The following is a 144,179-nucleotide window of genomic DNA, read 5'->3' as shown; positions in this document are numbered from 1 at the left end:
AAAGTCGGGAGCAATCAATTTTACCTTTGGAGAGAGAATTTAGGCAAGGATCCTGTAGATGCCATCAATGCTCTGTGCACAAGGCAGATGCATCAAAGCATCTCAGCCAATTTCATCAGTGTACATTCAGGCTGGCAAGTAACTCATAGGAAAAATTCTATATAATTAAACCAAAAAAATTAAGTAATTCTTTCTGTTATGTAGACTCACTGGAAAAGACTGAAACTGAGACAACGGGATGACTTGACTGTTTGAACCAGCAAACTCTGGGTTACATTTTCAGGGTTGCCACCTATGTGGATCCATTTTCAACTTATAATGGCACAACTGCTGCCACCATGCATAGGAGATTTGGGGTTCGACATCCAGAAATACTGGCATCAAAGAGGAATAATTATCTTATATTTTTGTTAGCTCAGGTTAACCACTGGTGGAGAAGTTGCTTGTCCATACCAGCTATCTATAATAGGAAACTCATCCTGCCTCTTAATATGATTATCATGGCATTTGACCTATAGTCTCATAGCTCCCTGTGAAACAAGTTATCTATGAACTGACTACTGCAACAGGACCTGTCTAATGGGGATGAGTGCTGAATGGAGGTCACAGGGAGCATAGTACAGGATCATGTGGAAAGTGATGTTGTGATCATACCACAAAGGCAATGCACAAATAGGATGTGACTAACATGTAAGTGCATGGTAAGGACAGCAATGAAAAAACAAGGGCTGATGGCATCATTAGAATAAGGCACTCTTAATGGATTCTTCTCATTCCCTATGGTAGAAGTTGGCACTGACCTCAACTTTAAGTAATCTTTCTTTGGCTCCCAACACACATGCTTATCTACATTCTAAAAAATACATATAAAAGTAGTTCTAATACGAAGTTGTTCCTCATTATTTTCAGGGAATTGGGGCCAGAACCCCTGGAGGGTACCAAAATCCATGGATGCTCAAGTCCCTTATATACTGGGGGCCCCCATATCCCCAGGTTCTGCATCTGCAGAATTTGGGTTGATGGTTGGTTGAATCCAAAGACGCAAAACCTGTGGATAGGGAGGATCAACTGTATAACAATGTCAGGATCTTGAATCAATTTGACTTTTTTTTCTCTATGATGGTCTTGGCTTGTTTGAGACCAAGGTCCTACCAAAACCCTTCTTCATCTTTAACTTTCACCCCCCAACACACACACACACACACACACACAGAGCACTCCATCCTCTCCCCGCTTCAGTCTGCATTAGATATTTCTAAAGCTGAACGGTTAGGAAGTCCCACTACTGATAAATCTAGCATGCCGGCCAAAGCAGTGAGGAAGATGATCTTATATTTATGAAGAGACGTGATATAGAACAGTATTTCTCAAAATACATTATTAGACCGGTTACATCAGAATCCTCTAGACATTAGAATCTCTTAGACTGTAAAAATGTAAATTCCTTGGCCTCACCCCAAATTTGGAGTAGGGATCAAGAAATCCATATTTTTAGCAAGTGGTCCATGTGACTTCTAAGAATAATGATTAGTAGAAAGAACACTGAATTAAATGTTTCTGGAAGAGTCATTAGTTTCACATGAAGGCTTTTCCTTTCTTTCTATCTAAGTAGCCTTAAACATGTTATAAAAATGTTCTGGACTTTAGTTTCCTCCTCAATAAAACAGAACAGTTAAATTGGATGGTCATGGAGCCTAGTGCAGGTTTGATCAGTATAATTCATTGTCTAGTTGTTCTAGTTTAAATGTTTTAAAAGGAATGATCCAAACAAACAATACTCTCTTAGAGGATTTGCCCTGCAATTCTGCTGTTTCTAGTGTGCTCTGGTAAGCCTCCTATAGACACAAGAGCAACAGTACTTAGGGAAGAAAAAAATACGTTTAGTGAGGGGAATGCCAATGGTTACAAATTCTTGGCAACCGGCTCCGTTTTCTAAGGAATTGGCAAAGTGGCTACTCCATCTAATACAATGGGGTGTGATCAGTATGGTAATAAGCTAAATATTGCTGTGTCTCTTTGAGCTGCCAGACTATGAACTTGCTGAGGAATTCATATGCAGTTTAAAGAAGTTTGAATTTTTAAAACTGTCAGCATTTGCTTTGCTTTCTGTACCATTTCCCCTATAGAGATTATGTGCATAAAAAGTCACAGAACTGTTCTAGGTCTATTTTTTTTTATTTCAGTTATAAGCCATATGCCTAAAATACTTCATTTGAAATTTTTGGCCTATATGTCATAAATGACAAAATTTATAGGAAGTCTTCAATAAGAAGACTTAACAATTATGACCTGCAAGATAATAGAAAGAAATAGATTGTTGTCACAAGATAATGGCCATTGACTGTGAAATAAATGTCAAGGCAAAGTCATGGCAAAGTCTGGCCATTTATCAAACATAAACACTGAAGAAAAGGAGAATACATTTATCAAGCACTGTTCTAGTCCAAAAACTTTTATTTTTCTCGTCCTAGCTGATCTATGATTTAGATGCTGTCATTTTACCTGCCAGATGTTTGAGCAGCTAAATGACTTGGGTCACTGCCGCATTATTTAGAGTTATATAACCTTGATTTTTTGAGCGATATTTTGTTTAGTCCAAAAAATATCTTATAGTAAGAAAATAATTAAGAAAGTTAATTGATTTGTCTTACTTTTAGTGTCTTTCTTCTTTGTACTTAGAATTTTTATATGCCTTCATTTATTTCCTAAATGTGCTTTAGTAAGGTTCACATTAAAATGCATATTCAATAGATCAGTAAGCTAGAAATTCAAATAAAAAACTAGAACTAAGGAGAATTATACTCAAAATTATTTTAATATTGGTGAAACAATTCTAACAAGTATACTGATTGGTTCTTCACCTTTTGCTCCCTGATATGTGTCACCTATTGAACCATGGGTCTAATATTATCATTTGATACTGACAGCTCTATTGTCATCCATAGTTATTTATACCCATCACCACTCCTAAATTACTGCTAAAAGAGGCCCATTCTCCTAATTTAACATATTCTTTTACATTGTGACCATGATGGTGAATTTGGAATTCATTTAACTTCTTAAAACAATGGGACCCCCATATGCAAGCTTCCTCAACTGGAGAGCAAACTACCAGTAATTGGTAAGCTGAGAAAGTATGGGGAAATCATTGTATAACTGTTATAAGTATATATACTGTGTTTCCAGATCCACTTGAGAATGGTGTTACTTGGAGTATATACATGGTAAAGATTTTCCTCATTCTACTCCCTAAATATTCAAGGAGCTGAGTATGGTGTACCCCTTCCAGAATGTTGCCTAATTCCTGAATGTTACACACTCCTCCTCTCTCAGTTGTGAGAGAGTTTGAAACAAATTAATGAATATCATGGACCATAAAAGATGGTTACCTAAAAACTTTTCCTTCCTTCCTTCCTTCTTTCCTTCATTGCTTTCTTAATTTGTTCATGTATTCAACCAAAACTTACTCAATAGCTGCCATGTGTGGGGTATTGTATTTTGTTAAAATCAAAAAAATATATATATAGATGAATAAGACATAATCCTAGCCCAATGAATATATATATATGTATATATTCATGAGGTTGTATAAATACACATATACATATGTGTACACAACCTATATATACACACACAACCTAATGAATGTGTATTGAATATATATATATATATATATATATATACATACATATACATACACACATACACACAAGTGTATATATATGTTTAGGTAAGGACAAGTAGTTCAGTATGACTAGGAGCATATATTAGGGGTAAGGTTGAGGAGCAAGTGGGAAATGTCTGGAAACATAAAACAACTTTAGAATATAAAACATCTTGTGTATTTTGCCAAGCAGTTTAAATTCTATCCTGTAGAGAACAAAAGTCATGGAAAGATTTCAAACATAAGAATGATTGAATCATGACTGACTATGTTAAAGGCATCACGGAGGCAATCAAATATTGGAGATGGTAAATCTTTGTCACATTTTAAGAGCTGGAGGTTGCTTGAAAAATCAAAGGGGCAGTAGAGGTGATGAGAAGGACATTGCCTAAGGATATGTGAGGGACCAAAGTGACACGCCTTGGTAAACTATTTAGGGATATAAGAAGAAAGAATGACTCAGGGATGCCTCTGATGTTTTTAGCTTGGAAGTATAGAATTGTGGTTCAAAAAAGGAAAAAACACTGAACAAAAGAGTTTGTAGTGAGATGAGACTCCAAAACTGTTTTCACCACTTTTGATGTATCAGTGGTCAATTGCTCAAACTCTTTGGACCTAAATTTTCTTACTTGTAAATTAGTATAATAACTATTTGTACCTCATAGGATTTTTCAGAGGATTCATGAATTAATATATGCAATGCTCTTAAAATGGTGCCTGGAATATAGTAAGTGTTGAATAAAATATTTTTTGTTGTTGTCATTACTATTATATCACTGTTATTATCATAGAACATCATTATTATCTAGTGTGGCCATGATGCCATTACTCAAAATAAAGAATTCCAACAAAGAAGATGATTTTGAGGAAAAGATAATGAACTCCATTTTGGACTGATCAAACATTTTTGTCAAATGTCTAGGTAGAAGTGACAAGTACATAATTAGCAATGCAGTTCTAGAAAGAGATGATAGCTAATATATAAATTTGGGAGCCAGTCATGTACAGGTCACATTTGAGGCTGTGAAACAGTTTGGATTGCTCAAGAGGGAAGTACAGGAAAAGGGGGAAAAGGGAGGAATAATGAGAAACAAATAAACCCTCATGGAAATACCAATATTTAAACAATGGGTAGAAGATGAACCATCACAGTAGCCTGAAGATCACTCAGAGATATAATGGAAGAACATGGAAAGACGGGGGAGACAACCAATGAGATAGAACCCAGTAATGAAGATGAAGAAAACTGCATTGTCAAGTTCTAAAAATATGATATAGCCTAAAGAGTGCTCATTGGAATTCAACAAGTGATTATTATAAATTAAGTAATTAACTAATTTGATAATTGGGAAATCACTGGTGACATAGCAAGCTATTTTCATCCTGTTCCTATCACATTGATTAGCATGTGAATATATTGAAAATAAATATTAGACTAAAAAAAGTAGTTTAAGCAATGTTAGGTAGTATGCAGTTCAGATTTCAGAAGACTAAGTTATTAATAGAGAAGTGAGGAAAGCTATGCTTTGATAAAAATATTATTGTAGACATATTTTTCTATTAAGGTGAATTATATTCCATCTAAATTTGCTCCCATGCTATTATTTGCACCATTGTAAGAGCAGATGAGACAGCGAATTTTGTCCATGAGCTGAGGAAAGTAAACACTTGAATATGGAAAACCTAAGAAATTAACTGGAGACAAAAAGAAGTAAAATTTTTGAATCAAGTATACTGTCTAGATACAACAAGTCAAAATCCAAAGATTTCCTTACGCAAGTAATAACCAATTAGAAATTACAGTGGGAAAATGACTTTATTTATAGGAACAATTGTGAAACATCACTAAGAATCACCTTAACAAAAAAATGAATAAGACCTACAATATTTTGCTCAGCTTAATGCAATAAATAAACAGCTTTTTGAATGGGCAGATTGGAAAAAAAATATTTACTTCCAGATTTGTTTATATATTTAATTTAATATCAAACAAAATCCCAATAGGATACCTTTAGGAAATTTAAAAATCAATCCTAAAATTCACATAAACAAACAACTTTTTTTTTCACACACACACACACACTGTATTTTAGTTTTACAAGAGATAAATAAACTGACATCAAGCGTTGTAGATGGATGAACACAACAAACAACTTTTGATAAGGTAATTTGGAGAGAGATGAGTAAATAAATACACAGAACAAATTACTAAAGCACATTTTTTTAAAACAAAATAATTAAAACTTAAAAATCAATTAAAGAGAAATAAAGAATCTCAATAGGCATAGTTCATGAATAAATTATAAAGTATTCATTAATTTAGAAACATAGTCACTAATGAAATAAAGAATATTTAACTATTAATAATGAAAGATATGCAAATAAAAAGCACAATGAGAAATATCATCTTACATTTTTGATTAGCTGATGTATGAGGGGCACTTACCCTATTTGACAAAAATAATATTCTTTAAATGTTTATGTTCTTTGTCGTAGTAATTATATTTCTATGCTGCTAGTTTTTAAAATTTGAAATATAAAAAAGACATTTATTTAAATATACTTATTAAAACATTGTTTATAACATCAAAATATTGGAAGCAACCTAAATGTCCTATAAAACAAGAAATGTTAATTATGGAATCCATATTATGTAATAATATGCAGGCATTAAAATTATAATTACATAAGAAATCAGTTTTATAAAAGTTTGAGTTAAAAGCTAGATGCAGAAATATATATGCAATTTGATTTCAACCAGAATATATGTAATATCTCCTAGATATTCTTTAAACCATTTTTCTCTTGGGACCTGAATTATACATTGCTTCGCTAAGAATACTGTAATCTCAATAGAAAAATTGAAGTGTATATAATTAAAGGATTATCAGATAGCTATTCATCTGCACATTTAAATTCAGTGCATATGTTTAAGATTACTGCCCAGACTAAAATAAATACGAGCACTTTCCAAAATTAATTGACCAAAAGTGATATTAAAAAAATGTTGGTCAATTAAAGTAGCTAATGTATACAGCAAAAAATTCTCAGATTTCCCTGGCAGTCCAGTGGTTAAGACTTCGCCTTCCAGCTCAGGGGGTGCGGGTTCAATCCCTGGTCGGGGAGCTATGATCCCACATGCCTTGTGGCCAAAAAACAGAAACATAAAACAGAAACAATATCGTATTGTTCAATAAAGACTTTAAAAATGGTCCACATCAAAAAAATATATATATATATATAAATTCTTTGAAATCTAATTTTGCATTTTATGAATCAATTAAAAGCAAATAAGAAATTTGAAAGGTAGTAGAGGAGTTTCCAGAATTAGAGCAAGTGGTCAAATTCTGAAAGCTGATGTGTCTACAGCAGAAACTGACTGCAGGTTAGGGACTGGTCTAGAGGGACAGGTACGAGAACAGCATCCTTAAGTAAATATGTATGTGGACCTATCTCTGGGTGCAAATTATCTCAGATGGGATTTTTTTTCTACTTGTTTGGCAAGAGATAATGTGTTCTGGGAGGTGGGTATGATGGGGAGGATGAGGATGAAAAACATGATGTGAACTAAAGAACTTAAAACAATTTTCACAGTTTGCCCAAATATCATGATCATTAGTTTTCTGCCACTATTGTTCACTCAAGTAAACCATCACAAAGCAAATAATTCTGAAAGTAAGAAATGGTTTTGTTTATGGCAAATCAATTATGTAGAAAATGAATTTTAATAGTCATTTTAGTGAAGAATATAAAGAGTGGTGGCCTGCAATTCTATGGACACTTGGAAGCTGTGCAGAAGTAAGTTTGACCATTACTACATAAACAAACTTGAGCAAGACTCACAGTTGTTCTAAACATCAATTTCCTCAACTGTAAAATAAAGGATTTGTTTTAAAATTCTCACTGAGGTCCCTTCTGTTCTTAAATTTGTATGCCCGTAATTCCAATAACAACCACTCCACAATTATACTGAATAGCAGTAACAGTTAATTTCATTTATTGTTACTATTTAGCTAAGTGTGGTGCCAAATACTTTCTATGCATTATTCTATTTAACTGTTGTAATGACTTTATAAAATAGGTTCTATTATTAGCTTTATTTTTAATGAGAAAACTGGAGTTTAAAGAGGTTAATTAACTTGCCCAAGGTCACCTAGCTGCAACTGGCAGAGTAATGATTCAAACAAATGACAGCAAATCCCAAACTCAGAACCAATGCACTGTACTTCCTCTGTGTCTCTACCAATATCTCATTTCTAAGCAACGAGAGTGTTTTAACAACTTGTTGCAAGTGTGTAAGATGTTCATTAAATTCACTTGACAGTATAGAAAGTTGTGTCTTATTCCTGTATCCTCTGCAGCATCTCGTAGATTGTCTTACAGATATGTCTTTGTTGCATACACTGAAAGACAGCAATTTTTTCTCCTTGTACCCACTAGGATGGGATCTTCAAAAAAAGTAGTAGGGAGGATCATGTTAAAAATTAGTAGTCAATAATAGTCGATATACACAACTTTCTATAAGCACATACTTTAACATGGTATTAACATTATTACTTTAATAATGTCTTTGCTACAATTTTTCATAAAGGGACCATAATTTTTTCTGTCTGAATAAAGAAGTTCACTAGTCAATTTATTAGGAAAATACAGGATTTTCTGAAGCTACCATTTTGCACTATATTTTACTTAACATATTTTGCCGTAAGCAATGCACAAATGTAGCTAAGTAAAGTTTATGATTACTCTGACTATGAATACAATTGGGTAACAGATACTTTTAGTATTTTGAGCAGATCATGATTATACACCACATACAAAGCCTTACGTGGCAGTCAGGTTGAGGTCAGACCTATGCAGGCAGTGGAATTACAAAGAGAAACTAGAGACTCTTCCTTGGGAGTCTTCCAGTCTAGTTGGATAGACACTCATGAACAATCAATCAGAACAGAAGACAAATGCTATAACTTGTAACATAAGCACAGGGAACAGCACATTATTTCTACCTGAACATGGCAGGGGGATGGAAATCAGGAGATGCTTCACAGAAGCTGAGGTTTGTATTGCTCCTTGAAGAAACATTGAAAAGAGGGAGGATGGTATTACTGATAAACATGAAGGTCAACTAAAGACCTAAAGGCCTATGAGTGTGTAGTAGTCAATAGAAAATAGGAAAAGTAGATCTGAATATCAAGAGTGAGAGTGGGTTGGAGAAATGGGTTGAGCATCATCAATATCTAGCTATTCATTAAAATCTTTGCACAGGGCTTCCCTGGTGGCGCAGTGGTTGAGAGTCTGCCTGCCAATGCAGGGGACATGGGTTCGAGCCCTGGTCTGGGAAGATGCCACATGCCGCGGAGCAACTGGGCCCGTGAGCCACAATTACTGAGCCTGCGCGTCTGGAGCCTGTGCTCCACAACAGGAGAGGCTGCGATGGTGAGAGGCCCGCGCACCGCGATGAAGAGTGGCCCCCACTTGCCGCAACTAGAGAAAGCCCTCGCACAGAAACGAAGACCCAACACAGCCATAAATAAATAAATAAATAAATAAATAAATTGTAAAAGTTAAAAAAAAAAAAAAATCTTTGCACAGCACAAGGAGCCTGGAAGAACTGAGGTTGGAAGGGACGATGGTGACCACAAACATTAAAGGGGAGATGCTGAGGAAAAAGTGCTAATGACAGGTCGATTGTGCTTTCTCAAATCAATTGCCCTTTTATATTTGTTCTCTCTCCAATGTGACCTCTCTTTAGCTGTGCAACCTTCAACAACCCTCATATGACACTGGCACAACTTTTGTCATCTATGGAGTTAGGGAATGAGACTAATTCATTAATTCCCAACCTGAGTCCCCAAATGTAGTGACAGAGTTCTTCATAAATTAAAACCCCATATGGTTTTCAAAATTACAAATAACAGTATACATTGCAGCTTGTCCACTCATTTTAAATCCTTCAAAATCTCTAGGATCTGCAATTAAAATAATAAAATAATTGTCATTGGTGAAAACATTGCAAACCATTAGCCCAGATGGTTACTAGAGTCCCTTCCAGCTCTGAAAACTTATTATTCTAACATCTCAGTGAATACTTGCAATAGTTGGTTTTTCCACATAAAATTTATACTGCACCAAACAATATTCACACTGTCCCCAGCCCTGAGAATGTAGCCTGCTTGGCAGCTGCACATGGGCCATTAGCACTGCAGTTTACATAAAACACAATGAAATCTGTTTTCTTTGGTTTGTTAAAATATGAAATGCAGGATTTAAAATCAGAGTAATTTCTTGAAAGGAAGGCAAATGGCATAATGAAAGAAAGACTTAGTTGGGAACATGAATTTCCTGAAGAAGCCTAGTTTATTGATACCTAGTTAGGAGTCAGATTTTCATTTAATTATAAGATTCTTAGAAGAAACTAAAATTAGCCTTCTGGCATGTTACTTTCTTCTTTGTAAAAAGGATGGGATCATATAATTGCTCTCACTTAATACTTCACGAAGATTTCCTAAAGAGCATTTTGAAAACAGTCTCTTTGCTCTTTCGAATATTAGAGTTCAAAACCAAGATCACTTAAAAATAATGTCATCACCGACATAGCCATATTTATTAGAAGAAAATTATTTTCACCACTAAAAATTTGCTCTTGTAAAAATATCAAATATTGTAACTGTGTAGTATATAACCAATATATTTCAGTTTTAGACAGTGCACTTATATATATATATTTTATATATAATATAATATAAATTTTAATTTTAGACATTGCATATATAAATAAATATGTATTTCTGCCTCATTAAGAAGATTCAGTTACTATCAGAAAGCTACTGCGTAACATAAATCAGAAACACATCAAAAAGTTGGTGGTGTTGAGAGCCAAGTTTGAAACTAATGATGGTGAAAATTTTAAACAGTAGGGAAACAATGGAGGCTTCATGTTCTCTTTGGATACACAGTAACATAGTTACTGACCAGAAATTGATGCCAAGAAAACTTGAGAAAGTTTGGAATCCCCAAATTTTAACTTTTTACCATTTCAGACTTAGGATCTAGAGGAAAATGACAGAAATCCTGTGCTCCAGAAATGAATCCCACTTTTCTGACAAATAAATGTGTTAGTTTTCTTTCTTGCAGACACTGGTCTGCCAAATACAAAAACTCAAGTCACATATAATTTTCATTTTCTTAACTTTTAGTAATTCATTCATTTCATTATATTTTGAAAGGAGAATTAATGGATTAAATATTTTATAGACCAGGATATTCTTGTAATATAAATGTGTAAGTGAACCTAATGGAAATTAAAACACACTTTAAACCTTTAAACTTTTCAAACTGCCAATCTTATTCAGTCTGTTGCTTCATCAGTTGAATATTAATATCAGCTGCTTCTTTGAATTTCATTTCAACTTAAGTCCACTGATTTGACAGTAATTCAATAAAAGAGCCCTATAGGATTCTAAAATTTAATATGCATATTAAGTTAATTAAGAAAATGACATTTCTCCTTTTATATGTTTTGCAGTAGGTATTAAATATTTATAGCCCCAAATAGCCTGTTGTTAGAGCAGCCTTTGTTCTTCTACCTCTTAAAACATACCAAAAAAGGATACTTACACAAGCTATGCTATTCACATGGTGTCTCTGCCCTATTATTTACTATAAATAATGAAATGACTGGGTGAGTGTCTGAAGTGAGCTGTGACTCAGGGCAGTCAGTTTCTTGGTGCATAATACTTCCATGGGATTCAAAATAGCTCAGATTTTCAGTACATTTCATTAGGAGCAGATACGAAATAAAGAAAGCTTGCATTTTGTACTCCAAATGGTATTTTTAAAATTGATGTTGAAATTTCAGGAAATATAGGAAGACTAATTTGGAGGGGAGGGTCCAAAGGAGGAAAAGTTAATAAGGATTATTAAAATACCTTTACAAAATGTCAAGGATGGCAGGTTCACTTCATAAAGAATCTTACTGATAATCTGGAAATTACCTGAGGGCTTTCAAGTGGCTGCTGAATTAATTTATCCTAACCTGTGAATATAAATTACAGTCTTTCTTCATCCAAGGAGACAAATATGGACATATTTTTTGAGTTTTCACCTAAAATTTGTTCTTTAGTTAGCGCCTCTAGAAGGATGTATTTAGCATTTCACTGTACAGGATATAACTGGCAAAGTGAGCCATTTTTTTTTTTTCATTCGAAAACTGAGCTGCTGAGATGGATTTATTATACTTGGCATTGTCTTCCTAAGAATAAAGAAAAACACGTTATTGACAATGCAGGATACTATTTGATATATAAAAATATAAATACTTAATCCCCAATAAAATCAAAATTTAGAATGGGCATAACATTGTCTAGTGTTTCTGTTATTATTTTCCCTGGGGCAGTTGAAGTACTTCTAATAGTACTGAGAGTTCTTTAGTTCTCAAATCTGCCACATGACGGGCTCAGCAGCAAACACTGTCTGTCGATGCTACTTCACAAATTGGAACACTCTTGCAGGTTTATAGTCATATAAACACGTAGACCATAATAAGGAAACCTTGATTATTAGTTCACTAATAGCTCTCTTCCTTCTTTATTTTATTAATTTGTAAAATTTTGATCCAAGCAATATACTAACATAGCTTTAAAAAACCCATTAAATATTGGGATGGCCAAAAAGTTCGTTCGGGTTTTTATGGGCCAGGAAAACCCGAACGAACTTTTTGGCCAACCTCAATAGTACAATTTTTAAAAACCTGCAATCCCTCCCCAGGTCTCCTCCTCCAGACTGGCACCCCAGAGACACAGCACTGACAAATATGTAATACCAGACATAGTTCTGGTACAAGTTTCATATGTTACTATGAATTAATTAATCAAGGATTAAGTTTATTTTTGACTTTGTTTTATGGTAAATGAGATCATGATACTTACAACCCCCATACACACACACACACACACACACACACACACACACAAATTCCCTTTTACCCAACCTCCTAAACTACGAATATTACAAACGTTAATCAGTAGTCAGTTTTTATATTATTAGAATGTGATTATGTAGATACACATTACTGATCTAATTCTCTACTATCTTTTCTTATATAATTTTTTATTATTCTTGGAGTTAATAATTTCTTTTTTATTTACATGCATGGTTTTTAATGTAACTATTCCTAACATTTCCAGCTTATCAAACCTATCAAAACCCTTTAATATAATTTTTAAACTGATAAAATTAAAAATTTTAAATATAAAAATTAAAAATTATCATATAATCTATCAGCTTCTTTTTTCCCCCTTGTAAACTTTCCTCCTGGAGCACTCTACCTTTTATTTTTCCTCACACTCAACTAATTTGATTGGTTGTAGAATTCCCTGGTGACAATCATTTCTCCTTCGATTTTAGCGTCTATTGATATCTAGTGTTTTCTGCTGATAATTCAGAAGCTGTTCCTTTTTTCTGCTCCCTTTTATGTCATCTGCCCTTACACCCTTTTGGAATCTTGATTATTTACTGTTTGCCTCTGGAGTTCTAAAATTTCAAGACGATGCACTTTGGTGTGCATTTCTTTTAAAAAATGATTGATTGTCCTAGGTATTCAATGAGCATTTGCAATCATGCCTTTAGTTTCTTGTTTTTTCTGTTGTTATTTTCCTGTTGTTTTTAAAAATAATTTTTAAATTATTTCCTCTTTGTTCTATTCTGGAATGCTATTGAATTAGATGTTGGACCATCAGAATTGACTCTAATTGTTTTCTTTCTTCCATCCAACTTTTTTCCCTTTCATTTTTATTCTTAAATCTGGGAGATACCCTCAACCTTGTTTTCCAAATTTTCTATTAGAGTTTTAATTTTGGTAATATTTCCAAGATCTTTTTCTTGTTCTTTGACTGCTCTAACTTCATTGCCTTCTGTTTTTGTTCCATGGATGCCACATCTACTTTTATAATTCGGAGATACTCACTATACTTTTTCTCTCGTGATCCTTTTTCCAGTGTGCTTGCTTTGATCTCTCTTTCATATTAGAGGCTAACAAGTGTCCCACGATCCTTAATTATGCATTCATATTTGAAGGTAAAGCCATCCAAAGATAATTCAAACTCTTCGTGTATAGATAGAATTTGTTTGATGTGCTTCATTTACAGTGATTAATCAGTGAGTTGATCTTTTCCTTGGGAGACATCGATATTTAGATTCCTGCTCCCCCCACTCAGCCATTCAGTTTCTGAAAAGAAGACTCCTCAGTCTCCTTCCCTCCTGTGGCTGGAGGTCTGGGATCAAAGGGTCCCATCATTATGTTTTCATAACCTCACTGCATCCTTGTATTTAGCTCTGATCCTCACCTCATCTCTTCACTGTTCTCAGTGTCCTCATGTTTAGAGCCACTGTGGTTTATTTTTTCTTGAAAATATACATGTGGTTTGTTTTCCATGCTGGTAGTCACCTTGTTTTTAAAGGTGGGGAAGGGAGACGAGGAAACACCAGATCCCATATGCATCCTTTTAAGCAACCCTCCATTTTCAATAGCTTGTCATTTCCGTGATACTTGGTATCTCCAGATGCTGAGCTTTCCAGGATCCCATGGCTGTATTGACCAGCTTCTTGTTCTCCCTCTGCCCAGGTATTTAGGTGGAGGCTCCCTTCCTGAAGTCTAGTTCAGTTACTACTCTTCCATTTGCCTTCTGATTCCTCCTGAAATTGGTCCCGCTGAATCTCAGCTGCTGATATTTCTCTGTTTCTCCTTCTCTTTGAGTGTTTAAAAACTTTTTATTCCTTTGTAGTCATTTTGGTGAGGTTATTGGAAGGAGGGAAAGTAAGTGCATGAGATCAATCCAAATTTTAATAGAATATTAGTTTGTTAATTTTCCAGATATTAGCACCATCAGTTTACCTTCTAATATATAGACAAATGTTGCTGAGAACATTTAGAAAGACAAATCCTATCATTCTACAGTCTATTTCTCGTGAAAACATATGACCTTAGTCAGAAAAAGGAAGAAAACCAGAACTGGAAGTTCAGTCCATAACTTGTGTGAAAGAACTAAGAACTGTGCAATAAGAAGTTACTGTGGAAGTCCATTGGCATAAAGAGAATGACAGTGGTGCATTTGAATATTTTAGCAAAAACAAGCTGCTAAAGTTAATGAACTCTGAGAAAATGAAAGGCCATTGTGGGGAAACAGAAATAAATCCAGTTTTTTAAAAAATGGAGAAACAATAATGGTCCTCACCAAAAGAAAGCCCTTACCTTTACAAAAATGTATCTCTCAACGTTATTGCTATATTTTAGGAAGTAGAGTAAAGCAAAGCCATAAATACCAAAACAAACACCAATTTGCATGTATTGAATGTTTTCAGAATTGTAGTTAAACGATGAATAAAATATTCATTGAACAAATATTTAGCATTGTATTTATGCTGGTTGCTGTGATCTATTTCTAAGTAGTTCTCACTAATAAAGTTTCATTGTGCTTCTAAAAAGCCAGAAAGAATGACATAATAATTTTTGAAAAATTGTTATTTGTAAGAGGATATATAGGTGTAGTTATGGATAACTTCTTTAATACTTACCTAGAATCTAGGACTCATTATAGTAGATCTTCCATAAGAGCAGTGAAGAGATCAGTAAAATAAATTCTAAGGTACATTTTTTCATGCCTAAGGCAATTTAGTGATGGAATAAAGGACGAAAGTGAGGTAAAAACAAACAAAACCTATTTGCCTATTTATTAAATGTGTGTACAGGCTGCCTATTCCAAAAACTAATTTAAAGTAGATTATTTCAAATATATCACATACTGAGAAAATTATGATTGACCAAAATAAGGTATTGAAATCTTCCAATGACTACTAAAATGAACACATCTCAGATATTCAGCCTTGAATAGGTGGAGAACCACATCTTGACCATGGACCTTCTTCCCTTTCAATCTATACTTTCCTGAAGTGATCACATCTAGTTCTTTGGTTTAATATGAATGCCATCTATCTGCCCTTGACTCCTAAATTTGTATCACCAACCTTGATATATCTCCTTATCTCAAAATTCATGTACCCAACTGCCAACTTAACATCGTGGGTATGTCTATTACACACCTAAAAAATGGCATGTACAGGTCACAAATCTTGTTTCTGGTAAACATGCTCATTTGAATAATCAATGGCAACATGTCCCCTGTTTTCTCAAGTCAAAAATCTGGGATTCGTTCTTAATATCACTTTTTAACTCATTTTGCACATGCAACCCATTCATAAAGTCTTATCTGCTGTAACAACATACATCAAATCTGCCCATTCTCTCCATCCCCATTGCTAACATCATCATCAAACTATAGTCATTTGTTTTTACTTTGTTTTAATATCAGTGGAATATTTCATAAAATAAATGTATAAAATGTATATGTAAAGCTTAAGAAATATTTTTCAACTGACATCCAACTTCAGAAATTGAACAACATCCTTTGAATACCTTGAATGCCATTGCTGATCAGATTGCCCTCTGCTTCTCCAAGAGGTAACCAACATCCTAAATCATAAGCTCATGATCTCTTGCTATTTGAAAAGTTTTTCTTTCTCTATGTGTATCCTAGTTAATACATTATTTAGTTTTGATTGGTTTTGAACTTTTCATAAATGGAGTTGTACGGTATATATTCTTCTGAAATCTGCTTCTTTCTCTCAATATCTTTTTTTTCCCTTTTTACTTTTCTTTTATTGTGGCAAAATATATGTAACATGAAATACACCATTTTAATAACTTTCAAGCCTATGGTTCAACGTTCACATTGTTGTATAACCGTTACCGCTATTTCCAGGACTTTCTCATCTTCTCCAGCTCTGACCATTAAACATTCAGTCCTCATCCCCCAAAAGTCCCCAGCCCTGGCACCCACCCTTCTACTTTCTGTTTCTATGGATCCGACTATTCCAGGGATTCCTATGTAAATGGAATCAAACAGTATTTGACCTTTTCTGTCTGGCTTATTTCACTTAGTATAATGTTCATCCATGTTGCAGCATGTGTCACAATTTCTTTCCTTTTTCAGGCTGAATGATATTTCATTGTATAGATATACTACGTTTTGTTTATCCATTCATACATTGATGGACAATTGGGTTGCTTCCACATTTTGGCTATTTCTAATAATGCTGCTATAAACATGGATGTACAAACATCTGTTTCAGTCCCTGCTTTCACTTGTTCTGACTGCATACCTAGAAGTGGAATTGATGGGTCATATAGTAATTCTATGTTCAACTTTTTGAGGCACCCACACACCGTTTTCCACAGTGGGTACACCGTTTTACATTCGCACCAGCAATGTATGAGGGTTCCAGTTTCTTCACATCCTCACTAACACGTATTTTCCATTTTTTTGATAATAGCCATCCAAATGGGTTTGAAGTGGTATCTCACTGTGTTTTGATTTGTGTTTCCTTAATGATTAGTGATGTTGAGCCTCTTTTCATGTGCTTTTGCTGGCCATTTGTGTATCTTCTTTGGAGAACTGTCCAAGTTCTCTGCCCATTTTTGAATTGGGTTGTTTGTTTTTTTGCTGTTGTTGAATTGAAGGAGTTCTTTATATATTCTGGATATTAAGCTCTTAGATACATGATTTGCAAATATTCTCTCCCATTCTGTGAGTTGTCTTTTTATTCTCTTGAAAGTGTCCTCTGATGCACAAAAGGTTTTCATTTGGATGAAGTCCAGTTTGTCTGGTTTTTTTCTTTTTTTAAATTAATTAATTTATTTATTTTTGGCTGCACTGAGTCTTCGTTGCTGCGCGCCGGCTTTCTCTAGTTGCGAAGAGCAGGGCCTGCTCTTTGTTGCGGTGCGTGGGCTTCTCATTGCAGTGGCTTCTCTTTTTGTGGAGCATGGGTTCTAGGCACGCAGGTCTCAATATCTTGTTTGTGAGGTTTGTCTGTGTTACTGTGTGAATTTGTAGTTCATTCACTTTTACTGCTTTATACTAGGCAATTGTTTTAGTGTTTCACAATTTACATATTAATTATAATTTGTATAAAGATTTGGATGATTTCCCAATTTTTCTTGATGTTTTATTGTTCTCATCTTGAATTAAACACAATACTGCTATGAACCATTCTTGGAATAAGTCTGTTGTGAATATATGTTAGAGTTTCTCCAAAGTACATATATAGAGTATAAGAATGAAGTCCTGGGGTTTTCATATGTTCAAATGCAATGAATTATGCCAAACTATTAAATGTTTGTGCTGCTTTACACTACTACTAACAGTAAATGAGAGTTACTATAGTTTCACTAACTCACCAATACTAATTATAATCTCTAATTTTTAAATTTTTGCCCTTCTGAAGAGTATAAGGAGGCATCTTTTTGCGATATAAAATTTACATTTTCCTGGTTACTAATGTGGTTTAGCATCTTTCCTTATATTTATGTCCATTCATGTTCCCTGTTCTCTGAAATGCATATTTGGTCATTTAAGCATTTTTTTTGGGGGGGGAAGTTCTAGTTATCTTACTTACTCTTTAATCTTTTTTTTCCCTGTGTTTTTTTTAACATCTTTATTGGAGTATAATTGCTTTACAATGGTGTGTTAGTTTCTGCTGTATAACAAAGTGAATCAGCTATACATATACATATATCCCCATATCTCCTCCCTCTTGTGTCTGTGCTTTGTGATCATTTAAGCATTTTTTATTAATTGTCTTATAATTATTGATTTGTAGAAATTTTATATTTTCAACATTATGATCTTCTATCCAATATGATTTTGTAAATATTTTATTTCAGTTCAGGTCTTGTTCTTCTATTACTTTTATGGTATCTTATGATAATAAAAATATGTGTTTTAATTGAGTCAAATTTATGAATATTTTCTTTTGTGTTTGGACTTTTTGAATCTTCTTTGAGATAACCTTTCCAAACATTGAATTCCAAGGATATTTTCCTATATTTTCCTCTAAAGCTTTTAAAGTTGTGCCTTTTACATTTAAATATTTTACATTTCTTAAAGCAAGTTTTGTGAATGGCACCTGTAGGGATTTAATTTCATTTTTCATTTTTGAACAAATGTCTAAGTTCCAGCACAGTTCCTGAAGTAGTCAACTCTTTTCCAGTAACTGGTAGTGTAACAAATCAAGTCTCCATACCTGTGTGGGTCTATTTTTATTTTTTAAGTTTTTGTGTGTGGGTCTATTTTTAGAATGTTTTCTTCCACTATTTCCTACCTCAAACACCATGTTATCTTAATTATATAGCTATAACTTTATAATAATACATCTTGATGTTTTATATAACAAGTTTCTTCACCTGATGCTTCTTCTAGAGAGTCTTGGCTATTATTGTTTCTGTATAAATTTTAAATAGTTTTCAATTTTCTTTAAAGATCCTTTAAGTTTCTTTTTTTAGTTGCATTGAACCTATAAGGCAGTTTGGGGAAATTTCAATCTTTAACATACTCAGCCTTTTGGTAAACCAAAAACAGGATATACCTCTCCACTTGTTTAGGGTTTTTTCCTTGTCTTTTAATAAAGCTTTATAATTTTCCCCAAAAGTGTTTTTACATATTTTATTAACCTACTTATTTATTTGTTTGCTTGTTTACATATACCTTATGTTTTTGGTTGCATTAACTAGGAGAGGTTTTTTTTCCTGGTTATCTAGTCTCCCAATGTGCTAGAAATAAAAGTTTTTTCAAAATTTCTTAATTGGAATATTGCAGTAGGCTCTTAACTGGTCCTCTGCTTCCACTTTTGTCTACTTAAGAGTCTATTCTCCTCACTTAACACATTCTGAAATTTTTCTATTTACTTATTGTTTGATGTGTTTGTTACATGTCTTCTCTCACCAGAACTCAACTTTCTGAAAGTAGAAACTTTCCTTATCAACACTATATCACCAGTGTCTAAAATAAAGTGATCACTTTAAAAAATTGTTGAGTAAATGAGTAGGTGAGTCACATATATTGTTAATATTTCAGATTGCATAAGTCCACACAAAGGCTTTGCCTTCTCGTAAATAAATAAATTGTCTTGGCTATTAATTAACCAGCATGGGCCAAGATCATGGAATTTCAAACCAAAGGATAATATTTATGGGTAGCAGGTAATATAGAAGGAACTGATGACCATTTGTTTATTCTGTTCTGTTCTCTGGATACATTCACTTGCAATTTCTCCTTGAACACAGGGTAGCTATACTGTTGATCACAGGTCACCTAGTTCTACCTGTCATCCAGTTTTCCAAGCCCTCTACTGCATCTTTGTCGAGTAGCCACAAGACTTCCACTTGAACTCTTTCAGCAACAGGCAACACACTCTCTCCCCAAGTTGCCATTCCATTTTCAAATAGCCTAATTATATTAGAGTTCTTTATACCTAATGAAATTCTGCTTCTCTTGAATCACCATCGTTGATCTGAGCTCTGACTACCAGATGCTCAAAAAACAAATTTCACCTCTTTCAGCTTAATAGCACTTCAAATATCTTAAGTAGGCTATTAGTTATACTAATTTTTTCTTATAATCCTAAACATCTCTACTTTCATACTTGCATTCTTTCAGCGACTGTTTCTTGAGTGTCTACCACATGCTAAGCATATCAGAGATGAGCAATAGTAATTTGAGAAAACATTTCTTCTCACATCTCATTATATGACAACTCCCAAAACTAAGCTTTAAGCTTTCAGGATGTACTTGTCAACTTAATAGATATTTAATAGACACTTAGGGCTTTTACTTAATTCTAGTTACAAAGATGGAACTGTTTTTACAAAAAAAAGTACGTAGGAACCTTAAACAAATTTTAAAAGAGAGACTAAAGTGTTTAATCACACCAAAAATCAGGCTGTATAGAAGATCACATATTTCCATTTCCTGTCAATATTCAATATAATTTTGGGTTGCTTCTCCAAAGAATTCTGTCAAAAAAATCCTAAATTTCCAGGAAAGACCATCTGGTATTTCGTAAGTGTTATGTATTCTTTTTAAAGGTATAGACTTAGTCCTCTGACTAAGAAGTTTAGTTCTTTGGGTAAAGAACTAAAACCAAAAATTATGCCACATTTCAGTCTTCAATTTTGCCTGCAATCATCCTTGTCAACTGAAAATACTTATCTAAATTTCCAGAGTTCATCACTAAACTTATCAAAGCTTGACCCTAGCTGATTTTAAAGTTGAATAATATTTTTCAGGGAATTTCATCACATAGCCAATTGGGACTGCCTGCTCTAATGTTCAGCTATTAGCAAATTAGACTTAACATATGGAAACCCATGTCCCATTGACATTGGACTGAGCTGACTAGCAGTACAAGAATCTTAAAACTTTCAATCATATAACCAGTGGAAAAAGATATTGTATCCTGTAAACCATAGGCTGTCTTGAAGCCCCAGATACTGAGAGGTGCGAGACTCTAACTCATCAGCACACTATAGGCCCCAGTCTCTCCAAGGTTCTGATCATTGACGCCCATTTGTTTCCTCCCACTCGCGGTAGACATTCACTCTAATGTTCGATATATACTATATATCCTTGGTTATATATATCTTTGCAAAATATACAGTTTTGTGTGTGTGCAGATTTTTTATTAATTTACATAGAGTATATTATGATGCATAGTGTGGTGTCTTGTTCAGTTTCTTGTTTTACTAAACAAGATCTGTCCAGGTAGCTAAATGTATGTAAAGATTTCCCCAGTTCAGAAAGACTCACCAGACTCCACAGAGCATCCTGACTTAGGCTTGCATTTAGATGTAAAATATACTAGCACAACCAAAGAGAGTGCAAGAGAGAATTAGAGGTCCAAGAGATATCTCATTTGCAAGGAGCCTTTGTTAGGCAAACTCAAAGGAAAAGTTCCCAGGGAAGCCATTTTATGTCCCTTTGGTCACATAAGCAAGGCAGGCTTATCAGACACCAGTAGACTAGTTTCAACCATTCTTAAGAAACTGGCCCAGTGAGTCCCCAACACATCATAAATTCTACTGTCTCTTATCTTGGCCAAGAATAAAAACCAGACCTCCACTTGGCCCTGAAATAAAGATAGAGTTCCTCAATACAGTTATAAATCAACTCCACCTCCACAATGCATATTTAGTGTATTGTTTCTAATTGCTCGATAGTATTTCATGGCTTTAAGTGTTATCTTTAAGTACTATTTAATCATTCCCCCTGGAGATGGACATCAGGTTGCCTCCAGTTTCCAGCTAGCACAAACAGCACGGTGATGTACATTTCATACCTATTTTCTTGTAGACCTGTGTGAGTTTTCCTGGCAATCTCAGGTGTAGAATTGCTAGATCATCAGTAGGGTAATCATTTAACTTGTCATCCACACTAAAATAATGTTCAGACTGGAAGAGGGCATTATTAATAATTATACTGGAACAACTGTATGAACCAGAACCTGGCAAACTAAAGTATATAGTCTTCTGAATCATAGGTGCATGCATACACTTAATATACCAACCTGTTCTCCAGGTAGCATAAAGACACCTGTCTTCACCCTTCCTTGTCAACATTTAGTATTTTCAAATTTCTAATTTGACACGTTCAATGTTCCTTTCATCTACATTTATCTTCACGTATGTGTTAGCTATAGTCTTCTCTTTCTTTTAATTTCAAATTCACAGCTTTTTTTTCTACTTTAAATACACATTGGATGTCAGATTTTGAGCTAGATATTATATTCCCTCAATTTGTCACCTGTCCATTAACTTTACCCTTAATTTTGGATAACAAGTCCTTAAGTTTGATATAGTGAATCAGTTTTTTAGCTTTTAGTGTGCTATATGTAATTGTTTAAGTAGTATTTCTCCATCTAAAGATTTTCTTCTATATTTACTTCCATTGGTTATATGGTTTTGCCTTTCATAACTAGGACGTTAATTTATAATTAACTTAAACTAGGGACCTGATTTTATTTTTTCTCTATATGAAAAGCCCAATTTTGACTACAGAAGTCTTGACTTTATTTTTAACCCTTACTCTCAACGAAGCAATTTTTATCTACCAAACACCCTTGTATTTTCTCAGCTAGTTAATATTTTTCTCCACTTGGCCTCTGTTTTTAGCCCTCACACTAAAAGAACTATCTACACGCAGGTATTTAAAGGCACATGGTGGCAGCGGGACCCTGCTGTCACTGAGTATAGGTTTCCTGCAATTCAGGAGTGTGCAACCTGCCAATTTTGGGTTAGCACCTGTGCCTCCAGTATAACTTGCAGAGGGACACATGCCATCTTAACACATGGGTACCAGAAAGGAGCCAAACAATTATTCTTTTGGGTGAACATCAATTCTTAGCTTTTTGTTTCTTCCTGTAATGCCCGTTTTTGAAAATCTACCTCTCATTTTTAGATGGAGAAAAGTGTTATACACACAGATCCAGAAAGTGAAGTTGAAGGTTTGTGTTTCCCTTCTTTTGGATTATTTGAATAGTTTTTGTCATCTATTTTATATTGGCTTATTAGACAAAATTCTTTGCTGTTGCTTTAGGATTTATAGTATACACTTTTAACTTATCATAGTCTACCTTCAAGTAATATTATATCACTTTACTTATAGTTGGAGACATTGCAGTGGTTAACTTCTGTTTGCCCCCCAAACTTTGTGCTATTGTTGTTATGCATTTTACTTCTCCGTATGCTATAAACTGTACAATCCGTTGTTTTTATTTTTGCTTTAAACAGTAAATTTTCTTTTATAGAGACTAAGTTTAATGGAAAATTATTTTTGATCTACCTGCATATTTACCATTTCTGGTGCTCTTTGTACTTTGGTATAAATTCAAATTTTCATCTGGGATCATGTTCTTCTGTTGAAGGACTTCCTTTAACATACCTTGTAATAAAGATACACTTGTCCTGAAGTTTTTAGCTTCTGTATGTTTGAGAAAGTCTTCATTTTGTCTTTATATTTGAAAGATATTTTCCCTGGATATAGAATGCTGATTTTAGTATGTTAATGATGTTTCCCCACTGTTTTTCGTCTTCCATTGTTTCTGATAAGAAATCTGTATTCTATTCTAATCTTTACTCTCAGTAAATGATATGTCTTTTTCCTTTGACTACTTTTAAGATTTTCTCACTTCATTTTTAAGCAATTTCATTCTGATATGCCTTGGTATAGTTTCCTTCAAGTTTCTTCTGCTTGTAGCACAAGACTTCTTGGGTCTATATATTTATAGCTGTCATCAAATTTGAAAGTTTCCAACCATATTTCTCCAAATATTTTTTCTATCTACCCCTCCTTTAGGACTCCTATTATCTGCATATTAGGTGGCTTGAAATTTTCCAAGAGCTATCTGATGCCCTATTCATTTTTTTTCTCTTTGTGCTCCATATTAGATAGTTTCTATTGCTATATCTTCAATTTCACTAACCTGTCTTCTGCAGAATCTGTGGCTAATTCCGTTTAGTGTATTTTTATCTCAGAAGTTGTAGTTTTATATCTAGAAGTTAAATATGAATCTTTTAAAAATATCTTCCATATTTCTAACATGCTCAAACATATGGAACATCTTGTTTTCTTGCTTCCTTGAACACTTGGTTATTTTCTATTGGATGTCACGTATTGTAAATTTTTACTTTGTTGAATGCCTAATATTTTTGTGTATCTATGAATGTTATTGACTTAATATGATGCAATAAGAGCATTATCTATGTAGTCTTGTCATAAATGTTTAACCTCAATTTAACCATGGGAAATTCAAATACAGAATTTGGGATATTTTAAGAAATAAGTTACAGTATTATCTTTAAAAAAATCAATTTTGTGAAAAGCAAATACATAAAGGACCCAAAAAGTCAGTGGTATCATTTTATATAAAGAAGACTAAAGAGTCATAACAGCCAGTAGCAATGCATGAATCTTGATTGTATCAAAAAAGAAATCAGTTTCAAAAACATTTAGTACACAATTGAAAAAAATTATATATGAGATTCATATTATATGATATGCCATTATTATTGTCTTCTTGAAGTACGATAATGGCATTGTGGTCATACAGGGGAGTGCTGTTTTTCTTAATATTTTCTGAAGTATTTAGCTAAGAAGTGGGATATCTGAAATATGCTTTCATATAGTTAAGCAGAGAGAAAGAGACTGAGAGAGAGTGAGAGAGAATGAGAGAGAACAAGTGAAAGAGAGAGAAAGCAAATATGACAAAATCTTAGCAATCAATAAAGCTAGGTGAAGAGTGTGCAGCTGTTCTTTTTAATAATGCCTCAATCTATCAGTTTGAGGATTTTTCAAATAAAAAGTTGGTAAGTAGGGGCAAAACCAAGACCAGATGGTTTTACAAGGAAGTTTCATTAAATCTTTAATCATTTTTGAGTTAGAAATTATTTTGAGAAATAAGGTATCCATACTAATTTCATAATGTGAGAATAACCTTGAAACTAAGTCACATGAGAACAGTTTGAAAAATGCAAATTTTAATATACTTCTATAAACATGAAAACAGAAATAAAATTTGATAAAATATCAAATTGTAACTAGAAGTTTAATAACAAATAATACATTATGGCCAAGTAGGGTTTATCCTAAAAATACAATGATATTTTAACAGTAAAATTTACCAAATTAATGAGTTAAAGAAAAACCCTGCAATCATCTAATAGGTTCCAAAATATTCCACAATATATAGGACTAAACAGCAGAGAAAATGAATGAACTAGATCTGCATGCATCTTCATGGAAATGTCTCTGAAAACGTAAGTTTGAATGCATCAGTAGGTTGCATTTGATACCACAAGTATGAAATTAAAAAATGAACCAAGGGACTTCCCTGCTGGCACAGTGGTTAAGAATACACCTGCCAAGGTAGGGGACATGGCTTCGAGCCCTGGTCCGGGAAGATCCCACATGCCGTGGAGCAACTAAGTCCACGAGCCACAACTACTGAGCCTGCGCTCTAGAGCCTGCAAGCCACAACTACTGAGCCTGCGTGCCACAACTACTGAAGCCTGCACACCTAGAGCCCATGCTCCGCAACAAGAGAAGCCACCGCCATGAGAAGCCCACGCACCGCAGCAAAGAGTAGCCCCTGCTCGCCACAACTAGAGAAAGCCCATGTGCAGCCAAGAAGACCCATACAGCCAAAAATAAATTAATTAATTAATTGATTTTTTTAAAAAGAACCAAAATAGTACATCAAGTTTGTGGCTACATATATTCAAAGTAAAAGTATAAGAACATGAATGTTGAGAGTATATCTCCTCCTTATGATATTCCAATGGCTTCTCATAACTCCTAAGATGAATAACAAAATCTTTACTATGGACTCTAAGGCTCTACCTGATCTGATATCAGCCAGCATTTCTAGAATTGTCAGATATTACATTTCTCCTAGCTCTGTGTGTTCCAGCCTTGCCTGATGTCATTCACAGACTTGAATGTGTCATAGCACAGCTCACTAAGGCCCTTTTGCTCATGTCATTTCCTCTTTATGAAATAGTCTAGTCTTACTCCTCCTACATAATTTCTATTTATTTTTCAACTCTCATCTCATTTCTCACTTATTCAGGAGATACACAGTCAGATTCCCCCATTTTACTCTTATAACATTCCATACTATTCTTTCCCTCTGGGGCTCTATATCAGTTGTTATTTCTCATTTATTGATGAGGTTGTATGATTAGTATTTGTCTTCCCATTAGGTTTGTACTTCCCCCACCTAAAATCAGAGACCACATCTGTTTGCTAACCAGTGTATCCCTAGCATCTAGTACAGTTCTTACACATTAAAGGTGCTTACCAAATATTTATTAAGTTGGTGAATGAATTGGCAAAGTTGCTTTCTTTCATAGGATTCCTTTATTTTGATCGTAATCCCTCTAAAATGTTTTTCTTTCTGTGGATTTTTCTATGTTCTCATTTATCTTTCGCATGAGACTAATGCAGTAGGATATGGTTTGGGTGTCTCTCCCTGGACGAGAGGGACGAGAGGGAATGGATACCATGATTGACAACAACATCTAGAACCATGATTGAATGGAGCATTTCCTAGAAAATGGAAGGGATATGCTAATCTTGCCTATATTTATATGAAATTGCATGGCAGAGCAAATAATTAAGCTGTTTAGGAATTAGGATATATAACAGAAAAGATATTCTGAAATAAAAATTAGAATTGAAATATGCTTTTCTTCATGTCTACATTATTTAAGAATGTATAATCATCACTCTTCCTGAGGAAAGAATAAAAATGGCTTCAAAGTTATTAAGTAAAAAGATAATGACAGCTCTTTTCAGCATTTCCATCCTTTCAATTTAACAACTATTTATTGAGCATCATGTATGCGTAAGACATGGAACTTGTGCTGTGAAGCGCGTTGATAAATAAGTAACAAACAGTGACAGAGCTAGAATTAAAATCCATATTCGTATGACTCCTAAGCCCTAGTTTTGTGCACTACAGGCCAAGTATGTAAAAGTTTTGGGTGAACCTAGTAAGCCTGGAAAAGTGTACATCTTTCTCCTCTAAGCCAGTGTTTCCTCAAATGTGATGCTGTTCTGGGAAAGATACCAAGGTCAAATTAGCTTGGGAAATTAGCTTGTCATATACTTAAAGAGCTCTGAGAAAGTTTTTAGTAAAGAAGCAGGTTTTTCATTGTTTAACTCAGCACTTCCTAAAAGGTACTTAAACAGGGAATTTTTTAAATGTAATGTATCCTGGGAAACTGTTGCAGGCAAGAAGGAGCTATAAAATCTTTTTTGGTGGTATTTTTTCTTCTAATGTAGATCTGGGTTTCAGAAACACACTTTTGTAGATCTCAATGCCCTTTCTCACCCCCTGCCTTTGCTCTTTGCCCGAAACACCCATGCCCTTTTTTGTGATACGTGATGCATTCTTATTTATACATTAGTTCAAATGTCAGATCAAATGTGAAGTCTTCTGTTAACCCTTTACCTACATACGTATAAACGTGTGTGCACGCGCACACACACAAAATAAGCACTAAAAGTTAAAAAGTAATAATATTAAAGACTTCTAACTTTCATAAGCATTTACCATGTTAAGACTTGACTTACCACATCACAAATTTAATTTAATGCTCACAATTATTATTTATTATCCCTTTAATTTCCCTGTATCTCACATATCATTTCTCTGATCCCCCCGTCTTCCTTGTACGTCACTGACAACTCCTTCACGGTCTACTTTGTTGGTTCTTTTCATTTCCACAAAGTCTAAATGTTGGCCTACCCTAGCCTTTTGCAGTCACACCATTGGTTATTTCATCACATTTCATGTTGAATATCGTGGCTAAGAGCACAGACCTTTGAGCTAAACTGTCTGACTTTGAATCGCAGCTCAACTACTTTGTTAGATGTGCAACCTTGAGCTAATAATCTTTCGTTTCTCACCTCAGGGAGCTCATCTGTTAAAAACTGGGATCTTAACAGTACCTACACCATAGAATTGTTGGAGCATTAAATGGATTAATATCTGCAAAAATGCCTGGCACTATATGTGTTTGCTGATACTATTATTTATACTCTAATGACTTATAAATTGTATCTAGTCTGGACTTCTGCCATGAATCTGTGACTCATACATCCAACTACCTACACAGTGTCTGCAATTGCAAATCTAAGATACATCTCAAATTTATTATGTATAAAACAGAAAATCTTATCACCCTTTAGCCAGGGTGAACTCAGTAAATGGCAACTACATCCAGTGGCAAAGGCAGGCCACTGAGGCATCCTTGCAGGCATCCTTGAGTTTTCTCTTTCTCTTAGGTCATCCATCCATACATCAAATTAAGATGCTCTGCCTTTAAGTTATCTAGACTCTTACCACTTCTTGCTGCACCCATCCTAACCATTGGCCTAAGGCCCCAGGATCCCTCATCTGAAGTTTTGTACTAGCTTCCTAATTTATCTCTCAGCTTCTGCCCTTGCTTTCCTGTGGACCATATTCAAATAGAAGAATGACTATTTTTAAAATGTCAATCAGATAATATCACTCCTCTGCTCATAAACTTCTGTGACTTCCTACCTTACTGATTAAAAGCTGCAGTCCTTACAAAGGTTTATAACAATTTTCCTAATCTGCCCCACCGACTCCCTGAAACTGTCTAATCTCACCTACTATCTTCCCTTCTTTAATTCCACCCTTACTGCTCCTGCTTCCTCCCAGCTCCTCCAGCAACAGACATGATTTTCTCTCAGGGTCTTTGCACTTGCTATTCCTTCTACTTGGAATATTCCTTTCTCAGGGACCTACATGCCTCTCTCCCTCACTCCTTCAGTTATTTTCTCGAAGTCCACCTTCCCGAAGCCTTCTTTGACTACCTTATTGAAAATTGCAACTCCACTCTACCCCAGCTCTCTTTCTCTGCTTAATTTTTCTCCATAGAATTTAAGACAAGCTGGCACATGATAGCTTTTAGTCATTTGTTTATTTATTGTTCAACTTCCCCCTCTAGTTTCTAAGCTCAATGAAGAGTTGAGTTTTTATTTCATTTGTTCACTGCATATCCACAGTGCTTAGCAGAGTATATGGCACATAATCGGCGCTTGAGAAATAGTTATAGAATAAGTGACTCCCCCGCACATGATGGGTGAAGAAAGTGTGACTCACAGAAATAAGTAATTTGCTCAGAGCATCCAAAATTTGCCTAAGGCATCCAAGGTCAAACCCAGAATTAAAAGATGCAGATCAGCATCCAGGGTGCACATGCTCAACCAATATGTGATTTACAGAGAATATTATTTGAGTAGTCATGTACATACTCCCTTTCCTCACTAGAAGCTGACTTCCTTGAGAGCAGGAACAGTTTTAGTCATCTTTATAGCCTTGGTACCTAATACAGAATTGGGATCATAGAAATAGTGATGTGCTGGAGCAGCTACCCCAGCTTGAGAGAGTCTACTGTGTGCCTCTCTTCCAACTCTGCTTTCAGTGATATATTGATACATTGGTAGCTTGGAATGGGCCTAAGGGCCATGGAAATCACCAAACACTACAACTCAAGACGTTTTCCCCAGAGAGTTGGTTGTTAAATATTTACTTGCATAAATGCGTACAATTACATAAAAGATACTTTTAAAAATGTTTGGTGCATGAGTGAATGTACTGGTGAATGAAATGTATAGGGAATAGTTATATGCCAAGTCTTTTAGTCTTTTAGTCTTTTAGTCATCACCAGTCTTTTAGTGCACTGGTGATGCAGAGAATGTGAAAAGAAGGTGGAGGCTGGTGATCAATAACTTTCAATGAAGATAAAAAAACAATCACATTAAATAATAAAATCCTTGTGATAGAACATAGTTCAATTTCCTACTTTATGAGGGAATTTTATATAAAGAATCCTTTAAAGGAGATATCCAGAAATTACCAAAATAAAATCTTCCAATGAGAGGGAATCCAAGGAAATCAGGTAGAGCTCTATTTCTTTCCAGGATTAAAAAAAAAAAATAGATTCATATTTCTTTACAAGTATAGTATCCCACATAATCAGGTAATCTGGGTTCTTCTGTGCTTAGTAAAGTCAATGTTCACTCGCAATCATGGAGCACTCACCCCAGATAGGGTAAGGACAGAGGGAGGTGGTACCTTTATTTAGGCCATTAAAATCCTGCAATTCAGGTTTTAAAATGATTCAAAATGTGATGAATGTATTTTTTTTAAAATGCTTTTTCTCGTACTCAGTGAGTCAGTACAGCTTTATGGTAAAATCATCCCACATTCTGAAAAATATAATGTATTTCATTTTTTTTAATAACTTGGTTTATTTGTAAATTACATGCTATCAATACACAGCTCAAATCATTGTATTTAATGTAGCATTTACAGCTAAAATTGGAATAAATTCTTTTTCTTTCCCAGAACATTATATATTTGAGAATTGAGAGTTTAATAAGAAACTCTGATTTTTAAAAATCTTTCATCATTTAAACTTTAGAAAGAGAAAATACATTTTTCTAAATTAAGTTACCATGGTATAAAATATCCATTTACATTTTTGTTAGGATTAGCTTTTTTTCTTTGTTGATTATAAAAAATATTATTCTAAATACTATTATTTTGATTATTTATTTCCCAAGAGACTTTAGTCTGAATTAAAAAGCTGCAGCTTAAGTCTTATCATTAAAATGTATAGCAAAACATTTATTTTTCATGCAATTAATTTACACTCAAGAAAAAAATTTAATGGTTATTTAAATAATCATGAGTTTCTATTGTCCCTTTTATTCAACTGTTTTGAACACTCTGGAACTGACCCCAAACATCTACCACAAATTCCACTGAGATGTAGAGGGCCTGTTGCATACGGAAATTCTGAACCCTACCCCCCACCCACTTATCAACAGCTCTGGAAATGTATAGTTCATGGGTCTGCATTTAATAAGCCATCTAGATGATTCTTATGCTTATTAATGTTTGAGAATCCAGGATTAAAGGGGACAGATAAGTGGATCTTAACCTTTTCAACACTGGTGATCTCTAGGCTCTGCTGTACACTGGGAGAACCTATTCAGTGACTGTCAGCTTCTTCCAGAGGAAGTCATCCAAGGGGCAGAAGAAGAGAGAAAGCCTAGCCACCTCCCAATGCCCCCAGAGTTCTGGGGGCCTGGCCAAAGATAGCAGGCAGCGTGTTTAGAGTCATAGACTTCTCTTCCATTCCTCCCTCCCTCCATACCGTCCTCCTTCCCTCCCTTTCCTGCTTCCTTCTTTCTTGTCAATGCCTTCTCTGTTATTGTCAGAAAAATGGTCTGTATGTGTGAGGTCGGGTGATGGGGTTTCCAGAAGACAACAACAAAAACCCTCTCTTATCACATCTACCTGGCTCAATCTCATTGAACCCTCTCAAAACAAGTTCTTACAAAGGAAAGTATCCATTTTTGTTGTTGTTATTGTCATAGACAAAAAAGAAAAAAAGTAGTGTCATCAACCATCTGTCCCTGGCCTGTCTCCCATCTTTGGTCCCAGCGAGACATCAATCTCCCTCTGGATGAGTGTGACTGAGGATGGATATAAATATCATACAATCTTTATCATGACTTTACTTCCTATCTCCCATTTTTAGATCCCTCTTCCCGGGAAGGTTTTAACAAGTAGGATCAGAAATCAAAACATCATCTGAACAAGCAAGAAGTGTACTTGCTTCTTGGGAGCAATCACTGGAGCTCAGCCCAATGCTCATCCTGTCCATCAGAAGCCCCAGGGCTACTAGCTGACCTGCCTCTCCCAAGTCTGTCACATCACAAGTCAGGGCTTCTCATTCATTGTGTTAATTATCCCAGACCCCTCCCAGAGCTAGAGAAATGAGGAGATGGAGTGCTTAAACTTTATCTATTGAATTTAAAGATAGGAAAAATCAAACCATTTTAGACCCAGTCTCAGTGAAATTAAAAAAAAACAAACAAAAAAAGATTTATTATGGTCTAAAGCAGAAGGTGGCAAACTATGGTCATGGGCTGAATCTGACCTGCTGCTAGCTTTTGCAAATGAGGGAATACAGCCACAGACATGAGTTTGTGTATTGTTTGTCTGTTTTCACATGGTAACAGCAGAGTTGAGGAGTTGTGACAGGAACTGTATAATAGATGAGTAGCTATAGAACATCCTTGACTTTACCTCTTGGCCTGTAATGCCTGAAATATTTACTATCTGGCTCTTTAGTGCACAGTTTACTAGTCCTCGGTCTAAATCAAAATGTTCATGATTTATTTTCTACAGCTTCTGAAGGCAAAATATTCATAAATTGAATTCCACAAAAAATTCCCCATAGAAATAGAAAATATGAATAAACCAATTATTAGTAAAGAGATAGAATCAGTAATCAAAAATCTCCCAATGAAGAAAAGTCCAAGACCAGATGGCCTCACTGAATTTTACCAAACATTTAAAGAATAATTAAAACCAATTCTTCTCAAAGATCAGAGAGAGGGGAACACTCCCAGAGTCATTTTACGAGGCCAACATTATCCTAATACCCAAACCAGAAAATGATACTACTAGAAAAGAAAACTATAGGCCAATATCCCTGATGAATATAGATGCAAAAATTCTCAGTAAAATACTAGCAAACAAAATTCAGCAGTACATTAAAAGAATTGTTCACTATGATCAAGTGGGATTTTATTCCTGGGATGCAAGGATTGTTTAACATATACAAATTAACCACTGTGATACACCACATTAACAGAATGAAGGAAAATAATTATGATCATCTCAATAGACACACAAAAAAAGCATCTGACAAAAGTCAACATCCTACATGAAAAAACCTCTTAACAAATTAGACATAGAAGGAACATAACTCAATGTAATAAAAGCCATATATGACAAGCCCACAGCAGATATCAAACTCAATCGTGAAAGGTTGAAAGATATTCCTCTAAGATCAGGAAAAAGACAAAAGGCCACTCTCACCACTTCTATTAATCATAGAACTGGAAGTCCTAGCTAGAGCAATCAGGCAAGAAAAAGATATAAAAGGCATCAGAATTGAAAAGAAAGAACTAAAATTATCTCTATTTGCAGGTAACACGATTTTATATACAGAAAATTCTAAAGACCACATCAAAAAACTGTTAGATCTAATCAACGAATTCAGTAAAGTTGCAGGATACAAAATTAACATGCATTTCTATACACTAACAACAAATTTTCTGAAAAAAATAAGGAAATTGATTCCATTTACAGTAGCATCAAAATCAATACAATACTAAGAAACAAATGTAAAAAAGGAGGTGAAAGATCTCTACTACAAGATGTTAATGAAAGAAGTCAAAGGAGACACAGCTAAATGGAAATGCATCTTGTGTTCATGGATTAGAAGAAATAATATTGTTAAATGACAATACCACCAAAAACTATCTATAGGTTCAATGCAGTCTCTATCAAGATTTCAATGGCATTTCTTACAGAAATAGAAAAAACACTTCTAAAATTTATGTGAAACCACAAAGAACCCCAAATAACAAAGAAATCCTGAGAAAGAAGAACAAAGTAGGAGGCATCACACTTCTGGGTTTCAAGCTATACTATAAAGCTATAGTTGTCAAAACAGTATGGTACTGGCATAAAAGTAGACACATAGATCAATGGAACAGTATTGAGAGCCCAGAAATAAACCAAAGCATATACGTATGGCCAACTAATATTTGACAAGCTATCCAAGAATACTCAATGGAGAAAAGACAGCGTCTTCAATAAATGGTGCTGGGATGATTGGACATTCACATGTAAAATAATGAAACTGGACCCCTGTATTACACCACTCAAAAAAATTAACTCGAAATGGATTAAATGAAAATGCCAACTTGAAAAGATATCTGCATCTCCATATTTATAGCAGCATTATTTACAATATTGAAGACATGGAAACAAACTAAGTGTTCACTGATGGATGAATGAATAAAGAAGTTGTGGTGTGTATAGATATAGATATAGATCAAGATATATAATGGAATATTATTAAACCATAAAAAATCAAGAAATCTTACCGTTTTCAACAACATGGATGGAACTTGAAGGCATTATGCTAAGTGAAATATGCCAGACAAAGACAAATACTATATGATCTCACTTATATGTGGGATCTAAAAAAAGAAACTTCATAGAAACAGAGGTCAGACTTGTGGTTACCAGAAGTGGAAGGTAGGGGGAGGGAGAATTGGAGGAACTTAGTCATATGGTACAAACTTCCAGTTATAAGATAGATAGTACTAGGGATGTAATGTACAACATGATGACGATAGCTAACACTGCTGTATGATATATAGGAAAGCTGTTAAGAGAGTATATCATAAAAGTTCTCATCACAAGGGGAAATTTTTTTCTTTTTTCTTTTCTTCTTTCTTTTCTTTTTATTGTGTCTTTATGAAATGATGGATGTTAGTTAAACCTATTGTGATAATCGTTTCACAATATATGTAAATAAAACCATCGTGACGTATGCCTTAAACTTATACAGTAATGTATGTCAATTATTTCTCAAAAACTGGAAAAAAGGTTCCCCATACACACATTAAAACAATCTATGTCTTTTCTCACTAACCAGCATAAGATCACCATAAATATGTGGGAATAACTTCTCCAATCCCAATAACAGAACAGCGCCTGTCATAGTAGGTATTCAATAAATGTTTGGTGGGGATATATGTATGCATATGGCTGATTCACTTTGTTGTACAACAGAAACTAACACAGTATTGTGAAGCAATTATACTCCAATAAAAATCTATTAAAAAAATAAATAAATGTTTGGTTAAATAAATAAATATTTTTAAACGTGTGTACATTCTACATTATATTTATGATATATCTCTATTTTGGAATAAAAATTTTTAGTCCTGAACTGTGAACTGTATTATCTCTGTCCTCCTTATCTTTGCTCATGCTGCACTGCCTAGTTATCATTCAACATTCACTTTACACAACCTATTTTCCATTAAGCTTCAGCCAAGTGAAATTGAATGCTGGAACATTTGTGACCCTAGCCAGACATTTTGTGCAAATTTCTTCATTTGTTTCTTCACTTCCTCCTCTTGACTATGAACCCTTCAAGGGCAGGAGAGTGTTTTAGTCAGCCTTTTAGCCATAGAACCTAGCAGCTGTTACATAGAATGCATTTAGAAAAATGTATGTTGAATTTAAAAAGACCTAAAGACCCAGTCTAGTAATTCTGAAGTCAAAAAATTCTATTTAAAGTACAACCATAGGAATTGGCTCAACGACCTCTTCTGGCAGCAAATTTCATTTATTACTATAAACTGCATAAAGTAATTGTCTTCATTTGTTCAAAATTCAATGTCCTTTAATCACATCTTGTGAATCAAATTAAGGAACTTACTCTTATTAAGGGAGTTCAATTTTGAATATAACTGAGATGTTTCTAAGAGCATCACTCAGAGTCCTTTCAAATTTTTTCTTCATAAGAAAAGTAATGCTCCATTTGGCTATTTTCCTATTCTTTCATTTATAAGAATCATATAGTGCTTTTCTTAATCATTTATAATATCTTTAATCAATTGGCTCAACAATTATTTTAAAATATTATATAAAACGAGTATGTGTCCATATTATTTCCCCTTTGGTGAATTTTACCCTAATTGACTAAAGTACCCTACATAATACATCTAAGTAATTTTAATTTTTCTATTCACCCTTTGCTAAAGAAAAAAAAAGTTGCTCTATAATGGTAGCTCCAAAATGCATTTGAGTTTGTGAAATGGTGAAATTAATGAGTAGGATTTTATACTTTACTCAAATATATCCGAAATCCAAATACTTCTCTTCATTGTCACTGCCCCCAAATTTACAACCAGCATCATATCTCAACTCAACTACTGCAATATCCTTTGGAGGCTACTGCTTCTGGACTTGCTTTTTCTACTATTCACAGACTATTCGAAGTGATCTTTTAAAATTTTAATCAGATTGTGCTAGTCCCCTGGTCAAAACCCTCCTGTCTCCATTGTATCACAAACAAAGTCTGAACTCCTTACAGTGGTCTCTGAGGCCTAGTGTCACCTGGTCACCATCTACCTATCAACCCCCAGCCCCACCACCCCTCCCCTACCACTGGGCCCTGGGTCACTACACTACAGGCACACCGTTGTTGTTTCCCACCCCCTACTTGAATATGCTGTGCTTGTTTCTTCCCTGGCCCTTTGACCTAGTGTCCCCTCTGCTTATCTTCAGTTTAAATGTGACCTCCTCCAGGAGGCCTGCCTTCCCTGACTGTCTCTGCTCAGGGAGACACCCAATCCTGTTGTTGTGGCCACTCTCTGCCAACGCCTCTCACAGTCAGTTCTTTTGCAACTCTATCCCTGCCTGATGGCCCTGCTATTCGGTCTGCCCTGGATCTTGGCTTCCAGGCCCATCAGAGTCTCTACTGTTACATACATTGCTACTTCCCACTTCTGACACCTGCTTAAAGCTGAAAACCTCACAAACCTTTGTGGCTGTCATTTTGCTCCCGTTTAGGCCCAACTTTTCTCAATTCATTGTCCATGCCACACAATAGCCTAGGGAGACTTGGGATTGCAAACTGTGCCTGTTCATGCCCTGGGACTCTCATGACTCTACTGGGTCACCATCGAGTGTTGGCATGGGATTACACAGCACAGCAGTCTCTTCCCAAATCCATAAGCAAAAAACCTTAGAATTCCCTCAACTTAACTAGGAGTTGCTAAAGCTTCTACCCTGGGAGGTTTGGACTCAAAAAACTGGGAGGAAAAAACAAGAGCTGTGGTAGCCACTTTCTCCTTCCACTGTGGTCTTCTTCACTCCCCCTCTTCTGGCATTTCTCATAAGAAGGGGCAAAGAAGGCTTTCTTCCTAGTGCTCTTTCTACAGGATTGAAACTGCTCTATATAAAATTTCATGCAGACTTTGTCAAACAAACATCAAGATGAACAGTAAAAATCAGTGAATCATCTTAAAGTTTCATCTTAGTGTTTCATCCTCACTAAGCCTCTGGATCTCGGCAAAACATCCAAATAAACTTTAAATGTAAAAGAGAACTAAAGGAATTTAGAAATCCTTCTCAAGACTGCCTGACTTTAAGCTGTACGTCAAAATAATGCTTTAAATGACAGAAACTGAGTGTCTGTCCCCACCTCTACCCCAAGTCAGGCAGATGCCTTGACTGTTCTAGGAAGAAAAACACAAGTATGTAGGAATGCAAAAGAGAAAAATATATTGTCATCGTTTGACTGGGTTAGACATAAATGTAGGAAATTTAAGAGAATAATAGTTTCCTTGCATGTAATGCAAGAAGAACAGAGATAATAACTTTATTCAGATAAAACTTTATCAACAAAAAATAATAGCAGTATAAGAGTAACTCCATAACTTGAGTGTTATTTATTTAGCATGCTGAGTCATTATTAAATCGTAGCCGTGATATGGGAAATACACACATGCACGCATGTACTTGTTGGCTTTCATTACTTGCTCTCAATCTAGATAGGATTCTAAATGTTTGATTTTTCTGACTTTCCAGCCAAGTTCATTTCAAGCGCATCAGATGATATATTGGGTGGTAAAAACAGAGCAAGAATGGCATTTAATGCCGAGATAGAAAACCATAAAACAAAATTCACAGATGCTCAAATATCATAAGAGTCTGGAACCAGTTGACATAGGTGTAAATCCCCCTTCTCTATTTTTCTTAATTTATTCGATATATTGCTCCTTTATGTCAAGATTTATAACCAAAACATTACATATGTTATATGCAATGATTTTATTTGTGGTTCTACTCATTTAACAACTCTAAGCACAAGATACATACAGTTTCAACAGAGAAGCTTAATCTACCTTAAAAAAATCTCAATTTTTGTTTCAAACTGGGGACTCAAATAGTACTGAAAGTAAATATCAAGGCAGAATTATAAACAGTATTTAGGGAGCCATGTGCAAGGAAGACTCTTTTGAGTAGACAAGTTGAAGTTAGGGCTGTATTTGACTCCCAGCTATAATGCCCTCCAGCTCCTTAATGTGGACAAGTTGTTTGAATTATCTGAACCCTATAAGATGAGGAAAATAAAACCCACCTTACACTATTGTTGTGATGATTAAATGAGAATTACACACACCCAAAAAGATCATTCAACCTCTATTACAAAATATAGACAAGTTTTTCATCTCCTTTCTCATACCTTTGAAAAGATAATAATTTGGTAAGATTTGATGTTAAAAAAAAGCAGAAATGCCACATCTATCCTCCACATTTTAACTATGTTTGCATCCAATATTGAAGTGTAAATAAAGGGAGAAATGTACTAAATTAAGGCAAAAATTAAACTCTTTTTCTATTAAGCACAAGCCTAGGCTATGTGTAAATCCAGAAAGAAATCTGGCTGAATTTTGCTTTAAAATCTACTGAATTCAGGAAGAATAAAAAAAAGTTAGGTGTTTGGGGGGTATACAGTGGGAACAAGAGATATGAGGTGTCTCTGTGTGTGTGTGTGTGTGTGTGTGTGTGTGTGTGTGTGTGTGTGTGTGTACTGAGTACAAGATACCTAACCACCATTTTTAGTAACCTATAAGTATGAGAGGCTTCTTTGGGTATGTTTTACAGCAAAAAAAAAAAAAAAAAAAATTGACAGGTAATAAATTCCCATAACAGTTTTAGGAGGCACTATCTTAAAGAGAAAAATAAATCCACTTTTTATTTTACTTTAAATTATTCCATAGTTTGAAGATATTTGCCCTTGATTGGGGTGATGAATGTCAGTGGGTCGCTTTCCCACTTTGTATTAGATCTAATCTTCATTCATTACTGAATAAGTAATTCAATTAGGTTTGAAAGCACTTGCTTCATTTATACCCAATCATGTATGTGGGCAAGTGTCTTAGTCCATTTGAGCTGCTATAATGAAGTAACACAGCCTGGGTAGCTTATCAACAATGGATATTTATTTCTCACAGTTCTGGAGGCTGGCAGATTGGGTGTTTGGTGAGAGCTTCCTGGTTCATAGATGCTGTCTTTTCACTGTGTTCTCACATGGTGGAAGGGCAAGGGAGCTCTCTGGATTCTCCTTTATAAAGGCACTAATCCCATTCATAAGAGCTTTACCCTCATGACCTAATCACCTCCCAATACCACTACCTTGAGCATTAAGATTTCAACATATGAATTTAGAGGGGGAGAGGAAGGATACAGACATTCAGACCATAGGAGCTGGCATACATCAACATGGTCTTTATTCTGTTAAGCATCCAGATAATAATAAACATCCAGATGATTTAGTAAAGTTTTATTTTGGTTTTTGTTTTTTTGTGCTATAGACACAACTTATTCTTTAAGTGGAAAACATGAAAAATAGAGACCATGAAATATATTTAGTTAACAAGATATACTCATTTCCTTAGAGTTTTAAAAACACCATTTATTCTTTTTAATAATATCTCTTTTATTGTACAGGCATAGCTCATTTTATTGTGCTTCACTTTATTTTGCTTTGCAAATACTGAGTTTTTTTACAAATTGAAGGTTTGTAGCAACCCTGCATCAAGCAAGTCTGTCAGCGCTGTTTTCTTCCAACAGTATTTGCTCCCTTCATTTGTCTGTGTCACATTTTGGTAATTCTCCCAATATTTCAAACTTTTTCATTATTATTATACTTGTTAGGATGGTCTGTCATCAGTGATCTTTGATGTTACTATAGCAAAAATATTGACTCGAAGGCTCAGATAATGGTTAGCATTTTTTAGCAATAAATTATTTTAAATTAAGGCATGTACATTGTTTTTTAGATGTAATGCTATTACACAATAGGCTACAGTATAGTGTAAACATAACTTTTATATGCCCTGATATACCAAAAAATTTGTGTGATTCGCTCTATTGCAACATCCACTTTATTGCAGTAGTCTGGAACCTAACCTGCAATTTCTCTGAGGTCTGCCTGTATTTTGAAATGACTTATGTAATTCAATAACATTTTCCCCAAAATTAAAAGTATTCGTAAATTAATATAAGAAAAGGACACAATAATACATAAAGATCTATGTTTGTAAGATATATTATTTCTTTTTGTTTTCTTTTGGTTATTTAGCTTCATATATATTACACCCAGCACATTTAACTAACATACTTTTTTTTCTCTCTCTATCCTAACAGGTTTATAATGTAATAATTCAAGAATTTTATCATACAGTGGAGTAGCTTAACAACTGTCTATGTGCTTCCCATGATATGTTCTCTAAATTGTAAGTATATACTTACTTTCCGAAGCTGGCTGGATTTTGAGAGAAATGTGTTCAATTAGAACTTATAGGTAACTTTGATTGTTTAAGAAGATTACAAGCTAAAATTCATCCAAAGTAAAGAATAGTTTTAGAAATTTATCTTATATGAAGAGATGTTCTGTGAATTTAGGTTTAACATTGTATCAAAGTTAAAACTTAATATAGTATGTCATGGTAGGTAGAATAATATACCCATGACATTTAGTTGTATTTTTTTAAATATTATACTTAACATCCTTAAGATTTCTATACTATTCTTTATTTTTCTAAAAAAAACTTTAAATATTGTACCTGTGAAATTTTATGCTAAGATATTAAAATTTCTTGAAATATCTTTTAAAAAATATAATGTGTAATATCACTTCAAAGTCAGGGCAACTTCTCTCTATATTAGTTATCTTTTTGAAAACTAGTTTCAGTTTTGGTAAGATAACACCTATATCACTAAATCCTTCATACTCGTGGTGTTTGTGTGTGTGTGTATGCATGCATACACATATATATGTGCGTATATGTACACACACAATTTCATTAATAAGCTAAATAAAAAGAAGGAAAATCATCTTTGCTAAGTAAGGAAACCTCTTATTATTAATTTCACACTGCTGAAAAGTAAGGAGAAAGGTGAAAGGCTGGGGTTCTATGCTTTGTTTTTGAGTTAAGAAGTACTAAGAGAAAGTACTAACTTGTGGCAGTGGGAAGGAAAGGAGGCAGCCCAACCCCTTTTTCCTCAGAAGAAAGTAAGCCATGAACTGGAGCCCTTCAGTAATCAGAAGTGTTGCCCACTTTACGGCGTGTTTAGGGCATCAGGAGATACTGTCAGACCTACAATACAATATCCATCTTGAGCCTTACTCTCCATTCTTCCAAGCCCTTCCTTGCTGGAGCCCCTGAGGATATAAAATCCATCAAAGGTGACTTGGAACTTAGTGACCCTTGATCCTTCTTCAGGAAGGCAGGAGAACAAGGGTGCCTGATTATATTGTGGGAGTTGGAGTTAGCTGTGGTCAGGTTATTAGCATGCCATTTCAGAACACTGAATGCCTTCTGACATGAAATATTTTAATACGTAATATGTGGTTCTAAAGCAGTGCTGTCTAAAGAAAACATAATGTGAGACACATATGCAATTTCATCTTTCTTGGGGCCACATTTAAAAAAGTGAAAAGAAGCTAGTAACATGGGTTTTAATAATATATTTTATTTATTTAAAATATATTTAATAATATATTAAATATATTAAATATTAAATATATTTTAAAATATATTTTATATATTCAAAATACAGTCATTTTAACATGTGATCAATGTAAAAAATATTAATGGGCCTTTTAACATCTTCTTTTTCATATTAAGTCTTTAAAACCCAGTGTGTACTTATAGTACATCTCAATTTTGATACTAAATTCATACTGGATATACTTGATCTGTATTTAGAGTTCATAAAATTTACATATGAAAAAAAAAGATTCACAAAACCAAGTTGTCCCATATATACTTGAAAGTTTTTCAGTAACTAAATTGAGTATCAGATTTTAAACGTAACTAATCAAAATTAAAAGCCACAGCCTCAGTCACACTGGCCACATTTTAAGTACTCGACAGTCCTATGTGGCTAGTAGCTACCATATTGCACCACTCTTTTCCAAAGAACTATTGATATAATGCTATAATTCTGCTACCTAATGGATTTTGTAGGCCAATCTCAGGACACCAAAGGAGCATATAACTTTAAAATTTTAATGAGAAAAAATGTCAAATCCTATACCTCTGACTTAAAATAAATTCTATAGAACCAGCTATTTATGAGAAATTATGAATAAGAAAATATACAGGGTCTAAACCTTCAATCTGTGATATATTGGAATTTGTTTTTTTCTTACTTGCTTCAATGTACGTGCTCTTTTGTCACTAAAGGAATTAGCTGATCACAACCCTTTCTATTGCAATGAGTGAATCAAAAGCAAAAAAAAAAAAAAATTTTTTTTAAATGGCTCTGTGAAAGACACTGTTAAAGGAATGAAAATATAAGCTTCAGACTTGTTAATCACATATTGATAAAAATATATAAAGAACTCTTAAAAATTAATTTAAAAAAATTTAAAAATTGGTGAAATACTTGAACTTTATCAAAGAAGATATATGAAAGACCAATAAGCATACGGGAAGATGTTTAACATCATTAGTCATTAGGAAGCTACAAATTAAAACCATGATGAGATACCACTAGACAACTTTTAAAAGGGATACATTTTTTTTTAAATCTGACAATATGAAATGCTGATGATCACAGAAATTTTAATTTATTGTTGAAGGAAATTCAAAATGGTACTGCACTTTGGAAACCTCATTGTCAGTTTCTTTTAAAATTAAACATGCACTTACAATATGATTCAGCATTCTCACTCTTAGGTATTTACCCAAGTGAATTTAAAACTTAGTTTTACACAAAAACCTATATGTAAATATTCACAGCAACTTTATTTATAATTGTCAAAATGCCAAAATAACTAAAATATATTTCAACTGGTGATTGAATGAACAAACTTAGTATACCTATACAATAGAATACTACTAACATATAAAAAAGAAAGAATTATTGATTCAGGCACTATCATGGATGAACCTTTAATTCATTTTGTAAGTGAAAGGGGGGAGACCCAAATGACTAAATATTGTATGATTGCATATGTAAGAAATTCTAGAAAAGGCAAAACATAGAGATAGGAAGCAGATCAGTGGTGGCCAGCGTTTCGAGATACAGGAGGATTGACTACAAAGTGATAGCGTGAGGATATTTTGGGGGTGATGGAACTGTACTGCATGGTACTGTGGTGATTGACAAGTGACTGTGTGCTCATCAAAACCCACAGAACCACACAACACAAAGAGTGAGCTATATAGTATGCTAATTAAAAATAGGGAAACAAATGGGATGCTGGAATATTCCAAGATGGAGTAGGGACTGTGTCAAATGAAACTAGCCAAATTACAAACATAAGCCGTAACTGAAGGCCATGGGAGAAACAAATCTACCCTAAGTAACTGTGAGAAACAATACTTTGGCAGGATAAAGATTGAAAAGTATAATGCTATAGAGAAAAATAACCAAACATAGACATACTCTATTTGATCTTTTTTTTTCTCACAGGAGTACAGGTGAATTCTGAAATCACTTTGCATGTATACTGGGGTGAAACATACAAGTAAATAAATTGTTGAAAATGAAAGCTGAGTTTCTCATTGTCACATAAACAAAGGGAGATAGCTAAAACTAACCTTGCAGTGATAGAGGTAGTGATATCAATATGAAGTCATTTTTATTTTAATTTACATACAAATAGATACAAAAACAAATATAGATATGTGTGCATACATGGGTATATATACATAGCATTTACTAGCTCTACCTACTGAAGGTCCTAGAAGCAGTAATGCCACAGTAGCAATGAACACACCTCATGCCCAGATTTTAGTTTAAATACCATTATGCAATAAAAATGGAACCAGTGCCCTCAGGAAAAATGGCTGATTCTAGAGCTAGGGCTGGAAAAATGCAAGATGAACCTGAAGCACTTTGTAGTGGCAGAAAGTGAAATAGAGGCAAAAAATTATTGAGGCATGTCAGAATGATACAGGAGCCAACCAGAAAGAGTTCCCAATGACCAAAGCTGAAACACTTTAAGCAAGAAAATAAAAATCATATTAGATGATAACCTAAAGGATAAAATATATGTTAATGATCCACACTGATATAAATAAATGGTTGAATAGATAAATGACAGAGAAGAAAAAAATCTTTCTTACACAAAAATTCCAATTCACTCACCTCCCGTGTTGAAGCTTAATTCCTCTCCCCTTGAGTGTGGGTAAACTTCACTACTCAGAGAGTAGTGAAATGGGGGAAAAAGGTAACTTTTCTGTGGCAAAACATGGCCACCTTCATTGAGTGATCAATGTTATCATCTCCAAGATAAGTCATGTTGATACCAAGTACCTTGGTATGATGTGATGAGGATATTTTACTTCTGTAATATTTTTCCCCCAAACCCATAGCCATATTCTAGTCTTGAGAAAAATATGAAATAAAGCCAAGTTGAGGGACATGCTACAAAATGCCTCACAGTACTCTTCAAAAGTTTCAAGATCATGAAAGGAAAGACTGAGAAATACAGCTGAGGAGATGAAAGAGATATTATGACTTAATGCAGTATGGTATCCTAGATCTGATCTTGAAACACAAAAAGGGCATTAGTGGGAAAACTGGTGAAATCCAAAAAAGCCTGTAGTTTAGGTAATATTGTACTAGCTTTCCTTGTTTTGACAAAGGCACCATGGTTATGTTAACAGTGGGACAAGCTGGGTGAAGGAAGCTATCTGTACATCCTTGAAACTTTTCTGAAAATAGCAACTTACAAAATAAAGAAATCTTTAAGATGAATTACAAATTTTTAATACTTGCTCAGCAATAAATCTACTTTAGGAAGAGTCCTCTCATACGTAATCTCATCGTTTCTACCCCAGTAAAAGTATATTTTGCCATTTTTACCTATTTAAGTCATTAAGAACCTCTGTTCTTTATTTGCCATAAAATGTTCAATCATGACTTAAAATTTGAGAATTATAAGAGCTCTTCACATACATTTGCATATTTAACAATTCATACCATTTGAACCATTCAAAGTTATGATTCGATTTTAATTCTTTTGTGGCCATTTGGTTCCATATTCTTGGCAATACTGTCTTGCTGGTTATATAGGCATTAGTTTTTATTACATAAATAGCTGTGTGTTCAGATACCAGATAAACCAATAAGTGGCCAAAATAACTCTAATGCCATTTTAAAATTAGGATAATTAAGGACTCGTGTACTTTATCCAACACAATAATTATATTATATTATAAGGCCCAAATTCTCTTACACTTTTTTAAGAGTTTAAAGGTTTCTTTATACACATCAACCTTCAGTAAGCGTGTAAAGTAGGAAATTCAAATCACATTTCTTGTTTATAAATAAGGAAAGAAGTCTCTGAGAGGTTAAGTGATTTGCCTAGAGACAGGCAGATTGTAAGGATTGAACATCTACACAGAACACACCTTGCTTAAATTAATCCTTTGGCTTTTGTAGCACTTCATAAAGTCCACTCCATATGGAAATATTCTTATTGGCTAGAGTATGTCGTTGTTTTTTGTTTTTGTTTTTTTAACTTCCAGAGATGACCAAGCTCTTTTCCTTAATTTAAATGAAATTATAACAAAATTTATTTCATTTAAAAAAAATATTAGTCATGTGTAAAGCCAAAGATCTCACCTGAAATATCTTTCTGTTGAACTTCAAAATCTGACCTAAGCTACTAGACTGGAAATCACTGTTGCTATATTACTTATGTTGTGTTAGATACAGTATGCTTTCACTTTAAGGAAATCTAATATATGAGAATCAAAAAAAATCACAAAATACATAAACTGAGAAGTGATTTTTTTAATTATAAAATGTCTCACAAAAACATGTATCATGTCTTTTCTTCGATAAGAAGAAAGACATGACAATTTCGTTAGTTATACATAGTATTTAAGAAAAAATAGATTCATTTTATAAAGCAAAGCATATACCCTTGGACATTGTGATTCTTTTCTTTGGTACTTGCATCACTATGCCTGTCTGCTGCAATTTCTCTAAGTAAGAGTGATCTCATAATCTATAGGCAGTTTTAAAATGGAAAAAAATTATAGCATACTCTCACTTATCAATAAATCAGGCTTTCTCCCTACTGCTTTCCAATCACAATGCAGACTTCTAGCGGAACTATTTTATTAGGTAATTTGAAAATACTTTATTAGGCTAGTTGAAAAGCTTCTTGAATATGAGAGGATGATAAATAATAAAAGAAGATACACCAATAGAAAACATGTTTTATACCTTCAAATAATAGTATAGTAGGTACAGAAGACAAATGCAAAATCAATCTAGTTCATCCTATGCCTAAATCTCATTTGATATCTGTTACAATGCATAAAGATGCACTGAAAAGATCCCCAAATCTCTCTCTCTACCATATTTGAATGCTTAGAGCTCTCACTATTTTCTTTCTTCTAATCTAAATTCCTTCTACCATAGTGAAAGCCTTATTTCATTTTTGTTTAGTTGTTGTTGCTGTTCAAGAGGTTATTCAGAAGAGTTTCTTGGTATAAGACCTGTCTTGTTTGTACTAAGCCTTCCTACTATACTGCCTGGTAAGTAATAGGTACTTAAAAACACTTGCAGTATTGAATTTCTAAAAAAAAAAACGCCATCGAGCACACTTGTACTCAAAGCACAGTCGGATGTTAATTTAAAATTTGCGACTTTAAATTAATGTCACTTAAACCCCCCCAAAACGAATACAGTGACGTCTCCATTCTTATGTTTGGAATGTCATAATCTCCCTCAAAGTAAATCTCTATATTGCTAAAGCGTGAAATCTGGCATATGCCCCTTTGGTTTTATGGATGCACAATATCTATTCATTATGTTCGAGTCGAGGTTGAAGATGGAAAAATGTCTTACATGATAAAGTGAGGGGAACTTATCAGTAAATCTTCAAGGAGCAGAAAATAAGTGATGTGCTGGATAGCCAGAAGAAGTTTAGGAAAGTAGCAATCTGTATTCAACATTAACTTGTTTACTTTTCTGTGATAAAACACCTCTCCATCTAAAACTTCAGAGATACCTGCCAACTATGTCTTGTTTGAAAGTTTCAGGGGAAATTAAGTGACCTAATCCCACATCCAGGTCAAAGCAATTAGATGGAAAGAAACATTTATGGTAGATAAGACATGAGTGGAATTGGAAAATCTCCAGTGTAGAAATTCAGAGCACTAAGTAATCAGGAGTTTATAAAACCCCTAGAAATCTCAGAAATCTTTTGGGACATTGAAATTTTTATGGAGCATGGAATAATTGCTTAGAAACCTCAAATGCAGAGACTGCTATTTACACCTATGTTACTTTTGTTATTACACAACCATTAAAGCAATATTTTAAAACTCATAAAAATGTATTATACTCAGAAACCAACCACCCCAGAAATTCACATAGCTTTTCGTCTGTTTCCTTTCATTTCTAATCCATATGTATACACAATTTTACATAGCATAATTATAGTTGTGTGTTTTGATTTTGTGCTCAATGCCAAATCATGAACACTTTAACATATTCATTATTTTATGTGTCCTTATAATGACTGTTTACTTAGCTCTTTTCTTATCTTAGATATTTGGGTGTTGGTGGATATATATATATATATATATATATATATATATATATATATATATAAACACTTCATTTTAAATACCTGTATTTATCAAACATTTTTGTCCTTATTTTGGATCTTTTTCTCTTGCAGAGGAAGTAGAATTCTGGCTTAAGAGTCATTCTCTAGATACTCAGAGTATACTAGGTATGTAGCTATGGAAAAGGTTCTAAATTTTCCTAGTCTTGCTTTCATCAAATGACAAATGAAAATAAAAATAGGATTTCTACTGTAGAATTGTTAAGAGGATTAATTGCAAAAATGTATAAGATTATGCAGAGCGTCTATTTGGGCAAATTCCTAGAAATTAAACTATCGAGGTAAAGAATATGACTACACATATTCTTTCCAAAACTGTTAGACAAGTTGTTAACTTCCAGAGTATTCAGCTGCCAAAAAGATGAAAACCAGTCTTCAAAACCTTAAACAAAAAACGACAAAGCTGAATTGATTGCTAACTTAAGGAAGGGGGAAATATATTGGTGGGGCAGAGGCTCTCAGAGCAGAGAGGACTGCTGAAGTTTTGAAGCTTGAAAAATGCTCACTCAGTCAAGCAGAAAAATATTTATGCCACCCCTTACACTCTTCTGTAGATGTAAGACATTGAAAATTATCAATTACATGCAATGAGTTATCAGTCTTTGAGGCATCTGAAATCAAAATGTTCTCTGCCTCTGCTTTCAACTAGGAGATTGAACATATTTACATGTGTTCATAATTTCAAACTACACCTTGAACTCATGTCATTTGCTATTATAAATGTACTTATTTGATCTAAATAAATTCTATGGAGCAGAGGCAATGCCATCTCTGCATTCTTTAATTTTCTTGTAGGGCTTAGGGCATGTCCAGACAGACAATGAGAAACATAAATTGATTATTAAAAGGGAAATGAACAACCATCTGTAATAATATTAAATAACTGAGTAGGGAATTTAAATCTAAGGGTCAAGGCTTATTAACCTAAATAATAATTCATAAAAAAAACTGTTTTTATGAAGTTTCAGATTATTATTTAGCCTGAGAATTAATAATTTCTCTTTTTGGAAACTACTTTTTCTTTAATAATTGTAAAGGACTTCTTGAGACAAATTTAAATCAATATATTTTAAAAGTAACAGACTCAACTACATAATTATCAAAAACTTCAGGATAACAGAACAAGTACTATAAACAAGTAAAATTTTTTTTAATTTGAAAACTTGGGAGATTATATTTACAAAAATTATATTAGACAAGGGCTTAATTTTATAAAATGAAGAGAGTGTCTACAAATTAGTTACAAAAAGAGACAATACAATAAAAGGGGCAAATAAAGTCTGAATAGTCATTTCATAAAAGGGGAAATAAAAATGACCCACAAAAAAAGGAAATAATGCCCAACCTTATTAAATATTTAATAAACAGGAAAATGCAATTTTGTGGTTTCATGGGATATTTTTTAATTAACATAATTTTAAATGGTTCATAACATCCATTGTTATCAAGGGTTGGTGGAAAATTAATTCTAGGTGGAAATGAGGTTAGCCTTTCTGGACATCATGATGGTGGCATTTATAAAATTTAAAGAACATATATCATTTGACCCAGTAATTCTACTTCTAGTAGTTTATTCATCAAAACCATTTGTACACACCACCAGGAAACCAGCCCAAAAATGTTTATTGCAAATTTAGAATGACAAAGGATCAAAAACAATCAAATTAATATGGGAAGACCAAAATACATAATGGCATATTCTTACTAATTAATACTAAACAACCATTGAAAATAATTTGGTGAATATATAACGACAGAATAGAGTATCAAAGTCAAATTATTCAGTGTAAAAAGCAAGTCTCAGAATAATGGGCTCAATTATCTAGCATATGTACGTATATATCAATATATCTGGACACATACCAGTATAAAGTTAATGAAAAAATTCTAGAAGGATATATGCTAAACTGAGACAAAGATGATTATCTATTGGGGAGGAAAGTGGGTTGAAAAAGTGGAAAAATAAAATTGGGCATTAACTGTTTATTCCATGTATACTTGAATTGTTTCAATTTTAATAATAAAAAATATATTACTTGTATACTTTTTATTACAAGTCAGGCAAATATAGATACTACATAGTTAAAAGTTTTCAGAGAAATTTATTGATTAATTATCTGTTAATAATTGGTTAGAATTTTTGAACCTTTAGTTAAATAATTAAGCCTTTGTTATTATGTATTTATGAAAATCATACTGATAGGGCTTAGCTTTGGCTGGAATCAAATCTTATGAGTAAATTAGATATCAATTGGAAGAAAAAAGGCCCTCCTCAGTAATACCACACTGAGGGTTGGAAGAGGTGGTGAGAATCTCAATCAGTATGTTTGCTGGAAGGCTAATTTCTTTGATTTGAAAAATCATTTTTATTTGAAAAAGAAGTGAAAAAATAAAATTTTATTTTCTCTGCTGTTAGAGAAATTCTTGTGTAAATTTGTAAAATATTACAAGACTTCACCTGTATCCACCTGGTTACAGCACTTGTATTAAATAAGAAAGAAGAAGAATGAAACCTGGTGTGAATGCAATGTCTCATTAGAAGACTGTGCCAAGACACCATTAATTATAAATGGTGCCAAGACACCATTAATTATATGTCCTCCCCACCATCCATCTTGAATGGCTCAGTAACACAATTTCTGAGTCTCCATGCCTTGAAAAACTTAATAGCCTTCTATTTTTTTGTGAAAGTACCTCTTGAAAAGGCAGAAATGCAGATGTCCTGGTTCTTGGACATTAAAACATGCTGTAGATTCACTGCAAGTAATGAGCCTGAAATTTTCAGATACTTCAATTGTTGCTACAATTATTAATATTCAACCTGCCTTTAAATATTCCTCCTTAGAGGATACAGAAATCATTCTTTTTTCCCTTAGGGGTAATGCACTAAATACTTTTTCTTCTATACAATTTTAATTGAACTATATATAGAAGTTTTCAAACTTAGTGCGAGGATAGAACAGGTGTTCATTGTCTTTCTGACTCATTCTGAAGCTGTCTCTTGTGCAGTGTCAGAGGAAGCCCTTGGAACTTTGTCTTTTTTCTTCCTTGGTAATACAACCTGTCGTGTGTTACTCTCTGGCCATTTCTAGACTCACTATTTTAGAAGTTCTTCAAAATTTAATCTTTTTATACTCTGACTCTATTCAGGGAATCAGTACATCAGAGTGGTTATCCTTGCTTGTAAAACTGAGTCAATAATAGTACCGACCTCATTGTGTTGATTTGAGAATTATATGAGATGACATATATTAATACAAGGCCCAGTGCCTAACTTACATGAAATCATTAATAAATATGAGCTGCTAGCGTTATTTTCTTTCCATGAGTTCCTAGATACCTTCTGCTCGAAAATGTCACTACAAACTGCTATACTTTGCTCCTTTTCCATTTTAAATTTTGTGTTGCTTCAGTTGCCTACCAAACACCTGTATGAAGAAAAATGAAAAAAAAAATGAGTAGAACATACCATGAATGACTATTTCCCAAAATTCAGCTATCGAGAATTGTACAGATAATACTTGAAAAGGTGGTTTGATTTTCCTCATTTTCCAACTTGTTTTTCCCTTTCCTTCTTCTTCCCTATTTATGTTTGAAATGGCTGCTAACACTAACCAGTAAAGTTGTGCAGACTTCGGGTGTGGTGATATTACACTCCCCCAAATACACACACACACACACACACACACACACATACACACATGCACACCTTTGTTTTGGATCATTGTTGAGCTTAATCATAATTCTTTAGCCAAAAGAAGAAATCAGGCATTTGTTTCAAATTCCCATCTCTGAGGAAAAAGCTCTATCAAGACAGCTTACCTCTCATTCTACTGCTTCTTGACCTTCAGAGGAGGTATGTGGTTGTTTCGTAACCTGGGAATACTGCAGGGAATCCCAGCTTCCACACATGCATTCCCTGAGTCCTCTAGGAGTCCCTCGCGCAAATCCCTTGAAGAAATCAAGATTGAGAAAAGATTTCCTATTACTTTGCAGATAGCACAGAAACCAAAAGAAGTCATCTTTCTCCTTTACCTTATAACACAGAAATTTTCTCTCCTGTTCCCAAACAAGTAAACCATTTCTCTAATGTATGGAGAGGAATTAGGAAAGGGGAGGTGATCTAAAATTTACTAATTGCCTAAAACATGTCAGTAAATTACAATAATTATTTTTGAGTATCACCATAGTCTTACGAAGAGGTTATTATAGTCTCCATTTCTCACCTGAACAAGCCTCCAAGTCATTAGAGATTTGCCTAAGTCCCAACATGAAATGGAGCAAAGGCAAATGATGCCATTTATCAATTGTTTGTATTTCCCTCCTGCCTCCCTACAAAACCCCCAAATTCCCTGTAATACACTGTGTTCTTCCTCTCTATCATTTGCATCACTTGATGTTGGAAGAAATATGAAAGTCTTTTGTTTTTTATGTTACAATTTTTATAACTTTTTTTTCTACAAGCTTTAATAGTTTACTTGGGGTGGGAACTCTTTCCCTCTTCATTTAAATACTCAACATCATTCAAAGAAATTAAGCAAAAAAAAAAAAGGTTTCGAGAACTTCCGTATCTACTATTCTTTTCCTAACAAACATTTATAAGCCGTTTCTGAAAATGAGCAAAGTGTCAGTTTTTCTGCCCCAAATAGAATGTGTCCTTCTCTGGTTTCAGCTGCATGTTGCAGTGTATTTGTTATGTGTAGGTGTGCATTCCACAGCAGAACCATCGTTCACATAATAGAGGAAGATGAATTAAATTGTAGAAGATACATAATATGGGAGAATATCTTCAGTATCTTCTCAAAAAAGCTGAAAATTATCCCTGGACTTGTGAATGGGGAGGGGTGACAGTTTGGGGGCTTATCAACACTCTGCTAGATACTTTTGCTGGTCATTTATGCTTAGTCAATTTTGTTTTGTTATTTTCTGTTTTTAGTGATTTGGACACGTTCACTTTTGACGTGAGAAAATACTTCATAATGTGTTTTGAGATACTGTAATAGAATTTGTGCTAAAATGTATGAAGGACATATCAGTCCCTATAAGCTCTCTTAAAAATTTTGTGAAACATAATCACCCTGAGCGAAGCTCTATTTGCAGAGTCTTATTCTAAAAATCAAAAGCAGATATGCAAAAAAAGCATATAATTCTGTTTGGTTCAGAGCATTTTTCTTTTTATTAGTATCCTTGCACATTCATGGACAGTATGGGCCATTTGTGTGTGTGGTGTGTGTCAGGGGTGTGTCTATGTGCATATGCTGGGTAATGATATAAAATGTATATCTTATTGTGGGTCATAGTCAAAAACTTTAAATGCCATTTTACCCCCAAAGAATAGCACTGAAGAAGTAGAACTCTTAAGAAACTTTTCCCAAATCTAGAAACCCAATCCTTTGCTTTAAATACAATCTTCACTCTTGTGATGCTTTACTTAAATAGCCATGAAAGTAGCTAGAAGAAGAGTACAGGATGAAGTAAAACTAAGAAAAGGAAAAGTAATTAAATCATTGCAAACACTTGAGTAGTCAGTTGATCTTTTTAATAATACGAACATATCTTAAAATTCAGTAATAAATGGTGAAAGCAGATTAGTAGGGCTCAGACCTCAACCCTACAACTTGCTGTTTGAGGAACCCTGGACAGTTATTCAACCACATGAAGCTATACATCCTCATCTATGATATGATGGTTAAATTACCTCTGTATCTTTCGACAGTTAACAGAATTAAGGTGTATAATTCATATATTGAACTTAGTGCCTCACAGGTAATAAATTTTCAACAACTATTAACTGATATTTCTACATCTCTACAGGAGGGATTACAAAGCACTAATTTATAGACAGACCGACCTAAGATTGTTTTGTTTTGTTTTATCTGGTTTTGTATGCTTGTATAGTTTATACACTCTTAAAATTATTTGCAAAATTAGTAGTCTCTTAAGTGAAAAGTAAATTTTGCTCTTTGATCTTTGAAGAAATATTATTTTTTGTAAGTTCTTTATGGTCCAATGTGGATAGCGATAGTTTCACTTAATTTTTTACTCTAAAAACTTGATAGTTGAACTAAATAAGAGTGATTTTTAAAAAGATTTCAGACTGATATGAAGTTCTTCCTTTTTCATGACTTCTAAATAGAGAAGGCCACAAAATATGAGACTGGCAAATTTTAAAAAATTGTATCAGACACATGAGTTTTGGAGAGAGTTGCAAGAGAAAAATAAAGAGATGTGAACAGATAAAAAATACATGTTTAAAATACAGTGTTTTTCTGATTATAAATTAACATATGTTCATTATAAAAATGCAGTTAATACAAAAAATAAAAAGAACAATGTTAATATCTTGGTGCATGGGTTTTAAAGGTATTTTTGTGCATATATACAGCTAATAGATTATTTTACTGGGATTATACCATACATAGAGTTTTATACATTTCTTTTGTCTTGTTACTACATCTTGGGTGTTTTCTGTATCAACACATAAGTCAATAGCATTGTTTTAAGAGCTGATAGTATTCTATTCTTTGGATTATAATTTTAATCAATTACTTATTCAAGAACATTTACCTTATATCTAATATTTAGAGATTGTAAACAATGCTTCTATCCTTGTACAAAACTCTCTGTGTCCTTCAAATATTTCTCCTCTAGTTCCCAAATGTGGCCACCAATTATTGTATGGCAACTATGTGATAATCACAGTGTTAAGAGCATTTTGTTTTAATTACAATAACCATGCAAGACACGTACCAGCATTAACTCCATTTTACCAAATAGAGTAACTGAGGAGTCATACAGTCGAAAAATTTGATGAAAGTTCACACAAAACTAGAATTATAACCAGCACAGGCTGATTTTTTTAAAAAAACAATGTATATAACTATTACATATACTACCGCTCTCTTATAACATGTACATCTTAATTTTTTATAATGTTTATTAACGTTTCCAGAAAATTTAATTGATTTTTGATGAATAATCTAAATTCTGTTTTGTAGGACAACTGCAATTCATTTTGTCCCTAGTCCCTAGTGCATGGTCTATTATGGAACCTCATCAAATAGCAACGTGACACATCCACATTTCATGGCATTTGCAAAAAATGACAAATCACACAGTTGCTGATGAGTTTATAAAACTAGTTGCAAAGTTAAGAACTTATATGTTGCTTGGAAAGAAAGCAGGACAAGTTATTGGAAATTACTTTATCAAATGACTTTATTGAATATCACATAACATGAATGGCAGACAATGTTGAAGAAAAACTATTATTGTCTGAGTTTGCTAGCTGATAGTTTTCTTTGCAGTTACATGAAAGCTCAGATGTGGGTAGTATAATCAATTGTTAGCAGATGTATGGTTGATATACATGTGGGACATTTTGTTCACTGAAAGTGTGTGCTAAAAGAGAAGAGATATTTCTTTAGTTACTGTTTATTATTCTTTTGAAAAACATTGTAGCCTCAGACAGTATTCTACTGGGATTAGAAATGAATATGCACCAGTTATTGTGCCCCAGGCAATGGTATTAATAAGCAAATATCAGAGGTTGCACTTTAATGCCAATACTTAAACTGCTTTGGGCCAGAGACCAGTTGACCAGCCAATCTAATTAATATTGACTATGGTTCAACATCAATAATAATAACAATATTGAGCACTGGGAATATAATAAGATTATGAACACTAAGTGTACTGTCTAAAGATATGTGCAGCAAATATAAAACCCTGGCTTTCTCTTCTGCAGTATACTCGTTGTTGAAAGGAAAAGTACTTTTGAAATGAAGGAGAGGAAACAAACATTTCTTCCCAAGACCAGTATTGCCATTTCTATGATTTCAGGTGACTTCCTCACGCAACATATCTTAACGATATATTCAGTATCTAGCATAGCCAGATAAATGACTCATTGCCAGAAAAATGACTTTTCTGAGATGAAGATAATAGGATCCCTTAATAAGACCAAAAGAAAATCATGAGAAAGACCTGATCACTTATAGATCGACTTTTTCCCAAAACTTGATGATTTTGTCTCCTATCTTCTTTCTTTATCTCTTTATCACCTGAGAAATATATTGATGGTATATCACTGGGCATATTTAAAAACCACATCCATATGCTGCATTAGATCATAAAGAAATTATTTCAGAGTAAAGTACCATCAAAGAGTAAATTAGAAAGTAATTTACCCTTGACTTCCTAATAGCTGAGTGAGTTGAATCATTTAACCTTTTAGCTTTGAGCATGATATGTTGACTTAATATCTGATGAAGCACAGGAGGCTGGATCTCAGTATTCAGAACTATCTAAGAGAGCCTCTGAATGCTTGTTGTAAATCTTAATAGATATAATTGAAAGTTTAGATTTAATACTAAGAAATGAAATGTATTAGAGCCTATTTATCATTGAGTCAGAAATAAACAGTATCACCTATTATAGTATTGCTATTATTGCAGTTATAATTGTATTATGTTTTATTATATTTTATCTTTGTATTTTAACTGTGATAAGCATTTTAATGTATCTAAAATTGGCAATATTTTTTGCTTGCTAAGTATCCATTAAGTGGTCTGCAGATGCTGAAAGATTGATGTCATGCTTAGAAATATCTTCTTCACAGCCCTCGGATGCTATCCCAATGCTTTTTGCATTCAGAAGAGAGCAAATTTTATTCCAAAGAAGTGTAAAGAATCACTTAAATGTGGCAAAGTTGTGTATAGGAGTTTGGGAAGATTTGGGGGTTTTAAAGCTTTAGGAGAAAAGAAATAATTATGATGATTATGACCCTCAAACCAAAAGCTATTCTCACATTTCACAAATAATCAGTTTACAATCAATCAATGTAAAAAATTTAGTATGACTTTTCATATGACTCATGAGTATAAACTTTTCATATGACTTATGAACCAGATTTGATCTTTACAGCATACAGACTACATAATAAAAAAATAGAAGAGAGTACAGGAACATGGAAATTTAAGACAGCTTATAAATCCTTGACATTTACCTTTTCTTGTTTTCTATATGCATCAAGACAATATTTAGATTCATGGTCCTCTTAGATCGATCAGCGAATATCTACCAAGAACTTATTAATTCAAGGCACATTCTGAGGCTCTGTAGAAATAGAAACCATGAGACGTGACTTCTTTCCTCAAAGCCTTGGTAGTTTTATTTGTCTTTTATTTGTGTCCTATAGTCCTCCTTTCACATAAGTTTTCATTTGGGAGAGTACAGTTATCTTAAAGTGTCCCATGGTAGTCTGTTTCCCTGACAAACAGATCATTTGTCAAGGGACATGTTTTTTTGTCAATTATCAATGATCAATCCCAGCTTCCTTTTCATACTGAAACATCTTATCAAATGCCTGTTCAGGGGCTTCCCTGATGGTCCAGTGGTTAAGAATCCACCTTCCAATGCAGGGGATGCGGGTTCGATCCCTGGTCAGGGAACTAAGATCCCACATGCTGTGGGGCAACTAAGCCTACGCACCACAACTACTGAGCCCGCATGCTCTGGAGCCCGCGCGCCGCAACTAGAAAGAAGCCCGCATGCCGCAATGAAGGCCCAGCACAGCCAAAAAAAAAAGGGACTTCCCTGGTGGCACAGTGGTTAAGAATCCTCCTGCCAATGCAGGGGACACGGGTTCGAGCCCTGGTACGGGAAGATCCCACATGCCGCAGAGCAACTAAGCCCGTGCGCCACAACTACTGAGCCTGCGCTCTAGAGCCCGTGCTCTGCAACAAGAGAAGCCACCCTTAGTGAGAAGCCCACACATCTCAACGAAGACCCAACACAGCCAAGAATAAAATAAATTAAAAAAAAAAAAGCCTCTTCATTCAAAATGTAAAGACATTCTAATATCATTCTCCAATAAAAGCAAGGAAATGTTTAAAAAAAAAAAAAGATTGAGGAACCTATCAAGGGTACAAAGGAGCCAACCGAAAGACCTCTTCATGGCCAATTCTGAGTAGCATATAATGGAGCAATTTTATCCATAAAAGAAATACTGTGTATCACAGTATAACCCAATGTATAAAATGAATACCCATGAGTATATACTTATATGAATAAATGATTAAATAAATGGGGGAAAAAAGACATCTCCTGTTCAGAAGAATTCCAAATAATTTATGTAGATGCTTCACCCTCAAGGAGGGAATGCATAACTCCCAACTCCTCAAGTGTGAGCTGCATGTAATGACTTCCTCCCAAACAGTACAGTATGGAGATGGGGAAAAGGTACTTAACAGTGTTGAAACCTGATAAGCCCTACTTCCAGCTGATAAAGGTTAACAAAAGTAGTGGTAAGTCAAGTTGATAGACTGTATCCTTGGAACGATGTGATAAGAATGGCACTTTACCTCTTTGGTCGTCCTCCCAAAACCCCATAACCTCAGTCTAACCAGGAGAATAATATCAAACAATCCAAATCGAGAGATCTTCTAATCTGACCAGTACTCCTCAATACTTTCAAGATCATTAAAAATAAGGAAATTTGAAGAAATTGTCATAGTAAAGAATTGCCTAAAGTAAAATGATGATTAAATGTAATGTGGTATCCTGGATGGGATCTTGGAACAGAAAAAGAACATTAGGTAAAAACTAAGGAAATCTGAATAAAATATAGAATTTAGTGAATAACAATGTATCAGTATTGGTTCAATAATTGTGACAAATGAACCACAGTAATGGGGGAAGCTGGATTTGGAGTATACAAAAGTTCTCTGTACTATCTTTGCAACGTTTCTATAAATGTAAAACCATCCTGAATTTAAAAGTTTATTTCAAAAGTTATACATAATGGGCTACCGGAAGCTATAATCTAAGATCTATGGAGCATCCCAGAGACAACTAAAAGAAGGAAAATGTGTCTCTGTGTGCTTATAACTGCTGGACTGTTCTCTCACTTCATTCTGTTAATGGAGATTCTACATAGTTGTCTACATTCTTATTGTCTCTTTCAGTGATAAGCTACTAAAAGACACAGACCTTACCAATTTTGAATTAGTTCAGCCCTCTCTTGATTAAACAATAGGGCAGCAATAGTTTTCCAATACAGAACTGGGTATTACTGTATCTTTGGGGAAAATGACTTTGCAGAGAAGGAAAGAGGTATTTAAAGTCTTTAGATAAAAGAGGCAGGATAATCTTAGCAAAGGTAGAGTTTTGCTTGATTTTTATTCTTTCCTCTTTCATTTATGCACTTCTATTTTTTCCCTTCATTGCATTATAAAAATAGATCTGAATGCTGACAATGAAAAATGATAGCTTCCAAAGAAAGATATGTGAAGGAATATTCTTGGATAACAGAGTCCAAGCACCTACGTGTTCTTTTTTAACACTTTAATGTTACCAAAAAAAAAAAAAGTGAAATTGAAATGACACTTCCTAAGGCAAAGAGAGAGAGAGAGAAACTGTTAGCACAGATGGTTAGCAACAAGGTTGAGGACACAATTAACAGGCTGAAATTATGTCAGTGTATAGTATCTCAGCAATACAGAAGCTCTGGCAACAGCAGTCAGGACTGAGTTGGCTTCATTAATAAGTTATCCTTTCACTTCCTTTCTGTCTACCTCTTATATCACGTATCCCTGTAATATACAGACATTTTTAGGTATCTGCAAATGAATTCTACTAATCAAGAAAGCCTGTCCTTTATGCAACATGCGTTATCTCCTTTAAAGTGGAAGTTTCTCTTTCAGGAATATTTAATCTTAGTTTGAAGCATTCAGATAAAATTTCAGAGAAAAAGTGTAGCATAAATTAGACACCATTAAAGCAGAGGGCATCCTGTCAGAAAAATTCATCCATCAGTTATTGATTGCCTTCAGTGTGGAAAATGCAAATCTCAATTTAATCTCCATGTTTAAAAAAAATTGTCCAGTGTCTAGAAATTAACATTATACGTGCTAGACAGCAAGACTTTGCCTTACGAGTTGCCTTCACCACTGAGAATGTTCACATTCTTCATTTTACTGCTCAAATATCTAAGGTATGCTATGCATTATATACCTAAAATCTTGACAGAAATACAGTTACATTTGAATGATTAAAGAAATATGTTTTATGTCCTATCAGGTAATAATTAAATCAAAACTTCAATCTCTGAGTAATAAAGAGTTTTTCTGGAATATACCTTTTTTTTGTTAAATCTAGACAAACACAGATTTTTTTGTTTGTTTATTTAATTAGAATTAAAGAGACTTTCTAAGTATCCCAAAGTTACTATATTTATCACAGGTTATCTATAACACAATATGGAAGAAATTCTTTAATCAATTTCTTCTGAAATGTGTTTTTTCTTATTTGTTTCCATGTTTTAACAATCTTTATACTGATGATAAAGTCTAGACAAAATATATAGGCTAGTGGATCATTTTACCAAATATTGGAAAACTACTAGTTATAAGAGATTTTTAGTTACATTTCTATGGAAAAAAATAAAAAGTGTTCCATGATCAAATAAATTTCAGAAACGTTGCCTACCATAGTCTCCTCTAAGTTTCTTTCCATTAGCATATGAAAAGTTCTAGTAAATTCTATAGAAAGAATGTCTGCCAAAAATGTTATGAGAGCAGTAGGAGTAAGACTGCAGAAGCAAACAGCATCCAAATTATGAAGGGTCCTTTTATGCTTCTCTGAAAAGTTTGGAACTTCTCCAAAATTTCTTTTTAGAATGACCGCTTTGGCAGCAATGTGAAGGATGGATTCAAGACCTACTCAGGGAATTTTTTCAGTAATCAAAAGAAAAGAAAAAAACTGAGCAAAAGTAGTTATAATCATACTGAAAAGATACAGAAAGATTAAAAGTATATTAGAAAGGAGTGACAGGATTTGAAGCCTGGCTGAATGTTAGGGATTAAAATTCAAGACTGAGTCAAGTTTACGGTTTTGGTACTTAGTGGATATTGGAGCCACTTACTAAGACCAGGCACATAAAAAGGAGCATCAGAAACAGACAGAATAAAATGGAAAATCTGTTTTCATGTGTGTTGAGTTTGAGTTACCTGCAGAAAATCAAGAAAAATATTCACAGTGTGTAGTTGGATATAGAACCATGGAATTCCAGAAAAAGACCTAAGCTACAGATATATACTAGCAAATAGATGGTAAAATGATGGGAATGGATGAAGGCACTCAGAGACAGCAGTCAGAATGTGAACTATAGGGAACACAACAGCAACAAATTAGTATTAGATAACTAAGCAGACTCTTCAGGTGGAAAAACATAAGTGAGCAGGGTCATAGAACCCAAGTGTAGGGAGAGCATCGAGAAAGAGGGAGTAATTATCAATAGGACAGAAAGGTTCAGTAGGAGATATATAAAAAATATCCATTGGATTTAGTAATGAATCACTTGTTAGTGATCATAGCTGTGTTACCTGTATGAACACTACAGTTGCCCTCAAGGCAAAAACCAGATAAAAGATTAGGTGGGAGATGCAGAAGTGGAGATAACAAATGCGAGCAATTTTTTACTTAGGAAGGACAGTGCCAACAAGATAGTAAATAACAGATACTTAGGTAGAGAATATGATTTTGTTTCTCCTTTATTTTATATTTAAGGTGGGAGAGGGCCAGTAAAGAGGAAAAACACAGAAAATACAGGTAAAGTGATTTTTGATTAACTCAGATTCATGAAGAAGCAGGGAGGGACGGGATCTAGAGGGATCTGTCTTTCACAATGACTAAAGGAAAAATGGTAATGATAAATACACATGCAGATAACTTGTTAAGTTTAAATGCATAATATTGAGGGATTTCCCATCTGTCAGATTTTATATTCTCTTTGGAGTAGAAGGCAATTTCTTCTGCTTAGAATGAAAAGAAGTTTAAACCACAGAGGCTTTAGGAAAGTTCTGAGGATTATGAAGGAGCCGTTCTGAGGAATGGATGAGTGACTAGGGACTTTTTTGTCAGGCTATTGAGAACCCAGTTGAGTTAGGAACAATGGACCTGTATTGACACCACACTATTTGGTTGCATGATTCTCTATAAGTGATCAGCGGTCTGAGTGCAGAAAATGAGAAAACAGTTGGATTGACCCAGGATCAAGGTGTCAAGGAGTTGAGAGTTTTGGTGAGATAATGTCTAAGTAAGGAATGGAATAGATAAGAAGAGGATGACAAAGAAATCAGAAGGTTTACAGCTCAAGCAAATTCAATAGCACATGCAGTGGAAGCAAGGAAGTGAGAAAAGTGGGAGTCTAAGAAGTTATAGGATATTTGAGTGTTAAGATTTCAGAAGTAAAGCTGTAGGTCATTGTAACTGGCCATAAGGATGATGCTTGAAGGAGCTTGCAGATGGAGGTCATTAGAGGCGACATGGTTAAGCAACCAATTGGCCATCAGGTTGGATGTGTTATCTGTATGAACACTGTGGTTGCCCTCAATTAGGGCAGGATTAGTTTAAACAAAAAAACCTGATGATTATCTATTTTATGTGTAGTAGTGTGTATCTGTTAATCCTATACTCCTAATTTATCCCTCCCCCTTCCTTTCCCCTTTGGTAACCATAAGTTTGTTTTCTATGTCTGTGAGTCTGTTTCTGTTTTGCATATAGATTCATTTGTATTATTTCTTAGGTTCCACATATAAGTGATATCAAATGACATTTATCTTTCTCTGTCTGACTTACTTCACTTAGTATAGTATTCTCTAGGTCCATCCATGTTGCTGCAAATAGTAATATTTCATTCTTTTTTATGGCTGAGTAATATTCCATTATATATATACATATATATACCATATCTTCTTAAACCAGTCATCTGTTGATGGGCACTTGGGTTGTTTCTATGTCTTGGCTATTGTAAATAGTGCTGTATAGCACAGGGAACTATATTCAATATCTTGTAATAAACTATAATGGAAAATAATCTGGAAAACATACATATATATATTATATATATATATATATAACTGAATTACTTTGCTGTACACGTGAAACTAACACTATATTGTAAATCAACTATACTTCAATAATTACATAATTAATCAGAGCTGAGAGTCACATGCCAAAGAATTCAGAGGTTGTTAGAAAAAAAAAGCAGGAAGTGGGAAAGTAGATGGTAGAGGGGAAAAAATAGAAAGTTGTCTACCTGGATAGCCAGAGCATCAAATACCTAAAATTTTACCCAAAGATAGAGGATAAAAAGTAGAGGGGTATTGAGGAGAAAGGATTCTAAGGCTGGTAGGGTATAGGAAAATGAGGAGCCTAAAGTACAAACCTGGAACTTAAGGCAAGGGTTCCAGAGGGCACAGAAGAGAAGTAGGGGTTTGGGTCAAAAGACAGGAAAGCAGTAGCAGAGCAGTGCAAGGGTAAAAGGAAAAGAAAGGGTGGATTTTCACAGGGGCTTGCATTTTATGTGACAATGCAGGATAGCAGGGATAGGAAGCATGGTGAATTAACTCACCCCAAATTTCAGAGAGAGCTCTAGGACTTTGTGACAAGCTGAGAACCCAGGAAATCTGGGGAATTTGACAGTGGTAGACCAGTTCTTGCTGGAATCCAACTCATGGCATACTATCAATATTACTTCTCCAGATCCCCATTGTCCTCTCTAAGATCTAGCTGGTTATGATTTGACTACTTTTGTTTATTACAATTCATAACATCCCTCTCCCTGTCTGCTAGCTTCCCCTCTCCAAGTTCTAATCTTATCCCTCCTCCACTTTACATCCCAACTCTTCTGTAGGGATTGAGTAGTCCAAACATATCTAAACAATATATGTATATCTGAGAAAGGATATTTTAATGGCAGTGTCGGGGTAAGGCCAACAGTTTGTACAAATAGCTCATAAACTTGCCTACAAAGCTGTACAATCCTTTTAAAAACTAGAAATTTCAGGGATGGAGCCAGGTGTTGGAAGATGGCAAAGATAATCCCATTAGAATTTTCTATTTCTAAGGCAAATTTCTAGTTCCTGAATTCATCTGTACAGCTTCCTCTTATATTAAAAAATGATACTAAAGGCAATACTGATCTGTGCTTGTAAAAGTAATCAAATTATCTTCTTTCCCACCATAAATAGGAAAAAAAAAATGATGTTGTAAATAAGGTCAACAACCAGAAAAGGGCTGAGCTATGTCAGTGTCCTATCCAAAGTCAGAATCTGAGAGAAAAATCTGGCTGCACTTTGCCAAAAGTGAACAAAAGATCAAATTCCAGAAGATCTGCAAGGGAGGAAAAATGATCAGACTCAAAACAGACTTGGATTAGGAGCTACTTAAAGGTTCATCATTAATAAGCATAGCACAATTAAATGAATCTTATCCAAGATCAGAGGCTGTTTGTCCTTTTACTCTTTTGTGTTTGTCCCACCCCCACTTGAGTGGTTTATTTTCTCTGTATTTGTGTCTATTATGGGATAAATATTGCAGGTTATTCAGAAAATTTTACAGAAAGGACTAGCTTCCAGAAGGATCATGATAAATTATTTTGTATATGAATCCTCAAAAAACTTATTAAAATACACATATCATGTGTAGGGAATAGCATGTAAATATCACCACTCTCTTATATTCTCTCTTATGAGAAGACTCAAGAATTTGGGCTTGTAAAATCTCCTCCTGAAAATGTCTGTCCGAAAGCCTGTTCAGCCAGTTCTCCCCAGAGCACAGAGTGCCTCATTTCTGATCTCCACCCTGAACTCCTTTCAGGGTGCGTTGAAGGTCAGCGTCTGCAGTGGCTACTAGTGACTTCATTCTTGTAGAAGCAGATGGCAAGTGCCAATTTTTAGTTGGCATTGGCATAAGTAGTCAATGTCACAGCTAGTAATGATGCCAAGACCATTTTAACCCCATAGAATGTGCTCTTACATGCTACATTGCCTCCTGACTTAATTTCATGCATTGTTTGTAGTTGCATGACCTTGGACAAATTACTTAACGTCTCTAAACCTGAGGTCCCTACCTGGAAAATGCAGGTCCTAAATGACATTTCCTTGTAAGTTGGTTATGAGGAAGAAATGATGTGTTGAATGTAACTGCTCAGCTCAGTGCCAAGGAGCACAGGAGCCCTCACAAATGCTACCTATGCTATTATTTCACCTATAAAATAGAAAAGTCAAGGATTCCTTCATAGGCAGTAATTCAATAAGCATTCACTGTGTGTATATTATATGCCAGGCACTGCACTAGGTACTGGAGAAACAAGAACAGAAAGATAAGCCTCTTGCCTCAAGTGGGTTCTTGCCCAAGGAAGGAAAGAACACAGGCAAACTAACACTTGCCAAATTTATTTCAGTCATTAAGATAGAGACGTGGAGTGGGGATGGTGTAGGCATCAAGCATGGAGTGGGCAGGAAAGGGCTGGAGATTTAGGAAGTGTTTGCTGGAACGTGGCATTCCAGACAGAGAGAGGAAAGTGAGCAGAGGCAACGGAACTGCAACTGCTTCCATGTGCTTAGAAAACGCGAAGCATTTCAGTATGGCTAGAGTGCAAGGATGAAAAGTGCCCCAATAAGATAGAAATTAATGGTTACACAAGGAGATAATTTCTTAAAAGCAGGTAAGTCATGTAGCTCCTTCTTCCCTTCTTTTCTTCCTCCCTCCCTCCCTTTCTTCATTCCTTTCTTTCATTCATCCCATCTTCCCTCTCCATCCATCTTTTTCTCTCTCTTTCCCTTGCTTTCTGCCTATATTCTTTCTTGCATTTTAGTACACTCTTTTCTTCCCCTTGCCTCAACTTTTAGTCCTCAGGCATGTCATAGCCTTAGTCTTTGTCAGTGCTGAGTACAGGGCCATTAGCAGCTGTTGTACCACCAGTATTTTTTTAACAAGATTATTTTAAACTATAAAGATATAAACCTGGTGGGTGGATTGAAACTGTAGACAGGTTAGCCTAGTCATGGGTCTTTTTGAACAAAGAAGGTAAGTGGGAACCGTACTGCCTTGTTAGAAGCCAGGAAGGAGCCTTATGACAGAGGATAGTGAAGGGACATCATTTAAATAATTTAAGCAGATTCCTTCTCCACCTCCCCACCTTCTCTGCTTTGCTTTTTGCCACTTGGAGATAGCTAACTCTGGTTGTGCACCTGTCTCAGAAAGCCTTGTTTTAGCCAGTGATGAGGTGAGGCTTTCCAGATAAACAGTGAAACGTACCTCTTAATCAGTGTGCTCTTCCCCTCCAAACTGGGTCTCCTGTTTACCCCTCTCTCCTTCCATACCCTCACCTGGCTATGTTTTCACAACATGGGACCTTTAGCCATACATGCATGTGTGCCCACCTACACACACACACAGTAATGGAACTTGTTTATTACATCATCTGTGACTTGTACTTTTGTGGGAAGTTAATTTCTAATCCTCTTTCTTCCTCAGTGATTGTTTTTCAAATTAGTTGAACGAATGATGATATTTGTTTGCAGCTTCCAGTGTTGCCTATAAAGAACACCAGTTATTCATTTAGGGAAATTGCTTGATCAATGCTATGCAGGGCTATTGTAAGTTTTTTCTGCTGAGAGGAGAAAAGAGTGATATGCCAGATTGAAACAACTGGAAAAACAGATCGCTGAATTACAAGTGAAGATATAATTAGATGCACCCTCCAATAATTGGTTAGAATTGGAAGCATTTAAGTCTGTACATAATCAAATATTGCCTGGAAATGTTACAGCATCCTTATTTTATGCTAAATAGATTTTTATGGAAGGGCCATAAAGGAGGAAATCTGCTTGCTAATTTGATTAAAAACACGATGGATCTGTTATTTCAGCTATTAAGACTCCAAATAGGAGGAGACGGATTAGAAAAGAAAAGAAGAAATTAATTTCATATTTAAGATCTATTATCAAACATTGCATATTTTTTAAGTGGAATTATTTATAACAATTGAATATGCATTTTCATAATTACTCTCAGAAAAGAATAGATATATTCGTAGCTTCTCTTTAAAATGAAAAAAAGATCTAAAGAAATAATAGCACTCTGCCATTGGTATTTACGGGAGAGAGAAGGCAGTTTATTAACCACATAAGCCCATTTCATAGAAAATGCAACAGAGATTGAAAGGATTCCGCTTGCTGAAGGCCATCCCCAAACACAGATCTGTAGAGTCCCATAACTTGCAGACTAATCCATCCTCTGCTTATACATTTATAATTTCTTTATTTTGTCATAGCTATTAGTGAACACACTTTTTTTGTCTTACTATTCATCCATTAAACAGATATCTACTGAGCACCTACTGTGTGGCAGGCAGTGTTGGGGACACAGTAAAGAATGTGAAAGGCAAAGTTTCCATCAAGGATCTTGCAATCTATTTGAAAAAGGGCAATGTAAGTAATAAAGTACAATATATAGTGTGTTGTATGTTAATAAATGCTAGGGAAGGTAAATATGTAGAAAATGTGAAGTGTGGGGTTGCGTTTTTATTTTAAAGATAATGGGCAAAAAAGACCTCACTGAGGAGAGCTTTGAGTGAAGATTTGAATAAAGTGAAGGAGCTGCCCTTGTGGCTATCTGAAGAAAGCCCTTAGGCAACGTGCAAAGGCCCTGAGGCAGGCATGTCCCTGGCTGGTTGCAGTACAGGGAGAAAGCTTATGCTGAAAGAGCACATCAGAGAGATGGCAAGGATGGGGTGGGGCGTAAGGGAGGGGTGCCTATTCTATTAAGCCTGGTAGGTCTTAAGGTCACAGTAAGGATTTGATTTCTAATCATAGTGACATGCGAAACTGGCTGACTTTGAGCAGAAGAGAAATGATCTGCCTATTTCATTAGATGTGAGCTTCTAAATGGCAGGGGCTACTGTGGACCATGCAGCTTGTACCTTTTTCTGAGTAGCTTAATATGGTCCCTCTTACCTAGGATCCAGAAATATGTTTTAAGTAAATCATAGTTCCAAAGACAATTCCAATTTCCTTTTTTGTTTGTATCCCATCACTCTACTGGTTTAGACAACTCAAGAGCTTTTTTATCTACTTTATTATTTAGCATGCAATCAACACTGGAAAGTATTTATTAATGAATGATGGTGGTTAACTTTTACACAACAAATCTAAAATGTGGCTCTAATTTAAACACAAAATGACAAATTTGGAAACTGCAAAGGAAAACACGAGGGATCCTATCTTTATAATCCAGTTTAAATGCCTATATTTCTTAAGAATACACTAATTTGATGATAGTAAAACAAAAATTATCTTGATGCAGCATGAATATGGTAAATATCCTTTGCTTTTTCTCCTTTGGATCTACATTAAAGAGGAATAAATCAATTCTGGAGCCACTTTGCTGCAGAAAGAAGCCAAAGGAATATCTCTAAATGTCTATTTTATGTACCTTCTCATACTTTTCCATGTCACCGTAGAACAGCAATACTACTTAATGAAAGTTTTATTTTATTATAAAATGATAAAATGAATTTTAACTTTATTTCAAAGGATGCATCCAGGAGCCAGCTAAATATGCTCATGGGTCTGCTCCAACCATGGTGTTATTACTGTTAATTGACAGGCCCTATTGTACAACACTGAATTTGGAACTGAAAATTCTCTGTCTTTGGATAGCTATAATTTAATCAAACTTGCTTTAGCGCTCTTATTATTTCATAATGAAATATAAAATATCTTACAAGCAAATACCTCTCTTCCAGAAATTGAAGAGAGGAAAGAATTCACAGGCCAAAGAGTAACAATCAGTACAAACACAATTACCTTCTCACATAGGAGATAAATCAACTCTCCTTTTTTCTTCTTATCCAATATCAGAGCAGCACAATCTTTTCTCCAAACTTTTTCAAGTACCTACAATTCTTATCTTTATACTAAAGCAAAACAAGAGGATAAGCAACCTTTGGATGTAGAAACACTAAAGATATTGATGTGTCTTCTGAGAAAAACTAAGTTTCAGGAAGCATATAATTACAGATCTTAAACCTAAAGACAGAAGACGTCTTATATCTGAAAGCAATATGAAAATTTACAACTAGTAGTACCCCAGGTGAAGATTTCTTCTCTCTCCAGCCTTCCTGTACTAATTGAAATGATGGAAGACACCAGGGTGTTAGTCAAACAATCATCTCATACAAAGTGCTAAAGCATCACTTGAAGATGGCTAGTCACGATGGATCCAGGCTTGCATAACTCATCTGCAGGAATGCTTTGAAGATATCACAGCCGTGCTAGATAAAAGATATTCTGTGGCTGAGATATAGTTAATATTTTAGGGGAAAAAAAAAGTACATTTGATATGGTTTTACATGAGATAAAGGTAAAAGAAGCATTGAACATGGGATAAAGAGCACTGAAGGAAAAATTCGTTTTAGAGACAACTACAAAGAGAAGCCTTCAAAAGAAACATTTATGTTGGGAAAAAAAGTGTTGAAGCTGGGCAGCACATGTGAAATTAACTGAAGGCCGGTCTTTCATTAAAAACCATTTTTAATCTACCACATACCTCACGAAGCTAATGATAACTAGAATTCTTTCTAACCGCTTCTCCTAGTGGACTAATTGATCACTGAGCTAGAAATGTGAGAAGGTAAGTTCTAGTCACAATTACAAATGACCTTGAGCAATTCACCACTGTAGGTCTCAGAATCTTACCTGGAGAAAGAGAAATTCGGGCTAGATAGAGCACCCACTCCCTCCTATTTCCAAAATTATTTCCTTCTAAGAGCGCCATAGGATTCTTGGGAGTTTGTAGGATAGACGCTAATCAACAACTCCCACCAAATCCAAATAATCAAAACACAAATAAACCATCATCAAACAAGTCCCATCATTGAGGTGGATGAAGTATGAGTTCTCTGTAGTGCATCAAAAGCAGACTCAGAAAAAATAAAATAAAAAAGCAGACTCAGAATGCTAGCTTTTTCAAATTTTACCGTTTTGCCTTTAGTAAAAATTACATGGCATAATCAGTTGAGCTATGGCAATGTGCTATGAAGGCTATTTATTCCTGGGTTCCTGATACCTTCATTGACCCTATGAGAACAGTGAAATATTTCAAAGCTCAGAGTAGCCTTGGGGAAGCTCAGGTTGTAACAATTTTGTATTGCTTAAGATCTAGATTGCTCTAGGTACATATTTTGCAATAGGGTTGAAAAGACGTTTAAATATGAAAAAAAATCAAATAAGTACTCCTACAGTGGTATAAATAAATGAAAATTTAAACAAATCAAATGTCTTTATTCTGACTCAACACATCCCACAAATCCTGACAAAATGTTCTCCAACTGCTTTTGTGTGACTGGCTTAAAACTTGGGCTGTTAGATTTTGAACCACTTGAATGAATAGACTGCTTTCATTATGTAATTCCCTAACATCATCTTACACAGTCAGTACTCCATGCATTTTTGCTAAATTGAATTTAATTCTTCTACCACCGACAGAGTGCATTTGTTTTAATGAGCAACATGATTACTAATTTAGATGACATGCAACCGAGTTCAAGATAGACAAAAAAGACTCTATTGGAAACCACAGTGGAACATTTTGGGTATAAAATGGAAATATTGACTTAAAATTTATCCCACCATGCCTTACAACCCAAAATGGGCAAATTTTTTTAATGCCTAAAACAAATGTCTTCTCAGTATAACCCTTCTTGAAAAAGTACTCTTATTTTACTAAGTTGCTGAAATTTGATTGCCTCAAATCAGGTCTATGTTATCAACATCAAGCATAACTCAACTATTCACAATCCTCAGCAGAGCCAAGAATAAACCTTATTGAAATATAGACATTGCTAGACAAAAATGCAGCTGTAAGTTCCATAGAAAGCAAACCTTTCTTTGCCTGAATTTTTGATAATTATATTTCTAGAGCAAAAGATAATCTCTGCCAACCTAGACCTTGATTCTTTTAGGAGGGATAAGAAATAATCCAGTAATAACCTCAACATAGGAGAAAAAATGGTGTAAACTAGAGACTTTCAGATAAAGCACCATGAGAATTCAAAAGAAGTGATCAGGGATCAAGAAGGCATTGTAAAAGCAAAAACAAAAACCATTGAATCAAGTAAAGAGCGATGCACCTAATATACTTATGTATACATTGTTAGAGGGCATATTCATTGTTATATATTAAAATCTGTATTTCCTTATGCCAAACAAAATCTGAATTAAAGATGTTGCAGTTCTTTACTAAAAGAAGTCATTGTATAGAAAGTAGCATTTTTGATAGGCTGGACTATCAAAGTGTGAGAATTGGGGGGTGGGGAGTTGAATCCAGCATTCCAGGTAGAGACAGCAATGTGAGGAAAAGCCTGGGGTGGGGGAGGTGTGAGGCACTTACTGAGAAGAGTGCTTGTTTCACCCAAGTGTGTCAAAGAGAACAGTGGGCAATAATGCACCAGATGATGGAGCTCTTTGGATACCTGTCATAGCCTGTGATCATCGGCCTTGGACAGGCATGGAGGATTTTGAGAAGGGGAATGACAGCACAAGAGCTGTTCTTTGGGGATTTATTCTGGCAGCCGTGTCTAGGATGGATTGAAGGGGTTGGTACTAGCTCAACAGCTCAGAGTAGCACCTAATCCACGAGCCACTGAAAATTGACCTGTACTCCACCTGCAGCACACAAAAGAAGGACCACCTACCTCTTTCCAGAATACTCCAGATACATGATCAGTTAAAACCTTTCTGTACTTGAGAATATAACTTTCTGTATTACGTTGGAGCGTGTAATTCCCTGGGATTGGGGTAAAAGGCAAGATAACACTTGAACAGCTCCCACTTTGTTCCTGTTTTAAATTTTGAAGTTTTATAATAGTAAGGTACTTAATTCATCTTGAGATTTGAGCTGTGCCACTGATACCAGCTTTCTAATGACCTTATCTTTATCAATGTGGCTACAGAAAGGAAAAGTTTGATTCCATAATTTAGATTTGCAGATATCACGTAGAACACTAATTGATATTTTGGATATATGATTTTCAAAGTCAGCAGACTTGGTAACAACAAGAAAACGTTTTAACCTAAAGTCATTTGAAGGCTGAAATAGTTGTTAAATTTAGACTCTAAAGGAAAGTGAGGAGAGCCCTGTTTCCTTGAGGCTTAACTGCTTTGAATAAACTTGATAGTGAGTTATCCTTGGGGTAACTTCTACTTCAGATGAGCCTCATTCCATGGGTATCGTCATAGAGTAGATATAATAGAAATTTGGGACTTTTTCCCCCAAATATATTACCCTGTCTGAAGGAGATAATCTCATTTTAACAGAGAGAAAAGAAAATCTATCAAAGAGAATGAGAGAAATTATACTTTTCTTTCTTGTCTTTGCTTCCTAAGGCGAAGTGAAATTGTTTGCCTGTTATCAGATCAAATGTAGACAAACTTTAAGGGGACTAGTCTTCTGAAAGACTTTATCAGGTAAAGGCATCAATCTTGCCTTCCTGTTTGCTTCAGGGCACTGAAAATGGCCTCAGAGCACATCTATATGCTAGTTCTCTTGTCAAAGTTATGCAGAACAAAACTCCCCTAAATTCTCAAGAGACCTGTTATACAAAGCAATGAACAGAGTCTTGTTATATACAGATTCACTATCTTCATCAATCATGAGCTTTGAGTTCCAACCAGGAGATTTTGGACCTAGGGAGTAATTTATCCTTTTGCTTTCTCCAGGAAGCAACCAAAGATATAAAAGGAGTTACATAATTGAGACATAACTGTGAGCTTTGAAACTATTTTTAATCACCAGAGCCAGCTTCTTATAAAAAAAAAAAAAAGAAAGGATTGCTCAAGCTTCATAATTGGAGATAGAAAACAATGACAATCTTGAAAAATACAAGCAACGAATTAGAGAGAGGAAGTTGAGAAGCATTCAAAAAGAGATCAAAGGGCACTCTTATTCACAGGTCCACATTATGCCAAAGCCTCTTGAAAAATTATTAGATATATTTATTGACATTGAAACCGTTCCCATCTTGACTTAGGGTGAGATCAGTATAATGTTTTGAGAAACCACAGGGAAAGAGCCTGTATTTTAAAGCCTGGTGCCACCCAGGATTCTCTGTTTGGATACTGGCCCTTCAGTGGGTCATCCTCTTCCTCTGTCATGGTTTTAACAATTACACACCGTGTATGCTGGTGACACCCAAGTCTATACATTCAGCTCAGGTCTGATCCCTGAAGTTCAGATTTGAATAGTGAGAACTAAAAAATTTGCCTGCCACATCAGTAACCAAAGGATGGTGCAGCCATCAAGCCATCACATTACTGCTGCCTGGAGGGTGAGCCCTGAGGGAACTTGGGATGGAGACTAGACTAACGGGCTGCCCACTGCCAAACCCATCTAGCAATCAGCGCTGCAGCCACTCCTGACGGTGCACCCTGAGGAGACTCAGGATGGGAAAACACAGGATACTGCCCCCTGATAGTTGAGGTGCATATCAAAGGAATGATTTCAGTGAGCCCAGACTCTTGCATCTTCCCATACATAGAAAAGCACTAAATTCCTTAACTTGAGATATCTGGTTTTCTTTTGTTAACAATAATCTTTTCATGTTCCAACTACCTGGTCTTTTGTTGCAAATACTCCTATATATCCTGGCTCCCCCGCTTGCCTCTTCAGAACAGTTTCTCAGCATTATGTGAGATGCTGTGTCCCGGGCTTGAGTCCTCAGATTTGTCCACCGAATAAAACATAACTCTCAACTTTTAGGTTGTGCATTTTTTTCAGTCGACAGTAGTGACCTAGATATGCACATGGATGTCCTTGTCTTCCACACACTCCGTCTCCACTCCTGGTACTCCTCACATTAATTTCTAAGTGCTTATTTCACTGCCCGTCTCTCTCACTGGACCAGAGCCCTAGGAGGGCTGGAGCTACATCTCATTTTTTATCTTTAAATGTCCTGAGACAATATGATCTCCAGCCACTGCCATTGAAGATGCAGGGACTGCATTAGGACTTATCTATGTGCCTGTCTACTTAAGGTCACAGCACCGTGAGTCACTCTGTATGGTCTTCTTAGACTATGATTTGCTGTGTGACTTTGTCTATGAATATTCTGCCGAGTACGAATAATTTAATATTACTGCCCATTCAGTTGATAGAGTTGTAAATGGGGAATTATTGCCTTTCAGAAGAATGTTGCTAAAAATGCATTCAAAGCCATACCTGAAGAGAATAGTATAAAAAGTGTTTTCATTCCCACATGTGTGGTTCAGTGAAAGGTGAACTTTGCCTCACAGAGGACAGGCAAAGTGCAGGTGGGTACCTTCTGGGTAAACTGTAGAAATCTAGTTAGGAAGAATGCTAAATGAACACAGAAATCTGTATATAATAGAGAGGCCATTAGTTCTTCTCATTTATAAAGAAAGTAGAGTGCCTTAAAACAAGCCCATCATTTCTTTCTCATCTATTACTTGGTTATCCAACGGGGACACTCACAAAAGTATTTAACTATATTATATATTTAAAAGTTGCTAAGAAAGTAGATCTTAAAAGTTCTCACCATACAAAAAGAATTGCAACTATATGAGGTGATGGATGTGTTAACTAACTTTATTTGGCAATCATTTTGTAATATACATGTATATATCAAATCGTTACATTGTACACCTTAAATGTATACAGTGTTATATGTCAATTAAATCTCAGTAAAGCTGAGGGGAACCTATTTAATTGTGGCAAGTAATTGGTAGGATAAATTTTTAAGAATCCAAATTCTGTAAAGAAATACATGTAAATAATTTTTGAAGAGCATCAAATCAGACCATCTCGATTCCTCTCAACTCACCCGGCATGTCCTTTGTGCCCTCTCAGAGCCCACTGCTTCATTTCTCCCTGCCTGCCCCCTAAAATCACAAAAGGACATTGAAAGTTGACTGATGCCTTGCGTTAATCCATATTTGGGGGATACTAGAAAAAACTGGTGTAGTATTATTTTTTATAAGTGTGTAGGATTCCCTATAAGTAGATAATGTGAGAGAAAGTGATGAATACTTTTCAAATACCTTCCTAAGTATGAAATTGAGAAATATCCTGAAAAGTCAGAGAAGTCAGACTGAATTAAGCTAAGAAAATACAGAGTCATATGATTTTCACTAGAAAGTTGTCCTTATCCTGATAATGACCAGCACATTGCAGGTCTCTACAAAGGTCTTCACTCAGACAAGACAAAAATAGTAACTTGTAAATGAGAGTATGGGAAATGCTGCCTGCCTCCTGAGGTCTCTCACTTATTGCCATGTCTTGAATTTCATTTTTCCAGTTTCTTTATAGTTTTCAGTTATGAATGCTAGAATCACTGCTGTTGTTTTAAAATTATGTATAATGTCTTTATGTCTATGTGCCATAGAATTTATTTCCTCCCCGTTTTAGAAAACTTCCTTTTGCTAGTAATGACCAGGAGCCAAGCTCAATCTGGAAAGGGAATGATTGAATTCTTAATTTTCCTGGAGGGGAAGTTCCTACATTTGTCTTTCATTTCTGGCTTTGATTATCAAACTCTATATTTCTACCTCATTAACCTTATTTCAGGACTTGTTGTCAATATGAATAGTGGGAGAAAGGGGAATAAAGGCTTTCAATCCAATGGTTAATCTTGTTTGACACGATATTTACTTCCATATACTAATAGGTACTTTATATTACTCTGTAAGTCATAATTATAAATAGCTTAAAGTACTTTACAAGTCATCCATCTTGGAGTTGGATATTGGCAAAAATAAAAGAAGTACAAGGGCACAGAGTAGTGAAATAATTTTCCCAAATAATGACCCACTGTTAATCCTGAATTTTTAGTTCTGGTTCTCTTACTGGTGCATATAGCCACAATTATCTAGCCAAGTTTTATTTTTAAAAACTATAGTTTTTCTTGGATTGCAACAGGGATAAAAAAGAAAATGAACAACACTTAGGTTGTTAGTTGGAAATTATAAGGTATATTAGTAAAGACGGTTTTGGTTGCAAATCACAGAATGCGCATCTTAAGCTCTCTTAAAAAGTAAAAGTATTAGTTTACATAATTTAAGAATCAAGAGGTGGGGGGCTTTGGGTACAATCTGATTAAGTCTAACTCAGTTTTTTTTTACAATTCTATCAGCTCTTTTTTCTTCTACCATAAGCTTCATTCTTAGACTAACTTTTCTCATGGTAGCAAAATGAATACTGCAGTTGCAAACATTACTTCCACCCACCATATTGTTCAGAAAGAAAGAGAATGTCTCTTTTCCCAGTAGCCAAAAATGCTGGGCTTCATCCTGCTTGGACCAAATTAGTTCATGTGTCCACTTCTGAATCAATCACTGTAACTGAACTAGTTATGTGTACACAGATTGGAAAATAGGAGTTGGCATTAGTTTAGACTTCATGGCAATTGTCCCATGGGGTGGGGTCAGTCCTCCAAAATGCTTGCCTGCAATGCAATGAGGAGTCCATGACAGTCTCAGTACTTACCCACACTTGCTTAACATGCCTATAGGCTCTTTTTTAATCACGAAAGTGTCCTCTCTATTGTATAGAAAAATTGCCCACAATCAGCAGAGCAAAGGATCTCTCAATTCTATAGCAGTTGAGGTTCACTTTCCTATAGCACCTGCCTTTTTTTGAATGTTCTTAGCAAGCTTAAAAGGATTTTAAAACCTTATTTCTAGATTTCTTTGAAATCTAGAAAGTTACTAATTAGAAGTTAAGAGGGAGGAAAAGACTTAGGATCACATGATTTACTGTAAAAGGTTTTTCTTTCTTCTGGGGAAGAAGGTGTTACTGGCTGTATTGTGTCCACCCCAAATTCATATGTTGAAGTCCCAACCCCCAGTACCTCACATAGAACCTTATTTGGAATTAAAGTCTTTAAAGAGGTATTAAGTTAAAGTGAGGTCATTAGGGTGGGGCTCTAATCCAATATGATTAGTGTCCTTATAGGAAGAGACATCAGGGGCACACACAAAGGAACAACCATGTGAAGAGGCAGCAGAGGGTGGACGTCTGCAAGCTAAGGAGAGGGGCCTCAGAAGAACCCAACCCTCCTGGCACTTATTCTTGGACTTCCAGTCTCTAGAATTGTGAGAAAATTAATCTCTGTTGGTTAAGCCACCAAGTCTATGGCATTTTGTTGTGGCAACTCTAGGAAACTAATATAGGAGGGTTGTTTGCTTTCTGTATCTGATTGTTAAAGCAATTAATTTCCAGTTTTGTTGCTTAATATGCCTTTGTTAGGTTCAGTCTAACCATTTCTGGTCTAGGACTTTCTCCTGAAGCTGGCTATCCTTTTTTATATAGCTGGAGACTATAAAACCAAGCTGTCTCTTCCCTCCTTTTAATTTAGTGTTTTGTGGTTGCAGTCAGGGGAGCTAATTTCACGGAAGGAAGTAATTACTTTGCTGCTGTTCAAGAGATACTTCTCATCCTTGGTGAGGTGGATGTATTTCTCTTCACCAATGGAGTATATAATGCTGCCAGAAAGTTTTTAAGGTTTTGCCTTGGTCCAGGACTGGTAATTTTCCTTCCAACCTGCAAATACTTTGAGAATCAGATCTATGAGTTAGCATACCTACCACTATGATCTCTTTCTAATTTTGTTGTTATTAGCTCACCTTTTCTCCATGGAACCTTAGGAACATTTTTGTTTTTTGTGTTTTTTTTTTAAGTACTATATCTTTTCATTTCATCTCACCATAAGCTCAGTTCTTATACAATAGAAATGAAATATCTCCTTTTTACAGTGCACTGCGATTTGGATCTTAAATTGTGACTGACTATATCTAAAGAACTGAAGTATAATATGTTTCCATAAAATTATGGGCAGGAAATGCTAGTTTGAAATGTTCTTTTTTCCTTCAGTTTCCATTAAGTTGGGTTGGCTTGTTGTTAAAGAAAAGAGAGAGAAAAATTAAAGGCAAAGCTTCCGCCTAGAACCTTGTCCCCAAAGGAACTGATGTAACTATACCTAGCCCTAGAGAAAACATGACTAGCTATGAAGGTTAAGCAAGATCTGGTTATTTCTATTCATTCTCTGATTCTATATAATATTACCAATTACCTTCACCTTAATTTCCATATGGAATTGTGAAATCTGTGTGACAGTTCTTCTGCCTATAGTAACTCAGTAGTCTATTACCAAAATCACTGAACATATCTCAGAGGAGGGCCTTGAGCTCCTCAAAATTTGTTAAATAGATGTTAAATAAGGTAAAATGAAAAGATGTTTGTGTCTTTTTATAATTTTTCTACTATTCTGACGAATTTCTTTTTGTGTTTTTTTCTTGGAAGGGATAACTTAATAACTACTTGGGGACTGTGCCCTGAATCAGACGGAACAATATTCTTAGATTTGGGTGGGTTTATGTTAGTTGTTTTTTAAAAATTCTAGTTTAGAATTTGTTCTAGACAAATGATGACATTTAAAAATCATTCAAAATTTTAATAACTCTTTAAATGAAACAAAAATGATGTAGAAGGATTTAAACATTTAGACTTCATAAATGCCAATGATGACTGTAGAGCCAATTCAACTAATGATTTCAAAATATTACATAAACTATTTTTATATACATATTTTCCAAAACAGGAAATGAATCCACTTGTTAGTGAGAACTACTCAGTCCTGTAATTATAACTTGAATCAATACCGTATTAATATAGAGCAACCTTGCCTTGCATTTTTTCTCTTTTGATAATCCAAAGATTGCTTGTCTTCAAATTTACTACTGTCTTCTCTTTAGAGACAAGCTCATTAAAGAAATATAGAGATTTTTCCATAATGGTATGATGCAGATGAAGGGATTGTATTTATAGCAAATATGATTTCCACAGATATTTATTTTTTTCTCTAAATCTGAAACTTCATTTATATCAATTACGCTATCCAGTCTTTAAGTATCAATTTATGACCTGACAAGAGAGTTATTAACATCTCTCAGGTGGAAACCATTTGCAACAAGGCAAAAGAGATTGCTCTCAAATTCCTTAATGACTCCTTCTGTGACTCTAAGGACCAGACACGCATTAACTGGCCCTCAGACGAGGAACTTGCTCTGTTCTTTGATTATCAAATATTCTGGGGAGATTTAAAGTATCTCTAACCAGGTCTGGTGTTTCCACAACAATATTTGCTGGCTCATCACCCTAAGTGTCCCTGACTTTATTCTACCACTAACAACTAAACTTCAGGTTCTCACTCCTTTTTCCTACATAGGCTTGAATCCTTTGTACTTTGTACTTTAGCATCATTTGTTAAATTTATTTTTAAGCACTTGTTCATAGAATATCTGCTGCATCCTTGGCTTTGCACTCTGAGTGATGATGTACTAACCATGAAGTTGAGCCAAAAGGAAAAAAAAAATAAAAGCAACTCTTCTCTAGAATCCCCTTCCAAAAATCATAGAATGGAATAGGACATGAGCAATTAGAGTATAAGTTATTAAGATGGGTTCTATCAGACCTAATACATTGGTAGAACTATTTGTCTGTAAGAGGTTTTAAACATATATAATTTGTAGTAATGTCTCCCCAGATTGGCTTTTATAACTAGGCTAAATACACTGACTAAATCTTTTTGACTTGTTCTTTTTCACTCATATAAAATCTTCCCGGGACATTTCAAATTACTCTGTGCTTTAAACTGTCTTCTACCAGAACCAGAATTCAAGTTCCAGTCATCTTTCTGTCATCTCAGTCCCCAAGCATAGTACTTTAATTTAGGGCTTAATAGGAGGCCACTATCTGTTGAATGAATGACTGGGTGAATCAAGCATTACAATTTCATAAATGAGTCTTGCATCAACAGGATTCCAAACACATCTATTATTGGCTTTAGAAGTAATGGATAGTCTTGGTGAATTGCATCACTAACTCATGCTTTCTTGATGATAAAGTTAAACGTATACTTTTTGTTACTGCCTTCGCTACATTTTACAGTTCTACTTGATATTACTGAGTATTCCTTGGATATATATTTTCACTGGTTTAAATTTATATGATTTTAAAAAAGACAAAATTGAATTAGGCGAAAATCATATAACATTAGAGAAGGGTAGAAGAATCATAGGGACACTCTTAGTTACCTAGAGATAAAAGATCTGTTTAGTTTTTTATCCATACAGGCTTTCTGACTTATCTTTTAAAAATAATGGCATACTGTGTTTCCAACTTAAAAGATGGGTCAAGCTTAAAATGATGCAGGTAGCATTAATTTAGTTTTTGGCACATTGGATTAAAATTGGAAATTCTGAAATTTGTGTCAATGATGAGATTGTGTCTCTACGAAGTGTTGGGAGTGGGGAAGGAACTTTGAATAAGATTATGGATTGTGCAATCCTTGCAGCAGCTAATTATTTGTCTAATGAAAGATATACAGTTATGCTATCTGGGTTTGCAGAATAAATAGCTTTAATTTCCATCACTGACTGTTTCTAGTTGAATAACAAAAGCATTGTTCACTGATTTGGGTAATAGTCACTGGATCAACCCAGTGAAATAATTTGTCACTGTAGTTGGAATAATGTATATGAAAGCTTTCAAAATGTATAAAATGCTATAAACTTTTAAGGCATTATTTATTAGATCACTCATATGTAATGGTAAAAATTTGTCCAACTTGATGATTCACTGAATTGTCCCAAATCAGTCAAAAATGTGGGAAAGACAACCTAATAATGTATGTTGATGATATTTAATAATTTTATCATCATAGATAGTTAGCTCTTAATTATTTATGGAAATGGGCTTTGGTGGTAGCATGGGAAAATGAAAATGCAGATCTATCTATAAATACATTTGTATTACAAATATCATCCTTTTCCATGGCAAAAATGACTACATTTGGATTTTTCTCTAGTATTGCTTATTATTTACTTAATGTGATAGAAATAATAATAAGGTGATGATGATCGTGTGTGTGTGTGTATGTGTGTGAGAAAGGGACAGAAAGAGAGGGAAGGAAGGAAGGAAGGAAGGGAAGAAAGAAAGGTAAGGAAAGGGAAGGGAGGAAGCAAGGAAAAGAAAGAAAGAAAAGGAAGTAAAGAAAAACTGAATATTAATGTTTCCAAATTAGGTTTGTAGAAATTGTAATCACTGGATAACTTCCATCTACTTCTACAGAGTAAATTAAGATGGATATATTCCTTCAGTAAAGGAAAATCTGGATCAGTTTAATTTTGTGACACCAGAATAGAAACCACAATTGGCACGAGAAAGATCAAGCTCAAGGAAGAGGTTTTATAGCTATAGCTATATAGATATAGATAGATATGGATATGAATATACAGATATAGATACAGATATAGAAGATATAGATACACACATGGACAGATTGGATTTAACTTATTCGGAAAGAGTAGTAAATAGTTTCAGTACTGGAGGTGACTACGTTAATGTGGACATGAATACTGTGGACCATACAAGTATTTGTAGGATCTAGAGACAACTTCACATACTTAGCTATACAATGAATTCACATTTTCTGTTAAATAAAAACCACATTGTGTAGACAAAAAAAAAAAAAGCAAGAGCAGTACCTGTAACTTCTGTATTACAGTGAATACCAGATATCTCTAAGAAAGTGCCTCTAGTCCTCTATGCCTTTTATCATGGGAAATGAAGGAGAGCTGTTCACCATTCCAAGAATTTGTGCTAGCAGTTTTTTTTTAGTTCTTTTCTCCAAATAGAGTGTACCCTTTAACATATCAAATGAGTTTTTAATTTCAGACAGTGTGTATTCAGTTTTAGAATGTTCATTTAGTTTTCTTCCAACTGTTGAAATTCTGCATTTTTTAATCCAGTTTGTCCATTTTAAACCATAAAAATGACCATCCCTTTGACACCCAAGAAGACAACGAGATTCGCCAAGCTTTTCTTAACACTTGAATTTAAACAGAATCCCAGGTACAAGCAACATTTGAAGACTGTCACTTTAATGTTCTATATTTTTATATGTTGTCTGCATAATGTGTTACATTTCTCATTGAGTCTCTTTTGTAATAAAATTGTATATTCTCAGTAACATCCAGATCTACAGGCTGAACAATGAGGTCATACAGCAAGACAGGGAAATATCACAAAGTACTAGCACTGTTTCCTCCAAGCAAGCTCACAAGTTGATGCAGCAAAAGAGTGGACTTGCCAGATTGAAATAGTAAGAGCATTCTACTGACAGAATCTTTTATTTGGAACACAAATAGCCGGCAATACCAATTAGAAAACAATGTCTTTATCTTTCAAAGCATTTGCTTGTATCCACTACACCTCCGGTAAAATATGCCAAAAATCCAGGATGAGGAAATATTTTCAATCAATAAATGGATCTTTTGAAGGCAAATAAAAATATTAGCGTGTTCAAGAAATCAACCAAGTCCTTCTGCTTAACCTTACAACAACTGATTTGCAAATCTTTGCTGGGTAGAATGTTTAAAGATTTTTTTTTTTCCAGACTGGATTATCTGGCATTATACTACTCTTCAGGGACACTATTTAGAAATGAATTCTATCTAAGAAGCCCTAATATCATTCTGTAGTATCATGATTTGCTGATGGTTTCTTTGCAAGTACACCCAACAATCTAAAGGAAGTCTCAACGTAAAATACAAAAGCCATTAAGACCCAGCAGAATAGGCTCAGAGTTACTTGGTTATTAAAATCTTGGGCAAAAATTGTGACAGTATACAAAAATGAGGGTACCTTTTGATCTGCTCAGCGGGAAAGAAGGGCTGTAAACCTGTGGCATCTCTGGAGGGTTGGCTGGGCTTTGCTGCCTGTGTAGGCTCCCGGGTGTCAGGGGAACAGGCTGGGTGCTTGATAAATGGCAGTGTCTCTGGTTCACTTAGCCTGAGAATCAGTCACCAGAGCCGCCTTCAGCATGCCCTTCCAAAGGCAGTGATGTTCTCTGAGGCAAGTCAAGTGTTAGGACGTAGTTTGCTTACTTCACCAAATATTTTCAGGATCACTTAGGTACTGCAGAACTTTGAGTCTCAGATTCTGCAATTCCCCTGACGATGCTGGGGTTTTCAGGGCAGTTTGCTCTACTGCATAAGTTTTCAACTTTTCTCATGCCTCCTCCCAGCTCTTCAGAGTGTGTGCTGCCAGTTCTTTCTTGTAGTTGTACCTGTTAGTGAGGGCCAAATGCCGCAATTTCTTTATTTTTCCCTGTTCCTTATTATCTTATGACTCCATTCTCTCTTAGTTCACTGAGTGGCTTGGCGTTTCAGTCACAACCACTCACTAAAAATATCCCTTTTCTTTTTATTTGGGAAATTGTTCACTGATATCATACTGTGAGTATTATGTAAGTCATCTGCTCTTCTACATTTCGTGATTTATAATGTTTTTTATCACTCCCCCACCCACGTGACTCTCCCTCTGACTCTGATGCCACTCTGCATATGTGTGATTATTCAGAAGATGCACTCCATATATCTGAAGTATTACCGCATATAAAATATGATTTGAGCAGGAAGAATGTATATAATGTTTGTGCATAATCTATTATAGGCACAGCTATAGGCAGTTTTGGGTAGAAAGTATTTTTAGAAGCTTGCAAAAATGATTGCCCTTAGAAATAAAGATGTATTGCTTCAAACTTCCAGAAGATGCCAATGCTGCCATGTTGTCACTATTTGTTATCTCTAAATATGATTCAATGATATTTACCAGTAGATAGAGATAATCATCAGAATGATACATAGTAATAGATGTCCTCATCTAATCCTGGAGAATGTTTCAGTTTTCTCATAATCAGTGCTTCTAAAACTTTAACCTGCATACAAATCACCTGGGTGTTTTGCAAAAGATGAAAATTCTGATTCAGTAGGTCTGGAGATTTTGGATATCTAACAAGCTCCAAAGCAAAGCAATGCTGCTGGTCCAAAGACCACTTTTTGAGTAGCAGGAGACTATTATTACTTTAAACAGTTATCTTTTAGCTTAAGAATAATAAAAATAAAAGATTGTATTTTACCTTCATTTATTCCTTCTTCGACACTCTTCCTTTCCTTATGCAGATAGGAGTTTCTAACATAGTCATTTTTCATAACCTTGAAATCACTCTATTCACATATCTTGAAGGGCAGTTCTGCTGGCAAAGAATTCCCTTAGTTTTAGTTTGTCTGAGAAAGTCTTTATTTCTCCATCACTTTAAAAAATAATTTCTCAGGATTTAGAATTCTAGAATGGTGGGTTTTTTTTTTCAATAGTAAATATTTCACTTCACTCTCTTCATGCTTATATGGTTTTTAGTAAAAAGTCCACTATAATTATTATCTCTGTTTCTTTATAGGTAAAATATTTTTTTACCCCCTCTGGCTCCTCTCAAGATTTTTATCTCTGACTTTGGTTCTCTGCAGTTTGAAAACGATATGCCAGGTGTAAAATTTTTGTTATTTATCCTACTTAGTGTTCTCCAAACTTCCATGATCTGTGTTTTGGTTTCTGTCATTAATTTTGTAAAATTCTTGACCTTTAATATTTCAGTTAATTATGCAGCTCTGTTTTCTCTTAGTTCTTCATCTGACATTCTAATTATGTGTGTTTCACTCCTTTTGAGATTGTCTTGTCCTGTAGTACTTGGATGTTCTGTCCTTTTTTTTTCATTATTTTTTTCTCTTTGTATTTCAGTTTGAGAAGTTTCTATTGACAAATCTTCAAACTCACTGATTCTTTCTTTGGCTATGTTTAGTCTACTGATGAGCCCATCAAAGGCATATTTCATTTATGTTTAGTGGTTTTGGATCCTTTTGATCCTTCTTAGAGCTTTTGGTTTTTTGCTGAAATTAACCATCTGTGTTTTCAAGTTATCTGTTTTTTCCATAGAGCCCTTAACATATTAATCATTGTCATTTTAAATTCCCTGTCTGATAATTCCAAAATCTGAACTATATTTGAACTGGTTTTGTTGCTTGTTTTTCCTCTTCAGAATGTGTTTTTTGTTGCCTTTTAACATACTTTATAGTTTTTTGTTGAATACTAGAAATGGTGCATCAGTGAATAGGAACTGAGGTAAATAGGCCTATAGTCTGAAGTTTCATGTCAATCTGGCTTGGAGTTGGACTGCTTAATGATTGCTATAGCTGTAGGTTCCAGAGACTTTACATTCTGCAATGTCCTTGTTTTGCCTCCGCTGTTGTCTTTGTGCTCTGTTTTCTCTAGAATGTTTTCTCTTAAAGTTCCTTTAGAACTCTTACTACATGGATCCTGCATCCTGCAGCTCTTTCAGCTGCAATCCACTGATTTTATACTGTAGTCCTGTTGGCATGGTGGTAAGCTGTAGCTCTGGGAATGAGATAGCCCTTCAAAGAGGGCCTGCACTTGCAAGGGGGCCAGGCTGTCATACTCTTGCCTTGAAAAGACAGTAGATATAGGAGCAAATTTGGGAGAAGCACTCAGCTATGGAGGGACTCAGCAGTGAGCTGCCAGTAGCCAACAGGCCCAGCAAGGGGGGAAATGAGTGAACGCCAAGGTCACTGGAGGAGGGAGCTGAGTGGTACCCCACAGTGTTCACTACAGTGACCCACCAAGTAGTGAATAAAGATATTTTAAACTGCTGTATTATGCTAGTGAATAACTGATCTGCTGAGGGGCAATTTAGTATTATTGCCCATGGAAATTCTGATGAACGTGTAGCAAGTATAATCATGTCAATTCTAATTTCAAATTAAGCTGTGCTGATGGTTTCAGTTGCATTTTATATTCACCCCTAATTAAGGATAGTAAAATAATGCCATTTTCATGGAGGATATAGTCCTCTGAGGATTCAATGAAACTGTTTAAATAAAATACTCAGCATAGTATAGCCACATAGTAAGTACTTGATAAATGCAAGTTAAGTTAAATAAATGGAACAAAATTACAGCTCTTAGGAAGTCATAGTTTCTTTTTTCTATTATTGCTAAGAGTGCATGCATGTGTGTGTGTAAGAGAGAGAGGTTTGGTTTTCTTGTTGCTTATGGTTTTGTTTTGCTTTGGTTTATTTTGCTTTGGTTTGTTTTTTTCTATTCAAGTCTAGAATTAGACTTCTATTTCTCAGGAAGAAACTATTGATGCAGTACACAATCATTTTAAATTTAGACATTTTATTTCTCTCTTTAGGTTTTTTAATGAAGAACTATTCCAAAATAAGTAGGCATTATAAATAAAACTTTCTTTTCATGTTCAAATTTCTTAATGCTGTATATTTACCACATTTTTCTCTTTTGCTCTTCAAAATTGTTTATGATTTTGTCTCATTTGAGGAAATTCATATTAAAGTTTTTCATTGTGTTGAGAAAGAGAAATGAATTTCTTATGGTAAAGGTAAGTGAAAGATTACTTCTTTCGGCCAGCCAAATAAATTCGGAATAAACTTGAGTGAGTATTTTTTTTCATTAGCCTGTGAAAACGCTATTTATTTCCACATGTAATTATAAAACAAGTAATTCTGACTTAATGAAATAAAACCAACGCTGAAAAAAAATAGGACTCATTTGCAGTTCCAACTAAATTAGATACTGAAAAATGTTTTCATTTTGATGTGTTTTGAAATGTCTAATGAAATTACAAATAAAAGATTTCAAAGAACATAGGTGCACAGATAGTATCCTAAGAAGCTCAAATTCACCTTGCCATTTTAAGATTTATCTTATTTATAAGTCAATGACATGGAATAATGCAGGAAAATTGAGTTTACACCCAAATCTCATGGAGATGCTAAATTTCCGGGGAATCAAGTATAAGTGGTTGGCAATGTGCACAGTAGGTCGAACTAATGTTGTAATCCATGAGAGTTAAATGCTTTATTTGATAAATGCAGAAATCTAAGATTGCATCTTGCATAAGTTTAAAATAGATTATAAATAAGATTTAATGTTAATAGCAGGGGTTTATACCAACCATAAACTGAAAACAAACCACATTATTATGTTAAGGTCATGAACTACATTATATCAAAATCAAACTGTCCCTTTTATTTCTTAAAAAAAAAAATAGCCAAAGAACTAGTTAAAAACAGTTAAACTAGAACAAAATCTTTCTTTCTGTCTCTCTCACACACACACAATCACAAACACACACATATATACTGTTGAATAGGAATAAAATAAGAAAATAATATTACTGTCACTTAGAATCATTGCCTTATAGGTTGAAGATAATGGTTTCCCTATGGTTTCTATTGTAAAGTAATAAAATTCATAAAGTGTGTAATAATGACAAAGAGTCTTAGGATTAGAAGGAAATGTATTTTTCTAGCTCTCCATTCAAGCAACACATTTGAAACCCTGTAGAATGGGGCATTTGGGGCTTGTGCTCTGAGTCAGTTAGAAACTCAAAGAAAATCCCAGTTACCTATAAAGCCCTCTCACTTTCTCTAAGTTACTCATAGCCTTAATTGGGACATAATCAATTGTCTGCTGTTTTGGGACAATACATGGTTTACTCTTCCTGCTTCTTTCCTTTCTTTCTTCCCCTATATCCCCACTGTTTTAGTTTCAGTCCTTCTGAAAGAGCCTGACACAAAGACTTGATTGTCAAAAATTGTGAGGAGCATTTGAGCCTAAGGAACAGGAGCACAGAACAGGACAGGTAAAAGAGGAAAGATGCAAAAGCTGATTCCAGAGTGTATATCAACTTGGCCAACAAACAGGTGACTGTTACTCAAGCCTATGACACATTCTGAGAAGCCTTATGAAATGTGTCAGAGCTGTTTGCTTAGGGGATGAAAGGCAAAAGCATTTATCTGTCAGTTCCCATCCCTGTATGGACAGGCTTACTCCTCAGATATTAAGTGCCCAGCACTTCTGAATGCTTTGCAGGATCCCAAGAATGTCCCACACTCAATGTGTTAAAGAAGTCTCTGGGCAGTAATTGGTAATTACATGACCCAAGGAAAGGCACTGTTGAGTTGCATCTAGCACAGCCGATGGAGGGCTGCGTGGAGACGGTCACCTCACTGTTGCAGAGGTTGCAGTGCCAGGTTGGGCTCCGAGCACGGGGCACAAGTGGGCACAAGAGTTGTCTGCAACACACATCTTCTTCCCCATGCAATCTAGACTCTTTTAAGCTCCACATCAAGGGCTCGCAAGCACTTCATTCTTGTCATTCTCTGTATCTCACTGTGATTTTATCTCAGATGCATGGCCCTTATTTTTCTGGAATCAGATAAAAACAAAGTAGAGATATCTTTAACATTAAAGACTTTAAAAACCTAAAGTCTTTAAAGGGTCCATGCAGCAAAATTTTGAATCCCTCTGCCTTATTCAAGGGCTCCCATCAACTCAATGAATGCCCATTCTTGGTTTTCCCCTATTCATCCCAACCCATAAATTAGGCAAGTGACCTGAAACACCATCCTGAGATCCTCTCCTGAAACACCTAGCAGAATAAATATTTTTTTAATACTTAAGACCATTTTTGGTTGACTATCATTTGATGATTCTAAAGGTAAAAAATGTCTCCTCAAATCATCAGTGGGAACTAATGGGAATGAAAGTTTTCCTTTAATGTTTCTCTTAGGGACACTGCCATTTGCCACTATATGCATTTTATATGCATTTTGTTCCTGCCAATAATGCTTGTTCATGATTGTGTATGGGTCTGAATACAATTTCAAATAATTGTTTTGTCTCTGTACTTGGAAAACAACATTACATCACTGAGGCATGTTCAGTTTATTAACTACGAAACCCCTGTAATCTTTTGTCCCCTTTTTTAAAGATTAGATTCTCTACAGTGTAAGTTTCTGTATAATACTACCAATGTTTAGAGACTGCTGCCAAAAAGCAAAACAATAAAGAAAGGAAATTGTTATTGAAAAACACTGGAAAATCATTGAAAGTTTAAGGCTGAGAACTGACAACTAGCAGTTAAGAGGCAAATTTAAGTCCTTAAACCAAGGATTAAGTCTCTAGGGTACACTGGTAAATATGACCAATCTGAGTAGCTTCAACTCCTTTACTCTTATTTAACTTACTTTTGTCACTATTGTGCAAGGTACTATGACTATTACCCCCCAGAGGCTTTCCTCTTTTCTTTTTTTAAAAACTGTTTTAGCGGTAGAAAATCTAATGAGTAAGTCAGAATTCCAGGGTTAAATGGCAAGTCCTGGTAGATCTTAAACAAGCCTCAAGATTCTTATTTTGTTTATATCATATGTCCATAAGGATTATCACTATGGAGGACAAAATATGTAAAGAGACATGATTCTCATTCTTGAAGAGATAATTATATACTCTGAGGACATAAGAGAGCTGTGCAGAAATGTTTACATAATATATAATTAGGTGTGAAGTTTCCCAGTACCACTGAAATATATTCAAAAAATTTAAGGAAAAACATTTTAACATTTTAAAGGGCTAGAGGCAAAATATTTAGATGGTTTTATGAATTTGGGGATGGATTTGTAGAAAATGGGAGGTTTGAATTTGGTCTGGTGCAGAGGAGCCAGAAACATATTCCTTGTGAAGAATAATACAGTTCCACAAGGTACACAGCATTCTATCCAGTTGCAATGGCATTTTTCTATTTCCTTTAGTTCGTCTCTGCTGCTTTTTCTTCAGCTCATTGAAGGGCTGGCTCCCACTTGTCATATAAGTCTCCCCTTAAATATTCCTATGTCATCTTATTTATGTAGGCACCAGTCACTCTCTAGTGGTATATTTTATTTTCTCCAAATAACTTGCCTTAACTGATATTGTCTTGTTTACCTGTCTTTATTGTGTTGTCTGCCATTCCCCCACTAAAGTGTTAGCAGAATGAGAGAAGAGAACTTTTTTATCTTCTTTACCTGCTGTATCAACAGCAACTTGAACAGTGCTTAGTATGAACTTGGTAACAAATCATATGAATTGAATTAGCTGATGAATCTACTACATATAACCACATGACCTTACCTCTTTCTTGGTAGTAGGTGGGACTGGAGCGTGTCCTTTACTCAAAGTCTTTGTGTTCACTAGAGGTTTACTTGACTATGTTCTTGCTTCATTTAAAGTATTCATTAAAAACAAAACAAACAAATTGATGAATATTTTATGAGATAAAAATATTTTTGCATCTGTCTCATAAAAGTATGCATTTGGCAAGATGGAACAACTGGTCTTTTATGTTTACAATATGATAATTTAACTTAATTTAACAAACATTTAAAAGTCCTACAGATTTTTTTTTCTATTACTGTCTACTTCACGAGATCTACTGTCATCTTATAGTATTGCTAAAAGTTTTAAGTTTTTAAATAAATATGATTGCCACATTGTTGTCATTAAAATTTTTTAAATCTACTTTCATAACCAAGTAGTTAATAATTTGTTTGTTGATCATTGTTTCTTTTTTATAGAGAAACAATAAACTGTTCTGCCAGTTTTTCCCAGAGCACAGAGTGCCTCATTCTTGATTACCACCCTGAACTCTTTTCAGGGTGTGTTAAAGGTTAGCAACCGAAGAACAAGATGGCAAGTGACATTCTTTAGTTGGCAGTGCCACTTCATGGTCATAAGTTTGACCATGGTTTGGGAGGCATTTCATGACCAATTTGTCCCACAGTGCTAGGAATGTTCATTCCCAGGTCAGGGGAGGATTTAGTTGATAGGCCACTCAATGTGCTATTACTGGACTTGCCCTGTTAACAGTAGCCAAAGGTCTCTGGACCACCTGTCTTACTAGTCTGTTATGGTCCAGGATGAGATTCTCCCTTGTTGCTTCTTCCTATCTCTAGAGTTACGCTATCACAATCATTGATCTTATATAGAACTATACATTTGGTCAATTGTTTCCAGCTGCTTCGTATCCTTTTATCAGAGGCTCAGCTAATCATCTGGTAATGCAAGAAACCAAAATCCTGTAAAATAGGAAGAATACAAGTATTATAGCTAGTAGCATTAATAAGATTATAACTAAATATTTAAGCCACCAACTTCCATTAGATGCAGCCCAGTATCCCCAGATTGTCTGACTTAGTCTGTTCCGTACCAATCGTTATCTTTAAGGGAAATGATATATTGGCATTCTTTATAAGGCACCCAGCCCAATTTCCTAGTATATTAGACTGATTATCCTTAGTATGGTTTAACTGTCCCAACATAAGGGAGGCCCTTAAACTTAAAAGATTGTAGCCTGGTGTTAGCCATATAAATCCACCCCACAACTGAGAGAGGTTATATTCTTTGGCCAAAATCTAGCTCTTTGCTCTTATTGAGCTTGAGTAACTTTAAAGAAAATTCATATTTGTGGCCACGGTCAAAGCAAGTATGATTGATTGGCCAAGTGAGGGAGTTCCATCTAGTAATATCAATAGTGGCCCAAGCAAATTATAACTTCTTTCTTCTAGAATAATTTCCTAAGAGCCATCCAATTAGAACTTTGGAGTGGAGAAATCCACCAAGGTAACCCAGAAGTACTGGATATAGGTAATTGACCATAAACCCAACAACTGGATTAATTTTTTTAAATTCTGCACAAGATTGTGCTCATGATAGAAAAAAAAACATTTGATTCATATACAAAAGTCCAAGAAATTAAGAAAACGCTATAAATAATCATATGGGTCAAGTCTGGCATCTTGGGATAGATGCCTACTTCTGATGTTGTGATCTTCTCATCCTGGTGTAGGTGTAGTTACTAGTCTGTTTGAGTGTTGTTTAAAGGTGATTTTGAGGTCAGCAGTCATCTCTATAGACCAGTCCAGTGCAGGGACCCTTTCTAAGTGGGAAATACTAATCCAAGAGTCAATTCCCTTCAGTTTCACTATGCATGAGCTAGTTAGCAGTACCTGATAAGGGTCCTTCCATCTAGGTTGGAGATAGTCCTTTAAATTATGTTTTTTTCCAGTATGCATAATCTTCTCATTGCAGGTCATGCAGCATTTGATCTTCATCCAAAGATAGATTACTGAGATAACCTTCAGAAACAAATGTAGAGGTCTTTTAATAATTCAATTAAATTTTACAGTAATATAACATAGCAATAAGGAGCTATCTGGGAAGTGAATCTTAGTAGATACAGACCTCAATTAACAAAACTAGAATTTAATATCTATTGAAACAATCTTTTTCTCTCTAAAATTACCGTAATGTCTACCAAATATAGCCAAACTAAGACTAATTTGGACCAGAGGGCAGACAACAGAAGCAAGAAGAACTACAATTCTGCAGCCTGTGGAAGGAAAACCACATTCACAGAAAAACAGACAAAATGAAAAGGCAGAGGACTTTGTACCAGATGAAGGAACAAGATAAAACCCCAGAAAAACAACTAAATGAAGTGGAGATAGGCAACCTTCCAGAAAAAGAATTCAGAATAATGATAGTGAAGATGATCCAGGACCTTGGAAACAGAATGGAGGCAAATATCGAGAAGATGGAAGAAAAATTTAACAAAGACCTAGGAGACTTAAAGAATAAACACCTAGAAGATTAAAGAACAAACAGAGATGAACAATACAATAACTGAAATGAAAAATACACTACAAGGAATCAATAGCAGGAATAACTGAGGCAGAAGAACGGATAAGTGACTTGGAAGACAAAATGGTGGAATTCACTGCTGCAGAACAGAATAAAGAAAAAAGAATGAAAAGAAATGAAGACAGCCTAAGAGACCTCTGGGACAACATTAAACGCAACAACATTCGCATTTTAGGGGTGCCAGAAGGAGAAGAGAGAGAGAAAGGACCCAAGAAAATATTTGAAGAGATTATAGTCGAAAACTTCCATAACACAGGAAAGGAAATAGCCACCCAAGTCCAGGAAGCGCAGAGTCCCATACAGGATAAACCCAAGGAGAAACATGCTGAGACACATAGTAATCAAATTGACAAAAATTAAAGACAAAGAAAAATTTTTGAAAGCAACAAGGGAAAAATGACAAATAACATACAAGGGAACTCCCATAAGGTTAACAGCTGATTTCTCAGCAGAAACTCTACAAGCCAGAAGGGAGTGACATGATATATTTAAAGTGATGAAAGTCAAGAACCTACAACCAAGATTACGCGGCAAGGATCTCATTCATATTCGACAGAGAAATCAAAAGTTTTACAGACAAGCAGAAGTTAAGAGAATTCAGCACCACCAAACCAGCTCTACAACAAATGCTAAAGGAACTTCTCTAAGTGGGAAACAGAACAGAAGAAAAGGACCTAAAAAAAACAAACTCATAGCAATTAAGAAAATGGTAATAGGAACATACATATTGATAAATACCTTAGACATGAATGGATTAAATGCTCCAACCAAAAGACACAGGCTTGCTGAGTGGATACAAAAACAAGACCCATATACATGCTGTCTACAAGAGACCCACTTCTGACCTAGGGACACATACAAACTGAAAGTGAGGGGATGGAAAAAGATATTCCATGCAAATGGAAATCAAAAGAAAGCTGGAGTAGCAATACTCATATCAGATAAAATAGACTTTGAAATAAAGAATGTTACAAGAGACAAGGAAAGACACTACATAATGATCAAGGGATCAATCCAAGAAGAAGATATAACAATTATAAATATATATGCACCCAACATAGGAACACCTCTATACATAAGGCAACCACTAACAGCTATAAAAGAGGAAATTGACAGTAACCCAATAATAGTGGGGGACTTTAACACCTCACTTACACCAATGGACAGATCATCCAGACAGAAAATTAATAAGGAAACACAAGCTTTAAATGACACAAGAGACCAGATATATTTAATTGATATGTATAGGACATTCCATCCAAAAAACAGCAGATTACACTTTCTTCACACATGGAACATTCTCCAGGATAGATCACATCTTGGGTCACAAATCAAGCCTTGGTAAATTTAAGACAATTGAAATCATATCAAGTGTCTTTTCCGAACACAATGCTATGAGATTAGATATCAACTATGGAGAAAAAAACGTAAAAAACACAAACACATGGAGGCTAAACAATACGTTACTAAATAACCAAGAGATCACTGAAGAAATCAAAGGGGAAATCAAAAAGTACCTAGAGACAAATTAAAATGAAAACACGATGATCCAAAACCTAAGGGATGCAACAAAAGCAGTTCTAAGAGGAAAGTTTATAGCAATACAAGCCTACCTCAAGAAACAAGAAAAATCTCAAATAAACAATCTAAACTTACACCTAAAGGGACTAGAGAAAGAAGAACAAACAAAACCCAAAAGTTAGTAGAAGGAAAGAAATCATAAAGATCAGAGCAGAAATAAATGAAATAGAAACAAAGAAAACAGTAACAAAGATCAATAAAACTAAAAGCTGCTTCTTTGAGAAGATAGACAAAACTGATAAACCATTAGTCAGACTCCTCAAGAAAAAAGAGGGAGAGGACTCAAATCAATAAAATTAGAAACAAAAAAGAAGAAGTTACAATGGACACTGCAGAAATACAAAACATCCTAAGAGACTACTACAAGCAACTTTACGCCAATAAAATGGACAACTTGGAAGAAATGGACAAATTCTTAGAAAGGTATAACCTTCCAAGACTGAACCAGGAAGAAATAGAAAATATGAACAGACCAATCACAAGTAATGAAATTGAAACTGTGATTAAAAATCTTCCAACAAACAAAAGTCCAGGACCAGATGGCTTCACAGGTGAATTCTATGAAACATTTAGAGAAGAGCTAACACCCATCCTTCTCAAACTCTTCCAAACAATTGCAGAGGAAGGAACACTCCCAAACTCATTCTATGGGGCCACCATCACCCTGTACCAAAACAAGACAAAGATACTACAAAAAAAGAAAATTACAGACCAATATCACTGATGAATATAGATGCAAAAATCCTCAACAAAATACTAGCAAACAGAATCCAACAACACATTAAAAGGATTATACACCATGATCAAGTGGGATTTATCCCAGTGATGCAAGGATTCTTCAATATATGCAAATCAATCAATGTGATACACCATATTAACAAATTGAAGAATAAAAACCATATGATAATCTCAGTAGATGCAGAAAAAGCTTTTGACAAGATTCAACACCCATTTGTGATAAAAAACTCTCCAGAAAGTGGGCATAGAGGGAATCTACCTCAACATAATAAAGGCCATATATGACAAACCCACAGCCAACATCATTCTTAATGGTGAAAACCTGAAACCATTTCCTCTAAGATCAGGAACAAGACAAGGTTGCCCACTCTCACCACTATTATTCAATATAGTTTTGGAAGTTTTGCCTCAACAATCAAAGAAGAAAAAGAAATAAAAGGAATCCAAATTAGAAAAGAAAAAGTAAAACTGGGACTGTTTGCAGATGACATGATACTATACATAGAGAATCCTAAAGATGCTATCAGAAACCTACTAGAGCTAATCAATGAATTTGGTAAAGTTGCAGGATACAAAATTAATGCACAGAAATCTCTTGCATTCTTATACACTAACAATGAAAGATCAGAAAGGAAATTAAGGAAACAATCCCATTCACCATTGCAACAAAAAGAATAAAATACCCAGGAATAAACCTACCTAAGGAGGTAAAGACCTGTACTCAGAAACTTATAAGACACTGATGAAAGAAATCAAAGATGTTATAAACAGATGGAGAGATATGCCGTGTTCTTCTATTGGAAGAATCAATATTGTGAAAATGACTAAACTACCCAAAGCAATCTACAGATTCAATGCAATCCCTATCATATTACCAGTGGCAATTTTTTACAGAACTAGAACAAAAAATCTTAACATTTGTATTGAGACACAAAAGACCCCAAATAGCCAAAGCAGTCTTGAGGGAAAAAAACGGAGCTGGAGGAATCAGACTCCCTGACTTCAGACTATACTACAAAGCTACAGTAATGAAGACAATATGGTACTGGCACAAAAACAGAAACATAGATCAATGGAACAAGATAGAAAGCCCAGAGATAAACCCACGCACCTATGGTCAAATAATCTATGACAAAGGAGGGAAGGATATACAATGAAGAAAAGAGAATCTCTTCAATAAGTGGTGCTGGGAAAACTGGACATCTACATGAAAAGAATGAAATTAGAACACTCCCTAACACCATACATAAAAATAAACTCAAAATGGATTCGAGACCTAAATGTAAGACCGGACACTATAAAACTCTTAGAAGAAAACATAGGAAGAACACTCTTTGACATAAATCACAGGAAGATCTTTTTTGATCCACCTCCTAGAGTAATGGAAATAAAAACAAAAATAAACAAATGGGACATAATGAAACTTAAAAGCTTTTGCAAAGCAAACGAAGCTACGAACAAGATGAAAAGGCAACCCTCAGAATGGGAGAAGATATTTGCAAATGAATCAATGGACAAAGGATTAATCTCCAAAATATATAAACAGCTCATGCAGCTCAATATTAAAAAAACAACCCAATCAAAAAAATGGGCAGAAGACCTAAATAAACATTTCTCCAAAGAAGACAGACAGGTGACCAAGAAACACATGAAAAGTTACTCAACATCACTAATTGTTAGGGAATTGCAAATCAAAACTACCATGAGGTATCACCTCACACCAGTTAGAATGGGCATCGTCAGAAAATCTACAAACAACAAATGCTGGAGCAGGTGTGGAGAAAAAGCAACCCTCTTGTACTGTTGGTGGGAATGTAAATTGATAACAGCCACTATGGAGAACAGTATGGAGGTTCCTTAAAAAACTAAAAATAGAATTACCATATGACCCAGCAATCCCACTAATGGGCATATACCCAGAGAAAACCATAATTCAAAAAGACACATGCAACCCAATGTTCATTGCAACACTATTGACAATAACCTAGTCATGGAAGCAACCTAAATGCCCATCAACAGATGAATGGATAAAGAAGATGAAGATGTGGTACATATATACAATGGAACATTACTCAGCCATGAAAAGGAATGGAACTGGTCATTTGTAGAGATGTGGATGGATCTAGAGATTGTCATACAGAGTGAAGTAAGTCAGAAAGAGAAAAACAAATACCGTATATTAATGCATGTATGTGGAACCTAGAAAAATGGTACAGATGAACCAGTTTGCAGGGCAGAAATAGAGACACAGATGTAGAGAACAAACGTATGGACACCAAGGGGGGAAAGTGGTGGGGGGGATGGTGGTGGTGGGATGAATTGGGAGATTGGGATTGACATATATACACTAATATGTATAAAATAGATAACTATTAAGAACCTGCTGTATAAAAAAATAAATAAAATAAAATTTTGAAAAAAAGGACTAATTTGTTTGCAAAATAAGCCATTTCAATAAACTTGGCCTGATTATTTACATAAGTGTAATTAATCATATAGGCTCTTTTAAAATTGGCTTTGCTGAAACTTTTAATAAAGAATCTCAGATTGAATTTTTAAAAGGCCTCTCAAGGCCAGGAAAGCCAGGCCAAGGGCTTGTCATCAGATTCCACCTGTGATAGCTATAGATTTGGATGAATTCCTCTCTTCTCCAGATTCCCCAAGTCTCTTGAGATTCCTGCACCTGTCAGGAGGTGGCCTTCTTTATTCACTTGATAAGGCTGTTGGAAACCTAAGAGTTTCCAATCTCTGGAGGGATTGGGTAGAGAGAAAAGATATATATTTCAATTCTGCTTACAAAGGTAGAATTTACCAAATTGCTATTTAAGTCATTATTAGCTTGAGGTGGAGTATTTCCTTATATCTGGAAAATATAGATTAAAAGCCAGTAATGTTTCAGACAGAAACTATAAAAATGATAACCATATTTACCAGTTCACTCAGTCCTATATAACTAATCCTTTTCAGTTAACAGTTTAATGAAGACTTCAAGTTTCCCACTGGAATTCTTTAATTTCTTACCCAGTTCAGTGGTATGATTTGAATGGTATCAGAAACGTGGACTTAAAAAAAATAGTCCTTGCTATGAATCTTCTTGAAGAGGAAGGATTTTTGCAAAGGCACCAGAGTAAAACAATAACTGTCTATGAATAACAAAAGACTTAAGAAGGCACAGTTAAAGAACTGATTACAATGCAATTGGCAAAGAAACTTGGTTACTCCTGTTACCTACAGCATTTTAAGATAATAACTAGAATTATGACTCAAAACATTTTTCCAGGACAAAGCAGATTTTTAGGAAAGCCATATAATTTCTAGAATATCTAGATAAATAATGTTTATTTACTAAGACGATTTATTACTCACTTGACAATTCTTCCCATGTAATTTAACATGCCAAATGAACTAATTAGTTTAACATCTCTCTTTGGAATGCCTTAGGGGCCCTTTGAAGCATCCCGAAGTTAGCTAGAGGTCAAAGGAAATTCTTTAGAATTTGATTTGGGGAAATTCATCAAAAAACATCAAAATGGTTTGAAACACTAGTCAAATAGTATCATAGGTCACTGTGAGACAATGCTTATTCACTTAACCAAAGTGACAATAAAAGATTTCAAAGGCAAATACAGAAAGTTATAACAGATTACCAGTTAAAGGTAAAGAAACTTTACAGTCTGTTATCAAAAGCAGATCAATATTTTAAGAAAACTTTGTCCTCTTGATAGAGAGAGAAACCAAATTCAGGTTTGTACCACTTTAACATTAAAACTCAATTAAATTTATTTTAATCTTAGTCAGTTCTGACTACACATAGAATACCATTCTGAAGATTTTTTTTCCTCTCACAAACCTTCTACAACTTTCTATATCCATATTAATTTGTCCCTTATGTTCTTTCCTATTTAGAAATAACCAGCTTTAAGACAAATTACTTTCTTTTCCCTTAACAAAGTGCTTTTTCATTTCTCATACTTTCTTTTACTGAAAACACACATCCTACACTCCTTGTATACTGAAATGTCTCCCTTATTGTTTCTAGTAGCTTTAATTACATATTTAAATTAGAATCTTCAACTCTTATAAACCTTAATTTCTAGTGAAAACTAAGAAGCAATTTTACATTAGCATTCTGTATATTAGCAAACTTATAAATATCAATGATTTCTAAAAATATGTGTTTTCTTACAGAATATATCTGTGTGGCACCAAACATATTTATTAATAGTCCTAAATATCTTTAGTCTCTCTGTAAAAGGAAGCTAGTGTTCAGTGATTAATATTTCAGTATCTTATTTTATTTGGGAATGACCTAGATATTTGATAAACTTCAATCATTTAACTTAATTTAGCAAAACTCTAAAGTTTCAAGTCACCAAATATCTGGAGAGAATATTTTTAAGTAGACATTCCTAAAACATAATTATTCCTAAGGACCTTACCTAAAAATTTTTTCTCATTTACACTTAATATACTTATAAAAATTTTCATCATACAAATTTATTTTATATTTGCAACAGATATAATAAGATTTTATTTGACTTCTAGTAAACCTAGGTACAATAAAATTATTATATTTACTACTGATGACTCTAAAGGCATAGCTGTGTTAATTAAACTAACAAACTTAAACTGACTTCAATGCCAAATATTAATTTAATACTAAATATTTCCCAGTTCACTTGAAACTGAAATTCATTTGGGTTAGTTTCTTTTATATTTCTGAGAGTTTATATAATTGCTTAATTTTCTTTAAGCCAATTAAATAGTGCTCATTTACAAATTAATTTTGGTAATACCTGCTGGAGGTAAAGACATATATTTACAATGCACACATAGACATATAGACAGACACAATCAGAAATCTCATAGCTTCATTTTTTTAAACTTAGTCATGAATCAGGTATTATAATATAAAACTCACTAGTTTATAGTAACAGTTGGAATAAGCCAAGTTTAAAAAGACCTCTTTTCTCTCTTTTTTTTCCCTCAATCTCAGGAATTAGAAATGGTCTAGATAAGTGTTCCTGAGACCCCTGTTAGAACATTTACATCTCAAGGCACAGGGAGAGAAATGCAAGCTTCCCCTAGAAGGACTTGTTCCAGAATTCCAAAAAGATATTTTATAATGCCAGCTTTCTCTAACTTAACCGCATATGCAATAAAAGAGCCCCATTTTGGCCATTTTCAATGTAAGATTTTCTTTTAATTCTCAATTAAGTAAGTATTTGTAAGTATAAATTTTGCAAATACATAAACCTGACTGGGCTGTTAGGTGGAGGCTGGCTTTCTCATACCCCCTCATTTAGGAAAGATGTTAGGCCAGCCTCTCACCTATCACCCAGTCTAGACTGTTCAGTGTCTCTCAACTGAGCAAAGCTGCACTTTTTCCAGCGTCTTTCAGCTGGACTCCCCCAGTATCTTTCAACTGGAGGGGCATTCCGTAGTATCTTTCAGCTGGGGGGCCAGATACTGTTATACACGGCCAAATAAAACTCAGGATCATCAACCGATAATCGGAAGATCGGAGAACCAGGAAAGACTCACCCAAATTCTTTTGGACTCTCCGAGGAGGTGAATGGGCACAAGAGGCCTCTGTTGATACCAAGGCTCAGATCCTCACAGAGTTCAGGCAAAGGAGAGACGTCTGCTCTGGTTCGCTTTGTGGTTGCCAAAACTGTTGACTGGAAAAAAAAACGTACAACGTGAGAGCTGTGAGTTCAGTTTTGTTTGGGGTTTACTGAGAACTATAGCCTGGGGGACAGCCTCTCAGATAGCTCTGAGGAACTGCTTTGAAGAGGTGGCAGGGGAGGTCAGTATATATATGGCTTTGGCAAAGGGGGTATGCCTTCCTCCAAGGCACACATCTTGGTAGAGGGTTGCTACTAGGCACGAGAAGCTTGCTATTAAGTCACAAGGAACAGATGTCTCCATTAATGACTTTAGTGCTTTTCTAAGTATGAGAAGATGCAAGAAATTGGGTTCATAAAATTTTCTCCAGAAAATATCTAACTATCTGAAAGCTTGTTCTGCCCGTTTTTCCCGGAGCACAGAGTGCCTCATTCCTGAGCTCCACCCTGAACTCCTTTCAGGGTGTGTTAAAGGTCAGCAGACTGCAGTGGCTAATGATTTCATTCTTGTAGAACCAGATGGCAAATGATATTCTTTAGTTGGTAAAAAACTGAAATTCATGTCCTAAAAATCACAGCTTTGTACTTAAGGAGCAGCCCATCATTATGAAGAGATGTTAAAGAAATTTAGATTACTATTGAAGAAAGGATAGCTGAGGGTTGTTAATAACTATTGGGTTGGCCAAAAAGTTCATTTGGGTTTTTCCATAACATCTTACAGAAAAAACTGAATGAACTTTTTGGCCAACCCAATATTTTCAAGAATATAAGAAATTCTGTAAAAAGATTGCTCAAATGTTTTCCATCTACATAGAGAAATAATCAAATTAAGTGGTTTCAAATGACAATAAGAAAGATGTAAATTATACCTAAAAAAACCTTCTCCACTACAGAAGTCTTTTGAAATAGAACAGTTATCTTTCACCAGTTAAGTATAGAATTACTTAGAGACAGGGGTTAAACAGCATCTGCCAGGGTTTTTCTCCTGGCTAGAAATAGACACAAGGGTCCCCAAATAAAAAAAAGCTGATCAATGCCACAATACCAAGATATACACGTTATAATCTTATTTTTCTCCTTTTATCATTGTACTTTTATGTGGAACCAGGAAAAAAGTGGTAAAGTGAACACAGGAATTGTGAGTAGGTTAGAGAGGTTGAAGAAGATGAAAATAAATGGGGAAGATAAGTAGAACTCACAGAAAGTGATCTGTGAGTAAGGTAAACCAAAGACTACTTCTATACATGCCCAGTTCTGAACAAATTAACCCACAATAAAATCATCCCACAAAAAAGTCCCTTGAAATGGAAAGCAAAGCATTTCATACACATAGTTTTTTCCTTCCTTTTTTTAATGATAAACGTCTAAAGTTTTCATTTATCCAGAGGAGTTTTTGACTCCAAAATGTTTCAGGATCTTACACAAAACTTTGCTGTGCACTAATTATGTTGTTATGCCAATCATGACTTTTGCCTTAAGAGTTAGGAGTTAGCTAGGTTTCAGGACTTCTTCCTTGAAGCTGGACTGAGAAAATGTATCAACAAGGTATCAAGACTCTTACAGGGACTATTTAAAGCTAAAGGAATGCCCTTTTGGCTCCCACTTCCCTGAGGCTATGGTTTCAGAGATAAATCTTAGAGCTCATCAAAGAGAAAAACTACAGTGCCTCTAGGAGGCCATGGCCCCATCTCCTTCCCAGCCAGCACACTCAGCTCTGCCTTCACTGAGTAAAGACAAGGAACTCTATTTTCATTTTCTCCCTGCCCCACTCTCACCTTCTGTCTCAACTAAGTACATCTCCAACACTACAGTATCTTCTAAGAAATATGTAAGACATGTATTTACTTTGAAAAAGCAGTGAAAAATTAATATAAATTCAGTCATCAAATATTGTACCTACTCTGTGGCTAGCAGTGATAATTACTTATATACAGATGTCATGGGCACTTCGTTTAATGTATATTTTACTAGCAGTAAAGAGAAAATACAGAGTTCACTGCTGAACTCTAGCATTCCACTTGAGCCATCAAATATCAAGATAAATAACTCACATTACATTTTAAAGTAAGTTCTACCTGATAGTAGATATTAAATATTTCAGGCTTTGTGAGCCATAGGATCCCTGCGGCAGCTATTCAGCTCTGTCATTATAGCACAAAAGTGGCCATAGACAGTACATAAATGGATGGGTGTGGTTACTTTCAGCAAAACTTTATTTACGAAACAGGCAATGACTAGGTTTGGCCACCAGGCATGTAGTTGGCTGCCCCTTAATTGAAACAGTTCATTTTGATCATTTAAATTTTTTTTTTCTCTCTCAGATATTCTCTCCTTTCCCCTGCTTTTCTCAAAACCTCAGATAAAACCTTCTTGCAAGAGAAAAACGGGGAAGCTTCTTTCTGTCTGACACCTTCCAACCTCAGGACCATGTTTCTTGTCTACCTGCTTCTGGCTTGCCCTGATGGTTTAAGTTTCAGGCTGGGATAATTGTGACCTGAGACTTTCCAGTGTAGACAAAAAAATTAATCAATAATCATCTAAGAAAGAAATGGAAAATTTTATTTGGGCCAACCTGAAGATTATAAGCTGGGAGGCAGTCTTTCAGAAAGCTCTGAGAACTGTTCTGCAGAGGTAAGGGCAGGGGAGGGCAGTGTATATGTGATTTTGACAAAGGGATACGTGCAATCACGCACACATCCTGGCAGGAGATTGCTGCTATTCTTGAGGAACAGATATCTTAGTTAATGATTTTAGTGCTTTTCTAAGTATGGGAAGACATAAGAAGCTGGGTTCTTAAAATTGTCTCCTGAAAACATGTAACTATCTGAGGGCCAGTTCTGCCAGTTTTCCTAGAGCATTGCAAAGTGCCTCCTCCTGATCTTTGCCTTGAACTCCTTTCAGCGTATACTGTAGTCAATGACTGCAGTGGCTAATGACTTGATTCTTATAGAATTGGATTGTGAGCAACATTTTTTATTTTATAATTCTTTTCCTTTTCGGTGTTGATTTCAATGAAGGTTTGGGAGGTGTTTTGTGACCAATTTGTCTGACAGTTCTAGGAATGCTCACTCCCAGGTCAGGCGAGAATTCTGTTGTTAGGCCACTCAATGTGCTGTTACTAGACTAGGCCCTCTTAACAGTAGCCAAAAAGTCTCTGGACCACCTGTGTTACTAGTCTGTTATGGTCCTAGAAATGGTTCCCTCTTGTTGCTTCTTCCAATATCTAGAGTTACAGTATTTCAATCATTAATATTATAGGATTATATATTTGGTCAATCATTTCAAGTAGCCTAATCATCATTAATTTTATCAGAGGATCAGTCACACATTTGGTAATGCAAGAAACAATAATGTTGTAAAATAGTTACAATACAATATAGCTAGTAACATTAATAAGGTCATAAATTAGTATTTAAGCTAAGAACTTCCATTAGGTGCACCCCAGTATCTCCCCAGATCGTCTGACCAGTCTATTCTGCACCAATTGCTGTCTTTAAGGGAAATGATATATTGGCATTGTACATAAAGTTCACCAAAGATGTCTGCACGTAAGATGGTCATTATGACCACTTACAGGGTCATCTTACATAAGGTTCACCAAAGTTGTCTGCTAAGGAGTTACATGTCTGGCACCAGAAAAAGAAAAATTGATCTTTATGGTTGAGCAGGTATTTCTGCCGTTGGGCTGGTCTAGTTAATGCATAGTGCAGATGCACATAGTACACTGGAGGGGAGGGAGGATGCCCAAACAGGCAGAGAAAAATGTTTAAATTTTTCTTGTCTTAAAATATGAATTTTTATTTCATCACCCGTGATGACACACAGTGGAGCAGCCTGGTTGCCATGGGTTCCCTTCAGCTTCTTGAGTGCTAAGACCTTTCAGGGATCTGGCTGTGCCTGCCACCCAGTCTCAGGCCAGGCAGTCAGCTCTGCAGCCCTGCAGGGCCACCTCACCACATCATGGCACCCCCTCCCACAAGCTTCCCAGCCATATCTCATCCACCCATACCAAGGGATGCTTGCGAAAGCTGTCCCTCAAGATCTCAGGTGTCTGACCACCCTGGCCAAGTTGACTTTGACACTTCCTGTGGTTTTCAAGAGGCCTCCCCACTCCTCTCTGTTTTTAATATCAACCTTAATTAGCTGACACCCCCGACTTAGGCCAAAGCCCAGAGACCTTCCTTCAATCTTAGACCTTGATATGTTAAAAAGAGAATAAATGCGTTTGAAAAATCTCCTCTCAAAATAGTAACTGAGCATGCATCGGGTACTAAATGTCAGAAGCCGAAAATTACATTCTCCTTTCTCTTTTTATTTCTTCTCGAATAAATCCTAACTTACCTACCCCACTTCACCCCCAAGATAGGTTAGATAGACAGGTCAGCTAGGATTAAGGTCATGCACTGAGAAAGTTCAAAAAGAAAAATGTGTACATAGCTTTCAAACTATTACTCTGTTTTATGTTACCTTCTGTTTCTTCACAACCACCCTTTTAGGTAGGTGGTGCCATGTTGGAGAGACGCAGAGAGACTATGAAGGCTCAGAGGAGGAAAGTCTCATTAAGATAAAATCTTATAAAGTATATATTATTCAACAAGATTTGTATCTTACTTTACCATTTCTTTTTTTTGGCTTATGAGTTCTTTAAGTCAGTTTACTTATATTCATTGTACCTCCCATTTATGACACTGTGCCACATAAATGAGCATTTGCTATATGCAAAGCTTGGGGTCAGTTAGTCTGCTGGCTGTAAGAAAAAATGAAATTTCAGTACAGAAAAACAATAAGTAAGAAAATGAAAAAGGGTGAAAAATCACTTCTAAAGAGAACACCTGAAAAATATGTTTTTAGAAATTGAAGGTCAAAGAGGGGCAAAGCACATCAGAGAAAATGAGTTTCTTAATCACATGGAGCCAGATCTGCCTATTGAACATTCAGCTTATGACAAAATAATTGTCCAGTAATTACTCTAAAAGATGGAACAAAATCAAATTAAAATGGAGCAAATTGCCTTTTGCATTGTGGCCAGTGACACATTCATGCTGCAAAATACCACTTTCTTTTTTGTGAGAGGTGACCAATTGCTTAGTGGTTAAGTGACTAGGTTATCCCATGAAAAATCTGCAACCCTGTCTTTCAGAGAAGTGCAAAGTGTCTTATTGCTACTACTATATGTGGCAATTTCATATTCAGAAATAAAAAAGCATACATCTTAAGCCCTACACGTGTATATGTGGCAAATATTACAGTTCATAATTACTGAGTGCTTGCTATTCACCAGGGGCGGATCCAGGTAATTTACATGTATCAATTCATTTAACATGCACAAATCTGGCAAGTAGGTATTCTTCTTATTTTTTAGATGAATAACTGACACATGGAAAGGTTGAGGATATTGCTGGAAAGCTTCACAGCGAGCCAGACGTAGATTCAGGATTGGAAACCGGGCATACTGTGTGCAGAGCAGGTGTTCTCAGTCACAAAACAACATGCCATATGCCCCACACAGTCCACAGCCAGTGGATGGTCTTCCTTTTCACTTTTGTTTAAAGATATAATCTAACACTTATTTCACATAGCATAAAAGTAAGAAACAAGTTTGAGTCATGGATGAACATAAAGTGAGTGAATCATTTGTTACCTTTGTATCTACTACATTTGGACTATTACTTTTAAAGTTAGAGAGAGACAAATAGATAACATTGGTACCTACTGGCCCTCAAGCACCAAAGGGAAAACATTCAGGATTTGTTTCTCTCCTTTCCAGCTCAGAAAAAAAGATTTTGTCAGTGTACCTAGAGATAATTGGTCACATCAACATAACATATACACACAGGTAACTGAATGGTGAGTTTGTTCATTCAAAAGGAGGGATATAACTTTTTGTTGATTTCATCCATGTAAGAAATATTGATTGAGCAATACAATAAAGTAAGTGCTGTGACACACATTCATGATAAAAGGAGTGTCAAAATAAAAAAGACTTAGATGAGGAGGTACATTAGTTTGCTAGGGCTGCCATAATAAAATACCACAGACTGAGAGGCTTAAGTAACAGATATTTATTTTCTCACAATTCTGGAGGCTAGCAGTTCAAGATTAAGGTGCCTGGTGAGAGCTCTCCCCTTGGTCTGCAGATGGCTACCTTCTAGCTATGTGCTCACATGACCTCCTGTTGGTGAGTTTGCAAGAGCAGGGAGAAGAGCAAAAGCTCTCTGGTGTCTCTTCTTATAAGAACACTAATCCTTTTGGTCCAGGGTCCCACCCTTGCAACCTCATTTAATTGTAATTTCTTCCTTAAAGGACCCATCTCCAAATACAGCCACATTGGGAATTAAGGCTTAAACATATCAATTTTGGGAGGACATAAACATTCAGTCCATAACAGAAAGTAATGCTGCATCTGATTTCTTTAAGGATAAATAAACAGAATTAGACACAAGGGAAATGACATAAGAACAAAATCAGAGGTGGTTATTGTTGTTGTTGCTCTGCTGTTGTTTTTTTTAAAAAGTACTACATGCAGTGAGATGTTAATATATTTATAAATCTTGTTGCCATGGACAATTCTGGGATAATGCAAATGATCAAAATTAACTCAAGTAATAGAAAAAAAATTAAATATATAAATAAAAGAAATTGGAAATATTATCAGATAACTAAAAAAGAGAGGGATCAGGACCAATTGGTTTCAAATTCTCAAGGAAAAATAATCCTCATGCTACAAAAGCTTCTCAGTAATACTACCTAATGCCCAAAATAAATATTAATAACAATAGTTGGCATTTATTTTGTACTTAGAATATGTTAGGAACAGTGTAATCTCATCTAATCCTCTATATAGATAGTCTAGCCTTAATATCAAAACTTAATTAAGAGGGCCCCATAACAAAAAATACATACTCACTTCTGGATATGTATGCAAAAATACCTAAATAAATATCAGCACTAATTTGTACAGAAAAATAGTGTCATGCCAATAATTTAGGGACGATTTAAATAAGGAAATATATTAATATCATAACAAATCAAAGACCTAATACAAAATCATAGGATACTATTAGTAGAAGAAAAAGTACTTAATTAAAACAAGCAAATGAAAAAATAGAATCAGTAATTGATTTAAAGGTAGAGAAAGAAACTTCCTTAACATGAGAACAGTATCTCTATCTTATAAAATGGTCAGAAGTGACACAGTCCTTACAAATAGAAAGTGCCAAAGAAGCCAACTATCACTCTTATTATTTAATGTCTTTTCAAAAATTCTAAGCCATGAACAATGTATTTTACCTACTGAAATTGTAAAGAAAATATTATTATTTAAAAGGGCTATGCAAATATATCTTAATAACTCAATAAAATCAACAAAAAATTCTTAAAATTGATAGCAGTTCTGTAAAGTGTTACAATAAAATATAAAAATGCAAAATCATTAGTGTTTCTCTATTTCAGAAATAATCAGGAGATATGAGGGAAGAAAAATATGTTAACAGTGACAAGGCCAGCAAAAACATGAAATGCCTCAGAAAAATAAATATTCTATACATAAAACACCATCAATCTTTACCCAGGATATGAACAATTTTAAAAGAATGGCATAGCATGTTTTCATTGAGAAGAACAAATACTTTTGGTATGTTATTTTTTCAAATAATTTAAACAGACATAATGAAATATTTCTCTAAAATACTAACAAGATTTTTTTTCAAGGATGGGCTTGATGAAAATTATTCTGTTGTTATTTGGAAAAATAAGCAGGTTATATACAATTAAAGAAAATAATCGTGAGGAGGAAAATTATATAAACAATTTAAAGCATGCTATAATCAACAGATAGATCAGTAGAATAGAATAGATAACCTTGAAATAAATTCAGACATATACCTGAAAGCGTTTTGGTAAACAAGGCATCATATAAGGAAAACATCTCCATTTTATACTCAAGAGAGTTGTATAGCTTATGTAACATTCTCCAGCGAGCCCTACCTCATAAATCCATACAGGTATGCGTTTGTTTACAGTAAGCAATTCTAAACCAAGAACATCTTCCTTACAGTATTTCATAGATAAGAATTCTCCCTTCCAGCAAATATTAGTCTGTTGGCCCGGAGGTCAAGTTATCATGTTTTCAAGGACATTAGACCAGGTCGCCTGCATTCTTCCCTCCCACTCCCCAGGATCATCTCCCTGGTAATAGGCGGGATCTCAGGCCAGCTGCTTTAACACCTTCTTCCCCAACACAACTTCTATAATAAAACTTTTTTGAAAGAGAGAGGATGAAAGGGGGGGGGGGAAAAAAGGACACTCAGGTCACAGTGTTTACTAGGAATCGAAGGAAAGCAAGACCAGTATCAGTGATAACAGTTAATGGTTCATTACAACAATCCAGGAAATAAGTGATGCAGACCTAAACAATGAAGTGGCAAAAAGATGGAGAAAGAGAGTGAGATTTAACAAATGTTATGGCATTTCAGTTGACTAATCGTGGTAATCTGTGGAAGTCAGGTTAGAGAGTGGGGGCAGTAAATCATGATTTCCAACTGGAGACTTAGACAGGTGTATGGATGATGTGACTATCTGCAAGGATAGAACAGAGGAGCGGTTTGGGGAAGGGTGAAGGTTCTTTAATAGACGATAAGAGAACAATGTTCATCAAATATGGTGTTTTCTTCTGAGTATTCAACTGCTTGGTACAATAAATATTCAAAAGATTATTTATTAGGAATGGTATCAGAATAAGACACTTAGGTGACCCTTGAGGATGTTCCATTCAGGCTACAGATAAAGAAGCCAAAGGGGCCAATTGAATTCCCACCAAGATATGATAGAAATCCTCCCCTCCAAGGAGTGCTATACAAGTGTAGCACTTGTATCTCCAAGATTAAAAGTTTCTGGGCTTCCCTGGTGGCGCAGTGGTTAAGAATCCACCTGCCAATGCAGGGGACACGGGTTTGAGCCCTGGTCCGGGAAGATCCCACATGCCACAGAGTAGCTAAGCCCGTGCGCCACAACTACTGAGCCTGCATGCTACAACTGCTGAGGCCTGCGCGCCCAGAGCCAGTGCTCTGCAACAAGAGAGGCCACTGCAATGAGAGGTCCGCGCACCGCAACTAGAGATAGCCCACACGCAGCAACGAAGACCCAATGCAGCCAAAAATAAATAAATTAAAAAAAAAAAAAAGATTAAAAGTTTCTTACTCTTGGAATTTTTACTCCTAATTTCTCCCTTTCCACCTTTCTTCTAATAATATTATCTTCTGTTAAGTATGTTAATCAATCAGTTCATTTTCAGATTACTCAGTTGCAAGTTGATTAAAGTTGCAACTTCTTTTTTTTCCCTACAATCTTCTTAGCCACACTTCTATCATATTGTCTCAGGCTCTTGACTTCTTGTGGCTCATCCTTTCTATTTTAGTTCTTACTGGCCAATTTTATTATAGATTTAAGCTGAAGTTTCAGAAGCTCCTCATTAACTACAGTAATCAGTTTTTATCTAATCCCAGTAAAGCTGGTGCTAATTAGCTTCACATGAGTTCAAAAGATGATCAGCCTTCAGAATTTGGTCTGATGCAGAAACTGTTGTCACGGCAATGCCCCATCTAATACAATGTATTTCTCTCTGTAGGTAGATATTCTTTCATTCAGGCAGCCTCCTTCTTAGTATCTGCTAACATGCTTTGATATGCATGATGGTGTTTTGTTTTTTTTGTTTTCATTTTTGCTTTTGTAGCTGGAAGAGCAAGAATTTAATGTTGGGGATAAGCGTAGAGGAAGGAGCCAGAGAAAGTAAAGTAGTTTATTTCCTGTGGATTCACTCACTTGCCCTATAAACGAGAATAAAGCCTGTACTGTTAGCAGACAGAGGACCAGAAATTGAAGGAAAAGTTCTGGGAGAGATGTTGTGAGTGTCCCAGCATATTCAGAGATGCTGGAATCAGTGACCAAGTTTGATCAGAGAGCTGGTCTTTCAACTGTGACGTGGACCCAGAAACTCTGGCACCCTGAAGGTTAGAGGTCAGGGAAAAGCCGCATTTGTGTTTCTAGGTCCACACATTGAATGGTTAGGAGGAGAAGGACAGCTGCATTCAGTGGATTCTCAGACTAGTGGAACCACATGATGAAGAAGGACAAACAGTGGATGGGGACTGTTGCTGCCAGACTGGTTGGGGTCCAAATGAAACTTGCATGGTCTTTCACAGAAACAATTGAGGGACACCTTAAAGAAGAGACATTCCTGGTAGTAAGACTGATGGAAATCCAACTAGCAAACTGTGGTGATTCAAAGCACATGGCCTTATATATTCAATAGTAGTCTGGTGAGATCCAGGGAATTAAGAATACAAAAATTTATAGAGAAGGAATTCCATATTAAGTTTTAAGGAATGGTAAAAATAAATACTTGTAAATCCTTTAAAAACACTAACTGATGACGTTATGGGGACAAACTCTGGGATATAACTGAAAATTTTATTTAAATGATTCCTTTTCTCCACCTTTATAGTTTTTAGGCAATTTAGCTCTTTGAGGTTAGTTGAGTTTCAAAATTGACTCAACAAAGCAGCATATAAAGAGTTTGTCTGGGGGGCTTCCCTGGTGGCGCAGTGGTTGAGAATCTGCCTGCCAATGCAGGGGACACGGGTTCGAGCCCTGGTCTGGGAAGACCCCACATGCCGCGGAGCAACTGGGCCCGTGAGCCACAATTACTGAGCCTGTGCTTCTGGAGCCTGTGCTCCGCAACAAGAGAGGCCGCGATAATGAGAGGCCTGCGCACCATGATGAAGAGTGGCCCCCACTTGCCGCAACTAGAGAAAGCCCTTGCACAAAAACAAAGACCCAACACAGCCATAAATAAATAAATAAATAAATAAAATTAAAAAAAAAAAAAAAAAGAATTCGTCTGAAAGAGAATGTGACTAGCAGGACTGTAACTATCAGAGAGGCCTTGGATTAGCAATTACAAAGGTGTCAATATCCTTGGTGTTCCTTGAATTGCTTTATAAACACCAAAATAATTTAAAAAAAAAAAAAATAGACTCGTCCCTGCTCTGATTTACCTCTCCAAACTCTCTTGCTCTCTTGGGGGCAGGAGGAGAGTTACCTAAAATTCTAGTACTCTGGACCCACTGTTACGGCCATTGGTTTCTAGAATAAGAGCCAGGATAGAAGTGTTGATGAATCTAGTTTGTTCTTATGAACAGTGGCTCCAGAGTAATATATGTCATAAAATAAAAATTTATTCCTATAATTCATAGCATTCTCTGCAGTTATAAGGTGGAACCTCAATACTTAACATATGTTTTTAAAGCAACACACTTTGGAGTCAAACCACTAGTGTCCACATCTTGACTGACCACTTGCTGTAAGACATGAGACAGATAGATAGACATCAGTTTCCTCATCTGTAAAAATGAATATAATTGTAGAGTATAGTTCATCTGGACATTATGAGATCTAAAGGAATTAAAATTTGTTAAGTGCTTAGAACCATGATGTCACAGAGAAAGTGATGCATACTTATTTGTTAAATGAACAAAAGGAAATATATTTTTCCTGAGGATTAAATGATAAAATCTACATAAACGTTTTAGCCTGGTGTCCGGAACACTGCAAATGCTCAATAATTGTTAGTTATGTGGTCACTCCAAAAACATTTGTTGAGAGCAAAGATATGCCAGGTCTGACTAGGCACTAGGGATTAAATACTGAGGAAAAACACCCAACATCTACCATATGAGCCTAGTTATGGTGTAACAGAGGCAACAACATTAATCAAATACCCACACAAGTATAGGTAAATTTGCTACTGTGCTAAGTGCTATGCAAAAATGGTTCTATGAGACATGTACTTGGGACCTTTGATTTACTGTGCGTGTATTGGACAGTGGGAGGGGTCAGGGATCCTTCCATAAGCAACCACCAGTGGAGCTGAGACCAGAAAAGTGAAAAGGAGTAAATCAAGAAAGAGCAGGAAACTGTTCAGGGAGAGGGAAGAACTGGTGCAGTGACCCCATGCAAGACGGCCAAGCACAGCATTGCAGAGAATGCAAAAGAGAGTTTGTCAACGCACTGAGGCTGGAGACAGAGGCAAGGTCCCCATCATCCAAAACTGTTTAAGCCACATTAAGACTTTTTTACTTTATCTTAAAAGCAACTGGAATTCATACCCTTAAACAGAAGGGTAACATGTGATCTGTGGTTTGAAAAGTGTATGTCGGAATCACCTGGAAGACTTTTTAAAATGGATTGCTCGGCCTCACCTCAGAGTTTCTGATTCCATATGTCAAGTTTTGGGTGGGGGAAATTTGCATTTCTAACAAGATCCCAGGAGATGCTGATGCTGAGGCAGTCTTGGGAACACACTTTGAGAATCACTGGTCTACTGCAGTGTGAATGAACTGAAAGGATCAAAAGTGAGTGCCAGGTGGACCACTTAAAAAGCAATGTTAGTAGTCCATACAAGAGATGACACACATTTTAACCTAGGGAAATGGGGAGAAGTCAACTAATCTAAGAAATATTGAGGAGGTAAAATTGGCAGGTCTCGTGCTGGGTTGGGTGCGGATTTGAAGGAAAGGGAAATGTCGAGGCTCCTTCTATGGGTTAATTGCTCTGCTTTGTAATCGGAAAGAAAGAAACTCTCAGAGTCAGAAACACATAGTAATATTTTGGCCCAAAAATGAGAGGTTTTTTTTTTTTGTAAAGGCATCCTTGACCATTACCTGGCTGCTATGGTCTAACACCTGACAATAATCATAGAAAGCACTATGAAATTATGAAAGACTGCCTCAAGGGAATCCATGTTCTGGGAAAATGACAGAAACTACCCCCTGTCCTGTCTGGGGTGTTCCTATGTTTAGGTGGCACATGGGCCACGTTACACTTGGGCTCAGTGTCAGATCTGATTGTTCTAGCTACAGCCAGAGCTGGTAAATAGAGCTTCTAAAGTGAATTGAGACAGTGATTAAGAACTAGTGATTATGAGTAGAGAGAAGAGAGCAGATAAAAGATCAGACTAAAAAAGGTTAATCCCTGAATTGAAAAAATTTCAGAGACTGAATGTAGAAACTGTCCAAGATAAAGAAGTGTGCAGGGCAAGAGGAGTGGCAGTTAGCAACTTGCACACCAAAGGAAACAAATGTCTGAGACAAAAGTGAAAGCAGAAAAAAAAAAAAGAGAGGTTTTTGAGCATTTAGAGGTAATAACCCTAAAGATGAAACCACTGTATTCATAAGTCAGGAAATTGTTAGTTATGCCAGAATGTATTCTGAGGAATATTCAGGAAAAGCATTGCTGACCAAAGCTGGCATATTTTGGTGGCAGCTTCTCTGGTGTTTGGAGGAAGTAAAACAAAGGCTTATGCCTGGAAATATCAGAGATTGCATCCAAAGGTCTTGGAGAAATGTTCACAAACACAAATTTGATAGCATTCCAGAGATCAACCAGTGTCTTCTTGCCAAAAAGTAAATGGCATTTCTCCCAAAGGCAGGAGGCATTTGGCTCAGGAGCTAATGGGGAGAATTGTGGGAACTCAGAGCAGGAATGCCCACAAGAAAGGTTTAGTGGAATGTGAGGTGTCAAGGGAGTCTTTGAAAGTAAAGCCATGAATATATTGTCTTACAGTGCTTTGAGGCAGAATATAATTCGGTGTACAGTGTAGAAAATAGAAGGCTTATATTTTTATTCTTGTAAAAGATTTTAGCACAAAAGTTGTAGGAAAGAGTAGAAGCAAAACAAAACAATACCAACCCCCCCGCCAAATTTTTTTAAAGGGGCAATTTAAATTACAAACATCAGTGGAGTATTCAGAAGACTTTTGCAGAATTCCAGATACTAATATCATGATGCTAAACACCATAGTGATTATATGGGGAAAAATTGTTCTCTGAGCCAGCCTAAACAGATTACTAACTGTTAAGTTAGACACCACCAAATAGTTAAACTCTGGGTGCAGTCTATGGCTTAATGTAAAGTGAAGAGATTTGTTTGCTGTTTTGAGAATTTATATATAGCTTTTTTTAATCCAGATAATTTTTTGGAAGATTTAAGTTATGTACTTCACATACTTCAGGAAGAAAAAAAAAAAAAAAAAGGAGAGATAACCAATTGGGTTTTTGTTTTTTCATTTTGGCGTTTTTTTTTGGCTTGATTAGGGTTTTGTTGTTTGTTTTTGTTGTTTGTTTGGATTTGTTTGTTTCAAGCAATAAAACCAATTATAACTAATGTAAACAAAAAAAGAAATTATTGCAAGTTTATGCAGTAGCTTTTAGAACTGAAGGAATATCTGAAGAACCAAGCCCAAGAAGGCGGCATCGTGCGGAACTCCTTGGACCCAGATAGCAGAGTTCATGTAATTGTCTTCTCAGGAAACCCCACTGTGATTAATCAGCGCCAATATTTTTTCTCTCTTAGCCCTTACGCTCAAGTTTTAAACACCCAGAGAGAGAGAGAGTTTGAATGACCTGGCTCCCCTGCTCAACACTGGTTAAGAAAAAGGGAGATATTGTTCTCTGCAGTCCCAAAGATTGCACACAGGAGAGGAGAGGTATCTCGATAGGAAATTAGGGCGCTATTTTCAGAAAAAGGGAGAGCAATTGCCAGGCAGTAAAAACTAGCAAATATCTGCTACAGAATCCTCTAAGTATAATATGCTTATAGAGCAACGTTTTGTTAAAAGACTGATACCATGACTTGTTGAAAGACCTGCTTATATTCATTATAATTTGTTTTCTTATGTATTTTATCCAGACATTATTAATAATGAGTAATGTTTTGTACTTAGAGGAGATTGTAGGTGTGTGTGTGGTTAGAAATGGTAATAATTTGCATAAAATCAGAATCTATTAGTCCAAAAGACTTTCAGCTATGATGAGAGCTCTGATTCTTGACTGTTTAACAAGAAATAGTAACATAATAGCAAACACATAGTGCTTTCTATTGTCCAGACACTGTGGGAAGCACTTTACAAATTTTATTTTGTTTAACAGGAAAGAAGTCACAATGTGACTATATATGGCAATCCTTCTGTTTTTTTAAACCATTTCTAATTTTAATCCACCTATTAATTTGTCAGTGATTCATTTCAGGTCTTTGGGGTTGATTTGAGTTGATCTCAAGATCCCCAAGTAGATACAAAGTTCTGTTCAAGTGTTTCTGATTTTTATGCTTTTTTTACTGAGGATTTAAAAGGCTTGCTTTATCAGGAGTGGTTTGATTATGAACCCGGACAACATATAGAGAGTAAGTGTACCACACAGAGATTGTCAGAGTTTTCATCTTTTCCAGATATATGCCTGTTTCTTTCAATTTTAAATAAGGATTCAAAACACACACACACACACACACACACACACACACACACACACACATTTAGAATTACCACACCTTGAAGAAGGCTCCTGTTCTTCTTGGTTTCACATTTCTCTACATAATACCTTGAAGTATACTTATGGTTTGAGAATCACACCTGAACCGTTTCTATTCCAAGCTCCTCCATTCTTTAACACTTAGAGCATTCTTAAAGTATGACTGAAGGTCTCTTAATGGAAAACACAATTATACACATTCAAATTCTTACAAATCTTTTACTAAGACTGTTATTTTTAATGCTAAAGTATTTAACTTATATTCCTTCATATTACTTGAAACTATTAAAAAATGATATCAAAAACTTTAATTACCCTGTTTATGGTTATGATTTGCTTTATGCTATAAATGTATTGCTGTCTTTCTTGAGAGCTATAGTGACACAGCTGCGGGTCCTTCAAAAATAGGTTGTACGAACAATTCAAGACATGTTGGGTATCTAAGTGAATTTTAGTAACGAGGAGTAGGTGAAAAAGTTCCTGTCAAGGGAATGTCAATTTGGGTCCAAGAGACAAACTTTTCTGACAGTTTCTGTACAAAGCAGGGGTTACTGAGTAACTGCCCCTGTTGTTTAGTAATTGACCCTGACAGCAGTGGAAAGTTGAAGGGGGAAGGTGTGCAGAGAGTTAACAAGAAGAACCTCAAGAAACTCAAAATGTCCAGGAAGCAGGAAAACTGAGAGGCACACAGTGGAAAGAATGTTGTTTCTGCCTAGCAACCAATTCTTCCCGTTTGGCCAAAAAAGTGTTGTGGGACTAAAATGTACAATATGCCAACTTTGAGATGCTACAAAGAGAATCAAAACTAGGAGATTTTGCTCATCTACTGGTAGGAATACCTGTAAGTCAATTTTAATGGTAGTTATTCTGTAGAGGGATATGTGTTAAATACACCAAGAAAGCAACTAAGTATAATTTCATTCATTCAACTTGGTTCACTTTTGTTTATCTAGTTACCAAGCATTTTACCCTGGGCATAGTTGGTACTCAGCAATCCACCCATTCATTCATGCAACATACACAGCATCTATTAAGCATCTACTGTAACCTGGTGATGAGGATACAGCAGTGAGAAGCAAAGCCCCTCATGGAGCTTACATACTGTTATCATCAAGATGATTGTATCCTCTGGCTGCAACCAGGGGAATCAATGATTATAAAAATGTAGTCCTCAAGTGCCCAGACTCTGGAGCCAGAGCCTGAGTTTAAAAGTGTGTGCTGCCACTTACTATATCACCTTGGGCGAGTTTCTTAACCATTTTGGGCTTTAGTTTCTTCATGATTAAGATGGGGATATAGTGAGTTAATACATATGCTTACGCAGACACACACACCACACATATGTATATACATTAACACACGCACATATGTATATATATGTTCATGTAAGTCCTCAGATTAATGCTTGGCACTAATGAGCACCAGATAAGTGTCAGATATTGTTCTTGTTATGGGAAACTGATCTGAATTTAACTCCTGGGTAAATAGTCCTCACTTATATAAAGGGCACAGACTAGAGAAATCAAGACAATAGAACCTGAGGTGCCAAATGCACCTCAAAGGATTGTTGATGTTTGTATTATTTGTTCAAAGAAGATTGTAGAAGGCAAGAGAGAGATAACTCAATGGGTAAGCTAATTAGGGTAAGCTAGTTACTCATATCTCTGGCCCTGAACTTCCTCATTCTGCAGAGAAGAGGTGATAAAAGACCTCCTTGATAGGGGTTCTGTGAGGAGCAAAGGAAATGTAGTATGCAAAGTGCTTGGCACAAAGCCTAGCTGAGAGTGAGCATTTAGGAAACGGGTACTGTTAAAGTTACAACTTGATTTTATTGAACTGACATCCTATATTTAGTTTTTGCTAAGACCGGAAAGGAAAATGCAGTTGATTTTGTGATTAAGTGTATTTTAGGATGTATCACCTGTTTATCTCAAAATGTATTTATGATTAACTTTTCATCCCTACCTCTACCTACCCCTCTATCTTTCCTTTTCTGTTTCACAGGAAAAATTATGACCTCGGCATCCAAAGGAATTCTCCGCCCATTTTTAATCGTCTGCATTATCCTGGGCTGCTTCATGGCATGTCTGCTCATTTACATCAAGCCCACCAACAGCTGGATCTTCAATCCGATGGAGTCAGCCAGCTCTGTGCTGAAAATGAAAAATTTCTTCTCCACCAAAACTGATTATTTTAACGAAACTACGATTCTGATTTGGGTGTGGCCATTCGGGCAGACCTTTGACCTTACATCTTGCAAAGCAATGTTCAACATCCAAGGATGCCATCTCACGACGGACCGGTCCCTGTACAACAAATCACACGCGGTTCTGATCCATCACCGAGACATCAGTTGGGATCTGACTAATTTACCTCAGCAGGCGAGGCCACCCTTCCAGAAATGGATTTGGATGAATTTGGAATCACCAACTCACACACCCCAGAAGAGCGGCATTGAGCACCTGTTCAACCTGACTCTGACTTATCGCCGCGACTCAGATATCCAAGTGCCTTATGGCTTCTTGACGGTGAGCACGAACCCCTTCGTGTTTGAAGTGCCAAGCAAAGAGAAGTTAGTGTGCTGGGTTGTAAGTAACTGGAACCCTGAGCATGCCAGGGTCAAGTATTACAATGAGCTAAGCAAAAGCATTGAAATCCATACCTATGGGCAAGCATTTGGAGAGTATGTGAATGATAAAAATTTGATTCCTACCATATCTACTTGCAAATTTTATCTTTCCTTTGAAAACTCAATCCACAAAGATTACATCACAGAAAAGCTCTACAATGCTTTTCTGGCTGGCTCTGTGCCTGTTGTTTTGGGGCCATCTAGGGAAAACTATGAGAATTATATTCCAGCAGATTCATTCATTCATGTGGAAGATTATAACTCTCCCAGTGAGCTAGCAAAGTATCTGAAGGAAGTAGATAAAAACAATAAATTATACCTTAGTTACTTTAACTGGAGGAAAGATTTCACAGTAAATCTTCCACGATTTTGGGAATCACATGCATGCTTGGCTTGTGACCATGTGAAAAGACATCAAGAATATAAATCCGTTGGTAATTTAGAGAAATGGTTTTGGAATTAAAGTTTTCCATCATTTGCACACTTGGCAAATTATTTTGATGAGATATTATTGAGGTTTTGAAGATGAGAAGAGACATCATTCAGCTTTTGTGTCTTAATTTATTTGTATCACTCTCTCTTGGGTGACATATATATTTTGATGGAGATTTTTGAGAGTGCAGCCTCAGCAATCACTCCAGTTGTTTTAAATTATCTTATATATACCTAATTATGTGCACTGAAAAATAATTTATTCTTCTCTATCATTTGTAAACATCATTTTTTTCAGATTTTTGTAGTTGTCTGTAATGTAACTTTGTGATTCGATTGTTGTTCCTACACTGATCAGTTGTTTAATCTATTTGGTAAATGAAGATGCACATCTTCAAATATGAAATATTTTCATTAAATATTATCATCTCTAGTTCCACGTTGGCATAATGTAACAAAGGAAAAGCATTTGTAATTGAATTCTAACCTCTTTGACTTCGAAGTTGAACAGTGTATAACTGTCTCTATTTGATCTGTTTTTTACCTGTTTACCACATTTGTGAATGCCACATTTGTGAATTATTCACTTAGTGAATAAGCCAGATAGTGGAACAGAACTATTCTATTCAGGAAGCTATTAGGCTTTCCATTTCTTTTCATTAAGCTGACTTGCACATGCAGCCACTTGTTCTCATGATCTTAAGTTAAATTATTTAAGTATTTTTAAATATCCAATTTGTTGGGATTTTTAGTACCTGGGAAATAATCCTAGTAACACTTAAGAAAATCTAAGATAGTTTTCTTCCTGATCTTAACACTCCTTTTTATAATAAAACAAATAATCTTATCAAGCGACAAGGGAAAAGGTTATGTATAGATACAAGTCATATTTATAATTGGTACGTTTATGTGTCAATATAATTGTTAATAACATATCAATTTAAAATATTTTTTCCAAAGGTCCAATGTCTAAAACTGTTTCATTTCACCATATGAACATAATATGTGAGATGTTTGTCCTATCATTTAAAAGAACCTAAATAAAATTATTATCAAGGTGTTAAGTATAAGATGTTCAACATAATAAAATGGCAATCTGTAGGGAACACGTAATGCTAACACAGAGTGATATCTCAATGCATATTTGTTGAATTAATAAATGAATGACATTGAAAGTCATCAGAAAATTTTTGTTTGTTCCCAAAAAGTGACAGTTCTAGCCTAGAGGTACTAACTGGAGATGATGTTTTATATTCCATTTTTGTAATTATTCATATGTGGCACATATGACCATGGCCCTCAGGGTTTTACAGAACCAAAACAAACTTCCACTACACTACGTTTTTAGAGAATTCACCCCTGAACTTGCAGTTGCTGTACAGTGTTTCCCCTCCATAACGTTAAGGGCTGGATATAAGCAGAGAACAGTGGGTGAGAAAAGATGGGAAGATAAGGATTCTTCAAAGAAAGCATTTACCAAAAGAATCTTTAATGACTTTATTCTAAACCCATCAAAAGTGTTAGAACTTTCTGATGACATCCATTTGTGTCTATTTGTGACTTAGTCTAATAATCCTCTACATGTTAACATCAGTAGAACTCAACTCCACAATTTTCTACATCAAATGGAAGTTAGAGAGAGAGGCAAATTTCAATTCAGAAAGCAGGAGCTATGTCCAACAATCCAGACTGCCTTGTGAGGGAATGAGCTCTTGGGACCACTAGAAGGATTTGAGCAGAGGAAGATTCCTACATTGGATGAAGGATTGTTTGATCTTCAGGTTCACTCTTTTACCCATGACTGAACAGGCTCCCTGTGTCAGGCAATGCCCTAACCAGAGATAAAGATGAACAGAACTGTTTCTGAGCCACGAACTTTGTTTACTCATTTGACCTAATGGAAGATTACCTCCATATTATCTCTTCTAACCACACTGCATCCAGAAATGATATGTCTGTGTAGATGCCCTCCTAGATAAGGAGAGATCTCCACCACATTTATTTCATTACGTTCAAATAGTCAAATTCATACATTTATGTTTACTTTATTGTCTTTTTGGCCAACAAAAAGTATAAGGATCTAAAGAGGATGCATTACTAACCAATTTAGAAATACCTGCTTTCTTCAAAAGCAGAAAAGCATTCAGTAAAAAGCCTTTGCTGCGGTGGATGCTCATGATTTCAAAGAACTGAGAAACCTGTGGGCATTGCCTTTATTGTCAACTATGAATTTGGCCTTTCTCAGTGTGAGACTGTAATTATATGCTGATAATATGACTGAAGCTAAGGCAATTAATACTGAGTGACTAAGTAGCACATCTGTATATTAAAAACCCATTACCAAGTCCCAGAAGAATAAGTTTTCTTAATATGAAGTGCCAAAAATGAATGAGTCAGCTTCAATTCTGGGTCCATTGATCAGTGAGTTTTAGGGCTGGAAGAAATTATAGCAATGTTTACAAACCAATCTCTTCGTTATACTTATGAAGCAACTAGATTCAGAGATAATATTTATTTAAGACATATGTTCACACACACACACACACACACACACACACACACACACACACACACTCGTACACCCCACACCTATATTGACATAGCCAAGATTAGAATTAAAGGGTACTATCTCTTTTGATCCTGTTTTCTTCTTCATTGTATTCTCACCTTATCATTGAAGTACATCTCAATTCTAAAAATGTGAATGCCTTATTGGTGTTATTAGGGCCTGTAGAATGTTACACTCTCTGTGGAAGCACTTTGACTTTTGAAAAAGTATACATAAGGTAAATAAAACATGAAACTGGTTAGCATTCTTTCTGGTTTAAATATTTTAGGAGTTGAGCTTTAGTAGAAGGAAATGGGCTTTCACTACATTTGAAGTGAAATGCAACCCTCAAGATGGTTCTGTTTCTCTGCCACTTCTTTAATAAATCCTGTGGATTGCAATTTTTTAAGGATATCACGTGGTGAAAGATAAAGATTTGACAAGATTGGCTCGCTGCTGGTTACAAAAACAAACAAATTTTGCCAGGAGGTAGATTGTGAATATAAAAAAAGAACAGACCACTTAACAAGTTTTATTTAAAAATATCAAAAATCTTTTACTTTCAATGGTCTGAATATTTAAATATTATTTATTGTAGGCCTTACTAGTAAGAATATATAAATATAATTATTATAGGCCTTATTAATAAGAACATATACTAAATTCTCCATATCCAGCAGTACGTCATATCTGAAAAAGAAAGACATGACAGTCATAGTTTATGACAGCCATAAATATGACAATATGAAATAGAAACTGAAAAAGTTATCTAAATAGGAATCCACTATCAGCTTCAAAACTGTATATTTACTATACAAATTCTGATAATCCCAGAATGTGCAGAAATATCTTCTGTTGTGAGGGCTTAGAAAGCTCAGAGCATCTGAGGTATAAATTGACCAACTATTTAGAAATTATTTGCTGAGACTTTATATTCTTGCCTCCAGTTGGAGGTTAAATATGGAAAGAATAGGAAACTATACTACTGAGATCTTTTTGCCTGCCTATTTTCAGACTAGATTCCGAGAGTCTTAAAGACAATCACCCAGAAAATGTCTCTGCATGAATTAATGTTACCAAAACAAGGTTTAGATCCTTACATTATGACTTTGTGCTTAATCATATCTTTGAGTGCCCTTAAACTCTGATCTCATTTAAGGGAACTTCTTAATAAATTAATTGTAATCAAGCTGTTAAACAAAATAAATTTTAGAATCTAAAAGATAAATCCAGTGCCTAACCCAGAGGAGGATCTCAACAAATACTTGTTGAATGAATAAACAGATTGCATTAGAGATCATGCAAAATATTTTTTAAAGTGTGATAACAGTTCCAGCTTCTTGGTACCCGTTAGACATGATGTATTTATTTCATTGGTCAGTTTGCTGCCTGGATGCCAAAGGAAGGCATTTTATGTCTTTCCAGTCTTACTGCATTCTAAGACCCCAAAGAAGTAACATTTCTAGAAAGATTAAAAAGAATTTGGAACATGTTAACATTCTATTCAAATATTAACATACCAACTGTTTCTAATAGAAAAAACAATTAGTATTTAAGAAGAATATAAAGTGCAAGCACCGTAGGGGGCACATATATTTATTACCAAGCTATGCATGGGGAGAAATATCTTTTCTTTCCTCCCGAACTACACTTCTTTGTATTGCAAACATCAGTCAATTAAGATGGTATTTTTTTTTCTGGACATCTCTCATCTGGAGATTTTGTAGCATTTTGCAAATGGATAAGCTCCACTACTACCAAAAGTGTTCTTCCTCTTAGTAATTCATATTGAATGCATCCATATCCGTAAGCATTATATAGAGCAGTTTACAACATAAATGAGAGATGGCCTGCTAAACCAGAAATATGAGTAATGCTAGGCTGGCTTATTTATTCAAAAAACTGTAATTTTGAGAAAGCCACTTAACCTCTCTGGACCTTGTTTTTTGTATGTTCCTTTTAGCACTGTTACTCTCTCATCTAAGATCTAAACTGATATATGCGCATATTTGCAAATGCAGTTCCAATGACCATCACAAAATAATATTTTGGAAGTAAATATTCCAACAGATTTCCCTCTTATTTCTCTGAATAAGCAAGTAAAGTATAAAAGTGATTATTAATCTAATATTTGGAAAGAGCCTAATCCAGTGAATATAGCAAATGCTCAATTCACTAACCCTCCTCCTTTAACTCCTTCCACCCCTTAGTTCTCTACCTACTTCCTTTGCAATTCATGTACTCACCTACTCACTGAGATCTTAATTGCCTGCAGAAAAATAAGCATATATTGAGCATTATTTTAAAATATTTTAAATTTTTCTACACCATCCACATTCCTATTACAATTATCTGAAAATTTTTATTTATGCAAAAATTTCAGGGAGGTAGTGGAGGTGCATAGTCAATCCCCAGATGACAGTAAAATGGGGAGGCTAATTTGAGTAAGCCAGATTGAACACATCTGGACAATTCAGTTATTTTTTAAACTCACAGCTAATATATATTTATTCATTTGATTTAAATTAAAAATATTTTAAAAAAGAATTTAAAAAGAACCCCTCCAACATCAGCTGCCTTTTGTCAATGTTAGTGAAAATCCTGGTTCCTGGGTCACCTGACCTAGAACCATCAGAGGTGTTTATGAACAATACTGATTCCTGGGCCCGGCTCATGCAGTTGGAATCTCTTCACATAAGTCCAAAACAACATGCTTTTAATGCATGTCCTAAGTTATTCTGTTTCATGCTATAGTTTGTGAACCATCCTAAGCCAATGGTTCTCAAACACATGCCTTTGGAACTTGCTGGGTCAACTACATAAGAATCATTTGAAAAAGTGTTAATAATACACAGCTTCTGATTCTCTGGATCTGAGATGGGAACTGGAATCTGTATTTTTAAAATCTCCCCAGATAGTTCTGATGTGCTGTTAGTTTTGAGGTCTGAGTCTTAGCCACCTGTTAAATGGGAAGTGTTCTATCGCTCAGTTGAAACGAGCTATCACCTTTCTTGAGTTAACCTGGAATCTTTCAAATATGTCAGTAAAGTATTCATTCCTCTACTTCAAGGTCCAAAACAACGTCTATGCCTAATTATTTCATGCAAAGGCTCCACAGCTGATACTAACATGGGGCCACCTCTGGGAACCACCAGTCTACACAAAAGACATGAACAATTCTTGGCCTGGAGGAATTAGTAGAACAAGAAAAGGTTATATACCTTGAAAAAAATATCTCTCATTCTCTTTCTGGGTTCTAACTTCATGTTTATATTTTGCAATGGAAGGACTAGACTGTCCAATTACTAAAATCCTTTACAGCCATAAAATCTTAGGCTTCTGTGACCTGCTTATCTGCTGTAAGTGTTTAAGAAAACTCTTTCCCAGATTCCAAAGTCCTTGCTTGATGGGTGGAAAAGTAATTTGCAATTGGGATATACCAGCAAGCTGTAGCACATGGATTTTTTTTTAAATTGAAGTATAGCAAATTGATTTACAATATTATATTAGGTATACAACATAGTGGTTCAATATTTTTATAGACTGTACTCCATTTAAAGTTATTACAAAACAATGGCTATATTTCCCTGTGCTGTACAAGAAGCAACAAGGTTATAGCGTACAGCACATGGATTTTTTTTTTTCTAATTTTTTTTTTTTTTTGCTGCCCCGTGCAGCATGTGGGATCCTAGTTCCCCGACCAGGGATTGAACCCGCGCCCCCTGCATTGGAAGCGCAGAGTGCCAACCACTGGACCGCCAGGGAAGTCCCAGCACATGGATTTTTGATGACCACAGATTTAGAGTTGAATCCCAGCTCTGCCCATTCACTGTGTGCAAGTTATGTGACTTCTCTTAGCCTCAGATTTTGCATATGGGGGTAACATGCATGTGGAGGTAACACGGAGGTAACATATTCCTGATGTGTTTTTTGTGAGGACAAATATAATGACGTTTAAGTGACTAGACAATGTGTCCAATTAGTATGGTTTACTATAATGAAAGATCATTGTGAGGAATCCAAAATTATTTCCACAGTTTCAGTTCTGAGGCTCTGAAAGCGTTAAGCAGACAGTTTATAAGAATCACTGCAATTTTAAATAAGCCAAAGGAATAATCTTCAGGAGAGGAGAAACAAATATAGCGTGGAAGCGTGCATTCACATCTTCTGTAATCACTAAGTAATGCAAGGGGTGTGGGGAGCTGACAGTCGTAGTGCATAGGCATTATTTGCATTACTAAACACATACATCATTTCTTAAAATCATGGAACCCAAAGCAGACCTAATTTTACCTCCATGTTATGAGCAATCAGTAAATTAATAGTCAATTTAGCATATTATCAGTTGGTATAGCTCAAGTCACAGACGGAAGAGCAGGAAGATTCCCAGAAATCGTTTTCTGGTAAGGGAAGAGGCTTAGAAATAAATATTCAACAACTTGACTTAATCCCTCATTTCAACTGTCTAGTAGTTTAGCCACAGACCTAGTTAATGATAAAAGTTAGGAAACAGAATCAAGTCTCTACATTTTGTAAAGTTTAAAAAGAATGCTAAAATTTACTTTTAAAATGTTAGAGTATACATTCAATGAGTTGGGATGTATTTGTTTACTGGTGCAGAAATAAAATAATTCTTAGCCAGAGTGCAATTGACTACTCTAATTACTAAATGCATAATAAAAAGAGTTTTGATATGAATATTCTCAACTGTTCATGTGCACAATTTCTAAGTTGTACTGTAATAAAACAAAAAGGTAGACTTAAGGACAATTTTTATTTTTAATGTGTAAAAAAGGAATGATATTCAAAATAGTATTTTTAAGTAGTTCCTAGTTGTGTTGCTTTAAAAAATTTTTAGAAACATTTATTGTTTCAGATACAACCTTAGAAAACTTCAAAAACTGAATTAAGTCATTTTTCTGAGTTCTCTGGCAACCAAACTGTTGAATTAATTATATATGTAAAGTATGTTAAATTAGAGCTTGCTGGAATTTCATTGTGAAAAATGTTTTATCAGAAAAATTTTAAGAGCGATTTCTACAGAGAGGTATGTTAACTGTTGTGGCTTTCTACACATGACTGCATTCCATTTTGATTAATGAGAGTGCAAGAGAGAGAAAAGAGGCTCGGCAGAAAGAGGACCCACACTAAATTAACAACCCAGTACTACTCATTATACAAGAAATATGTGCCAGGGTTACAACGCGCATCCCCTGATCTCAGACGGGCCTCATTAGCCACCTTGGTCCCTCGGATGAGACAATCCTGAAGATGCCATCTTCATCCAAGGCAAGATTGCCAGAAGAGAGCTCACTATCATGTTGGGTAGGATGCGTGTCTCTAGGGACTGTAATGAGATCAGGCCTTTCACATACTGATTTTCAAAAGCCCTCGAGCAAATCGAGAATATCTGGTTACCTGTGTAAAACTGGGAGCAGCACACTTTTTAGATAACAGGTGACCTACCTCAAATATTTTATGTATTATTTTAAAATAATGAATCAAAAGACAAAGACTTATGGCCAGGAGTTTACTTAAAAGGAAAACAAAACAAAACAAAAAATCCCTTTTAGCTTGTAGATGCTCTACATTCAAATCAATGAAGGCTCTTGCCCCGGAAGATTAACAGGTTATGTGGCAGTGGAAATAGGAATAGGAAAAAAAAAAAAAAAAAACGAAGCTGTGAAAATAGCATCACCCTTTTTTACTCTTAAAATAAAAATTTAAATCTCTAGAGCTATCAGTATGATGGCAACCTTCACAAACAATATATCTATTCATGTGCCTTTTTTCCCCCTCTTTTACCTTTTTCTCTCTTTTTATTTAAGGTTGGGTTTGGTAAGAGTCAGGGTTAGCGGAGTAATTGTGACAATGTAAAAAACAACATTTCCATAAATCCTGTGTCAGATGAAGATAAGAAGTAATGTTTGCTGGAGGAAATGCAGCTGGTCAAAATTATTTGAATGAAATTATTGAGATTTATCATCTTCATTGGAATACTGTGGTCTATTCTAAATCCAAAACAACATGTGTGTATAATAGATGTTTTTAAAGGGAAAAGGTAAAGAGCTAACCAGTCTGCAGGTAGATACAAGTTCACAAAGCTGCAGAAAGGAGAAAAATGGCGACAAGAAACAAGGAAAGGAGCATTAAATTAAGGATCAGAACTCAAGTTCTAGCTTACATAATCTATTGTATAATTCACTAGCTTTTCTGAGCCATAGATTTCTCATCTGTCAACAGAGTGCAGTGAACTTTACATTATCGTCACCTGAGAAACTCTTACAAATTTTGATCTGTTGATTAGACATCCTGGTTTAATTAGCCTGGCACAGGGCATGAGCTGTCATATATTCGTCTAGAATTTTTCTTCTTTTCTTCCTGCTCCCTTCCATGTGGTCATGTGGATGCTCTGTGAGCCACAAGAAAGAGGGAAAAGAAGTTAACAGGCAATTTCTTTAGGAGCTCTAACTAAAGCACTGCTAATGAAGAAAGCTGCAAGGGAGGTTTACAGACGAAGAGTAGGGATGCCATATGCTTCCTCTTATCTCATTTCCTCAAGAACACACATATAGACTCACCCATGCCTATCCTTTTTTTTATGTAGTTCAAGTGTAACTTTGAATAAAACGACATACACTCAAGTAAGGAAGGTCAAAACTATCATGCTGAAACAATATGTGCCAATTCTAGCCAATGTGTGACTTGTAAGGGTCAGTAATCCATAAACTCTTTGGATGGTAATTGTATGTTTTATTCATGTAATGTGATTTTGCACTATTGTATTGTCATATTTAAACAGACTCAAAAACACCCTGAAACCTAAATGCCAAATGTACAGTTTATAGTTTCATGTTATTTCTGATAAGGATACTTGCATTGTGCTAATAGTTGTTTAATGCTCTTAACTTTCTGTATGTGTATTATTGCCATGCAGACCTGATAGGGTTGTCGTAAGCACACTAACTAGTCATCTGAATTTTTATAGATAAAACCACACATTGATCAGAAATCACTTTTCTACTTATTTTTTTGTAGAGTATTTTTCCACACTTGAAAAAACATGATTATTTTATATCAAACATCAGCTTTTCTTTAAAATCTTATTTTAGTAGCCAGTGCATGTTTGAAATAAGTTGTGCTAGAAATTATATGACGATATTATGGTTGTGTTATATTAGGTGAAAAACTGCATGCCATTAGTGAATCGTGCAACTTTGGGGGGATTCACACTGCCAACTCACCCCTCATCCACAGGCTTCATCTCATCCCATGTGCATGATTCACGTTCTTTCAGAAGTCCTTTTTAAACTTTAGTAGTGAAAATATTACTCTCAGTGTGAATGAGCCCATAGACAATGCTACTTTGCTTATTTTCTAACTTTGCAGCATATTGTGGTAAATTCCACTCCTCCCAATTTTCTTCTTGGCGTTTCTTGTCGGCAATAAAATACAACAAATAAAATCATTTGTTGGCAAATGATACAATTTACTGTATAGCAATTTCCTATAAGGAAGCATGAAGATGTGAAAAAAAATCATCTCAATCCATTCCGTACTATGAACACAATATTCTGGCAGATTTTTCTACAATCAAGAATGGTATGTCTTTTTTTTTTGCCAAAATCAGTACTACTGCCAGTGGGGTTAAAAAAAATAATTAATTAAAAGAAAAAAAAAAACTTGAGACCAGGTCTGCACAACACTAAATTGGGCAGTAACGTTTAGAAACCCCAGGCAGTATGGACAGCCAATCAGTATAATTGGTAGGAGGACAAGAAATAAACCCAATCTTTTTCTCAGTAACTTGAGTAATTTAAAAACAAAAAGATGATTGCACAGAAAATGTGAATTTTGGCTGCAAGACCAAGCCTCTACATGCTGAAAATTTGCAGTCCACGTGAGCAGAAATTACTCCGTTCAGCAAAGTCCTGTCTTTATTTTTGCCTTTGCATTCTTTTTTCAGAAAATATACTTGTGTTTTTGGAAGGGCTTAATTCCAAAAGGATAATATATGTGGACCAATAACCACCCCACCCCACCCACGAATGAAATTAGTCATTCACCATGATATAGTGAGGCTAGAACATAGCACTTGGTGACTTGAACACCAGTATAGCATTTACACTGTTGGAAGCTAATTTCATTGCTATGTTATTAAAACAGTGGGGATCCTATTTATACATTTATTTATTTATTTATTTGCAGAAGTTTGGTTCATTCAGGTTATTTTAACAGCTTCAGTGAAGTTAGTATATTGGTAAGAAAAGCTGACTTCAGCTATTATTCCAAGTGAAAATCATGCAACTGAGTCTTGCTACATCCTGGAGTCAAGCATTGATCCAAATGATGAGTAGCCATTCCCAGCAATGTGAAGGCCGACTTCCCAGACCAGGATGTTGTATGTTTATGACAGTCAGCAAACATCAATCTGGGCTCTTAGTTTGCCACCATACTGTTCCCTTCATTGATTCAACCTGTAAATAACATAACATATTATGGCAGCTAAGCAAATATTTTAATAAGCCATGAGAGGCAAAATGCCATTGAAGATCTGTATATTCAGCTATCTGGAGAACTTGTGTTTTCCGCAAATTAAACTGGAGTTGTCATTTGAAGTTTCCTTCCCTTAAAAATACTATTATAATGTGGGTTCCTTGCCACTGATGTCTTTCTGGGCTTATAAATATATGATGTGATTGCTATAGTTATAATTTTGTGAAATTTTGTTCAGCAACTAATAGTGACTTCAATCTGTGCTAAGATCCCCAGGCAGAAATAATGTATAAAAGATTTGAGCCTGTATCTGTAAGAAGAAATCTCTTCAATCATATTTCCTATATTCAGTGTAAGTATTTCACTGATTTACCGCTGGAATTATCCCTTGGATGTGTAAATAATGATGTTCTATTCAGGCCTAATAAATTCCTGTACTGTGAATATTTAAAATAAAGAATTCAATTTAAATGTGCAATACTTACTGCTGGTTATTTATAATGCTTATGTTCAAAATCATTCATTCGAGGAAATTCCTTTCCACTTATATGAAAATCTAGATTCCCTGTATACATTGAATTAAAATTTTAAAACTAAATAAATACATCTTACAGATTATACATTCATTACAAAGACCAAGTCAGAAAATGACATGAACCTCAGCAGTGCTCTACAATGAGAGTATGCCTTATTTGAGTTTGGATGCCTGAATATGTGTCTCGATGTGTGGGTCTGTTTTGTGTGCTCATGTTTATGTGTGTATACCTCTGTTGTTTGTGGGGAGAAGGGCAGGTTCTTTTCTTTCTCTTGGCTTCATGTTTCTTTCTTCTCTCTGGGCAGATAGGATGGTAGTACATCTCAGCATACCTGGAGGGAAATGAAAACTCCTCAGTCCAGTTTACAACTTGGATCCAACCACATATAGGTATTAACTGGCCATTTCTTACTTAAGTTAGCTATCCCTTTTCCAGGTAAGTACTCAGAGATAAAAACTAATCCATCTTGGCACACTTCCCAGGAATGGCTACTATATCAAATATGTCTGTAACAATCCTCCCAAAATCTCTGTAACAGATCCCACAGTGATCCCAGTAGTTCTTACTCCAAAATAAATTCTGTGGTCAAATATAAATGATAATAATAGTAAATATAGATCAAGGGCTTTCAATAAGCCAGGCTATATTCTAAATACTTCACATATGTTATTTCATTTAATCTTTACAACACTCTACACTTCCACCATTACCTTTATTTTTCTCAGCCAAAAAGTTGGGACACACACCCAAGTTTACACAATTTGAAAGAGGTAGAGTTGGAATTTGAGGCCAGGCAATTAACCCAGGGTCTCAATGATTAACCATTAAGTTCTACTTGTTGGAAACACTGGGTTAAATGAGGTTGAACAAATGATTGATTGATTTCTGTTATAGAATTCCTTACTAACCTTAATGTGTTACTGTGAATTATGAATTTTCCACAGCAGGATATACCATAAAGTTTCCAAAGCTTATATAACCACCAACTTTTTTATTTTCATGGAGTACCTAAAAACACTAGTAGAACATTCTCTGGAGAATGTTGCTATAACTTGAGTTTTGTTCTGGGTTAATAAAATAATACATAAGAAACAATTGAACCATAAGGAAAATTGAGCAAAAATTAAGTGTATTTATTTTCAGTTTAATATCAATTGGTTATAGAATTCTTTTCCTATTGATTCTAAGATTATTGAATATGTCAACCTGTGTAGACAAAATTGAATTGTGTCATACAACCAAACTCCTAAAATTATCTTTTTAAAAATCAGTTGTGAAGAAAGAGAACGACTCATTTTCAGATAAATAAATGAAAGCAAAATGTTAACTAGCAAGTAGGCCATCTATGTGTCATACTGATTCAAGAATTAATATATTCAAAGAAACAGGTACTTAGCAAGCATATAATTTAGTTAAATTCTTTGGTGATAAATTTATAATGAATTCAAAATGGAAGCTAAGGAAGCAGTTTCTTTCTAGAATTACTGTATGAAAGACAATCACTATCTTTTCTCAAAAAAAAGTGATAAATTCATTCAACTTAGTGCCTCCTGGATGCAGGAAACTGTTGTTTTGTCTTTTAGAAGACAATAGATGAATAAGACACAAATTCTGCCCACATATGTTTCATAATTTAATCCTCAGATAACTCACACCCTCAAGGGAGAAATTGCATTCAGAGGAGGGAGAAATGCACAGGAGACGATGAACAAAGATACAGAAAGGAATGTCATTTAAACTGGACAAGCAGGTACTAGGAAGGGAAAGACATGAATGATGGGAAAGGGAACAGAGTGACTTATGTACAGAGAAGGAGAAGTACAGAGAAGAAGAAAAACATAATTCAACTTAATTATAGCTTTGTGTCTGTGAGGGGAGGAATAAGCAGTGAGATATGTAGGTTTTGTGGAAACCAGGGTAGAACCCTACCTACCCTAGGGCAGAACCTACCAAGCAGACAGGGCAGTGTGATGATTATGAGCATGGGCTGTGAAGCCTGAAGACTTGTCCAGATTTCAGTAGCCATAGCTCCCCACCAGGAGCAACTGTGCTCCCTAGGGGTCATTTGGCAAAATCAGGAAAAGTTTTTAGCTGTCACAATTATTTTAATGTTGGATATAGTATTGTGATCATGTAAAGATGTTTAAGTAATACTACATTTAGCTTTTAAGACAGTGACATTATAGCTGTAACACACTGCTTATTGACATTTAAAGGGAAAAATATCATTAGTCAGTGAGCTAAATATTTCAGAAAAACTCTTCTGATGATCATAGCTAAAAAAAGATGGAGGAAACATAAAAAATTATCATCCAAAAGTTATCAAATAGTTGGGTGGTAAGGAATTAAAATGCCGAGACACTGGAAAGGCCGTGAATCCAGAGATTTTTAACAGGGCAATTGGGAACGTTTTTGCCTGGGGCATTATCCAATTATAAGTTGATCACCACCAAAAGCTGAGCTACTTCTTATTTTATACATTTTTAACATCATCACAAGTCTTGGGTGACAAAAATCAACCTTCAGGACACATGACATGTATAATCCTACTAAGCTTCACTGTCTGCTTTGGGTTGGCTTTAAAAAGCCACATCCCAGGATTAAGAGGAAAGAAGGAACCACCCTTGCACAGCCAGCAGCCAGGTCATCTGGGTAGACCAGAAAACTTCAAACCCAAATCTCAGTGTTAAGTTATACAGACTAATAGTGATCCCAGAAACCAGCAGTAGCAATAAAAATCTTTAGAAAGATTTTAAAGAAAGATAAATCATCCCCAGTTCTCTATTATTTCTATCAATAATTTTCCTTATATACTATCCATTACTCAAAAATAAACAGACAAATGAAAAAACCAATCATAGATGACAAGCAAGCAAAACCACTTCTGAAACATCAGTAGAAACATACAAAGGACCCCTGAGTTGAGGACACAGAGAGACAGAGTTGGTAGAATGGAGAGGCAAGGAAAGGCATATTTGTAGGGTAGAGTACCAAACAGGAAAGAGCTGGAGAGAGAGAGAGACAGAGACAGAGACAGAGACCAATAGAGACAGAGAGATTCAAAGATCTGCAGAGGGGCCCCCTGTTAAGAATTCAGCTGAGTGCTGATCGAAACACGTGTGTGAGGAAATTACCTGAGACCAGAGGAAAAGCAACCTGAAAGGATTAGAGGGAACAATGCTTGGAAATAATATAAAGCTGGGATTAGTTTGTGTTCCTACCAGAGAAAAGAGAAAAACTTTGAAGTTCACAGGTTTTTGGATAAAAGACTCGGAATGTAGTGCCTCAGTAAAGGGAAAAATTAGTCCTAGACTAAAGGCTGCTCTGATTCCACCTAACAAAATTTCAGAGCAAATCTCCACAGAATCAAACTATTCCCAAGTAAATGTGTCCAAAACAAAACTCAAGAATATCTGTAAGGATAAAAAGTACCTGTGATCCACAATAAGATAAAATATACAATGTCTAGCATCAAACCAAAAATTAAATCCAAATTAAGCAGAAGAAAGTAATAATAAGATAGCTCAGAAATCAAAGAAATAGAAAATGGAAAATTAGGAAAAATATGGAAAAATATCAATTAAACCCAAACTGGTTCTTGTAGATGATTAATAAAATTGAAAAATCTCTAGCTTGACTGATTATGGAAAAGAGAGAAGATATAAATTACCAACATCGGAAATGAGAGAAGTAACATAACTACAAATTTTAGAGGCACTAAAAGGTTAATGAGGGAATACTATGAGCAACACTATGCCAATAACTTTGACAACTTAGATAAAATGTGCACATCTTTTAAACGCACAAGCTACCAGAGTTCATTCCAAAAAAAAAAGAGAAAGAATCTGAATAAACTCATATCTGTTTTCAAAAATTAAATTTGTAGTTTAAAAAAACTTTTCCACAAAGAAATCTCCAGAGCAACATGGCTTATTGGCAAATTCTACCAAACATTTAAGAAAGAAATAATGCCAATTCTACACAAATTCTTCCAGAAATTGAAGAGAATATGTTCTTTTTCTTGATTGCAGTGATGGTTTCACAGGTGTATACATATTTCAAAACTTATAAAATTTTACACTGTAAATATATGCAGTTTATTGGATGTCAATTATATCTCAATAATCTGTTTTTAAAAGGTTTAAAAAATTATGTGCCCAATAAATAGGCAACAGAGAATTTCCATAGGAAAATGTCCAACATTAAATAAAAAATGCAAATAAAAGCAATATTGAAATATAGTTTTGTACCTCTCATCAATTTTGAACATAAAAAAATCAAATACATTTTGACAAGGCTGTGGTGATACAAGCATATATATGTACAGCTGATGGAATTCTAAATTTTTCACCCACTATGGAAAACAATACTGTAAAATACATCAGCTGTCGTAAATAGTTTTATTTATCTATAAAGAAATATTCATGTTTTCAGTAATCTTTGTTTTTATCATGACTTCTAAGAAAATGATTTAACAATAAAGCTCCCTTGACCAAGATGTTTTCTTCATTAAGTATGATAGGAAAAAATGGAAATCATTCAGATACCAAACAGTAGGAGAGGTTTTATAAATCATGTTGCTGATACATTATGAAACTACTTGTAAGTCAAAAAATAAACAAATAAATAAGAGAACAAGTGAAAACACAGATGTCAGTATTATGCGTGCTATAATTACAACTACTTTTGGGCTTCCCTGGTGGCGCAGTGATTGAGAATCTGCCTGCCAATGCAGGGCACACGGGTTCGAGCCCTGGTGTGGGAGGATCCCACATGCCGCAGAGCAGCTAGGCCCGTGCGCCACAACTACTGAGCCTGCGCGTCTGGAGCTTGTGCTCCGCAATAAGAGAGGCCGCGATAGTGAGAGGACCGCGCACCGCGATGAAGAGTGGCCCCTGCTTGCCGCAACTAGAGAAAGCCCTCACACAGAAACGAAGACCCAACACAGCCATAAATAAATAAATAATTACAACTATTTTTAAATGTATATTTATTAATGAAAAAGACAACAAAGTCTGGATATAACATGTCAAAATAATAATAGTTTTGTTATGATGGGGATAATATTGGTGATTTAACATTTTTTAATGCCTCTGTTATTTGTTTTAATAGAAAAAGGCATTCCAGTTGATCTAAATGTTTCTTACAATTTAGGTTCTTTTTCTTTAAAACTATTAATTCTTTGAAGTAGTTTTCTATTAAAGAGACTAATTTGGACTAATTCATCTACATTCTTTTTTTCTTCTAATTTCATCAGGGATCTTAAGTACAGACTACAGCCATGGAACAGTGTGAAGCCCTGAAGTAGATGATAATCTCATTAACCTGACATTTATCAGCTGAGCTAAGTGGCCATGAATATGAATGCAACAGAGAGATGATGACTGAGGAAGTTTCTGCTGTGCTGGTTGCATTCTGCCTTGTGCATAAAAAATAACAAGGCTTAATGAAAAAAGTAACAAAAACAGTAACCATAAAAAAAATCTTTGCATAGTTAAATAGCCACAGAAATTTGCATCCAGCATCTTGATCATTTAGTCCTTCCAGAGATGTAGATCTTTGAATGTGTTTGCTTTCAAAAGAGTCTTGTTTGATTAAAAGTAAAAATGAGTCTCAAGATTCAGGTGTTTTGTTTGTTTTTTTTTCCATTTCTCTGTCTCTCTCCCTCTGTTCCTCTTAACAAGAGGGAAATGTCTTTGCAGTTTCTTCATCTGCACTCATAGTGGCGGCACCAAATAACTTAACTTTGAAGAAAAACTTGGTGTTTCTGGAAGCCACTACCTCTGCATATTGTTAAAATTTTCTCTTTGTGTGAATGCTTGTTTCGACATGCTTCAAACATGTTTGCACACTAGGAAAAATCACTTGTCTATTTTTAAATTGACAATATTTCCCTGTTGGCCAATCACCTGTAACCTAGTTTGTATTACAGAAATACACATTCAAATCACTTCAGCTTTTCTAACAGATTATTTATCTGAACATGCTACAACATAGTGCATTATAAGTCCATGGATCCTTTTGCAGACTTCATACAAGTTTCTTAAACCTTTCCATTTGTAAATGTAAAAATGTTGAGCATTACCTAATAGGATTGCCTGGAGAACATGTGTTTATAGTATTAGCAGAGTAATGTATTTATTATCATTAACTTCTGTAGACAAAAGATGAATTTCTCAGTAAATCAAACCTATCAGAGCTAACTAGCTATTTTAAACTTTATAATACGGATATTGATTGTTTTTACATTGCATTATGAAGTTTAAATTTTGGTTATCAACATTATTAAATTTGCCTTTGTTAGAAATATAGTGTTAAACAAAAACAGTTGCTTCCAGTATTTGGAAGAAGTTGACTTTGAGGGGAATGTATAGACTCTAAACTAATACTAACATTAGTGTTTATTTACTAGTGTGTGACATAAAGCTATCATTCACAAATTATTATTAAAATGAACTAAGAACCTAATTTGAGATTACAAATAACTTAGAAAACAATGATGAATTCTAATATGGAGTCAAGAATAGTCTTTACTACAAATGGAATCTAAGTAGAACCTTGACACATTTACAGAATACTTTGATGCCAAATATATCTCACAAATTATTCTCCATCAGAGGTTATCATGGAACAAATTCAAGTAAAGAGAAAAAAGAACAAATAACATAAAATACCAAGTGGTCACATTAAAACAGAAATAGATACTCACTGCTTCACAAAGCCAGAAATAATCTCAGCCATCTAGTCCAATTTCTTCATTTTACAGATTAGAGTTCAGAAAAATCAAGTAACTTTCTTAAGGTTATATAGTCCATGGTTGGCATAAACAGTACTAGTCTCTTAATTTCTAGTGTTGTACCCATTCATCTTCTATATCATGTTTTCATATCATGTCAAATAAGGCACAAAATGGAGCATACTATAAACATGTATACCACAGTCAAGGCCGAATGTTAGCTATAAGCCAAAGCACAAAAGATATTTCAAAAAGAATTTTTGAAATTTTCCATTGGTTAGGAAATCAGTTATATCCATGAGTGGCCAGTGGCAAATTAAAATATCTTATGTATTACACATTGACTGCCATTCTTCTTCTTGTTTTTCAAACTAAGTCCAGCCAAAATTTCTATGTAAATACAGTTATGACAAAAGAATAACACCTTAAGTGATTTTTTTTTTAATTTTTATTTATGTATTTATTTATTTTTGGCTGTGTTGGGTCTTCGTTTCTGTGCGAGGGCTTTCTCCAGTTGTGGCAAGCGGGGGCCACTCTTCATCGCGGTGCGCGGGCCTCTCACTATCGTGGCCTCTCTTGTTGCGGAGCACAGGCTCCAGACGCGCAGGCTCAGTAATTGTGGCTCACGGGCCCAGTTGCTCCGCGGCATGTGGGATCCTCCCAGACCAGGGCTCGAACCCATGTCCCCTGCATTGGCAGGCAGATTCTCAACCGCTGCGCCACCAGGGAAGCCCCAAGTGATTTTTTTTTTAAACTGCCATTTCAGTCAAAACAATTAATTTATTCATTTATCCATAGTGTTTAATTATCATTAGGTCTTTTATTTATATTTTATATGAAAGTATGGGTAAAATTACAATCTTATTTTATTGGGAAATATTCATTTAATTCTTTACAACAAAAACATCTTCTATAGAAACTGAAAAATAAAGTGATAAACTCACAACATCAATCCAATTATTTTTTAGACCTAGAAGAGGTATTAGAAATTATTGAGTTCCAGTATTTAATTTATTAATGAAGAAACTGTGATCCAAAGATTATTCACAGCTGTAGGGCTACTATGGTGAGAACAGAAACACAATTCTTTGCTCTCTCTTATTCCTTCCAGAGATGGTTCAATATATCAATATTTTAACATATGTATCTGAAAATTTAGAGCCCCAGGATTGGGTTCTCAAGTTGATAACTCCATAACTATATACCCTGAATGATTTTATAGATAACGTTTTCAAAAGGAAAACATTTTACTCTAACTTTGGAAAGTGTAATAAATAAAATATGATCTTAGACACTTGCAGTACAGCTTATCTCAGCTTCCCAGCCTATGCTACATTTACTGAATTTGCTAATATGTGTCACAAACCAGGTTCCACACTAGAAGAAAGAACAAAGCTGATGACTGAAATAAAACAAGGAGTGACTATAAAAATGTGAGGATAGTGGAAATAATTCTTTTAAGGAGACACTTGATGTGTAAAAAATAGAAGTGCCAGTTTGGGGAAAGGAATAATTATATTATGAAGGTGACTGGTTACAATGGATTAAAGAGAAACTCAAGGAGCATAATTTACTAGAAACAAAACAAGAAAGAAGAATTTAACCACAAGCAGAGCGGGAATCTTCTTTCATGCCTGTCGTTAGCCTGGAGGTTCTGGTGGGAAAGACAAATGAGGATAAAGAGACATCTTTAATAAACGATATAAAGAAAGTCACTTTTTACTCAAACTCCAGATGGCAAAAGCAGTAAACATGGGGCTGCCCATACACCTAGGGTTCCCAGCACCACAGGTAGGACAAGATAAGAGAAAAGAAATCCTCTATAAATGCCTTATATTATAATTGCACACACACACACACACACACACACACACACACACACACACACAGAAGTGGAGCAAGTAGACAGAAGTGCGTGCCTTCACTTTCCTAACGATAGAAGGCAGTTCCTTTGGAAGATCTCTTGTTACTAGAACTCTCAGGAGAATTCCCATCCACCTTCTGATGCAATTCCCTTCCTCATCCATTTTCGTCCACCTTCTCATGGACTAGTTCAAGAGTCTAAAGAGTTGTCCATGTTCTGGTAAATTAGTTCAAACCTATCAGTGTCACAACATTAAACAAAAAGAAGCAGTAAATTTCTTTAATGAGTCAGAATGAAGGGACAGTATCAACACTGATAGATATCTACCTGTCTATCACAGTCTTCTTTCTAACTTTAAAAACAAGTATTTAATATTATAATTCATCCATTACTGGATTTGGAATAACTGGAAACTAATTTATGTTTTCAGATATATAAATAGTGGGTTATTTTATACTACATTTAATTTAGTCATTAGCTTAGAATTAATAAATACGTATTTTGTCCAGATGTTTACTGGTATTATGGCAAATTATAACTTATGTACTTACAGATTGTCTTCACATGCAGGCAACAGGATAAACAACCCAGGTACCACCCATTCTGGATTGCTCTAGAATATGGAAACCCAATCTCCTTCAGCTCGGGATGGCCTAGGGTACACAACTTCATCAGAAGAAATTGCGTTCATCATCTGTCATCATATATCACTGGGAATGCACAGCACTTCCCCATATTATTCGTTTTCTTTCAAACAACCCTGGAGAGTAAATACAAACAACTCATTTTCAGATGAAGACATTGAGGTCTCTAACTGGAGGATGATGTAGACGCCACAAGTCAGCAACAAAAAGGAGATTAAAAACAGTCTCTTGACCAAATTACATTGCTTACGTGCTGATACACAATACCTCATTCAATGACTCACATTATCCAGTATGTGGTTGAGTTTTTCCATTCATTTTTGATCTAGTAACCTTGAGATTTTACACCACTTAAGTTTTATTATTTGGAAATTACATTTAATTTATCCCCACAAATACACTGGAATTGAATAAATGTAATGTAAATCAGTAATCAGATGGCTTTAAGGTTGCCTTTTAATTAGACCTGGGTAATTTGTCTAACAACGATATCACTGTGCAATCAAATTAATGTATACAATAAATTCTAAAGTGGCTCTTCTGCCATTGGAAGACTGTAAAACATGCTGCATACCAAGTAGTATCAAAGTGTTCCCTGGGCTGCAGATTTCCTGCTGTGAGTATTTTTTCTCATTAGGGAGTTAGACCTAACTCGACTTGCACACATGTTCTCCTGGTTGCATGAGTAACCCAAAGCAACAGTATGACCAAAGATTTCCTGTGGAGAGATTTAGTTATGCCTCCTACTGTTAATGTCTTGCCCAGTCCTCAAGCCTTTCTGTTATTAAAAATTATCATGGGCTTATTCATGAGCCATCTCAAAGGGGTTCTTTGTCAGCCACGTCAGTACACCTGACAGAGATGATGATAGAAGCTGGCAGAAGGAGAAAAGGGATCAATGGCTCCTCCTTGTTCAAGAGACTCCAACATAGAGACAAAAGTATCCAGTAGGTTAATCCTTTCTGAGCACATGAAGCTTCATAAACCTGCAAAAAAGCAGGGTCATATTGACAATGAGCAGGTCTGTCTTCAGCTCTCAGATGTGTTTGCAGTCTGACTTTCCATTCCTCAGAGCCATCGTTAGTAAAACGGAGTTAATACTAGCGTCTTTCACCATAAATTAATAACTCAGTTCTGTTCTTCAAATACTTTCTTCCCCGAAATGTTTAAGATATTACACTTTGTCAGCTACTGATGAATTTGTTGGAAATTTTGGAAACTTTCTTCAAAGAATACTACTTGGCTTTATTTTCTTGAATTATTCAGATAAATGTCATTGCCCTGTATTAAATTTTAGTGATTACCAGCCAATTTCATTAACTTCAACATAGAGCTTTTAAACTCAATCTAGAATATTATTTATTTAAAGTATGCTATTATTAGTAACATTACTATTATTACTATTGCCTGTATTTAAAACTATCATTTATGGCATACATACCATAGGACACACTATGCCAGGCCTTTCATTGACATTATCTTACTTAATACTAAAAAAAAAAAAAAAAAAAAAAGAATTACATGGAGAATGTTTTAGCCCCATTTTTCAGATTTAGAAACTGAGCTTCAAAGAGGATAATATGTTTAAAGATACCTTGGCTAATTACCTGGCAGAGCAGAACTCAGCTTTATCTGATTCCAATATCCTATCTATTCAGAATGTGATCTTCTCTACAAGGGTTTTGAAGTGTCTTATGTTAAGATTTAAAACCTCTGCTTTTCCATTTCATTCAATTATAAAGTCAACCAGTATTTTCTGAGACTCCTAAGTGCCAGGCAAGAGGTAAAGAATTGCCATGCAATGGAGAGGAAAACAAACCTGATTCCTACCCTCAACGAGTTTACAAACCTATAATCACACCAATAAATAGAAATTGCCAACAGTGACAAGTGTTATGAAGAAAGAGTAGAATTTCAGAAAGATAGGTATTTGCAGCATCTCTGGAGTAGGGTGGGGTGCAAAAGCCATTTTCAAAGAACAGAAAAACATTCAGTAACCAAAGCTACCCTGGGGCAAGATGAGGCTGAGTGAAAGCACCTTTGTGACCAGGTATAGAGAAGGACACTGCCACGGAGAAGAGTGGAGTCCTATTAGATTGCTAATATGAACCAGCATAATTAACTCTCACAACTGTGTGTAGAGAGGATGAATTATTAGCCTCATCTTATCCACGTGGAAATGGAAATTATATGACCATCCAGACACAGAACCAGCAAGCAGAAGGGCTGAGAGTTGAATTTGGGTGTGCCTCTCCTGAAAGCCGGCACATTTTTTCACATTACCCTGCCCGGGGACTGCCTGCTGGGCAGGCTGCTTCAGAAAAACACACACAGGTGACCATCAGCTAAAACTTCAAAGCTGATGAAAGCTGATTAAGAACTGCTTCGTGATAGAGCTCCATTGAAAAGCCTCTTGGAATGACAGGAGCCAAAGGATGAGGGATATATCAAAAGTGAAAATCATTTTTTAAAATTACTCCTGACACAAAATAATGCTTGGATGTGAATTACAACAAAAATACCAATCCTTGCCTGTATTTTTTGCATTCTAAACTCCAACTCAATGCACATCTTTGAAAGAATGCATTCTAATCACCTCAGTCTCAGGAAGTGCTACCAGTTTCACTGTGCTTCTCCCAAATGACTGCAGACTAGGAACCTAAACACATACAGAGTCATTGTGGCAATAAGGATGAATATTTGCTAATGTTTCCACAGTACCTCTGTGTAGTTGCTGGAATAAATTCATTTCTCCTTGCACTATCAAGTTTGAATTAGGAAATGTGACTCAGTTTTAGAGATTCGCAGTATATCCTAAAGCTAAAATAAGTGTTTCTACAAGACCCATATCCTAAACTCACATAAGGTTCCTTGTCGGAAATCCTGCTCTTGTCTTTGCAAATATCTTCTAAAGCACAGCACAGCAATGTTGAGATCATGGCCTAAGCTGCTTCAAACTCATTGTTTGAGTCCCTCTGGAGACTCTCCAGCAGGTCTCCCAGTCTCTTTAGAGTGCTTGCTGAAATAACCTTCCTTCCTATAGTCATTTCTGCAAGCCTTCCTCATTCTTCAAAGTCCAGTGTAAATAATGAATATTTTAGCAAGTTTCCCAGATGTCCTGTTCAGAATCATTTTTCCTCCCTATACTCCCACGGGTACAGTATCTCTACTGTTATACCTGTTTCAGTGTGACATATTAGAATTGTGTTCTATCTCCTCTACTCACTACATTTTAAGTTCCTGAAAGTCACGGATGACATATTTCTTCTCCTCCCCTCCCCACAGCTCAGCAGAGGACACGGTACAAAGACTGTATTTGTTGACTTACAGACTCTCCTTATCTTAAGAATCTAATTCTATACAGTCACACATTTGCTTTATTATTTACAACTATTTATCATGATTCTTGGAGACATGTCCTATAATGAAAAATATAGGATATTTGGCTATCTCTGGGATAGCCAAATTCTGTATTACCTTCACATAGTGCCTACCATAATGTCTTTGGCCCACTCCAAATTCTGAATACACACACACACATGCAAAACACTATTATAGTCTAACTAGACTTCTCCCTAGATCGTGGGCACCTCCACATGTTCTTACTTCTGTCCCTCTCTCTGGACAGTTAACTGACTAATGTTGCTTGTCTAATTGTGGAGTAGATTCTCCAGAAGTCATGGAGGACAAAACAATATTATCTCTAACAGAGTTGTATCGAACTACCGAAGAGCTGATAGAACCTTGAAAATTGTAAGAACCCCTTTGGTTTGTAGATGATAAAATTGCAGCCAGTGGAACTAAGAGAATTGCTGAATACTCATTCAACGACAGAATCGGAAATCCTTATTCCCAGCCTGTTGATCTCAAAGGTCTGATATTTACAAAATATAAAATGCTGGCTTTAATAACTCAAGAAGATGTTTCCACAATTCTGGAATATTTGGTTTACATATTTTTTTAAATCAACTTTATTGAGGTGTGATTTAGGTGCCATAACTTTCATCTATTTTAATTGTACATTTCTATGAATTTTGAAAATGTGGACAGCTAGGTAACCATCACAAAAAAGATATAGAGCATTTCCCTCTCACCAAAACCTTTCCTCAGGCCTATTTTCAGTCAATTTCCATTCCATTTGCTGGGTCCAGGCAACCACTGATGTGTTTTCTGTCATTGTAGAATAATTTTGCCTGCATTAGATGTTCATGTAAATGGCATTATTTGGTATGTGGACAAAAATGTCTGGCTTTTTTCACTTAGTGTAATTTGAGATTCATCAATGTTGTTGCTTATATCAGTAGTTGATTTTTTGTTAATTAACAAAACTCCAGACTTTATTTGGATTTCACCAGTTTTTCCATTTATATTGATTGACCACTATAGTAAATTTCAGAGAAAGGATAAATAAACTGCAGTGGGTTTTGTAAAGAATATACGAAATGAGTGAACTGAAGCGCCAAGTCATGATTTGGGTGAAGAACATTCAAACTCAAGAGAAAAGCAGATTAAAATGCCTCAGTGCTGATGTGAGCATAGTATGATAGAGGAAAATCAGAGTTCTGAGGAGAGAGGCTGAAGAAGAGAGAACAAGAGTAACAGTCATGGGAAATGAGATGGAGAAGTAACCAGAGATCCATCCATATAAAGTTGCACATGCCAAGGAAATGTTTTAAATTTTATTCTAAATAGGATGAGTCACAATAGAGTATTTCAGTACGAGCATAACATGATCTGATTTGTTTCAAAGAACACCTGCATCTTCCATTTTCACATAGTGGCAGAAAAGATATACAGAGAAATATATCCAAGTAAAACACATTATTTTTTTTTAAGCTGAAGGCAAAGTAAAGGAAATCCACTAAGGTCAGAAAAATAAGAATCTATACTTTAAGTTTTGGTCCTGCATTATTCTAGAAATGTCTGTCCTTCCCTGGTAGATGAGAGCTGGGATTTAACAAGCTGA

At 35.2% G+C, this 144,179-nt stretch overlaps 1 protein-coding gene across 1 annotated transcript; it reads left to right on the top strand.

Moving 5' to 3' along the window:
- Positions 1-30,122: 30,122 nt before the first annotated feature.
- On the top strand, positions 30,123-129,913 carry FUT9 (fucosyltransferase 9). Its single transcript, XM_082475384.1, has 2 exons — positions 30,123-40,335; positions 117,333-129,913. Exon 2 carries the CDS (start codon positions 117,341-117,343, stop codon positions 118,418-118,420), a length of 1,080 nt encoding a protein of 359 aa, XP_082331510.1. The 5' UTR covers positions 30,123-40,335; positions 117,333-117,340; the 3' UTR covers positions 118,421-129,913.
- The last annotated feature ends 14,266 nt before the right edge of the window (positions 129,914-144,179 follow it).

Source organism: Balaenoptera physalus (assembly GCF_965194825.1).
Source record: "Balaenoptera physalus genome assembly, chromosome: 9".
NCBI lineage: Eukaryota > Metazoa > Chordata > Mammalia > Artiodactyla > Balaenopteridae > Balaenoptera > Balaenoptera physalus.
This window is presented reverse-complemented; position numbering and strand designations above follow the sequence as displayed.

What these genes read in the sequence shown, in the direction of transcription:
- FUT9 (XM_082475384.1), top strand. Translation starts at nt 117,341, where the DNA reads ATGACCTCGGCATCCAAAGGAATTCTCCGCCCATTTTTAATCGTCTGC.